General features: G+C 43.6%; 4 protein-coding genes across 6 annotated transcripts in view; 3 read left to right on the top strand and 1 right to left on the bottom strand.

Moving 5' to 3' along the window:
* Positions 1-11,186, bottom strand: part of scpep1 (serine carboxypeptidase 1) — a 36,374-nt gene extending 25,188 nt beyond the window's left edge. The window contains exon 1 of the mRNA XM_071203927.1: positions 11,078-11,186. Coding sequence (XP_071060028.1) covers positions 11,078-11,126 — 49 coding nt within the window. The 5' untranslated portion in view covers positions 11,127-11,186. The remainder of the gene's footprint in view (positions 1-11,077) is intronic.
* Positions 11,187-20,263: 9,077 nt separating this feature from the next.
* coil (coilin p80) lies at positions 20,264-26,462 on the top strand. The gene is given in 8 exon segments (XM_071204157.1): positions 20,264-20,867; positions 21,552-22,651; positions 23,339-23,397; positions 23,399-23,431; positions 24,408-24,455; positions 24,531-24,600; positions 25,204-25,292; positions 26,044-26,462. Coding segments are annotated over 8 exon segments (1,698 nt in total). The 5' UTR covers positions 20,264-20,616; the 3' UTR covers positions 26,092-26,462.
* Positions 26,463-27,250: 788 nt separating this feature from the next.
* rab11fip4a (RAB11 family interacting protein 4 (class II) a) lies at positions 27,251-74,711 on the top strand. 2 transcript variants are annotated; one of them, XM_034089909.2, is made up of 15 exons: positions 27,251-27,546; positions 33,272-33,359; positions 33,798-33,886; positions 56,497-56,636; positions 57,074-57,229; positions 58,164-58,298; positions 59,457-59,492; positions 59,620-59,728; positions 63,229-63,332; positions 64,432-64,572; positions 69,394-69,475; positions 69,765-69,902; positions 69,986-70,120; positions 70,760-70,903; positions 72,467-74,711. In XM_034089909.2, the coding sequence occupies exons 1-15, from the start codon at positions 27,397-27,399 to the stop codon at positions 72,581-72,583; spliced, it is 1,764 nt and encodes a 587-aa protein (XP_033945800.1). In that variant the 5' UTR covers positions 27,251-27,396; the 3' UTR covers positions 72,584-74,711. The 2 variants fall into 2 exon arrangements, with proteins under 2 accessions (XP_033945800.1, XP_033945801.1); XM_034089910.2 differs by lacking the exons at positions 27,251-27,546; positions 33,272-33,359; positions 33,798-33,886 and adding an exon at positions 54,399-54,426.
* A 1,257-nt stretch (positions 74,712-75,968) lies between these two features.
* LOC117451067 (zinc finger protein 358-like) lies at positions 75,969-99,770 on the top strand. 2 transcript variants are annotated; one of them, XM_071204156.1, is made up of 6 exons: positions 75,969-76,201; positions 80,062-80,321; positions 84,310-84,559; positions 88,459-88,701; positions 95,587-95,721; positions 99,585-99,770. In XM_071204156.1, the coding sequence occupies exons 1-6, from the start codon at positions 76,067-76,069 to the stop codon at positions 99,750-99,752; spliced, it is 1,191 nt and encodes a 396-aa protein (XP_071060257.1). In that variant the 5' UTR covers positions 75,969-76,066; the 3' UTR covers positions 99,753-99,770. The 2 variants fall into 2 exon arrangements, with proteins under 2 accessions (XP_071060257.1, XP_071060256.1); XM_071204155.1 differs by having other exon boundaries at positions 95,587-95,769.
* The last annotated feature ends 6,651 nt before the right edge of the window (positions 99,771-106,421 follow it).

Raw genomic sequence — 106,421 nt, 5'->3', positions numbered from 1 at the left:
GGCATAATGTGACAACACCGGCTAGCGGGTCCTAATTCACAGTTTTTTCTGGCCCCATAAAATCGTGGTTCTAGGGCCAGGAACAACCAGGCTGAGTCGGGCTGAGTATGCTAAACTAGAGAGAGAATCGCTGGCAAGGGGGCTACAGCTACAACAAAATGAACATAATTGAATTGTAATACACGTTTCAAAATGATGCCGACGTAACAACAACATACTGATACCGGTTAGTAAAAACCATGAATTAATGCTTTGACGAGTCTGCAGACAGACGGCAGGCGAAAAACCCCTTTTAAAATTCGTGTTTTCTAAATGGAGATTGGCTAAGCTAACGTTATGTATGCTCCGACCGTCCACACTCACAACAACGGCCTACAGACATAAATAAACCAGTGACTGTATTCTCCATGACACAGGCAGTCTGTGGTTTGTACTTGTTTAACTTTTGTCTAGTTCCTGAACAGATCGTATCTGTCCCCGGCTGTTTGAAGAGCAAGCATGGGAAACAAAAGACAGCATTTACCTGTTTGCATCCAGCTAGCCTTTCTGGTGTACCAGCTACGTGAGAAGCCTCGTTGATACGTTTTGTCTTTTTCACGAGCTTGCTGCGATATATACATATCAGGTTGGTCCGGTCCAAGGTCTTTAAGTATCAATTTATCTCCCAAACTTCTCCTTCCGAAAGGATTGGAGAGTAGCTCTTGCACGGAATTGGGTGCGGACCGAGGTCCGGCGACTCCACCTGCACACGAAGCCATTCTCATCCAACTACTGCGTCACCTTGGTCACTCACGAGTCTAAAAAACAACTCACGTCAACGCACGTAAGCGCCAACTAGTGTTAATTTCGTTGACTAAAACAATGACGAAATATGTTCGTCAACGACCTTTTTTTCCATGACGAAAACGAGACGATGACGGCAGTAAACAATAACGGCAAGGAAATCATCATGCAATATCGTTGACGAAAAGTGACGAGACGAAAATGTAGTTTATTAAATAAAAACTATGCCAAAATCTCTCTATACTTCCGTTGACGAAAAATGAGGAGACGAAATAGTATCAAAGATAACGTTACATTTCTGATCAGTCCGTTTTTCTCCCAGCAATTCCATTTCCGGTGCTGCGGCAGAGCAGCAGCTGTTTCTGTGCTGCGCGCGGCGGTACATTTGAATTACACCGGGCAGCGGCACACTGAACTGTCAGGAAGACTCGGGTCCAACTCATGGTCTAACTAACCTTATTCAACAGGAAATAAAATGGCAACAACAGGGCTTGGGAGCAGTGGTCGCACTCGCGTTAACCGAATACCCCCCCGTCAGCGCGAGTGAGTGATACATTGTGCACTCGACGGGTAATAATGGATTATGACGGAAATGTTACGATGCTGTCCGTCAAAATGACTGACAACGAAAAAGTCCAAAGCCACCACTGCTTGGGAGAAAGAAACGATGTGATATTTGGGCCCATTTTCGCTACAATGAGGCGGAGAAAAAAAGCGAATGCATTGTTTCATCAGAAGGGAAGCAATGCGGCCAAAACACAGCTGGTAAAACACCACAAACCTGAGCAGATACTCTCTGCAAAGCTTCTTAATCATTCAACCTGTGTTTTTCATCAAATAAGGACAAGATATAATCTTATTTATTTATATATGCTAAAATGACAAATTATTGGTTTTGGCTAGACTAGTTTCACTGAAATGTTCTATATAATCTGATGACTAAAAAAGACTCAACCGTTTTCATTGACAAAAAGTAGACTAAAATAATTAGTTTTCTTTGACTAAAATAAGACTAAAATGCTTTTAGTCGACTAAATCTTGACTAAAATGTTTACTGTTTTAGTCGACTCAAATAAGACTAAAATGCTCAGACTTTTAGTCGACTAAAACTTGACTAAATAAAAACAGGATGAAAGTGACTAAATATGACAAACTAAAAAGGAAATTTAACAAAGGACTAAGACTAAAACTAAATAAAAAAATAGCTGACGAAATTAACACTAGCGCCAACGTGAGCGCCCTCGTTACCAGAATATTTGACGGCGCCGATTGGCTGAAATTATGTTTCGGCGGCACAGTTTACTATTGAGACTTTTGCAACGTGCTGGTTGCTGCCGTTTGGCTCGGGGGCTCCTTGCACGGCGCCCGGTAATGATAAACTAATGCCACGGGCAAGGCCAGGCAGGAAACATGTGACTTATCAGTAACTTTAGACATCGTAACACAATTTTAAACGAGATTTTATTGTAGATTATACATTTTACTGATACCAATTGTATGATATTTAACTTGTTCATTAAAAATAAAAATAAAATATTTTTTTTAAATATATATTTTTTAAATATATATAAGATTGAGTGTGTGTGTAACGTAACAATACCCAAGAAGAAAACAATGGAAAAAGAGAAATCCCCAACTGTCCCCCGTTCTGGGGCAGCATGGACAGGTCTTCTCTGTGTTAGAGTTGTACTCGCTACAGGGTGTACTTTGAGGGTTTGTGACTCTGCAGACCGTTTACATGCAGAAAAACCTTCATAACACACAAGGGGGCGGGTAATAACCGGTAAAGCATGACATGGGACCTTTAAAACACAAGGCTTCCATCACTCGAATCACTTCACCACCAACGAACTGTCACAAGGGCAAAGAAAATCATTTCTGACCCCTCCCACCCAGGTCACCATGTCTTCCAACTTCTGCCCTCAGGGAGGCGCTACAGGTCACTGTCCGCCAAAACCGCTCGCTTCAAAAACAGCTTCTTCCCATTTGCAATACGGACACTAAATGGACTCTAAATAACCCAATGAACAATAATAATCCACCACACCTTGAACTTTATAGGCGCATTCACACTGCGGTACTTTTCCCACAAAGGTTCATGCGAACTTAGTTCATGCAAACTCTTTAGTTCGCATGAACTAAGTACAGATCGCGTTCACACCGGAAAAAGTCCCTGGAGAGGATTAGGCAAATGAATGAAGCCGCTGACGTCACTTCTTCTTCTTCTGCTTTGGGTTTACTGGCAGGCCGCAAACCACTTCACGGCGTATACTGCCGCCCAAAGTCCCCAGCCGGAAGTCCCCGGAGTTGGGGACTGGCTTCAGTAGAAGCTGCTGGGACTCCCAGCAGCTTCTACTGAAGCCTTCCGAGTAAATCGCCAGAACGCCGACACCTCCTCATCTCCACCGCTCCCATGTTTTATTTTGTGTTGCCATAAGTTAGTCTCTCTGTGTTTCTGTGCTGGGCTAATGCTAATAATGCTAATGCGAGGATAATAAAATGGCGGCTTCACAAAACTTTTTGGGAGTTTTACGGGGCGTGGTTTGCAATCCGCCCAGCCAATCAGAAATATAGCTCTTTTCTCACAAAAGAGCCGCTGTAAAAAGGTTCGCATGAACTAATTTTAGTACCGGCTCTTTTTGGTGTGAACGCGATCATGAACTAAGTTCGCATGAACCTTTTGGGGAAAAGTACCGCAGTGTGAATGCGCCTTATGTTATGATATGTCTTTGCCCTGTGCTGTGTGTTGTACTTTTTATTGTATGTTGAACTGTATGGAACAAGCTGTAATACTCTGCACTGAACACGAATTCCACCAGCCTGGCTGTGTGGTCATTAAAGACTCTAATCCATTCACTGAAGCCAATGTGATTTTTCCATTGGATTTTAGAATATTGTTGAAAACGAGATCTGTGGAAAACGCACGTTTATGATACTTACACGTTTAGTTCGGCAGGATAATCTCCAGATATTAAAACCACTTTTATTATGGATTAAGCGGAAATAAATCGGCATAAGTATTAAGCTAACCTTAGCATACTTGTCAACCCTCCCGATTTTCGCGGGAGACTCCCGATTTCCTCCCGGGATCATATTTCTCCCGCATTTTTCCTGATTTCTGACAAAATCAGATTTACTCAGGACTGTTTCCACTCGGACTTTAATACAGCTACACCATTGTTTGGTTTCCATGGTAGCCCGTCTCTTCAGTAGCGCGCGCAACTGAAAGTCTGAGGGGGTGAGGAAGATAGTCACAGAAAACAGAACAAGAATCGACGTCTCGACCCTCTGCTCACTCCTTTCCTGTAAAATACAGGTCCAGCCCACACATCTGCTCCATCAAGGCAGTGCATTTACAACTACAATAAGCATGTTAATCTAATACAGCTCCGGCGATCCACGAGCAACTACTGTTTTAATAATACATGGAAGCTTCCGACATTCACCAGTGGGGTATTTAATGTCTGAGAACAAAAGTCTTATTAGCTTGTATAAACCATAGACCAGTGGTTCCCAACCTTTTTTCCAAAGAGCCCCCCCCCAAATGACTCCTGTTGGAAGTTGCGCCGCCGCTGGAAGTGCTAAAATGCTAAATAACTTCCGTGTTTAGGACTCCCCACGGCACAAGCTGACATGAACCATGGCCCCGGTCACTATACAACAGTCTATTGTAACATGTAGAATAACTTGCAAGAGCAGAGACTATGGCTCTGCGTGTGAGACCCTGACAGTACCGACCTGCTCCACCACCGTCTCCAGCACCGACCACAGCTCTGTGGCTTTCTCAAACTGCTCCTGCTCCACAGCAAGCTTCACCGCCTCCGCCGCACTGCTGACGTCCGCCAGGCCCGCATCGTCCAGCAGGGACTGCACGGCACATGGGGACAGATATTCAATGGGACACATTATAATAAGAGGATGTTGAATGGAACTAAGAACATTTACTGGAGTACTGTACGCAATGACAATGTTATGCAGAATAAACTTCTACTCCACTCCATCCAAGAGACAAATATTGTACTTTTTACAGCATTCCATTTATATACGATGCATATTCTTCATACAAAAATATAGTGTTTTGGCAAGTTGTATATAATTATTAATATGAGCTCTACCTGTAACATCTGCTATATTGAGGTGTTAAATGATTGACATTCATACAATAATATGTATTGTTTCGTAATAGTCCATTTTGCATAATAAGAATGTTTACTGTTGGTACTTTAATTTTATTTTGAAGCCCCCTACCCTTGTACTCAAGTGACATTTTGATACCGATAATATTTCTACACTGTCGTATCACTACTTTTAGTAAAGTAGGTCCGTGTAATCCAGCTCTGAAGAAGTGTGTCCCAGGCGTGTGACTTACAGTGGTGTAGAGGTACGGCCCCCAGGTCATGACGGAGTCTGTGGGTGGAGGAAACCTTTTTTCAGAGCACACCTTTGATAAAGCTTTGATCACGGTCGAGGATTTTACTGCCTGTGATTGGCTCTTAAAGGTAACAACTACGTAATGCTGAGCAATTCATTAAACTGCCTGATAAATGATACTGACCCAGGGGGGAAATCCAAGAGTCCCCGAGAGCCACACCAGCAAAGTTACATTTCACCGTCCCCTGTGTTATAGCCTGGAAATAGAGGAGACACGTTAGAGGAGACACGTTAGAGGAGACACGTTAGAGGAGACACGTTAGAGGAGACACGTTAGAGGAGACACGTTAGAGGAGACACGGTGAGGAATCCTGAAGATTTTCATCTCAATCACAAAAGGTTTACAAAAGTGGTTTGACCCCGAGAAAGATGGAAGAGAACAAAAACAAACAAACAGTCAAATTAAATAGGTTGTGAAAAAGGAGCAAATGTAGAACTAGTTTAAAACTATTTGAAATAAAAATAAATGTTAAGAAGTAGAAATATACAAAAAGGTGCATCCAAGTATGTGACACATTTTAAAAATAAAATATGTGCTGTATACTAGAATGTAAACAGGATGAGCTGGGTACTTTAAAAAATGGTAGTATTGAACAGAAATGTGCAAAATGTACATTAGTGTTGTCATTAAATATATAAAGCAGAACATTTAGGATGATTACGTGCACTTTACAGAAGAACTTGCTGACTTGCATGACTGCCCACTCATCATCACATGGCAGCTGTTAAACACGGGAACTTCCATCGTTACTGAAGGACTCTGAAGTCACCTTAGTGAGCTCCAAGGAGAGCGCAGCGGCCATCTTCCCTCCATACGACTCAGAGAAGATGTAGAAGGGCACGCTCTGCACAAAGACAATTAGGGGAAACCGTTTCTAACAAGCCAAGGCTGTAACCATGAAACATGAGATCCAGGACATCAAGTTGAATGTAGATACTAGCAGTTTTTCCTCCGTCAGAAAACAAAGGCCTTGCAGGATACACTAGGCAGCTACTGTAGTATCATCATGTCCTGTGTAGGCTGCAGTATTAGTCCTTCATATGTCCTACAAATATAGTTTTCATATTCCGCTTGTAGTGATGTAAGTTCAGGTTATTAAGATGTTGCATTAAAAAACAGTGGACTAACTGTTTAAGGTACAACAAGGTGAACCAATACAATATATATTACAAAAACTTCTTTACATAAATAAATTGTGTATCAAAACTTTGTCTAAAACAGTAAAATGCAACAATATTAATAATATTGTCACATTCATTATCATTAAATCACTTATAGATGCCTTTTTCTGCAGAATTAGCCTTTTTTTATACTTAAAATACATTTTCTTTCGATAAAACTTCTGTACTTTTACTTGAGTATTTTGACAATAATGTATAGTTACTTTTAGATAGATACTTTATTGATCCCAAATTGAGAAATGATCCGTTAAGGATCCCAGTAATTCTTCCACCACTGATCATAATCCAATCATTTCATCTACACGGTCCTGAAAGGAGCCTTTAGTCCCGAGTACTTTGACTTTTAATACTTAAAGTATAAATTGAAGCCGATACTTTTGTACTTTTAGTTAATAAATGTTTGAATGCAGGACTTTTACTTCCAACTAATAATATATTACAGTTTAGTATTGCTACTTTTATAAGTACTTCTTCCAACACTGCCCGTAGGCAGATTGGGTTTGAAGGTTAAGGACAAGGTGACACAGAAAACAGACGGCTGGAGACGGCTCTGTTCTACACGTCGGGACCAGAACTTCCAGCTTCAGTGTGATGAAAAGTGAGTTATACTCAATCAGCATGTCTGGAGTGTTTTAGAACCTTCAGTATTATAAAATGAAGCCGGGTCAACATGTGTCACTGTTCAGCACTGGTGACAGACCTGGAGGTCGGCTCTCCGGGTGAAGAAGTGCTGCAGCAGCACCAGCATGTCCGAGGCCACCGTGGCTACGTTGGTGGCGAAGGCGTCGGGCCGGTCTGTGTAGCTGAAGCCCGTCCCCACAGGGTTATCCACAAACAGCACGCTGGCTGCCTGCACCTGAAACATCAGAGGAACAATTTGGTGAAAGATACAATACCATATTGTCAGATCAAGTCTGACATGTGTCTTCCATCAAAGCAGCTCCATTTGCAACATCAAACAAGGAACATGAGTATTTAGCATAACAGTCACTGAAGACAATACATGCTGAAGACCCTCTAAACCAGGGGTGCCCAACCAGTCGATCGCGGGGAGATTCCGAGTCGATCGCGAGATGTGTCTAAAAATAGAACAACAATATTCTGTTTTATCGTTAATGTCCTATAACATAATCTTCCTGTGCTAGAATAATGCACTTGAACGCATCAAAGCTTTGTGATTGGCCGGCGTGACCCCATGTGTCGGGGCGTGGCTGGTGGGCAGTGGGCACTATTTCGCTGAGGTTGTCTGTGTCAACCGTCAACAGGAGTGACAGTCCGCACACACACAAGACCGCAATTATGGCAGAAGCAAAAAAAGCCCAAAATATATAATTTCACTCCAATTCAAAGTCCATCCGTCTCATCTGCAATGCGAACGTGGCTTTATCGAAGAAGGGTAATTTAGGAGCGGCCTTTCAAAACAGTGCACAAACGCTACGAGACGGAATTCCCTCCTAATTCTGCCCTACGCTCCAAAAGGGGAGGGGCCTGAAAGGACAGCTAAATGCACAGCTGTCCATTTTCACCAGGCCCAACAACAAGAGCAAGGCTGCTACCATAGCATCTTATCGTGTCAGTCACGTTCTTGCGAAACACATGAAGTCTTTCAAAGACGGTGAAGTTGTGAAAGAAGCATTCCTGGAGGCTGTCGATGCGTAATACAAATAACAGTAGCATTTCAACAGGTTTTTGATATGATAAAACTCAAGTTAGATACCGTTATTAATCAGCTGTACGTTTTAGTTTGTTTGAACTTATTCATTATAATTATTGTACAAAATGGTATAAGAATGCAAACTTAAATTGATTATAGTCTATTATCAATTCAGGTTAAGAAACTAGTGTTGCTTGCATCCTATTAAAAGGCATTTCTTTTTATGCTCTACTAAAATGCAACAAAAAAGGGTTTGATTCTATTAATGTTGTCTCTTTTATTGCACTTTGGCAGCAGTTTCCTGCGTAGCTTCAGATCTGAGTTGTCTTATTAGTAAGCTTAATTTATACTTTTGTAGCAACACTATTTTTATATAATGGCAAATAAAGGGTTCAGAGTCTTTTCTTTTTTTCCTGTGTCATATGTGGCAGCACTGTTCAATGCTTCTTGAAGACATTACCCACTGTAGTATGTGACGTGTGAATACACCAACTCTGTATCAACAACACTGTTGTGTAACTTCAGTTAAATACTTGTATGTGTGTAGATTAGAAAGAGGTAAGATAAAGGATCTGCAGTATTTTATGAAGTATTAATCGTACGAAGGTCAGTTTTATACAAGTAGAAGTGTGTATTTACCTGGTAGTAGGCTGTCAGTAATGGCTACGCCTCTATTTGGACTGGTAGATCTCGGCAGACTGGCAACTTTAAAAGTAGCTCTCGGTTCAAAAAAGGTTGGGCACCCCTGCTCTAAACCGATATAGCGCTCCAACAAACTCTTACCCAGCTGCTCTTCCTGGGCTCTAGGTCCCTGTCCAAAGGTCCGATCTCTTCGAAGTTCCCAAAGCCACTTCCTGATCCTCCTGGCCCCCCCTGAAGACACAAGGGGCAAACATCCTCATCATGCTCGGGAGAGGCAAGGCACCTTAGTTTCAACACAAGGCTATTCAAGTGCTTTACAAACATGAAAAACATTAAGAAATAGTGCAGAATGGAATTTAAAAAACAGTCATAAAAAAGCAAGGAGAATAAAATTAATATTAAAAAAACAAGCTAATATAAGAAAAACATTAAGAGCATTAGGATTAGGAACTAATGTACTCCCACACATTCTTGCGGCTTGCTATTCTTGGACCCCATCTGGAGTCCCTGAAGTACCAAAGGTCTTGTAGTATTTGTACCATCACTTGAGCAATAGTGACGTATGAGCAGAGGGGCTACTTCCTGTAGCAGCAGTCATAGATACATTTAAATAGCTGTATTACACAAGAGTATCTTTAAGCTTGTTTATTTTTACTTCATGAGTCAGTTTCTGCTTTGCAGCGACACTGCTGTCACTCAGTCACACGACAGAAGGGTTTTATAGCCGATGCCCATTACAACAAGCTACCTTTCAACTGCTTTAAACACACCACAGCAATGTTCAATGTTCAGCTAGTCCTAACCCAGAGACATTCATTTCCATACTCCATGATGTGAATATCAACTTGCAGAGTCTTGAAACCTGCATTGTTGATCACACAATGTTGTTTCTTTGATCCAAAGTGACTTCCAAACCTTTCAATACCACATCTTGCCTAAGGACACTTCGACATGTTGAGCAACATTCGCCAACCAGCGGTTTTCTTAGTAAATTGATATTACTTTGTTGAGAACAACAACATATAAAAACCCTCTAAATGTGAGAAGACATGGCCAAATGTTTGTGTTTACTGGATGTGTCTACCCAAAGTAATTACAAATGGTAAAAAAAGAAAAAAAAGAACTTGCATACATTTCAATATAGTAGACATGCCAAGTATCTTGCCCATGGACACTTCAACAGGTTGACCCCCTGAGCCACCATATCATTTAGGGATTTGTGACAAACCAAACAATACATTTTCTAACTCAATACAAAGTATGAGAGACCCTGTGATAGGCACCAACAAAATGCATGTTCTATAGCCCAGTTTGTCCCTCACTAGTTTGGTGCACTCTTCACAGCCACACAACACTTTACATTAAGCTGACACTATTATCCAAAACGACTTACAAAATCACCTCCATATTAACGGCCATACCTACTGGAGCAATCTGGGGTTCAGTATTTTGCCTAAGGACACTTTGACTGAAGGGACTGAGGGTCCAACCACTGATCTTCTAATAGGACCATTTTATCCCCTGAGCAGAGTTGTAAAGTAACTTACTACATGTACTGTACAATTTTGAGTTACTTGTACCTTAATTGAGTATTTCCATGTTTTGCTACTTTGTACTTCACTATATTTATTTTAATACCTTCAGTTACCTTACAGATTTGGATTAATGATGTGAAATATAATCAACTCTTAAATCAGACTTCAGTTGCCCCTGGAGTAAATTCACAAGCGTTTTGAATTATAATCAAAACATATCTATATTCTGACATGAGCCAATCTGCAGAATGAGTACTTTTGGTAGGCTACAGTACTTATAGTATATTTTGATGCCAAAACTGTTGATTTCAGGACTTTTACTTGTAAAATAGTATTCCTACACTCATACTTCTACTTTTACTCAAGTACAAGATCCGAGTACTTCTTCCTCTCCTGCCCTGAGCCACAGCTGAACTTCCCATCCACTAAGTCTAACCAAAACACTGTGGATAGCCTTCTTTGGAATGCCGTGCAACACAACAACAATATCGACAAAGATTCCGGCAGAACAGTTTCCTGGCAGTCAGGTGAAACAGAAAGCATGACCGTGATGAGGAACAGGAAGCAGCAGTCCTACCTGCAACCACAGGATGAGAGGCAGCCCGCTGGGCCCCGCAGACTGGCCCTCAGAGCGGCCGTACAGCCACCAGAACATGTGGGCCCCGTCCCTCACCGTTACATAGCCCCAGTCCTCCTTAGCCGCCAGGGGATGCAGAGCCCTACACACACATTACACACTTCACTGGGTGTTCACTTACCGTATAACTTACAGGCGCAAGAAAACATGAATGTTAACTACGTTAGATTGGTTTAGCAGCAGAATGTAGTCATGAAAACAATAAGGATTTACCCGTGTTGAGGACAAGAGCCAGTACAACCAGAGTCCAGACTGCTGCCATTGTTAGACTGACTCCGCTGAAACTGTGCGGCTGTATTGCTACAAGAAATCACATGACCACTGGCGAAGTCAGCTGACTCATGGCGGGCTTTTTATTTGTGTGTACAGTCTGTGGTTTGGAACACTCATCAAAGAGCATCTCATTCATCCCTTAAAGTTTAGGGACAATATTGCTGGTGTAGCAAGGTAAAATCTAACATCCTGAATTTCTTCCTCAAACTTGAAATCGAAAAACATGTTTTAGCATTGAAAGCATTCTAATGAACTACAGTTCCCTTGAGTCATTGTACTGCAAGCCCCCAGGAAGTGCGCCGGACTCTGATGAAAATATTCGTGACAGTGGCCGTTTCTCAATCTCGAGGATGCTGGCTTGGTAGTCGCGTACTTCCAAGTCACTTCCTTCAGAAACGAAGCAAGTATACTTCCAAGCCACGGCTTCGGAAAACGAAGAAGAATGGAACAACAAGTGTGCCACTCTCTCTAACGCAGGGGTGCCCAACCTTTTTTGAACCGAGAGCTACTTTTAAAGTTGCCAGTCTGCCGAGATCTACCAGTCCAAATAGAGAGGCGTAGCCATTACTGACAGCCTACTACCAGGTAAATACACACTTCTACTTGTATAAAACTGACCTTTGTACGATTAATACTTCATAAAATACTGCAGATCCTTTATCTTACCTCTTTCTAATCTACACACATACAAGTATTTAACTGAAGTTACACAACAGTGTTGTTGATACAGAGTTGGAGTTTATTCACACCTCACATATTACAGTGGGTAATGTTTTCAAGAAACATTGAACAGTGCTGCCACATATGACACAGGAACAAAGAAAAGACTCTGAACCCTTTCTTTGCCATTATATAAAAATAGTGTTGCTACAAAAGTATAAATTAAGCTCACTAATAAGACAACTCAGATCTGAAGCTACACAGGAATCTGCTGCCAAAGTGCAATAAAAGAGACAAAATTAATAGAATCAAACCCTTTTTTGTAGCATTTTAGTTGATTATAAAAAGAAATGCCTTTAAAATAGGATGCAAGCAACACTAGTTTCTTAACCTGAATTGATAATAGACTATAATCAATTTAAGTTTGCATTCTTATACCATTTTGTACAATAATTATAATGAATAAGTTCAAACAAACTCAAACTTACAACTGATTAATAACGGTATCTAACTTGAGTTTTATCATATCAAAAACCTGTTGAAATGCTACTGTTATTTGTATTACGCATCGACAGCCTCCAGGAATGCTTCTTTCACAACTTCACCGTCTTTGAAAGACTTCATGTGTTTCGCAAGAACGTGACTGACACGATAAGATGCTATGGTAGCAGCCTTGCTCTTGTTGTTGGGCCTGGTGAAAATGGACAGCTGTGCATTTAGCTGTCCTTTCAGGCCCCTCCCCTTTTGGAGCGTAGGGCAGAATTAGGAGGGAATTCCGTCTCGTAGCGTTTGTGCACTGTTTTGAAATGCCACTCCTAAATTACCCTTCTTCGATAAAGCCACGCTCGCATTGCAGATGAGACAGATGGACTTTGAATTGGAATAGATACAAAAATAATCATCCTCCCACTCGGAGTGAAAATTATATATGTTTTGCTTCTGCCATAATTGCGGTCTTGTGTGTGTGCGGACTGTCACTCCTGTTGACACGGACAACGTTAGCGAACTAGTGCACTGCCCACTGCTCACCAGCCACGCCCCGACACATGAGGCCACGCCGGCCAATCACAAAGCTTTGATGCGTTCAAGTGCATTATTCTGGCACAGGAAGATTATGTTACAGGACATTAACGATAAAACAGAATATTGTTGTTCTATTTTTAGACACATCTCGCGATCGACTGGAAATCTCCCCGCGATCGACCGGTCGATCGCGATCGACTGGTTGGGCACCACTGCTCTAACGGTTTCAAGTTCATACACTGTACCGAAAATAAATACCTCACGATGTCCATCTAATTATGAACTTGCTTTACTTTCACGGAACACATTGTTGGTGATAACAAACAAATGTAACAAATTAACATATTTACCAACACATGTTCTACGCCACTACATACGTCGGTTCAGCCAGAGCGGTTCAGCCATTCTCCGCAATGGTTTTTGAAATTGGTCCGTGCGCAAAGCATTGTGGGGATTTTAAGGACGCGAAGTCTACCCATGGCCCAATCCCAAACCACTCCCTCGACCCTACCCCTCCGTGATGGAGTGAACTCCGTCTGTAGCCACACTCACAGCTCAACGAGGCTCCCCCCTGTCAGATGGAGGGAGTAAACACAGCAGCAAGCTTTGGGACGGCCTCCCCTCTCTCCGGCAGAAACAGGAAATGCCGTAACTGTATGTAACAACGGTTTCAAATCAGCATCTCTTAGACAAAAAGTTTAAATGAATAACTCAAATAAAACTCCAAACATCTTTCATTGTGTTTCAAAGCTCTTTTAGTTTTAAACCTGATGTTTATAAGCTTCTTAGTTTTTGCAACGGTCTGTAAATATACACAACTTTATAATAAAATGCACACATTTACCTTTTTCTAGACTAAACACAGGTATGATCCTAATTTAAAAACATATGAGGTTATTATGAGGTTGTTGTCGAGACGAAAGTCAATAGGGCTATATGTAATTATATCTGTGAAAAACGGACTAACAAATAATTATGTGTTTTCATTTAGATTATTATTATTATTATTATTATTATTATTATTATTATAGTATTGTTCAATACCAGGAGAGGGTATTTGTTTATTTTTGATAGCGTGGGCTACTTTTCAGAAGCGAGCTGTAGGGAAAATATGAATGCCGCTTCCGGCAACACGGCTACAAAAAGGGGTGTAATTTGTGATGGCCGGTCTCTTGTTCTCAAAGCCACGGAGAGAGAACCAGGCGACAGTGTGTGTGAGGCTCCGGAGACACCGTTGGTATGTTTATTGCATTTATGTACTTGATCTGTTGTCGCACTTTGCGAGAGTGCTGTTGCGCAATCAGCTGTGTTTTTTACGTAGCGCGGTCTGCCTGTGCTCCAGTGATTTCTGTGTGATTTAGACGGCGCAGGTGGTCAGATGAGGTTTTCTCTGGTGCTTGTTTCCAAGTGGAGATAAACACTCTTATTAATTCATTTACATTAATGATGTGGTTTTAAAGTAACAATTTATCCTTTTTAATTAAAACATAGTTTGTGGTGCTATTATTGTTATTATTGAGAATGCAGTGAGACCTGCAAAATGTTTGTAATTTGTGTAGCATGTGAGCTAACTTTTGTTTGTACATTGTGTTTGAAGGTTTTCAACCTGATGAATTCTTGGAGCTGTCTTCATTAAATAAAGACAAAAAGAACACATTCGAGTTGTCCAAAGCGTCCTCTGTTGCCCTCTAGCCTATCAAGTCAGTCTAAATTACTGAAACAGGCCAAAAACCTGAAGGACTTGACAGTTGTTAACATCGCAATTTATCAGTGGATGTTTGCTGGAACTACTTGTAAACAGCGTGTTTCCTGACGGACACACACAGCGTGACTCCGGTCAGGTAGAGACCGGTCTCAAGTCAGCACCGCTGCAGACTCGCTGTTTGAGGGCTTGATAGCCCACTCCCCCTCCACACTCGTTGCTTTGGAACAGCCCTCAATATGGCGGACCCTCCGCGTGAACGCGCAAACGGAGGGGTAGGATGTAGGGGTAGGGTGTATGGGGCGGCTTGGGAATGGGCCCATGTGCAGCCTCGAAATTTCCCCCAAACCAAGGACGCGGCCTCCGTGGAATTCCGAGTATGCTGGACATTGGAACAGTCCTTCGGCGGCACTCGATGACGTAGCATCCTTGAAATATTGGCTTGGAAGTATACTTGGAAGCCAGTATCCTCGAGATTGAGACAACTGGTTCTTATGCTCTGAAAGCTAGGCATGACAGGTAATCTGTGACGTTTCTCTCTCTCAAAAGTTGGGCTATTTTGTCATTGTCATCATGCGCAGGGTTATGGCTAGAAAGGATCAGTCTTGTGTAAAACTCTCGCGAGAGTTTGCAAGTCACGTGGCTGAATGTTTACGTTTTGGAAGGCAGCCTTTCAGTTATGATCGTTAATGGGCAGGGGCGGTTCTAGAGGGGGGTCAGGGGGGGTCAGTGCCCCCCTGTGGCCCCCCTAACAATGAACAGTTTTTTTTTTTTTAAATGTATATTTTCTGGTACTCGGTTTGCCAAAAACCGCAGGATTTTGTTGCTGTAATGTGCAGACACCCTTATGTAAAGTAGAGATGTAACTGTTCATTACCTTTATTTTTATATAAATATGGTGTTAGTGCAAACATTGCACTATAACTTAAGCTGAAGCTAACAGTAATAACTATAAGATCTATCTGAAATAAATCAGTGTACTGAAACAAATAACAATAACTGTATTGCATTGTTTTCTTATGCGCAATTACTTCATACTGTCTAGTTCTCTTTTTCGTCCTGCATTTATTGTGCCCCCCTCAGAAAATAACTGGCCCTCCAGTGGCCCCCCAGTCAAATTGGTCTAGAACCGCCACTGTTAATGGGCCACAGCAAATGATGGTGAGAAGCTAAACTATTAATGATGTCAATGACAGGGAGTGTGATTGTTGAAATAGGGTGTTAGCGGTCTTGCTGTTCAAAGAAGAATGACAACACTGTAGATCACCAACACTATGGTTTATTTTGTATTCACAGGCAAGTCAACGTTGTCGCAGTAAAAGTCCCAAGATAGATTCTGGTGAAATAGAATGTTCCCTTTCAGTGTTTTACTATTATGTCTGATGTTTCTCTATTAATATTGCTGCTGAATTAATGTGTATGTTGCATGTTACTGCTGTAGATGTGTTTCCGAGCCGCTCCGATTACAACGAGAACGTGACGTCATATTTACACAAGACGGATCCTTTCTAGCCATAACCAATGAGCAGCTCTCATAGGAAAGAACGAGACCCCGCCTCCCACGTTGTATCCACTTATTATAAATCCATGGAAACGACTCGCTTGTATCTCGAGCTGAGCGCTCATTGGTGGTTTTTACCCCGTGCTGGTGATGAAACTCTCCAATTGGTTCCGCAAAAGTTTGTTGTTGCCACTTCCATTCACAATTTTCATAATTGTTCCACAATGTTTATCATCATGAAATGAATATCAATATATATATTTGATACTATACTTGCACTGTTTACCGTTTTCATACTTTATATATCTTAGCATATTCATACACTGTTCATACTGCTCACAGGCTGCTGCTGCTGTGTATATCTAGTGTATTCATACCCCTCACTGTTTATTCATCATTCAATTCATTCTATATTTTATTCTGTAGATTGTGAACATTACTTTTCACTTCACTGCTTGTTGCACCGTTAGAAGCTAAACTGCATTTCGTTGTCTCAGTACCTGTAATCTGTGCAATAACAATAAAGTTGAATAATCTTGAGCAGGAACAAATGTATTTACTTAGTACATATCTGACATTAACGATTAAACACATGTGTGCATTCTTTATAAATGCAAACCGAGTCAAGCCGACTCCGAGAGGAGAGACACCTCTGGAGATCAGAAGAGAGCAACTTGCTCTGTCATACTGGGTCAGGCTACAAGGAAGTGGAGAGGGAAATATCACAAACAGAATACTACAGGATTGCTGGGAATATGCAAAATTCCAGGGGCGTGGGTTTGGCTGGACGAGTAAGGAGAGAACGAGGGCATGTGGAGTGGAGACCATCACGTTTGCCAAAGCAAGCCCATTTAGCCGTGTTCCCCCATGGCTTTCCCCAGAAGCTAACATAGATGTGAATATCATAGAAAGGAAAAAAGAGTGGCAAATAAATGAAATGGGAATTAAAACGAGTATGTATCTGAACAAAAAGTATTACAATTACCTACACATTTACACAGATGGATCTAAGAAGCAAGAATGCGTGGTGATAGGCATGTGTATCCCATCATTTAAAATATCAATCTTAAATCAGTAAGTTCAATCAGTTTTATACAGCAGAAATACTCGCAGCAGTTATTGGGTTACAATGGGTTGAAGAGGTCAGACCTGATCTGCACAGACTCACTATCTGCTTTGGAAAGCATATAGTCCACAATAACAGTTAGAGAAGATTTAATCATTGAACTTAACCACTGCTTACTGAGACTTCAGAGGAGGGGGATAGATGTGCAGTTGTGCTGGGTGCCGGCACATGAGGGGGTTGGAAAAGGAGAAGGAAAAGCAATAATTAAGGAGAAGGGTATGGAAATATGGCAGAAAAGGTGGGAGGAAGATCAGAAAGGGAGGAGATACCACAAGTTACACACATCAGTCATAACAAAGGTCTATACAGGAACAGAGGGGAGGAGATCACCATCACTAGACTCAGACTGGATCATACAGGATTAAAAGGAACAATGTTTTTAAAGGGAAAAAGCGAAGTTGAAGAATGCAGGGGGTGTGGAGTGAAAGAAAATGTGGAACACATCATATAACACTGCAACATGTACAAAACAGAGAGGGAACAACTAAGAGACAGGGTCAGAGAGGCAAGAAGGGAGTGGAGCCTGATGGGGACACTGGGAACAGAAGGTGAGTGGGTAAGAGCTCACCTTCTGTTCCCAGTTAATTAACACTTCCACTGCTGGTCAGTTTTCGGCCGTGTTTAATCATGAAAACGGTGTTATCCATGAGCCTATGTCTAACACTACGGAGGAGCTTAGTTTATGGTTTCACTCCACATGTAAAGCTGCTATGGACACTGTGGCTCCATTAAAAACAAGGCGACCCAAAACTAAATCCGAGCCTTGGCTCAATGCCACGACTCGTGCTGCCCGACGTGAATGCCGTAGAGCTGAAAGAAAATGGAATAAGGACAAACTACAAGTGTCTTTTCAAATGTTGAGGCAGTGTTGGCGTCTCTACCAGAAAACTGTAAAAGAGGCAAAAATAAAACATTTCTCTGACATCATTCTTTTAAACTGTCACAAACCTCGTGTACTATTTCAGACAATAGATTCAGCTCTTAATGCCCCTCAGACTACCTGTGTGGAGACCTCCCCTGCAGTCTGTGAACATTTTCTTCAATTTTTTATTAATAAAGTCACTTCAACTAGGACTCAAATCACTGCTCCATCAAAAGACACCTCTGTCTCTGCCCCCTGCTTTGCTGTTTTTGACCGTTTTGAGCATATGACTCTGTCCTCTGTGCAGGAGATTGTCTCCAAAATAAAACCCTCTGGTTCTCCAATCGACCCTGTCCCTCCTCGATTTTTTAAAGAGGTATTCCCCACTATAGGACCTTTTGTTCTTGACGTTTTTAACAGCAGTCTGCTCACAGGGGTTGTTCCGGAAAATTGGAAACATGCCGTTGTTCAACCACTTATTAAGAAACCTAGTCTGGATCCCACAGTTCTTGCAAACTTTAGGCCCATTTCCAAGTTACCTTTTATGTCAAAAATCCTAGAGAAGATTGTATACAGTCAACTTCTCGCTTTTCTGGAAGAGCACAAGGTACTCGAGGTCTTCCAATCTGGTTTTAAAACCTTGCACAGCACGGAATCAGCTCTTTTAAGAGTTTTTAATGATATCCTCTTAGCAACAGACTCGGGTGAATGCATTATCCTTTTACTCCTTGATCTAACGGCCGCTTTTGATACAGTGGACCATGAGATCCTGATAGCTCGTTTGGAGCAGTGGGTGGGCATTAGGGGCAAAGCCCTCGAATGGTTTAGGTCGTATCTGACTGGTAGGACTTTCTGCGTCAGCCTTGGGGACTCTGAGTCCTCGTCTGCTCCTCTCCTTTGTGGGGTTCCACAGGGCTCAGTGTTAGGCCCCCTGTTATTCTCCCTGTATTTGCTCCCTCTTGGGTCCATTCTTAGGAAGCACGGTATCGCTTTCCATTGTTATGCAGACGATTGCCAAATATATGTGCCACTTAAAAAGAATGACTCATATTCAATTAAACCGCTGTTAAACTGCCTTGAAGACATTAAGTCCTGGATGTCATGCAACTTTTTAAAATTAAATGATGACAAAACCGAAGTGATGGTTTTTGGTGCCCCTCGGACCACTCCTATAGACCTAGGATCCCTGGGCCACTCCACCAGGCCTACCATCACAAATCTTGGGATAAAGATGGACCCTGAACTCAAGCTTGACAGCCAGATCAAGGCAGTTGTTAAAAACAGCTTCTTCCACCTCAGGCAGCTAGCCAAAATAAAGCCTTTTTTAAATAGTGACCTCTTTGAAACTGTAATCCATGCCTTCGTCACCTCCCGCTTGGATTATTGTAATGCACTATATATGGGGATAAGTGCATCCTCCCTTGCTCGCCTCCAGATGGTGCAAAATGCAGCAGCACGGCTACTAACTGGCACACGCAAACACGAGCACATTTCCCCCATTTTATCTTCACTCCACTGGCTGCCCGTTCATTTGAGGATTCATTTTAAAACTCTTTTATTTACTTTTAAAGCCCTGAATGGCCTGGCCCCGCCGTACCTCTCTGAGCTGTTACACAGCTACACGCCCACTCGCACTCTCAGGTCAGCTGATCAGTTGCTCCTGAGGGTGCCAAAAACAAAGTCTAAGCGCAGAGGGGACCGTGCTTTCTCTGCTGCCGCCCCTAAACTGTGGAACGACCTGCCCTTGCTCATCAGACAGGCTCCCACACTGACTGTTTTTAAATCCCGTCTGAAAACCCACCTCTTCTCCTTGGCATTCAGAAACAAGTAGAGTGTTGCTTTTATTTGCTTTCAGTGGTCTATTGTTTTTATTATATGCCTGTTATTTATTTTTTAATTATTACGTTTATTCTGGTTTGTTTTGTGTTTGTATCTTGTATTTTAAATGTATTTATATTATGTTGTGTACAGCACTTTGGTCTGAAGGTTTTTAAAGTGCTATATAAATAAAGTTGGATTGGATTGGATTGGAGAGCTACCAGGAAGGCCATTCTTAAGTATCTGAGTGAAACAGGATTGATTGGAAGAATTTAAAACAACGTAAATACAGTGGTATAATTCCATAAGTGGTGATAGGATGATATGGTGATACACACTCGTCTTGTACAGTAGGTGGCGATATGCACCTTAAAGTTGTTTGCAATCCGCCAAAAACCGAAAAAAGAAGAAGAAGAAGAAGAAGAAGAAGAAGAAGAAGAAGAAGAAGAAGAAGAAGAAGTCTACTTTCGAGGCGAGCCGCAGCTTCGGGAGCAGCCTTCCTCGACATTGAGAAACACCCTGATTTGAAGATAACAGTTGAATTGATATGATACTTTCAAATTTCACGACACTTTAACATCAGGCAATTTAATATTTGACAGATTATTTTCTAAAAGATAATTAACGTTTGGCTCTTTTTTCACTCTCTGTTGGGTGAATTTAAAACAGTAACAAAGAAAGAAATGTGAAAGACGTATCTACATTATTTAACACTCTGAAACTCCCGGTTAGAAATACCGTGACTATTTCCGGCGGAACAGAGCGGTGTTTTGGTCCTCTAGTGCTCATGGCTGCTCACGGTAAAAACTTTATCCGCGTGCGCCTCCACTTCGACTACCCCCCACCGGCTGTGGCGGGATGCCGCATGTGCTGGCTGCTCGCGGACCTGAACACCTGCCGGGTGGTGGCGGACCTGGAGAGCCTGATCCGGGAGAAGTTCGGGTTCAGCCGCAGCAGCGTCCTGCAGCTCTTCCTCCAGGACTGCTACCTGCCGCACACCGAGAGCGTTTGTGTTGTGCGCGATGACGACAGCCTCAGGTGCGCGTGCTCTTCTGTCAATAATACTGTACTACACATAACATTGCACTTATAGTTCTGTTCACATAATGCTGTAGCCATAGTACTGTATCCACACAGCAATGTACCCATAGTACTTTACCCATAATGCTGTACCCATAGTACTGTAGACTAATCATAATACTGTGCCTAATACTGTAGGATACTCATAGAAAAGTACAGTATTGTACCAATATGACTGTACCCGTAATGCTGTACTTATGGTTGTGAACCAATACTACAGTAGGCTACTCATATTATTGTACCAATAGGACTGTACCCATAGCACTGTACCCATAGCAATATAGGCTACCTATAGTATTGTACCCATAACACTACACGCACAGTACTTTAATACATACTGTATAGTACTATCAGTGTAGTAATAGTAGTAATATACGACTATTATAGTAGTAATACTGTACCAATGGTACTGTTCTCTAATACTGGGGGGGTGACAGTTTTTTAAAATCATTTTAAAACTATATCCCAGTCCTGTATTATTCCGACCTTTTTATGGCTACTTACCGGTTTCCCTCTCAAATCCCTACCTCACTGTGCTTGATCCAGGAAGAATGGTCAAGAAAGTCATAAACTCTAAAGATATAAATGTGTATTTTACTATGTTTGTCTCCTCCTTTAAAGAGTTGATTTTTGATTTTCCAGGGTGAAGGTGGACTCTCTGGCTCATCTTAACGGCCACAGCAGCAGTCCGGATGCAGCAAGTGAAAACTGCAAAAAGAGACAGAGACCCACAGAGGAGGATTGTCCAGAAGAGAAGGCAGTGTGTGTGGATCGGAAGAAAAAAAAGAGGAAAAAAAAGTGTGAGGAGAGCGTGGAGATCGATACCAAGCAGGCTTCAGGAGAGGAGAAGAATGGGAAGGCAGAAATAAAACACAAGAAGAAGAAGAAGAAGAAAAAGAAGGCAGAGGAAACCCCCAAAGCAGCTGCTTCTCCCCCCAAAACCCCAGCTAGTGTAGAGAAGCCAGCTAAAAGCAGCAAGAAGCCCCTAGTGACAAAACCAAAGAAGGTCTCCTCTTCAGACTCCAGCAGCAGCAGCGAGGACGATGAAGCTGCCAAAAAACCAGCCGCCATAAAACCCACACCCAAAACACCCAAAAACCCCACACCCAAAAACCCCACACCCAAAACCCCCACACCCAAAACCCCCACACCCAAAGCACCCTCCTCCACTCCTACTGCTTCCAAGGCGCCTCCAACCACCAAACCCCCCCAGACTAAACCACGCCCTCCTCCTTCATCCTCTTCCGAGTGCTCCTCCTCTGATGAGGCCCCCGCTGTGAAAAGCCTGCCCAAAACAACTTATTTAACCTCCACAGCCCCCAAAGGAGCAATAAGTAAAGACTCCAAGCCCCAGCTGGCCACCAACGGTGCACAGAAGCAGGTGGCGGTGCGAAATCACCATGACAACGCAGCGTCTTCTGACTCAGACAGTGATGATGAGATCAAGCTGGTGATCCGCCGGCCGGGGCCGCAGCCAGGCTTTGGTGGGGGCGGCATGTCGCCCTGGAGAGGCCGCGGCAGGGGACACATCGGGCGCGGGAGTCCTGTAGAGCAGGGCAGGGGACACATCGGGCGGGGGAGTCCTGTAGAGCAGGGCAGGGGACACATCGGGCGGGGGAGTCCTGTAGAGCAGGGCAGGGGTGGAGGACCAGGGGGCTTCAGAGGGTCCAGTTACAACGGAGCCAGAGAGCCGTCCTGCCACACTGACTCGCTGACCAACCTGTCAGTGGTCCTCCAGGTGTGTCTCTCATTAATGTCTGTGATTCAGTAGCATTTCAGTTCCTGCTTAGGTCATCTTTAAATAGGACAGTGATGGAAGAAGTACTTAGATTACTTACTTAGGTAAAAGTAACCATACTACAGTGTAAACATACTCAGCTATAAGTAAAAGTCCTGTAGTCAAAATTGTACATAAGTAGAAGTATTAGCATAAAAATATACTTTAAGTACCAAAAGTAAAAGTACTCTTCATGAAGATGCACAAATAAGCATATATAATATATTTTAAATGATTGTGTTATAACTATTAATGTGTTCATAACTTCAATGTTTCACTTGGAAAAAGTGTGGTTCATTTGAATTATGTGATGCACTCCTGGCTAGCTTAACCTATAATAAAATATAATAATGTGTTAGTTGATTTATATTTTGTATTCATAATCTAAATCAGAAAAGTAACTACATTTGTTAAATAAAAGTAGTTGAGGAAAAAGTACAACATTTCTCTACATTAAAGTACGAGTACCTCCATTTCTTTTACTTAAAGTACAGAACTTGAAAACATTTACTTAAAAGAAAGTAACAACAAATAAAGAAACTGACACTAGTCCGAGAGATAACCTAATTGTTTACATCGAACGAGAAACAAGTTCAAAAAAACGATTGCACCATTCAACAATACTTTGTTCATCCCTTGTTGTAGAACGGAGCAAACGGAGCACAAGCTGCCCCCAAACGGGACTACAGCACCTTGCCTCTGCTGGCCGCCCCCCCCCCAGCCAGGGCAGAAGATCGCCTTCAAGGTAAGGCCCTAGCCACACGGAGACGAAACGGGTCGTATCCGCTACAGTTCTCTATCATATAGACGGTTCGGCCACACAAGGCCGACAGGGAAACGCAGAAACGATAACGGGTGGGTAGATCTGCGGACGCCACGCTCTGGGGGGCAAACGGCTCCATGTGTACGTCCTATACGATCGTTTCCTGATAACGAAAATACTGATGGGCTGTCAGGAGAGGGGGAGGAAAAGAGAGACTCCATATATTATTATTATATAGAGTCGTTATTCATTTGTTTTAAAGCTCAATAAATAACAAAGAAGACCTTTGACCGGCACTTTTCTAATTTTGTCCGGAAGATTTAAACTTTAACGGACATGTTGACCGGCGAAATCTGAAACTCTGCTGCACGGTTCCCTCGTCCCTTGGAAGAGGCGGAGAGGTGGGTGTTTGTCATCTGCTGGTGGACTACCGGAGAGACTTACAGCAGGAGCACACGCTTGCCTCGGGGAGGGAGAAAAAGGGCCCTGGCCCCTGCCTCTCCCCACCTCTGCTGCTAAATCCACCGCAGAGAATAAACAGAAGGGCAACCATGCATGCTCGTGAAGTCTTCTTCACTGCTTTTGGTGTATTTTGTGGCAGAAGTACAGCGCCACTTACAGGCCCGGCATATGTACTACAGCGTCTCCAGCGGGTCGAGCGGTCTCGTGTGGACGGACACATTTCTGGTGCCGATTGCGTGTGGACGGAAGACTTTTTTGATATCGAATTTAGTTCGTTTTCGTTACCGTGTGGCTAGGGTCTTCGACTCACTAACTTTGCCCATGGCTAGCTTGTTGGTGGCTAGCTAAGCAGAGCAGAATGTCACTGTCTTGTAATCCATGTTGAAAATAATAGTTACTCGCTGCCCTAATTACCAGTAGGTGTAATGCTGTTTATTGCTCACCACTATTTTTCCTTTTTAATGTATTTACAATAAACATTTGTGTGTGTTCACAGTTACTAGAGCTAACAGAGAACTACACACCGGAGGTATCAGGGTATAAGGTAGGTGTGATTGTCTCTGACTTCATCATACTGGAATCCCCACACTACTGACCCACATGTTGCTTCTCATTTTAGGAAGGAAAGCTTGTGAGCTTTGACCCAACCACCAAACAGATCGAGCTGGAACTTCTTTATACCTATCAAGGTAAGGACCCTTGACCCACTTACATCATTGATCTTATTCTAAAATGGCTAATTTAAAGTGTCAACATTCAAAAAGGTTTGTCTTCCAAAACACTGGGGGCAAAGAAAATATCGCATTGCAGTACTCGCACAAGTTTGAACGCGATATGATTTGTATTCCTCTTGTCACTCAAACTAAACGCTCCGGATAGAAGGCGGGGCTTATCTTTATGTCAACAGAATCAGAATCAGGTTTATTACCAGGTAGGTTCACACGCACAAGGAATTTCACAAGGTGTCGTGGTGCATACAAAAAAAGAACACACATCGTGAACTATATTAAGAACACTGTAATACAAATATAGTTAGATAGCAATAAAATAAAGCAGTCATTTACATTGAAATAGAATGCAATACATTTATAGAATGTATAAATGTAAAGGCCAACAACGTCTATCAACCATGGCTGAAATGACTGCTCTTGCTGCTTTGTGCATGTCCCAGATATTTGTTGTTAGCTACGGTGGACTGAACCCAAAATGACCATATTTGATATGATTTAATAGCAAGAGTATGTCAAAATGACTACATGTTTATGATTAAAAATGAGTTAATTCTTCCTCAGCTCCTGTAGAGCCGGGCAAGTTTGACCTTGTGTATCAGAACGCAGATGGCTCTGAGAGCGTGGAGTACGCCGTGTCCAGAGGCTCTCAGGTAACATTCAACTACTGATCTATTGTTAAAGCAATACTTTAACCTTAAGGGAAAGAGAGGTGAAGGAGGGAAATCAATCTCATGTCTGTTTGTCAATTATATTTACTTCAATAGTGTTTTTATTTGTCAGACAGTTTATAGATTTGTTATCTTAACGGCCATCTGTATATTTTTCTTACTCTCTAATGCTGCTTTATTCTATTTTGTGATGTTTATATTTTAGAATTGTTTTATTTCTACTCTTATAATTTGTTATTATATGCAATGTTTTGTTTTATGCTGCTGCAACAAAAAAAAAATCCCAAATGGGGATTAATAAAGTACATCTTATTTTATATATACATATATAATAAGGGACCTTTTTAACAAACAAACACAATGTCAAAAATGTTCAATAAAAAATAAGAATTAAAACAAATATTTATGCAAACATACAATTGTGCACATTGTACTACTACAATATACAACTAGCAGAGAAGGGTTTTGTGTGTGAAGACGAGTATAAAGTTGTGAGCAGTAGTGCTGAGACCCAAAGCGGCTGGACTGGATCACATCATGGATATGATAAACCTCACAGAACGTTAACCAGGCCTATTCATTTCTACCCAAATGCTGGTCGAAAGCAGCTAATGCCACATTGATGGCAACAAGTATCTACTCATCCAAAGTGGTGAATAATTCATATGCGTATAAGCATACTGTATATCTAAGCATATTGCTAGTTGAAAAACGTCTTCATCTCCTCCCACAGGTGACAGAGCGCTGGGACTCCCTGCTGGAACCAAGGCTGATCATCTAAAAATGGATCAAGCTGTTTCTCTACTTATTTTTTATTTCAGGATCCTTCAGCTTGACTTAAACTGGAGAGTCACTTCTGTGCATACATGACGGCTAAGGAATGTGATGAAGGTTGATTATATTCTCTTAGATGTGCTCCTCAATAACTCATTATTTGCACAGAAAAGCTAGTGTAGGTTTAAGTTTTGAAAAGTGGAATATGTTTTGTATTCAATCTGGGTAAGATATGAAGTATTGTGTTTTAATATGTTGGTGGAACGAGTGACTTCCAGGACAGAGACATAATGGTTTTATGTTTTGTACAGTATTGTGTTGATATCAGTCTTGTATAAACCATTTTTCTAATAAAATCCTTGGTCTTATTGCAATGTAGTAATGCTTCCTTTCATGAAAAGCCATTTCTTCCAGGAGAAGAAAAGAATGACAGGAATGCTATATGAAACATTGATTCCCTATGTCATTTAAAATGTAGACTTACACATCAAATATATGAAACAAAGGCACATGCTGAATCCCAACTCTCCCATTGTATTAACAGGAAAGGATAAGGTGCCTGCATTCAATCCAACTTTAGGTCAAGCGAACTAAACACCATAGCTCAATGTTTTTTATAAGGATCTACCTGGAGCTGTGTCACCACCATGGTCAGTTTTCAAAAATATTTTTTTAGCTGCTTGTACTAACTCCATTTCTTTTTTGCATTGCATTGTGGGATACACATTTACATAGTGATTATGTTCAAAAATGAAAGATGTGTTTGCTGTCTGCAACTGACTAAGTAATGTTGGTTACAGACACATATATTTCTACTTTGCTCATGTATTAGCTGCTAATATATGAGCGTTGCTTCATGCTGAGCTTTATTGCATCTGAATGCATCCAAGAAGAATGTATTTTCAGAAATTATATGCATTTCTTTAAATCATAATCTTGAATTCTTCCAGTTCCAACCATTATTATTTTTGATGTCATTCCTTGCATTGTATGTACTATATTCTCTTTTTTTGTTGAATTTGGCTCTACTGCATCTTTGAAAACAGCTGAGAGTGGTAACACACCTGGATTATTAATGAGCTGCCGGTTTGTGACGCAATGCCTCGTGCCTCAGTCGTTTATCATCGGCCTTTTCCGTCACTTCTCGCGCTTCTTGAGCACGCGCCGCTGCTTATGTCACGGCAGCAGCATCAGCAGCAGTCGGTTCGGCGGAGGAGAGCGGAGGACGGGATGAAGGAGAAGACGACGGTGATGATGGCGACCGTCACAGACATTCTTTAACAGGAACAAAAAAATACCAAGCAGCTCTGCGATGGAAGGAAATGTTCCTGACCAGGAGCAGCTCCTGCAGTTTCTCCGGAGGCTCAAGGAGGTTTTCGACGTCTGTGACGAAGATGCGGACGGATTCATCCGCGTTGAGCACCTGGTGGACCTCGGGCTGCAGTTCGGCCAAGGAGACGAGGTGAGAGGCTGGAGGACAGGACGTTTCCGCTAAATATAGACCATTTGTGCTTTATATTTATATCAGTATTCAGCTAATCGTAGACTATAGGTGCTTTGGGTTTTTATTTAGCTAATTATAATCTCCAGACCTGTGCTTTACCAACATGAGTGTTTCGAAGGCTATTCGGCTATGTATTCAGTAGCTAACTGACTATGTTCCTTGCATGCTCAGTGTTTAGCTATAGACTATACTGCATGCTTTACATGTTCATTATTTAGCTAAATATAGTCTGTGTGTGCTTTTCACGGGTGTTCAGTTGCTAACTATTGACTGATATGTTATTTACATGTTACGTGTTAAGCTAACTATAGACTGTAGATGCCTAACATGTCTTTTCAATATTTAGCTGGATATATAGGCCTAATATAGGTATTTTACATTTCTCTTCAGGTGCTTACCTATCTATAGTTAGCTGAATAATAACGTGTACATGTACATGTTAGTATGAGATTATAGGGACTTTGCATGTGTGTTCAGTTGCTAACTATTGACTGTATGTTCTTTACACGTTCAGTGTTAAACTAACTATAGACTATGTCGTTTTAATATTAAACTGGACATCAAATAACTTTGATGAAACATCAAATTATTGCTTTTAACTAACCTAATACATTTGACATAATACATTTAATGAAAGTCAACGTTTCCGTTTTTTCAGTGTATAGGCAGCTGGAAGAAGTACTAAGATCTTACTTCAGTAAAAGTATAAGTACCAGAGTGTAGGAATACTCTGTTACAAGCAGTGTTGGGCAAGTTACTTCCAAAATGTAATATATTACATATTACTTATTACTCTTTTTTGAAAGTAATAAGTTACATTACAAAATTACTGTCTCTGAAATGTAATGAGTTACACTACTTTAGTTACTTTTCTAGTTACTTTCACCAAAATAACCGCAAAAGAATGGCTAGGTATTTTAAATGCTAAAATGTAGTTTAGTGCAGCTCATTATACATCCAATGAAGGGCAATGTGGTATAGCAGCATAACCACTGTGTAGGCCCTTAAGGCGACTAACAACTTGTATTACACGGGTTAGTTGAATACTCGATTCTGATTGTAAATGCTTAACATGTGACACGTTGTTAATACAGTAGTACAGACCACTGTCAAGGACTATAATGAAGGTTGCTAAGGAGGATCAAGAAAGAGAAAGGAAAAGAGGTTAAAAGACGGAGCGCTGGACGTCAGGTAAACCACCAGAAGAAGGCAGACAGGAAGTAAACACTAACAGGACACGGAATGGGCTCTGTAGTGTGTTTAGCATGTGGCCGTGTACAGGCCCGGTTCCAGAACAAAATTACTCAGGGTGCCTCTGAGATTACAGGGGGCGCAGCAGTAGCAGGTTTACATGAGCAGTAGTGGCCGATAACAGCAATGAAAAATAGCATTGATGGTCCCAATGAACAGATTATGGCATTTGTCATGTTTTGAAACCAAGCCAGTGAGAACATTTCAAGTGAGTTAAAAGTGCAATCCTGAAATATTTCATATAGTCCAAAGTGGACTGTGGCAAAGAAAAGCACAACAGCTTCAAAGCTGTACTGATAAAACAAATGAGAACATTTGTAAATCAAGGCACATATTATTTGAACCAGCTCATGGTTTGAAATGGCAAACATTGAAAAGCAAAAGTATTATTAAAACCATGTAGCCTACTAAACATCACCTTGGTCCCATACTCTGGGAAGAGAACATGTACTGTCCTTGAAAACTGGTATCACATCATCATGTGAGGTGGACTTTGTGACCTGGAGATCATTTCAGCTGCAACATCAGCTCGTTGATAAGCTTGGGATATGAGATAGTTTTGTAGCCATTCGTGGTGAAGGCATCTGTGCTATTGTATGCATTATTTTTGACCCAACATTTCTACAGGCATGGCAGAATATGGCACTATTTTCACATATTCTAGCCCTTGTCTATTTGTATACCACGAGCTGCAAAATGACCACCTAACCCCACTGTACATGCGGATACTTGTTTAGATCTACCTGCGCAGGCTCTGTTTTGCCGTGGTATCCTGGCACCTGCGGGCCGCAGAGGGGCGGCGTAGTTTCGGGCAACGAAGAGTGCTGCTCCGGGGTTGAGGGCGGCAGTCAGGCGGGAGTAAGCTAGTGTCACAACGGAGGGTCACGTGATGTCCCCATCTGACCTGTTGCTGCAGTCTGCAGTAGACGCAGTGTTGCTGGCATTTAGTGATGGTTGCTTTAACCATTTTCGTATAAATGATTATCCACAGATGTGTGTCACTGCTGTGGAAGCACTTTGGAGATGATGCACGCGCAGCGGAGCAGGTCACGCGCAGCTGACACAATTTGTTGTTAGTATTTTTCGCACCGTTCTCTTTTTTGAATAGAGGGTGCATAACATTCAACTGCCGCGAGATCCCGACGCGAAGCCTGAAGAGTAAACACCAGGTTTACTAATCTACCCGCACAATGTCTCTGGTGTCGGAATGTCTCGCTATGTTAGTACATTCTTAAAAAACAAAACACCATTTAATTTCGGGTTAAAATGTGTTGTAACTGCGTTACTGAGCATTGTAACGGGTAATATATTACCCACATTTCATTAGTAATGCGTTACATTACTTCGTTACAGCATAAAGTAATATATTACTGTAACTCCGTTACTTTTGTAACGCGTTACACCCAACACTGGTTACAAGTCATGTACAAAAGTATTAGCATCAAAAGTACCAAAAGTAAAAGTAGTGATTGTGCAGATTGATATGTTTTATAATGATTGATCATTAAAGTGTTCTCAAAGCTGGTAAAGGTGCAGCTAGTTTGAATGACTTTGTATTCTGCAGGGTAGCTGGTGGATTTACTCCAGGTGGAACTAAAGTCTGATTTAACACTTGCTTATATTTCACATCATTCATCCAGATCTGTGAAGTAAGTAAAGGGATTAAATACATGTAGTGGAGTAGAAGTAAACAATTTACCTCTGACTTGTAGTGGATTAGAAGTACACAGTAGAATCAAATGGAAATACTCAAGTAAAGTACAAGTATCTCAAGATTGTACTTAATAGCAGTACTTGAGTAAATGTACTTAGTTACTTAACACAAGTCACTATAGGTGCTATACTCAGTTTCCATTAGCGAAGTAATAGTTATCCGATTGCTGAAAAATGTCTCCAAATGTGAAAGCTTTTTGACCATTTGATATCAATCAAAAATAATTTAAACTGATTTCAATTCTGTGTTACAAAATCCCAAAAAGTACCACAACAACTTGAGACGTAGTAGAGCATGGACATGGTAATCAATCTAATATTCTTCAAACATTAAGATAGGACCCCATTCAAAGGAAAGTGTATTCAATATCTTACACAGTGCTGAGTGCATCTCTAATCTTCAGGTTGCCAGCGTTCAGATGATGTAAACCACTTTGGTGGCATTTATTGTTACCTGCTACCCCCCCCTAAATATCCCCCCTCCTTCTACAAAATACAAAAGTTGGTCTATGGTTAAGAGGAGTTTAAAAGTATAATGCAACGTTTTAGATACCTTTTTGTCATGTCAAGTTGCCACATTTCAAAAGCCTGTTGTTTACATGAGCTCTGGCAGTTTGATCTTTCTGCCAACATTGAAATGTTTTAGCCGCATATTAAACATTGGGCATTGAATCCTCAACAGCTTTCAATACGTGCAACTGCATTTACACATAAACGCTTAATAAAGCTTTCCCAATGTATACTTATTTACAGCAGTTTTTTTTACACCCTGCTGAAAAATTCAAACCGGTGGCTGCCCAGAAGAATTTGAATTAAATCTTAAAAATATGTGAAGTGGCAAATCCTAGACTTTGACTCTTCCTAAGCCACCTGAGGTAAGAGGATGGATGTCCAATAACCTTTCCTACAAAAATGCACGCACTGAGATGCTGTTTCGTTTCACTGAAAAAAATGATTTAATAAACAATTAAGTCCAGTTAACTTTCTAGATCAAATCGAAACATAACTCAAACCTTATCCAAATCTACTGTGATAAATACTGAGGCAAATAATGTGGCCTTCTTAACTGCAATCAAAGATGTCTTTAGTCTATTAAAAGTATATAGTTCTAAATTATATATTTCATAAATCATACTTTTAAAAGCAGCTAAAAACATATATTTGAGATATTGTCATCATAAATGTAAAAGCTTATTTTGAATTCTTATTTTTTTGGATGGACAGGATGGCAGATATTTTCGCGGCCTATACATTTTTCAGTTTTGAATATAAATAAAAAGATACAATAATTTATAAATGATACTTTACCAAAACCTCATACAAGTCCTTATGTCAATCACTTATGTACCCTTAAATACATATATTTATATACACACATAGCAATACAAACACACACAAATAAAAGTACCTACACACCTGTCTATTCATACATTTTTGCCACATATTATAATCAGCCATGTTTCCAGTTTAAGAAGTAAATGAACATTACATATATACATCTGCAGTGATGAACCATGGGGGTCTCTAATTTGTTGGTTTTTAATTTAGTTGGTTAATTTGTTTAAAATATAGGCTTCAGGTGAGGCCTAATTTGTTATACTGTATTTAGTCATACCATATGGTTTGAAGACAGCTGTGTAAAACATTATCTTGAAATCAATGTGAATCAGTATTGTAGGAGGGTGCAGGTGAGATCCTGGATGCGCCTGTGAGTGTTTCCGAAGAATGAGAGTAGATTCTCCTTTAAGCTGTCATGGCGGCTGAGCACCATGAACACACTACTAAAAATAACTCTGTCGTACTGAGAGGTAGCTTTTCCTCCATCGCCCTCCCTCACATCGCCTCTCATCTCTGTGTTCTTTGTCACCATGGCGATGAGAGCCTGACGAGGAATCTCTGATCGGATTGGTCGGTTATTAAGTAATGAAGCAGCCTATGAGACGGTGCAGCAGTCAAGTATTTACATTTGTGTCGTTTGTAAAACACCCGTTTCTATGGTGATTAATTCTCTGCAGTCAGCGTATGAAATAACATCTTAATACCACACTGCTGTTCCTTTACTGCAAGCACACTAGGGGTTATTCATCTTTATATATATTTCATATCAAGGCTTCCTGTGAGGTGTATCTAATAGCATGCAGAGGCTACATTTGAGACATTGAACACCGATCCCTTTCAAATCCCCCTATTCCACTAAGGTAAAAATGCTATAATTATAAAAGCACATAGAAACCATTTCATTTAAATGTTGTGTGTGTATTTGTTCTGTTTACCTGCAGCTTTCCTGCAGAGTCCAACATGGATTGGTTGGAATCTGTTGTTGTTACATTATACTGACAATCACAATGTTGGCAAACTAATGTGGCCCGTATAATGTGAACTGTAATCACCATGTTAGCTTAGCATGCCTTGTATCCAGGTAGGTGATAATAATAATAACTTACATATATAGCGCCTTTCATTACCCTGAGGACTCTTAGGTAGGTTTTGGTCACTTATACTTATTGGACACTCTGACCTAATAGAAATCTTTACCAAAAATGATCTTTTCTTTTGTAGCGGCTAATCAGCACACATTTATGACATAAAGCCAGGTCACTAGCATATCTTAAATTCACAGCCATTGTGGTGATTAAAGAGGGTTATACTCTTCAACAGAACTAATCTGAGGATCCAGGGTGCAGTACTGTGTTGTAAAAATCTCTCGTGTCTGTTGCAGGTGAAGAAGTTAACTAGGTACCTGGATCCTAATGCTCATGGGAAGATCAACTTCAAAGACTTTTGCCACGGAGTGCTCGCCATTAAAGGTAAGACATGCAGACAGATGTAAATGACGTACCAAAGAGGTAGAGTGGAGAATCAGCTCACTACTGCATTTGATCTGCATTAGGATGAGCCAGGCTAGCTCTTTTCCTTCTGTTTCCTAGCGTTGTGTTAAGCTTACTGCAGTTGCAGTAGTCCTCAAAATGTTAAACTATTCCATAACATGTTGATAGCCTTCCTGAAGTGATGTATTAATCTGCAAATCGTTCCTTCTTTTCTTTTGTTTTCTTCTTTTTGTGTTTTCTGTTTTAAATCCTAAACAGAAAAATTGAAACAAATACAATTCTCTAAGATTATAAGTCACAAATATTCAAGAAAATAAATCTCTTACATTTTTTCTATTTGATTTTGAAATGGAAAAACCAAACGATAAAAGGATTATTGTGCTGTATTGAGGTGGAGTTCTTCCTCCCTTTTTGCAGGTTGTGAGGGGATCCTGAAGATGGCTGTGGGCCCTCGCAGTGTGGCCTCCACCCAGCCGTCTGTCACTGACAACGGTTACATTTACCAGGTACATTGTTGAGCCCACAATGGTGGAACCTTGAGCCTTTTTTTACTTACTGAAAACATACATTTTAGCATTAGCATCCTCAAATCTGAGTCAGTGATCACCTTCATAGTTGGAGTAGAGGGGATGACTTTTCCTCACCGTGCACGGAGATGGAGAAGCACTAGTCTTCTCCTCCTGTCACTGTGTGGCACCTCACTCATGTTTGATGAGGAGTACATCCGATAATACAAAATCACAGCTCTACAAATCTTGATAGGTTTTCAATGGAAGTTGTATTAATGGCAGAAACTGTAAACAGTGTTTCTGTACTGGGCCATAAAAGAAAAGATTATACTTAAGCAATGATAACCATACAAATACAAATACTACACCTTTGGCATGTCAACCTGATGAGATTATCAAACTTGTGACTGTATGGGTTAAGTTTAACTTAAAAAGTAAGTATTGGGAAAATACTGAATGTACTCTTGCAATATCAGAGTAGCACATGATAAAAAAGGCCCAACTGTAACTGTGTAAGTAACATGATGTATGATTACCTAGAAGAGCGTCAGGACACAATGTTCTAGGCATATGATCGCTATGTGACAACGATTAACATGATGATTCAGCCTCTATGGAGATAGACATATGACTGTCATGTTTATGGCTTACGTGGGCCTTAGCTAATCTGAACTAAACATTGAATACTGCTTTGGACCAGTATTCTCCATCTTGTGACTGTCACCTCACACAGCCCGTGTGACAGGCGTTGTGCAGAGGCTGCCCTATTGAGCGCTCTCAAAAAGCCGGTTTAGGGCGCAAAACAGCTGAGCTGCCATCTCCTTGGATCTGGAGACATGACGGAGCCACAGAGAGAGCAGACAAATCCCTCACCCTTTTAGCTGATGTCAGAGCCAAGAGCAGAGCTACTTTGGCTGACAAAAACTTCAGGGGAACCTGATCTAACGGTACGTCCACACAGCAGCTTCAGAAGAATCTTCCACCGCTTCCAACGCTTCTCTGCCCATTGACTTTGAATGGGGATGATGTCACTTTGCCTCGCTTTTCGCCGAACTGCATTGTGGGGGAGCGAAGCGAAGATTTCCAGGATGTCCAGGATCTCCAGGATTCAAAAGTTGAGCAATGTTCAACTTTTGAAGCTGAGCTGGAAGCGCCAGCCAATCAAACACGTTTATGCAAATCTGACAGTAGAATCGCTAGCCAATCAAACCGCGTGTAAGCAGGGAGAACCAGACCGCAGTTCATTTCCTCATATTCCAAACGAGAAATTACGGTAGCAAATCACCCGGTTCTTTACGACCAGAGCTATTAACGGGATACAAACCGGAGGAACCAGGCATGGAGGGAGGTGGCAGAGACAGTGGGTGAAACTGGTAGGTTTTCGCCTGTCTGGGGAGTTTATATATATATATATATATATTGCTCGCATAAAATCCCCGGGTTTTTTTGCTTTGTATGTCGGGGGCGGGAGATTCATGTGATTGGTTGTTGGTCGCATTGCGTGCAAAAAATCCCCAAGCTGTCAGACACGCCCAGCTCCAAGATTTTCAAGATTTTTGAAAAGCTGCTGTGTGGACGTACCGTAAGGGTTCAAATGGAGCTTTACTCAGTGCGCGTAACACTAAAGCCAAATCCCATTGAGGCGCCCAAAGCGCGTGACACAGGTCTGAGTCTCTGTACTCCTCGTAGGAAACGTTTTGTCAGAGGGTGACTAAACACCGCGCTGACACCAAAACCTACGCGGCAAGATGAAATGGCAGCAGCATATGTTTTGACCGTGCTATAAGCCAAATTCCTGTCCAGCAACAGCTGAAAGAACGACAGCACGTGAGGCAGGGGGCACGTAACGGGTTCCAGGCTTTTACCTACACACCAATGCTGGAACGCTGTCCATTTGGCTGTGTAGGATGTTCTGGTGGACGCGGCCCTTGATCCCTGAATGGTACTGACAACATCTTGAGAGAGGCCAAGCCCCTCTAAGTGTTCCCGTTCAGGGGCCATGCCCACAAACGTTGGCCTAACCCTGGGTGACCGCTGATCGCTCCCTCTACCTGGGAGAGAGCGCCCCTGCGCCACGGAATTTCCCACGGTCTCCCTGACGTCATCCGCTGTAGGCATGGAAACCAGGAACGCTCCTGTGCCCTCCGGGGCTATTAAGACCGCTGTCAGTCTCCTCCTGCACTCGGTCCAGGAACCAAGGGATCAGAGGGACTGGTGGGAAAGCGTATAATAACACCCTGGGCCAAGGTCTGTGTGCGAACGCGTCCACACCTGGGTGACCAGTTCAGGGTGGAGGCGCCAGTCCCCTTGGCAAGGACCTCCTCTGGACATGAGGACTGCCCCTCTGTTCAACTCGCCGGGAATATACACTGCTCTGATAGAGAGTACGTGTGTTTGCGCCCAGCACACCAGCCGCCTGGCTGTGTTCAGCAGCTGCGCTGATCGTACACCTCCCTGGTGCCGCCGCTTTGTTGCACCATGCGTCCCTACTGGCGCACAGGGTCGATGTGCAGGCAAATAAACCACCCCTGGAGTCTCCTCATGTGAAGGAGACCCAGGGGGATCACCACGTGACCAGCTGACATCATGCCTAACAGCTGCATCACAGAGAGGGCTGTCACAATCCTGCGGGGTGTGACGCGTCGGAGGAGTGCTGTCAGTTTCTCCACTCTCTGCCGTGAGAGCCACTCTCTCATGGTGGCTGAGTTGTATTCCACTCCCAGATAAATGATAATCTGGGAGGGAAGAGGACTGCTCTTCTTCCCGTTTATAAATGAAACCCAGGCTTGACAGATGAGATACGAGCTGTACCGTCTGTAAATCGACTTCCTCCCTGGAGCGAGCCTGTTACGAATGGGTGAAGCAGGTAGGACTCAAATGCAGAATAACGAAAAGCGAGCTTTAATAAATAATAAAGCTGTGGCAAAAACAAAGCAGAATCCAAAATATCCAAAGCAGCACAAGGAACACAGACCGTGGAATAACATGGAGGGGAAACAATGAACCGACATGGAACACAGGGGAAGACTAGACTAAATACACAGAAGGGTAATCACAGAACAAGACACAGCTGGACAGGGGAGGAGAAACACAAGGACAACAGGTGAACACAATCGGGTAATCAGGGAGGGAAACAGACAGGCAGGAAACGGGGGTGAACACTTTACACAATAAAACAGGAAACCCAAAGACAAGAAAAACACCAACACAGACAAAACTACAAACGTGACATAACATGAGAATCGTGACAGAACCCCCCCCCTCAAGGGACGGATCCCAGACGTCCCAAAAAAAGGTCCAGCAGGGTGGGTGGAGGGGGACCGGAGGGAGGACACCTAACTAGGGCCAAGAAAGGGTGGGTGGAGGGGGTCTGGAGGACGGGTCTCGGGCGGACGGCCCGGGGGAAAGGCAGAGACCAAGGAGGGGGTCTCGGGCGGAAGGCCCGGGGGCAAGGCAGAGACCAAGGAGGGGGTCTCGGGTGGACGGCCTGGGGGCAAGGCAAAGTTCAAAAAGGGGCGAAGGCCACAGCGGGCAAACTCAGGGGGCCGTGCATGAGGGCATAAGCAGCGGCAGGAAGAGTCAGGGGGCCGGGCCCGAGGACGAAGACCGCGGCACTCAGGGGGCCGGGCTCGAGGGAGAAGACCGCGGCTCTCAGGGGGCCGGGCTCGAGGGCGAAGACCAGACAGCTCCGGAGGCCGGGCAGGACCCGGAGCCAGTGGGACAGGCCTCGGCAGGATCCCCCACGGAAGAGGACCAGTAGTTGGCAGGACCCCCGGTGAGACAGGTGATGGTGGGGCCTCCAACGGAACAGGACAAGGGGTTGGCAGGACCCCCGGCAGAAGAGTCGTCGCCGGGACCCCCAGAGGAACAGGACACAGGATTGGCAGGACCCCCGGCAGGAGAGCAGCCGGCGGGACCTCCAACGGCACAGGACATAGGATTGGCAGGACCCCCGGCAGGAGAGTAGACGGCGGGACCTCCAACGAGACAGGACAAGAAGCTGGCAGGACCCCCGGCAGAAGAGTTGTCGGCGGGACCCCCAGAGGAACAGGACATAGGATTGGCAGGACCCCCGGCAGGAGAGTAGACGGCAGGACCTCCAACGAGACAGGACAAGAAGCTGGCAGGACCCCCGGCAGGAGAGTAGACGGCGGGACCTCCAACGGGACAGACATACGATTGGTAGGACCCCCGGCAGAGGAGTAGTCGACGGGGCCTCCAACGGGACAGGACATGGAGTTGGCAGGACCCCCAGCGGAACCTCCAACAGACCAGGACATTGGGTAGGGACTTGAGACGTGACTCGAGAGGGGAACTAGAGACGGAACTCCAGAGGGGACTAGAGGAGAGACTAGAGGAGGAACAAGAGGAGGGACTAGAGGAGGAACTAGAGGAGGGAACTCGAGAGGGGACTTGAGAGGGGAACTAGAGAGGGGACTCGAGGAGGGACTAGAGAGGGGACTAGAGGAGGGACTAAAGGAGGGACTAAAGGAGGGACTAGAGCAGGGACTAAAGGAGGGACTAGAGGAGGGACTAAAGGAGGGACTAAAGGGGACGAGAGGGACTAAGAGGGACTGAGAGGGACTCGAGAGGGACTGAGAGGACTAGAGAGGGACTAGAGAGGGGACTAGGGAATTGACTAGAGGCGGGACTTGAGTAGGGACTAGAGATGGAACTCGAGAGGGGACTGGAGAGGGGACTCGAGAGGGAACTGGAGATGGGACTAGAGAGGGACTAGAGAAGGGACTTGGGAAGGGACTTGGGAAGGGACTTAAGTAGGGACTAGAGATGGGACTAGAGAAGTGACTAGAGGTGGGACTGGAGAAGGGACTAGAGAAGGGACTAGGAAAGTGACCTGAGGAGGGACTATGGCAGCTGGGACCAGGACTGGGGCCGGAACCATGGCTGCTGGGGCCAGAACTGGGGCTGTAACCATGGCTGCTGGGACCGGCACTGGAGCCGGAGCCGCTGGAGTACGGGCTGGAATCCTGGCCGAATCCTGGCCTTGCATCTTCCAGAGACCTTTTGGAGGCTCCGTGGACCTCCAAACGCCAGAATGGTTCCTGAGAAAAGGTCTGAGGTTGGAACTGGAGCCGCTGGAACCGGAACAGAGGCCTGGACCATGGCTGTGTGGGCCAGGTAATCGAGCAAGGAAACATAGCTCTGCGGGCCGGCACTGGTGCATGGATCCATGGCTGTGGAAACCGGAACTGAAGCCGGGATCATGGCTGTTGGAGCACGGGCTGGAATCCTGGCCCTGCGTCTCCTAGAGGCTTTTTGGAGACTCTGTGGACCTTCAACAGGACAGTAGTCGGATCCCAGGAAAGGGTTATAAGCTTGTGACAATTCTTCAGGGCTACTTGTAAAGGTTTGTAGCCACTCAGGCAACAAGCTCCTGAGCCAGGGCTTGCGAGCAACCTCCCGGCGTGCCTCCTTCAAAGCAGCCTCTTTACCCCGTCTAGATGAGGCGTTCTTCCAGGTGTAAAAAATGTACTCCAGAGAGTACCCAAGACATTCCGCCTGTGGGGCCAAAACATTAAAATCTGCTGAGTCCAAATGTGGTCGGTTCATTCTGTTACGAATGGGTGAAGCAGGTAGGACTCAAATGCAGAATAACGAAAAGCGAGCTTTATTAAATAATAAAGCTGTGGCAAAAACAAAGCAGAATCCAAAATATCCAAAGCAGCACAAGGAACACAGACCGTGGAATAACATGGAGGGGAAACAATGAACCGACATGGAACACAGGGGAAGACTAGACTAAATACACAGAAGGGTAATCACAGAACAAGACACAGCTGGACAGGGGAGGAGAAACACAAGGACAACAGGTGAACACAATCGGGTAATCAGGGAGGGAAACAGACAGAAAGCAGACAGGCAGGAAACGGGGGTGAACACTTTACACAATAAAACAGGAAACCCAAAGACAAGAAAAACACCAACACAGACAAAACTACAAACGTGACATAACATGAGAATCGTGACAGAGCCAGCCACAGCCGGTCGTCCAGGTAAAATAACACTCTCATCCATATTCTGTGTAGCGGCTCCAGAGCCATCCCCACACACTTTGAAAAAGTGCGTGGAGCCAGGAATGAGAAACGCAGGAATTTGCTGTGTTTCGGGATGATGGTTACGTGGAAGTATGCATCCTTCAGGTCTATGGAAGTGAACCAGTCTCCCTGGTGAACACACTCCAGCACCTGTTTGATCGTCAGCATGGGAAAAGGCCCTTTCCTTGTTGGACACTGACAGATCGAGGATGGGTCTCATTCCCCCCGCTCCGTCTCTATCGGGACCAGAAAATAGCTGGAGTAAAAACCCCTGATTTTCTTCCCCTTGAGGAACCCATGAAAAAGCCTTTTTTTAACAAGAGTTCCTGCAGCTCTGAAAGGAGCGTGAGACACTGTTCCTGGGATGACAGGTTTGTTTCCTGTATCCCGTTGAACTGCGGGGGGGAGAGGCGAACTGCAGAGTGTAGACTACCCTCTGCCCATCCGCCTGCTCATCAGACACACGCGCCACCACTCTGAGTAATAATCTGATAGCGCACGAACCTGCTCTGGATGTGCTGTGGTTGTCATGGTGACGAGCCACGCCAGAGCCCTCCACACGCTGCATTTCACACAGGCTCTTATTATGTCGCCGTTTAGGAGAAGGCTCGTAAACCGGACATTGAGGTGCGTTCACGCTCAACACCCCTGAGGGATGAGCGGAGGTGCGTGCAGTGCTGTCCACACTGTAATAATGGCACTTGTGGGCTCATTATGACCGTGTGTAGGAGATACGTCTGGGACAGGAAAAAATCCGAGCTTCCTAAAAACCAATAGGTTTTAAAGACAGCCGGTTTATGCAGCGAGCCATGCTGCCTACTAACCGACAGGTTTTGGGACAGCCGGCTTAACCGGAGAGCCTTGCTGCTTATTATCATCCATCTGTCCATCGAACACATGCACACAATGTTCGAATTACCCATTTTGGGGGAGCCCTATATTCTTTTTAAAGGTGCACTCCGGTGGATTTTTCTACGAGCGGCAGGGAGATCAATATACTTGTTGCCTCTTTGCAAATCTCACATCCACATTTTTTATTTGTTATGAAAAGCCATGGATACCTTTCATTCCACTCACTCCATCTTTTCTGTATTCAGTTAAAAGACAGGTCATGGGCATCGTCAGGTTGCAGGTGCAGTGGCGCCGGCGGCTGTGGCCGTTGTTGAAGCCTCTTCAGGCTCCGCATCGGCAGGCCTTTCCCTCGGTGTGGAGCTGTCAAACTCGACCCTAACGCCGCTTACAGCCGGACAACTAAAAGTTGTTTGGTTCACGTTGTAATTTTTAGGCTTCTTTGCTTGTGAATCCAAAAGTTGCGAGGCTTGGCTGTTTTTGTTTCGCTATATTTTTTATTACAAAGCCAGAGTTAAAAAAATATCAATACGAACATTTCAAATACGCCGCCGGCATCGCCGCCGTAACCATAGCGACATAAGTAGCGTGAAGAATCCAGCTATATTCACAAATATAGAAACTGTAATGAACAATGACTATTATTTATTTCAAGAACTTTTACATTTACAGAAACTCAACATTTCTAATCTATGTGACAAAAATTAGCACAATTTTTTTTTTGCTCCCCCTATTTATCTCAAAGTCGGCCTTCAGGGGCGCTCCCACCCTCTTTAGGGGAGCCAAGCTCCCCTGGCTCCCCCCCCATTTCAAACACTGTGCACCGCCACTCTGAGTAATACAGCAGCGAGAGCATCCGCTAATCCACGTCACGCGTGGATTAAGTCTGTCAGTGCTGCGCATGCGCAGTGGGATTACCCAATAGCGATAGCCTTAGAGGGCGAAGCCTTATACGATATATCAAAGTTATGTGCACCCCTGTATATAAGCATGTCAAGGACACTACTCAGGGAACTATTTGTCCCATGCAACCTCTGTATGTGATGACTACTTCCACTCTTGCAAGGATAATAAATACATATCAGTATCCTGATATTGAAGATCAAGCCGGTGACGAGTGAGATTTTTCCTAACATTAAGTACAGTATGTCCGGATGTTGACTTATTGATACAAACAATTTTGATATGTCACATCTTCTTTTAACACGGGACAAATACAAGTTCAAAATAATAATTATAATGTATGTTTTTGTACTTCTTCAAAAATGGATATCAAGGGAACTGCTGGTGACATGTTTTTGAAGGAACAGTTTTAGAAACATGTCGGGGAAAAACATGATTGTCATCAGAGATTGTTTTAAATATATAACTATATTTTTTATACAAATTAAACGATGTTTCCAACATTTAACAACTGCAATAATAATCTATCATTATTACTAAGTATTCAATGTCATACATCCCTATTAAATATTATGAATTGCTGCGTGTGTTGCAATGGAGATCAACCCTGCTGAACTGTTGCTTAGCAACGAGAGAGAGAGAGAGAGAGAGAGAGAGAGATAGAGAGAGAGAGAGAGAAGTCTGGTCCCCCAGACAACACTCTGCAGCAGCTTAAAGAGGACCTCCAGCAGCTCAAGAGCGACAACGAGGCCTTGGCGTCTGACCTCAGAGGAAGTGTAGAGGCACTCAAACAGGAGAACAGTGTGCTCCGTGTTCAGTTAGCCAAGGTGAGGGAGGATGCTGGAGTGTAGAGAGAAGAGCTTCACCAGGCAGGTCCAGCACCTGACAGAGAAACTCTCATCAGTCCTCACAATGACGAGTAGAGAGACACAGACTCTCCCTGCCAGTGTCCTTGGCCCACCCTCTCTGCTCAGCACCCAGCCCAACAACACCCTGGCCCCTCCTGATACACCCACACAGCCAGCTGCCCACAGCCAGCTGCCCACAGCCAGCTCTGCCCACCCCAGCCTCCCTCTACTCAGCCTGAAGAACAAGACCCACAAGTGGTCCTGCTGGCTGACTCAAACGGGAAGTTCCTGGACCCAAGAAAGCTTTTTCCTGATAAAAAGGTGCTGTCTAAACACTGCAGCACCACAGGCCAGGCCATGAAGCTGTTGAAAAAGGAGACCCTCAGGAGCCCTCAGTACCTGGTGATCCACACGGGAACAAATGACCTGCACAGCCTCCGTAGGGACACTGCTGAGGCAGTGAGGAAAATGGCGGAGCAGGCCAGTAAGGAATTCCCCGACACCCGCATTGTGGTCTCCACCCTGCTGCCTAGGACAGACACCCCTCCTCATGTCATCCATGACATTAATATGGAGATCAGAAAAGGATGTGCCACCTTACCAAATGTCCACCTGGCCCTCCACTCAACCATTGGCCCCTGGGACCTCTATGATGGACTCCACCTACACAGAGAGAGGGTGGGGATATTTGCAAAGACCCTCAAAGATGCAGCCCTGGGACGCACCCCTCCCACCCCCTCCTCTAGAGGCCCAATAGACCCTCCCAGACCGCTTCCTCCCCATCACCACCCCAGGATCACCACCCCTGCTGTGAGGAGACACAACAGCTCAGCCTGGACCTCCCACTCCCCACGCCCCCAACACACCCAGAGGAGGCTACTTTCACCCAGCTCAACACCTGCACAACATCAGCAGCAGAGATATGCAGCAACAGCTGCTCCTCGTCTCCCTCCCCGCCTACAGCAGCGGAGCTATGCTGCAGTTGTAGCCCAGCCTGCTGCCACCCTCCCTCCCCCTGCTACCTCTGAACTGGGAGACATCAGGATAATGCTGCACACCCTGTGCACCCGACTTCTGTCCAGCTAAGACATTACATATATATGTTATCGTAGTAATCAGTAGTAATAGTAATATTAGTGAAAATAGTTTTTTCTTTTTTTTATATATATTTGTCTCACTATACAGGTTCATTTTGATTGTTTGTTTTTGAAAAAAAAGATGCGTTCTTTTCATATAAGCTGTTGGAATATTCAGGGACTCCACTCCTCAACCTTTGAGGTCAAGAGTGAGAATCCAGAGTTCTTAGAATCTATCAAAGATGTTGATCTAATTATATTAACAGAAACATGGTGTAAAAATGATCTGCTCACTCACTGTCCTCCAGGTTATAATGAAGTCATGGTGCCCTCTATAAAATCAAAAAACATACGCAAGGGCAGAACATCGGGGGGGATCTTGGTGTGGTATAAAGGAGATCTTTGCCGTCAGATCTCAGTAGTAAAACAAGGTAAATCCCACATTTGGCTAAGGTTAGATCAAACCCTGGGCATAACTGACAGGAATCTATACGTGTGTGCTATTTATATTCCCCCAGTAGATTCTCCTTATTTTGAAGAAGACATTTTTGAAACTCTCCATTCAGAAATCGCCTATTTTCAGGCCCAGGGAAATGTGCTTCTAACTGGAGATCTGAACGGACGAACAGGAATTGAACCTGATGTCATAGACCCACAGGGCAGCCACCATGTATTTGGTGAACCCCCCCTGTTTACCACACCAACCGTCAGCCATCGGAACAGCCTTGACTCTGAAATCAATCAGAATGGCAAAGAGATAGTGCATCTCTGTCGGGCCTTAGGCCTGTACATAGTGAACGGGAGGTTCAGAGGGGACTCTTTAGGGAGATTCACATACTCCTCAGCTCTAGGGTCTAGTGTAGTAGACTATGCAATCACTGACATGGACCCCTCCACTATCAGTGCATTCACTGTCAGACAGCAATCCCCCTTTTCAGACCACAACCAAATCAATGTGTTCTTTAAACTCTCAGGTCCAATGAGTGACACAACAAGGGAACCCAGTAAGCTGTACACATTACATCCTACTTACAGATGGGCCCCAGACAGTGGAGACAAATTCACCATGGCCTTGAACTCACCTGATCTGATAAATGACATGTCACTATTTGACCAAAATCAATATGGTCCTACCAAAGATGGTGTAAACATGGCCATTGATTATATCAATATGATATTTCACAAGGCAGCTATTAAAGCTGACCTTATAAAGCAAAAACGGAAGCCTGTTAAAAGGCAAAACGCTGACAAATGGTTTGACCAAGAATGCAAGACCATCAGAAAAGACCTGAGAAAAATAGCAAATGAAAAACATCGGCAACCAAACAACCCAGCCTTACGCATTAGATACAATGACGTCTTAAACAAATATAAATGTACAATAAGGAACAAAAAACAAAATTATACCCACATGAAACTTGAGGATATTGAGAAAGCCATTGATCAAAATCAATTCTGGGATCTGTGGAACAACTTCAACACAAAACAACCACAAGCATTACCCATCCAAAACGGTGACATCTGGAGAGAACATTTTGAAAGTTTGTACAAAGACATACCAATAAATCTAATAAATTCAAATCAGTGTATTACAAAAGAGAAACTCCAAACATTAGAAGAAACTATTAAAGACAACCAAAACCCTCTTGATTTCCCAATGACTTGGGAAGAATTGACCACACAGACACAATCTCTCCGGCCAAGGAAAGCTTGTGGCCCAGACAACATTAAAAACGAAATGCTCCGATGCAGCACCCCAGAGATGCAGGGTACAGTGTTAAAGCTGTTCAATATCGTATTGCAGTCAGGATGTTTTCCTGACATCTGGTGCAAAGGGCTCATTTCCCCCATTCATAAGAGTGGAGACAAATCAGACCCTAATAACTACCGTGGCATCTGTGTCAGCAGCTGTCTGGGGAAATTATTCTGTAGCATTCTAAATAAAAGAATACAAGATTTCCTTAACCAACAATCCATCTTGAGTAAAAATCAAATTGGCTTCCTTCCAAAACACCGCACCACCGACCATGTGTATACCCTTCACACTTTAGTTAACAAACATGTACACCAAACACAACATGGTAAAATATTCACTTGTTTCATTGATTTCAAAAAAGCTTTCGACTCTATTTGGCACGAAGGGCTCTATTATAGACTTCTACATTGTGGTATAGGGGGCAAAATGTACGATCTGGTTAAATCAATGTATTTAGAGAATAAATGTGCTGTTAAAATTGGAGACAAACAAACTGAATTCTTCACCCAGAGAAGAGGCGTTCGTCAGGGTTGCAATTTAAGTCCCACTTTATTTAATATATATATAAATGAACTTGCTGTTCAGTTGGATCACTGTGCTGCTCCTGGCCTCTCCCTCCTAGATAGAGAGGTGAAGTGTCTGCTTTATGCTGATGACCTTGTTCTGCTGTCTCCTACTGAACAAGGACTCCAACAGCAGCTGGACATAGTAGACCAGTACTGTAAGGACTGGGCCCTGGCAGTCAATATGAAGAAAACTAATGTCATGGTTTTCCAAAAACGCCCCAGATGTCAGGAGAACAAATACCAGTTTACCATAAACAATCATATCATCGAACATAGTATGAGTTACACCTACCTCGGTTTAACCATAACAGCATCGGGAAGTTTCAACATGGCAGTGAATGCACTCAAAGAAAAAGCCAGAAGAGCTCTAAATGCAATTAAGAGAACATTTTATAATGTCCAAATTCCAGTTAAAATCTGGCTCAAAATCTTTGATAGTGTGATCCAGCCCATTGCGCTGTACGGTAGTGAAGTATGGGGTCCACTCAGTCACCAGAGCTATGCCCGCTGGGACAAACATCCAACAGAGTCTTTACATGCAGAATTCTGCAGATACATTTTACGTGTTCAGAGAAAAACACCAACAAATGCATGTAGAGCAGAATTAGGCAGATACCCACTGATCATCAACACTCAAAAGAGAGCACTAACATTCTTTAACCACCTTAGATCCAGCCCCCGAGACACCCTCCACTCCAAAGCCCTCCAGAGCCAAGAGCTGACCCCAGAAAAGAGTCCCCTATGGCAGCTGGTGCTGAGGCTAGCTGCCCCCTCTCAGAGCCAAGAGCTGACCCCAGAAAGAGTCCCCTATGGCAGCTGGTGCTGAGGCTAGCTGCCCCCTCCAGAGCCAAGAGCTGACCCAGAGAGAGTCCCCTATGGCAGCTGGTGCTGAGGCTAGCTGCCCCCTCTCAGAGCCACTCTGACCAGTCTCTCAGCAGCACTACTCTCCAAACACCAATCGCAGTCAAACGCATTATAGCACAATGTAAAGACAACTATTTACAACATTGGGAAGACGAGACGAGAAGCCAAAGCAGATTAGAATGTTACCTGGCTCTGAACAGAGAGTACGAGCTGGCAGAATATCTCTCTACTGTCAGAGATAGAAAGCAGAGACAGATCCTAACCAAGTACAGGCTCAGTGACCACAGACTGGCAATCGAAACAGGAAGACTCAAAAGATCCTGGCAACCAAAAGAGAACAGAATATGTGGTCACTGTACGACAGGTGAGACCGAGACAGAGATGCACTTCCTCCTGAAGTGCCAAACATTCAACGAAGTAAGGAGCGTTTACTGGAACAAGTTGAACTCTGTAATCCCAGGTTTCAAGGAGGTTGATGACCTCTCAAGACTGAGAGTACTCCTAGGAGACAAAGCACACCTTGCTGCCCAATATGTATACACATGCCACAACCTGAGGGACAGTGAATGACACACACACACACACACACACACACACACACACACACACACACACACACACACACACACACACACACACACACACACACACACACACACACACACACACACACACACACACACACACACACACACACACACACACACACACACACACACACACACACACACACACACACACACAACGTGTTGAAATGTAATTATATCACTGTATATATATCATCAATAATATGTAAACATTTGAAATGTATGTTAATGTTGTTAATTATTTTGTATTGTGATGCTTTGGCAACATTGTTTAATTTAACTTTCATGCCAATAAAGCCCCTTTGAATTGAATTGAGAGAGAGAGAGAGAAGAGAGAGAGAGAGAGAGAGAGAGAGAGAGAGGAGAGAGAGAGAGAGAGGAGAGAGAGAGAGAGAGAGAGAGAGAGAGAGAGAGAGAGAGAGAGATGCGGCTTTGTCCCAGCTAAAGCCTGGGTTGCAGTCGCATAGTCCAAAAATCAGCTCCTATCGTACCCTATCGTCTATTCCTTGACCTCTGAGTGAAACGTCACGGGGTTAAGGGATAGTGGATAGGAGAATTCAAAAGGACTTAGTAAAAGAGACTGCGGTGCTTTGAGAATCCGACTGCACTTTCACTATCCGACGTATTGCGCCAGCGGACGTCATTTTATGCGTCTGCTGCTGTGGGGAAACTATGGAAACCACAGTTTTCTATAGCGGACTACAACATGGATGTTTAATAAGAACGAGGGACTGCTGTGAACTCATCTAGAGACTCTGCACCGTGCTCTGATGCTGCTGCTTTGCTTTATGAACGGGGACAACAGAGAAACAGATTCTTCATGACCAAAGTTGGAATTGAAATAAAAAAGGAAAGTGAAATGTATGCTCTTCGTCACCCTCTCCCTCCGGTCCACATTAATCCATGATTGTATGAACTAAAGATCTTAAAATCAATACAGATGTATTTATTATAAACGTTAGTCCTTAACATCTATCACTGTGTATATCACCATTCAAACATCTTTTAAAAGTTGAACAAACCCCACACAGCTCAGTAAAGACTGACATGTTGACTTTATTTGATCATTTCAGTGAAAACCAACATTCATATTTCTCTTTTTGATTATAATACTGATGAACGTTCAAAACAAAGCACTTTGGCAACTTACCACATACGTTTTAAAATGCTTAATAAGCACCCGACGGGGGTCGCGAGATGTTTTCAGAATCCTCTTGATGTGACCCCTGAGGTGTTTTAATTGTTTTTTTTAATATATTTAAAAATTATTATTTAAATTATTTTTAAAATTATTATTATTTAATAATAACGTGTGCATAGACATTTTGTATTATGTAAGTCTGTTTAATAGGTAAGCGGGACAAATAAAGGAATTTTGATTCTGACAGATTTACGACAGTCATTTGCAGCTCAAAGGTCACTTTACAGCACCACAGTAACTATCAGAGACGTAAAACACACATCAACTATACTAGTATATTTCTTCTGAACAGAGCTTTAATACATTTTTCAAAATGAAACGTTGGTTAATACCAACTAGTGAGAAGGCGGACAGGCCAGCGGAGAAGGCAGCGGAGGAGAGCGGAGAGCCGCCATCACAAAGGCCGTCGACTTCTTGCGTGGGAGGAGGAGGAGGAGGAGGAGACGACGACGACAACCGTAACGGTACGTCCACACAGCAGCTTTTCAAAAATCTTGAAAATCTTGGAGCTGGGCGTGTCTGACAGCTTGGGGATTTTTTGCGAGCAATGTGACCAACAACCAATCACATGAATCTCCCGCCCCCGACATACAAAGCAAAAAACCCCGGGGATTTTATGCGAGCAATATATATATATATATAAACTCCCCAAACAGGCGAAAACCTACCAGTTTCACCCACCATCTCTGCCACCTCCCTCCATGCCTGGTTCCTCCGGTTTGTATCCCGTTAATAGTTCTGGTCGTAAAGAACCGGGTGATTTGCTACCGTAATTTCTCGTTTAGAATATGAGGAAATGAACTGCGGTCTGGTTCTCCCTGCTTACACGCGGTTTGATTGGCTAGCGCTTCTACTGTCAGATTTGCATAAACGTGTTTGATTGGCTGGCTCAGCTCAGCTTCAAAAGTTGAACATTGCTCAATTTTTTAATCCTGGACATCCTGGAAATCTTCGCTTCGCTCCCCCACAATGCAGTTCGGCAAAAAGCGAGGCAAAGTGACGTCATCCCCATTCAAAGTCAATGGGCAGAGAAGCGTTGGAAGCGGTGGAAGATTCTTCTGAAGCTGCTGTGTGGACGTACCGTGAGGCGGTCCATAAGCAGTCAGACCAGCCTTCATCCAAGTGTCGCAAGTATCGAGAGGAATACATCCAGTACGGATTCACATGCCTCATTATCAATGAAGCACAACATCCCCAATGTGTAGTGTGCACTGAGGTTCTTGCACATGAGAGCTTAAAGCCCGTAAAAATGTTAAGACATTTAAACACGAAGCACCCCTCTCTTGCTACTAAACCAGCAGAGTTTTTCCGCCGAAAGCAGAGAGAATTGCAAGGCCAAAAGAAAGTTCTAACTAACCAAGCAACAATCCCTACCAAGGCTCAAAAGGCATCATATGAGGTGGCATATTTAATTGCACAGGCATAAAAGCCACACACAACACCCTAACCCTAACCTGCTGCTATCGCTATGAGTAGGGCAATGCATGGGGAGAAACAGGCACGGGAGCTGGAAGCAGTGCCGCTGTCTGCCGGGACCATATCCCGGCGCATCACGGACATGGCCCAGGGCATCAAGTGTCAGCTGACAGAGTGAAGAAACTCTGCCCAACTGCTTGTTTTCGCCAGACACAGTTTGGATGGAATCCTTGATGAGGACATGCTGTGTTGCACCCCGCTGGAGCTGAAGTGCACAGGCGAGGACATTTTCACAAAACTTGACAACAAAATAAAAGAAGAGGGACTGTCTTGGGATGAGTGCATCGGTGTGTGTACAGATGGTGCTGGAGCAATGCTGGGGAAAACGAGAGGACTAAAATCAAGAGTCTTACAAGTGGCGCCCCACGTTATCTTTACGCACTGTATTATCCACAGAGAAGCTCTAGCGAGTAAAACGCTTGACCCAGAGCTTAAAAGTGTTCTTGAGACGGCGATAAAAATGGTCATCAAATCCCGTCCACTCAATGCCAGGCTGTTCGCCAGTCTCTGCAACGAACTGGGATCGGAGCATCAGGGCCTGCTGTCCCCCTCAGAAGTCAGGTGGCTTTCAAGGGGAATGTTCTCAGCCGCCTGTATGAACTGCGGGACGAGGTGCGCTTATTTCTCACGGAGCACGGGTCCCAGCTCGCGGACCACCTGACAGACCCTGACTGGTTAACAAGGCTGGCAGATTGCATATTTGACAGACTGAACGGACTTAACCTGTCATTGCAAGGTGAAAACACAAGCATCATGTCCTTGAATGATAACATCTGTGCATTCAAGAGGAAAGTGGAAAGTCGCTGGACTGCGCGAGTTGAAATGGGCAGGATTGATATGTTTCCTGAGCTGGAGGAATTCATAGAGGAGAATGATCTTAGTGTTAACTCTGTGAGTCTATCACTACCCACCTGCAAGCCCTCCTGGAACACTTAACAAGTATCTCCCAGAGGAAGCAGCTCCGGAGAAATATGACTGGATCAGATCACCATTTAGCGTAACGACCGCAAGTCATCTGTCATCCGACATGGAGGACGCACTGACTGAACCGTCAAGTGACCGCACATTAAAGACAGCCTTTAATGCGAAGACGCTGGCTGAGTTCTGGATTTCAGCTGAGAGGGAATACCCACAGCTTTCCAAGGCCGCGATGGACGTGCTGACGCCGTTTGGCTCCACATACCTGTGCGAAAAGACTTTCTCGGCACTGACATACATAAAAAACAAATACAGATCTCGTCTAAACGTGGAGGATGATCTCCGAGTGGCCGTCTCCAAAATTAAGCCCAGGATGGATTTGCTGTGCTCCATGCATATTGCCCACCCGTCTCATTGGGTGAGATTAACGCTGACACATAGCGTATTCCCCAAATTGCTATATGTAAAATCATATCATGGTTGTCAGGCTGTTCTGTTCTTGTGTGTTGTCGTAATGCGCGTGTTTGGATACGCCTATTAGTGCGTGCGTCCTGTGCACACGTTTTTCTTTTTCACCACGTGATAGTGGGGGGTCGCCAGTCTCTGGCACTGTTATTTTGGGGGTCGCAGGCTGAAAAGATTGGGAACCCTTGATCTAGAGAATTGGAACGGCACTTATCATGGCTGCCACTGAGGTACTTCCGGGTCATTTCACTCCGTTAGGAAGGTTCCTAAGCTAAATGGACTATTCGACCGCAACCTGGGTTTGTGTTCAGATAAGCGAGTGAGCTGCTGCAGTGATGTGTGTGTTCTTCACACTGAGCCTCCATCTTTAGGATCACAGTGGATTCTGGGCCCACCTCCACCATAAAGGAAAGCGGTATTTTTGTTTAGAGAACACACACACACACACACACACACACACACACACACACACACACACACACACACACACACACACACACACACACACACACACACACACACACACACACACACACACACACACACACACACACACACACACACACATAGTGGAGAGGAGACATTGCAGTCACAATTGATTTGTTAGGAGGGTGTGTGTGTGTGTGTGTGTGTGTGTGTGTGTGGTGCATGGTGCATTTAGTACATGTCCACACAGCATTTTAGGTACACAGGTGTTTTCACTTAGTTTGGCTAAATACAACTTTTGATTGACACCTTGCCCACTCTGCTGTTGGAACTTGGGGGGGGGGGTGAGACATCTTCCACTTTGGTGTTTTATTATCGGTGCATGCAGCTTGGTGTTGGTCTTTGTGAAGGCACACAGGAGTTCTGGGTTCTGTTGATTAACCATGTCTGCTGAGGGAGAGGCAGTTGGATCAACACAGACACACAATTCAGAAGGTTATCCTTCAGCGATTAACAATACACACGCTGTCATGTTAAAATGCAGTGGAACTCCACGAGCCTTTAAAAAGGAGGTAGATGGTTAGACACATGTCACTAACCAGCACAATGCCTCCTTGTTTATCTTATGTTGCATGATGTAAACAGGCAGTGAAATACACAATTCTTAAATATAAAGTCAGTGTCCAGGTACTGTTTTGGTAAAAAAAGAAAGAAAAAGTTGTTAGAACATAACAACTCTCCACAGAAAACCACAATTAAGATCCTCTTTTACTGTTTTCCCTATACCCATACCTACACACTGTTTATCTCAGACAGAAACGTGTGTATAATTGATGAATAGACCCTACCAGCAGTCTCTTAAGCAGTGTGTGTGTGTGTGTGTGTGTGTGTGTGTGTGTGTGTGTGTGTGTGTGTGTGTGTGTGTGTGTGTGTGTGTGTGTGTGTGTGTGTGTGTGTGTGTGTGTGTGTGTGTGTGTGTGTGTGTGTGTGTGTGTGTGTGTGTGTGTGTGTGGCTCAATTCCAATAACCCTCCCCCCATGCACATGGAGTCTGTTTGTGTTGGTCAGGGAACACGCTGCGTTTAAATAGTAACTAGAAATAGACCCTTTGTATTGTATTGTATCGTTTATTAGTATCAAATATACCCATGTATATTGTAGAAAGTGGTAAACATGTGCATTTGTTTGTACAGTTTGGAATATTTACAGGTACTGTTACCAAAGCCAATCAGCTCCTAAATATCACATTTCAAATGGAAAAGATGTTCAGGACAGTATTTACACCCACACCTTAAAAAAGGAGCCTCACTCAGCTGAGTGTGGAATCGGCCTTTGTGTTGGGTGAAGCCAGACGTGCACGTGCATTATTGATGGCACACAGATGTGGCCATGCTATGTTATCCCACTCAGTGTCTGATATGTCAAGAGGTCTACTTTATCAAGGTGTCTGCAAGTTGAATTTTATTTTATTCAAGACATATTGAATCCCAGGTCAGGTTATATGAGCTTTAAAAAAAAAAAAAAAAGTGACTGTGTCCCTGACAGTTGTCACAGTCGTATGTGAGGTTTCAACTGGAGCTGCTCCTTTAGGCTGCAGCCACACGAGGACGATAACGCAAACGGACCGCAATCGATATCAAAAAAATCTTCCGGCCACACGCAACAGGCACCAGAAACGTGTCCGTTCACACGAGACCGCTCCAAAGCGCTGGAGACGCTGTAGTACATATGTCAGGCCTGGAAGTGGCGCTGTAGTCTGCCACAAAAGCAGCCAAAAAGACTTCCCGTGTATGGTTGCCATGGTTGCCCTTCTGTTTATTCTCCGCTGTGGACTCTTTTTCTCCCTCCTCGGGGCAAGCGTTTGCTCCTGCTGTAAATCTCCCCGATAGTCCACCAGCAGATGACAAACACCCACCTCCGCCTCTTCCAAGGGACGAGGGGACCGTGCGGCAGAGTTTCAGTTAGATTTTTTTTCGCCGGTCAACATGACCGTTAAAGTTTAAATCTTCTGGACAAAATTAGAAAAGTGCCGGTCAGAGGTCTTCTTTGTTATTTATTGAGCTTTAAAACAAATTGATAACGACTCTATATAATAATATAAGAATACAAAACGGAGCCTCTCTGTTCCTCCCCCTCTTCTGAGAGCCCAGCAGCTGATCTCTGAGCAGGAGAGGTGGGGAGAGTCGGGGCTATTGCGTCATCGTTATCAGGACATGATCGTATATGTCACCATTCTTGTGTTTTGTCACGTTTTTAGTTTTGTGTGTCTAGGTTTGGGTTTATTTTGCTGTTCTGTTCTCCCTGTTTCATGTTTTCCTCCTTGTGTCTTGTCTGGTCCCTCTCCCTGTGTCTTCCTCCCTGTCGTTAGTTTCCCTGGTGTGTCTGATTGTCTGATTGTGTTCACCTGTTGCCCTTGTGTTTCTCCTCCCCTGCCCGGCTGTTTCTCGTCTCGTGATTACCCCTCCCTGTATTTAGTCTCTTCCTGTGTTCCCGGTTCATTGTTTGTTTTTCCCGTCTCCCTCCATGTCAGTCACCGTCAGCTTTTTGGTATTGTATCTTCCTTGTGCTTCCTTTGTGTTTTATGCCATGTTTTTGCCATCAGCTTTTAAAATAAAGCTCTCTTTTGTTTTCGAGACCAACTTACCTTTTTTTGTAGTCTGCTTTTGGGTCCTACCTTTCCCAAATCGTAACAGTATAGGCGTAAACACGGAGCCGTTTGCCCCCCCCAGAGCGTTTAGTTTGCAGATCTACCCACCTTGGGACCCGTTATCGTTTTCTGCGTGTCCGTGTCGGCCTCGTGTGGCCGGACCGTCTGTCTGATAGAGAACTGTAGCAGATACGACCGTTATCATCCTCGTGTGGCAAGCACCTTAGGCTCTGTATGTTTTTTGACATCTTATACAAATATTTTAAATGTGTCACATCCGTCTCAGGGTTCTTTAAGAGACGGAACAATGCTAAGATCTTATGTACAACTTGAAATACTTGAATTGTGGTTATTATTGCAGGAGTAAATGTTTTTAAAAGTGGTTTCATGTTTATAAAGAGTATAGCATAAATATAAAACAAAGCATGCTGTTCAATTATATTCTAATGTTCAACCTTCTAAGATATGTGCAATTTTCTCAATTCCCATTTTCCAAGATAACAAATGTTCTTACATTTAACACATTATTTTCCTTAAATTAAACTCCTTGATATATTGCGCATTAGTCTGTGTGAACCAATAAAAGGCTGTAGATAGTAGTTAATAATGGGAACATGAAGTACTAGCTCGGGAAATCATTCGGGCCTCACATTTATCTCAATTCTATCAACATCGCCATAAGTTCTAGTGCAATGTTCAAATTGCAGGAAGCACAACTTTTTGAGGTCCCAGGTCACGGCCATTTCTACTGATCATGATTCCATGGTTGAGGTCTACTAGAATAGATTTACATTGTTCAATGTTCCAAACTCACATTGGTTTCTCAAACAGCGTCTCTGTATAGTCTGTGTATTCACTCTGTCCTACACGGCTTGTTGGAGCTCCTGCCCCCCCTCTCTATGAGCTCACTGCACTCTGATTGGTCAGCTCGCCCACTCTGTTCTGATGAGTCCACCACCGTTACAGCGGAACATCAGTGATTATGTTACAATGGCGTTAGCAACCAGGAAATGACAGCAGTAATGACAAACAGATGAGAATGCTGCGTGGGGTCTGGGTGCCGTGTTGGCGGGACGTTGCGGGGCTCGCTGCTGCGAGGAGCGGACAGTGTGAGCTGGATTACTGGGGTCGTTTCCTGCGTGGGGCCTACGAGACAGCGAGACACCGCGGAACTCAGCCTGAGCACACACACGCTCACAGCCTGAGCTCCAAGTGTGTGTGTGTGTGTGTGTGTGTGTGTGTGTACGGAGCTCCGCACAGCAAAGAAAAAGATAAGGCTGAGTGAGTGTGTGTGTGCGAAGCTCCGCAGCGTTACGTCACTATGACCAGGAAGAAAAACAATGGAAAAAGAGAAATGTCCAACGAGGCGTTCTGGGGCAGCAGGCAGGTCTTCTCTGGGTTAGAGTTGTACTCGCTACAGGGTGCGCTTTGAGGGTCTGTGACTCTGCAGACCGTTTACATGCAGAACAACCTTCATAACACAAGGGGACGGTGATAACCAGAAAAGCATGGCGTGGGACCCGGCCAACAAATAATTGTCTACAGGCTTAATAAACATATTTGTGCTGCAGATCTGCCTTAAAAAGATCACAAACATAATAATTTAAGGTTTCACTATTTATGAGAATTATGAATAAGAAATGCCAACTCTAATTCTAATATCATGAAGTATTTTGTAATTGTTTTTTTTTCGAATCGAGCAGGCTCAGAAATGTTATATGCTTGAATGAAGCTGTTTAGCTTTCTTTGGGTACGTTTTAAGGTGCAGTTTGCCATGTATGAACACCATGACTCTGAAGTCTGGCCCTCAGCACCAGCACTACAGTACTGGGACTTCTCTGTGTTTCATTTCCAGTTGCATAATAATTACAAAAACGACAGCAGGTACCGTCAAGTTGAACTCTGTCTCAAATGGGGTTTTGTAATGTTAAGTGTAGCCATGCTAAGCCCTGATGTTGTGTGTTGTGTAGAACGGCGAGGCCCAGCTGGGCCCTCCCATCATCATGTGTACGCGCTCCTACCCAGAATACGGAGAGGGTTGTGCTGACGGGGAGTGTGCCATGGACAGCAGCGCTGAAAACGACTCTTCGGGTCCAGCTCGGCGGGACAGGTGAGGAGATCGATCTGTATCTCAGAAGCGGACTTTGCATTACATTGTGCGAGCATTTTCAGCTTCCTGTGTATAATGGTTGTTTATTCAGTGCACCAAGTTCCGAGCCTACTTAGTCTGCAAGGATATCTCAGTTCTTATTCATGTTCCATCAAAACCTTTGAAGTCTCACAGGAGGCTGGTCAAACTTGAACATTCATTTATTAAAAGTCCATTACCACGTTGCAACAGACTTGTTCCGTCCAAAGGACGGATAAATAGCCTGGCCCAAAAAGCTTTTTAAGAACAGGAAAATAGAGAAAAGTAGACCAAGCTACACAAAAAGGTATTCATTTAAGATATAAACAACAGCTATGTAATCTGTCAACATAAAAAAAAGTCTGAAATCTAAATGTGTTTAATTCCCTCCTCCGCTGCTCCCTGTTGTGCGAGCGCAGCCGCCTGATGGGCTCGGCGTCTGTGATCTCCAGAGAGGAGCAGTTTGAGGACTACGGGGAGGGGGAGGATGTGGATTTCACTCCCAGCAGCCCTTGCCCAGAAGAGGAAACCCGAACAAACGGCTTCTCCGACCTGGGGTCCTCGCTTCCCTCCAGGTTGGTGGTCCAGTTAGAGCGCACACCCTGAATCACATGCTCTGGTATTATTATCTGATTTGTCAGGGACTGGACGGCAGAAGACTTTCCTCCCTAGCAAACCAAAGTTCTGATCTCCCTCGGTTCACTTGCTGCCAATGTCAGGTCCGTAGCAAAGCCTTGGCGTGCCTTTTCAAAGCCGTGATGGAAATGTAATGAGCAGAGTACTGAGGAAAAGGATGCTGCAGACTGATCTGATGTCTGACAAACTGAAGGTTTGATCAAAAGGCTTGGCCAAGGAGAATAGAAAATGAGCAAGTCAAGTGTACAGCCTTGCCTGTCCCTTTGACCCTAAACATGGCGAGCGATACACTTCTTGATCTACAGATGAGTCATTTCGATGGCTCCACAGATCCTAGTCATAACTAGACTTTTGTGCTTGAACTTCACTATACTTTATATACATATATATTTAACAAACATAATATTAATTATTATTCTGATTCTAAGAAAGTTTGAATGTTATATCTACATTAGATTTTTCTACTTTTTCTACTCCCAAAATCGGTACCTCCAGTAGAGTGTGGTATTAATGAAAGCACTTCTCCCACAATGCAATGCACGAAGGAAACAGAGTAGAGGCTAACAGCAGCCAGACATTGATCCCAATGTGAGTACAATTTCAAAATACAGAAAAAAACAAATACTTACTGTCACTACAGAGTAATCCATACCATCATGGAGAAAGGCCTTTTTTAAGGAAGATGCCTTAAATAGAAACCAAAACAGTTTTAATTTGAGCTAACTCTGAAAGGTTTTGTTTCTATTGATGGTTGCTGTTACGTTATATGCTGCTAGCCCTTGTCTCGTGTGTTTACTACCTCTCTGACTTCCAAGGTGTTATAATCACAGCCCGCCTTCAGACCTGTAGACCGATGCTCTCTCTGTGTTGCAGTGCGGGGCAGACTCCTCAGAAGATGCGGCAGCTGTATAACAGCGAGCTGCTGGACATCTACTGCTCTCAGTGCTGCAAGAAAGTGAATCTGCTCAACGACCTGGAGGCTCGCCTGAGGAACCTGAAGGCCAACAGGTGACAGCAGAGACACACACTCCTTTCCATCAAACGCCATCCGGCCAAATCCACCCTGACTCGTCCTTGACACTCACACGCTACACCCACATCTGATGGCCCGGCCAGCTAGAGCTGTTGCTATAGCAACCATATCCCATTGGATGCGATGGCAGGTTTTTGTGTGCAACTAACGATGCAATACATCATCAATAACACAGTATAGAAAAACAAGATGGTAGATCAATGATATTATTTATTTAGAAATGGCTTAAATTGTGAGCAAAGTCAATGGGATTGAATGAGTCAGCATTATGGGACCTTAACCACTGCATGTGTCAGCCAGTCTTCATTTACAGCTTGTATCGATGAAGAACCCCATCAATAATCATGGTTACTGATAACACATCAGAGCCTGTTAGCATCAGGTTCCCTTTTCTCTTTTCTTAGTCTGAATGCTAGCTCACAGACACACGAGTAATCAGTCATCACAAATGCTTTATTCGACACACAGCGGGAACATTGGAATTGTTGCAGCAAAGGGAAAGTGCACATTAAAGGTAAATAAAATAAGTAGACTAACATATTTTAATTGTTAAATTGTAAGTTGTGATTGTAAGTATAGATTGCAATGTTATTTAAGAACTGTGTAGTAGCATCCAGTCACAATATGTAACTGTTTAAAAGTGATATACAAGATGTATTAAGTTGTTAGACAGCCCTATCTGCTGTTATGTCATTGATGCCAGCTCAGCAGATCAGAGCGGTCTGTAACGACACGTTACTGAGGGTCTTAGCTCGGGGACTCTGTCCAGACGTATGGTGATTATCCTACAGTTTCTTCTGCACATCTGCATACAGGGGTGTAGGACACTAACATATCGAAAACAGTTAATTCAGCCCCATGAAAAATGATGAATCACTCCCACTCTGTTAGGGGCGTTCTTTCTGAACACACCCCGTGATCAAGGGAGCCTGACCACCAAGTGAATACAAGTGCCTTCTGGTGCACTTGGCAATGATCCTGACAACACAGCCCATTAGAGCATTACGCTCACAGAGCAGCAACTAACTATCAATTTTACGATGTTTTTGTTCTCTGCGTGTGAGAAGTGTCCACGCCAACAGGAAGTGTAGTGTCAGCAGCCGGTGTGTGACGAGGTCTCTCTTGTGTTTCAGCCCCAACAGAAAGATTACCAGCACAGCGTTTGGACGGTGAGTGACACGACCTTCCTGATGACCCTTACATGAAAATACTGCACTGAGGGGGGGCAATCACTTGTGACGGATCCGTGTGTGTATGTGTGTGTGTGTATAATCCTGTTGGATTTCCGTCCTGCAGTCAGCTGTTCCAGGCCAACCACAGCGTGTTTGGATCGAGTCAGGGCAGCAGCACGGAGGATCTGTTCACTGACAGCATCGAGTCCTGCGACCTCGACATCACAGACAAAGTAAGCACACTCACACGTGGAGGCACAGATGTGACCCGCTCTATCGAAGTCAGTCGGATGTCGCAACGGCCATTCGGAGCTAATCATGATTAATGTGAAAAACTTGTGTCCCAGTTTTGGTTGATAAACAAACAAAGTATTGGCTTTAAGAATGTCAAACTTGTATTGCCTTTTAAATCAAATAAAAATAAATAAATAAAAAATCTTAGCTTGTAAAGACGGGGTGTTAACTTCACAGTCTCCTCTCACTCTGATCAGCTCCCCCCCCCCTCCTCAATACGTCTTCCTGAAATAATGAATGACAGCTGATGACCCTGCAGGGTCCAAGGCTGTGACTGACTGAGCCGGTGGGGGCAAATGGTCGACTCAGTAAAGGACATAAACATTGATATAATAATACTAAAAATACATCTACCCAAATGGGAGGGAAAGAAATAGACAAACTAATGTACAATTATTTATTTTTTTACAATATTTTTATTGAAGTTTTCAAATACGGACGTTACACATACATACAATAACGAACCTTACACATACATAAAATAAAATAACGAATATTACACATACATAAATGGTCAGTCTAGGTGGCAGATACAGTGTAAAATCAAATGAATAGGCATGCAAATAAACACAGGTCAGTATACAGATGATACAGGACACAAATCTGAAAGAATATGACGTGGGCGACTACACTTCAGAATCGTATTCCCGTTGCCCCCGTCCCCGCCCTGTTATTAATCATTACAAACATTATTTTTCAGAAGCTCCATGATGCTCCCCCAGATATTTTCGAAAACTGCCAGCTTTCCTTTAGTAATGTATGTTAGTTTTTCTAAAGCGACACATGCTGACAGATCCTTAATATATTTATTCCTATAGGTTTGTTCACATGTTTCCGTTCTATAGCTATTGCCCTCTTAGCTTGTAAAAGACACAAGTCGATAAGTGCACGCTCACCCTTCTTAGAAACAAAGTCTTTTGGATAAATACCCAGGATGCACAACTTTGGCTGACAAGGGATTTTCAGCTTTGTTATCTGGTTGATCACGTTAAGAGCCTCCTTCCAAACACTTCCCACAAACAGCGAAAGAGTGATCATTTAGCATTGTTACATTTATAGCAGGTGTATTGGGATTAAAGTGATGTAGTTTTGATGGCGTTTTTGAAGGATTTTAGTCACGGAAGTTATCAGAGCAACAAGCTGAGCTAGCTCGGTTAGCAGCGCCAAACTGCCCACATGAAGCTACTTATTCAGTGTTTTTACCTTTAATCACGGGGGCCATTTGCTTTGGAGATCTGATTGTGATTGGTGGTTTGCTGTGCATGCAGAGCCTGCATGTCACTCACTCAAGTAACCCTGACATGAGAGTTTTCCTTTTGTAGCAAGCAGCAAAAGAATTGTAACATGACGTGTTTGAGTTAATTTGCCTACTGAAAAAAAAAAAAAAAAAAAGTATGTGCGATTTCTTCCTGCGATGTGAATATCACGATTATCGTCACGACACGATATATCGCGCAGCCCTAAATTGTATTGTTTCAACTTAAGCCGTGTGTTGATTGTTTGACTTCAGACCATGTAAATCAAGCCTCCAGCTTTTAAGTTCATCTTCTGAAGATTCAGGTGACTTGTCTACAAAGATTTGATAGAGCAGCGATAGCTGGCCTCTACCCACCACGTGTTTAACTGTAATGTCTTCCAACATTGAGAGAGGTGGCTGAGTAAGTGAGTGGTTTTGAGATACAGAGATAAAATGTCATATTTGTAAAAACTTAAAGAAGTGCTTAGAAGGAATATCATACTTTTCTTGTAGTTCAGTAAATGACATTAATTTCCCATCATTGTACAAATCGGTAATCCTGCTTAATCCCTTGTTTGCCCAAGTCTGAAAACCAGCATCTTCTGCAGGTATAAATTGACTATTGCCCCATATGTGGGTGAAACCTGACAGTGGGGGGGTGTCCCCCTATATGTCTTTGGACCTCATGCCAGATGTGTATGGTATTTCTGAGAAAGGTTTTTTTTGTGTTTTTCCCTAGCTACTTTGGCTCAGAAGAATAAAGATAGCTACTAAGCGATAACCCTTGAGCTGAGCATGCTTCAATCTTGACCCACGCTGGAGCTTCCTCTGGGGAGAAGTAGCACATGGCTGCTCTCAGTTGTGCTGCCACATAGTACCAGCATAGGTTGGGCAGTTTTAGACCCCCTCTGTCATAAGGCAAGTAAAGTAAACAGAGCCTCGAGCTTCTATTATTCCAGAAAAAGTTGGTAAATATTTTCTAACATTTTAGAAAAAATGACTCGGGTGGGGGTCAGAGGGCCTAGGCATAAAAGTCACGGCTCGCCACTGGACTCGGGTGGGGGTAAGGGGATAGATTGAAACAAATAGAGTAATTTGGGTAATGTATTAATTTTTAAGATGTTAACACGACCGATTAAGGAGATTGGCATTAAAGTCCATCTGTTCGACCACAGAGTCGACAACAGGGTTATAGTTGGCTGGAACCAGATCATTCATTTCCATAGATTGTGTTGAGTGTACTGTATCACCGTATTACATGTTGATTTCTTTGAATTGTTGGTTGCACTCAGAATTCCACCTGAGGATTTATCCTGCGACAGCTCTTCTCCCTCCTCGTGTTCCATGTCGGGAGCAAGGCCAGGTTGAGACAGCGGTGGCCAATCTTCTTCGGATAAAGTTTCCAAAACGTTGTCCTTCCTAGTTGTTTTCTTGCGTGAAGGCATTAGTAACACCGTTATGTTTTCCTTTTGCCTCCCGCGTTCCAAATAGTTAATTTACAATATTAGGGCAGAGCGACGACTGAACTACGTCTGATCAACACCGCGCCATAACCGGAAGTCACTAATGTATAATTTACCCTCATTTAATATCACAATGTCTTGTATTATTGTATTCATTTAAATGTGTACATACATTTGATATCACTGATTGCGGCTAAGAAACACAAAACAATGCAATATATAGTATGTGCTACTGTAGTATTGTCTATAAAGTGAAGCTATTTTAAAGGTAATAATTAGTAAAAGGATTTTTTAGCCGATTAGGTTTGGTCAGGTCTGCAGTATAAGTTGTCATGGGCGCAGTGGACTAGTGCGTTGGTGTTGGTATCAGGGGAGCACAGGTTCAAACCCCACTGCAGTCAGCATGTCGTTGTGTCCCAGAGACGCTTCACCCCAAATTGCTCCTGTGGGGATTGCCCACAGTATTGAGTATGGAAGTCGCTTTGGATAAAAGTCTAACAAGTGACATGTAATATGATGTAATGTGATATAGCCAGTTTAAAGGAGAGCCACTTTCATAACATGGGAACTCTTTTGGCTCAACACACCAGGCTTACACACTAATCTTGCTTCCCAGTACAGCCCCCCTGTCTCCTCAGCCTTTGAAAGGACAGTGTGTGTTTAGGTGTCCCTGGTAAGGCCTCAGACATGAGTAATGTGTGTGTAAGGGGGGGGTCTAAAGCCTTTCTGTGTTCCTCAGGTCAGTTATCTGGAGAAGAAGGTGACTGAGTTGGAGAGCGACAATCTGGCCAACAGTGACCTCAAGTCTAAGCTCAAACAGGAGAACACACACCTTGTACACAGGTAGGAAAAGTCATTATTGTAGTCATGTGTGTATGACTACAATAAACCTTCAGTTAGAAAGCAGTTATTGGCTTTGGGGAAGCCTGTGGGTCTGGGGGCTTATGGGGAACTCAGGGGGAAAAGGTTTGACAGGCCCCAGCAAACGTAGTCCGTCAGAATTCAAATTGAACTGATGGTTTTTGTGGTTTTACTTCAGTTTCTCCGCAGACCAGCATGGTGCTTTGTAATCTTTACATCTACAGTAATCCCATTCATATGGAATTCTGAAATCGGGCATATTTTTGGTTAAATCTGTTTGTTTGTGTCGGTTATGAAACTGAAACAATCTGTCCCAGTTGAAGATGTATTTATTCGACAAGGATATAAGGTCTAACCTCATCTAGAAATCCTACACTTCCATCTTCCATGAGCTTTATTACCAGTGATCTAAAGTAACTAAGTACATTTACTTAAGTACAATTTTGAGAGACTTGTACTTTACTTGAGTATTACCATTGTTACCATTCTACTCCACTACAATTCAGAGGTAAATGGTGTACTTCCACTACATTTATTTAAGTTATTATTAGTTACTTTCACATTTTTAATAATGATTTGAATTGAAAAGTCATTCAGACTAGCTGCACCTTCACCAGCTTTGAGAACACTTTCATGATCAATCATTATAAAACATATCATATATATTATTCTGAACTGGACCAATCTGCACAATGACTACTTTTACTGGCGATACTTTAAGTATATTTAGATGCTAATACCTTTGTACTTTTACTTCAGTAACATTTTGGTTGCAGGACCTTTACTGTGTTCCTACACTGGTACTTCTACTTTTACTCAAGTACTAGGTCTGAGTACTTCTTCCAGCTCTGTGATGTTGTGGCTCATGTTGTGCCAGGGTGTTGTTTTGTCCATAAGGGGGTGCTCTGGGTTCATTTCTGTGTTGTGGGTCGCTCTCATAAGGAGATAACAGGATCTGGAAAGTAAAACATGTATAGCTGAAGTTAAATAAGCTTACAAAATATTCCAGAGAATGCTGTATTGGAGTGATATTTCAGAACTGTACACTGCCATGTACACTCTGACTGTGTTCTGATGTCAGGGTGCACGAGCTGGAGGAGCAGGTGAAGGATGCCGAGGCGCGGGCCGACCAGAGTCTGCAGGAGGAGACCAAGAGGCACCGCGAGGCCTTCAGCAAGATGGACCGGGACAGGAACCTGGAGATCGACCTGCTCTCTAACAGGTCTGCTCTTCAACAACACATGTGCAGCTGTCTGAGTATGGGGGTTATTCCCTATCTTTATTCAAGAGCGTGGTATTTAAATTTGAGAGCATACATTATGTATTTCTTTCCCTCAAACCCTGTCCTCGCACTCAAATAGTGCCTGCTTGCACTTAGATTTGCTCTGCTTGTGCTCAAACTGTACGCTTGCACTCAGATATATTGCTGCTTACAGATTTTTTCTGCTCTCAGATTTATTCTGTGCGCGCTCGAAACTTTTGTGCAACAATCCTGTCAAAATCCCTCAACCAATAGGAGGCCAGGTGTCCTTGCGGGTGCGTTCACTTTACTTATTACAGCGTCCCGTAAGGGCGGTTACGCTTTGGTTTATAAACTCCAGCCCTCCACGGCTTAACATAGCATGTACTGCACTTGTTTGATTTACAACTTCTTTTGGGGGGGGGGGGGAAGCACAGTTAGTATTATATATACCAGCACCTTACATAATGACTCCGGCAATCTGAACATCCTCATCCTCCTCGACCTCACTGCAGCATTCGACACCATCAACCACACCATCCTGCTGTCCCTCCTCGAATCATCACTCATCATCACCGACACTGCACTCTCCTGGCTGAAATCCTACCTCACCGACAGACATCAGTTTATCAACATCAACAACTGCACCTCCTCCACTGCTCCTCTGTCCCAAGGTGTCCCCCAGGGTTCGGTGCTTGGCCCCCTCCTCTTCATCCTCTACATGCTCCCCCTTGGCAAAATAATTCGTCGCCACAACCTTCAATTTCACTGCTTTGATGACATCCAACTTTATATCTCAACAAAAACCATCACCCCCACAACACACTCCACTCTCACCAACTGTCTCTCAGAAATAAAAGCATGGATGCAAACAAACTATCTCCAACTGAACAGTGCCAAATCAGACATCATCATCATCGGCCCCCCATCCCGTATCAAAGACATCCAGAATTTCAACTTCACCATTGACAGCCACACTCTATCTCCCCCCTCACATCCGCAACCTCGGAGTCATCTTCGACAGTCAGCTCAAATTCAACCACCACATCAATCACATCACCAGGACCGCCTTTTTCCACCTCAAAAACATTGCCCGTCTCCGCCATCACTCTCCTCCTCTGCTGCTGAAACCCTGATTCATGCATTCATCACTTCACGACTCGACTACTGCAATAGCATCCTCTACGGCATACCATCCAACCTCCTCAATAAACTCCAACATATCCAGAACTCTGCTGCCCGCCTCCTCACCCACACCCGCTCCCGAGACCACATCACTCCCGTCCTCCAGAACCTCCACTGGCTCCCCGTCCGTCAAAGAATCAACTTCAAAGTCCTCCTCATTACTCACAAAGCCCTCAACAATCAGGCCCCCCCCTACCTCACAGACCTGCTGCACCACCACGCCCCTTCCCGCTGCCTCCGCTCATCAGAAGCCAACCTCCTATCCATCCCCACCCGCACCAATCACCGGACCTGGGGGGACAGAGCCTTCTCCGTCGCTGCCCCCTCCCTCTGGAACTCACTCCCCCAACCCATCAGAGACTGCACTGACCTCACCACCTTCAAAAACTCACAAAACTCACCTCTTCAATCTGGCTTTTAATGTGTGATTGTTTTTGTATTATTTGACTTTAACTTTAACTATATATTTATTTGTTGTTCCTTCCTTTTCTTTTCCCTTCACTATATCTGTAAAGCGTCTTTGAGCACCTGTAAAAGCGCTAACAAATTAAATCTATTATTATTATTATTATTATTATTATTATTATTATTATTATAGCTACGTTCAGTGGCGTACTGGGACTAAAAATCAGCCCGGGAATCTCGACCGGCCCTCGTTATCGCTAGTAAATTGTCAACGGGGGGAGGGGGGATTGCTAGTGAATTCCACTTCTTCCTCCAGACTGTTGTTCTGCTCCAGCACTGTTGTGCTACGGCTTGGTTCGGCCCGACGCGAAGCGGAGTGTCGACAACCATATTGTATAGATATTCGTATATCACGGCCTGAAATGAGCTATTGCATTTATAAAACGGTTACCACGTGTGGCTGGCAATGTGAAAGAAATATACACACTCCAATTTAAATAGTTTGTATTATTAAATAATGATGTTCAAAATAAAATAGTCCCTCCGTTGCCTTCTGCACAAAACATAGTGCGAGGTGGTTGCTATGCAACAACAATAACAGCTAGAGAACATAATAGACAGACAGCATTGTCGTCGTTTAGGTGCTTTTTTTTTTTCTGGAGATAGGCACTTCTCAATCCACTCCTCCATAGTAAGGCCACTCCGGAGGTCGAAGTTAACCTTAAATGTTTCCATTTTAAGCTTTGTTAGTTAGTTAGTTTCGTGACGGACGTAATGTTACGGCCCGTCCACACAGCGGCGTGCGCTGACGCTTGCCGGCGGGCGTGTCTGAAACTCGACCAACAACCAATCACATGAATCTCCCGCCCCTGACACACAAGCAGCGGTTTGATTGGCTAGAGCTTGTACTGGCATATGATTCGATTGGCTGACGCTTCTGCCGAGGCGTCAAAAGTTGAACATTGCTCAACTTTTGCAGCGAGCCACGCCAGCTACGCTCCGCGTCGCTTCCCACGATGCATTTCGGCTAAAAGTGACGTCACCCCATTCAAAGGGAATGGTGAAGCGTCAACGCACGCCGCTGTGTGGACGGGCCGTAACGGCCCCTACACACGGCGGCGTGCGTTGCCGCTTCAACGCTTCTGCCCATTCACTTTGAATGGGGTGACGTCACGATTCGCCGAACTGCATTGTGGGAGCAAAGCGTAGCTTCTCTCGAGGTGCTCGCTGCAAAAGTAGAGCAATGTTCTACTTTTGCCGCCTCGACGGAGGCGTCAGCCAATCAAATCCCTCGTATGTAAATCTGACAGTACAAGCAGTAGCCAATCAAACCGGGTGTATGTTGGGAGAGCCAGACCGCAGTTATTTCCCATATGTCAACAAAAGGAGGAGAAAATGATCGTGGCGGTAGGGAACATACAGGGATACAAACCGGAGGAGTCAGGCATGGGGGGAGGTGGCAGAGACAGTGGGGGGAACTGGTAGGTTTTCGCTTGTTTGGGGAGTTTATATCCAGTGTACTTCGTTTGAATGGACAGCTAGCAAGCATAGACAGTATATTTAGCCAGCATGGATGTAGCATGAATGCTTTGCTTTGTATGTCCGGGGCGGGACATTCATGTGGTTGGTTGTTGGTCGGGCTGCTCGCGTTGACTCCCCAAGCTCAAGACACGCCCGCCGCCAAGTGGCAACGCACGCTGCCGTGTGTAGGGGCCGTAACGGCCCGTCCACACAACGGCGTGCGTTGACGCTTGCCGGCGGGCGTGTCTGACACTCAACCAACAACCAATCACATGAATCTCCCGCCCCTGACACACAAGCAGCGGTTTGATTGGCTAGAGCTTGTACTGGCATATGATTCGATTGGCTGACGCCTCGCCGAGGCGTCAAAAGTTGAACATTGCTCAACTTTTGCAGCGAGACACGCCAGCTACGCTCCACGTCGCTTCCCACGATGCATTTCGGCTAAAAGTGACGTCACCCCATTCAAAGTGAATGGGGAAGCGTCAACGCACGCCGCCGTGTGTAGGGGCCGTAACAGTTGTAACGGTTCTCAGACGCAGAGGGATACTGACTTGTGAAAAGTAACTACAATTATACCCGGGATATACACTCATTATATCACGGCTAAGAAACATCAGATTGCTTGATTTGACTTGTCCGTTTTATAAACATATACTAACTGTGCTTAGCCCCCCCCCAAAAAAAAACTTGTACAGGGAAGTGAAGTACATGCTATGTTATAAAGCCGTGGAGGGCGGGAGTTTATAAACCAAAGCGTAACCGCCCTTACGGGACGCTGTAATAAGTAAAGCGAACGCACCCGCAAGGACACCAGGCCTCCTATTGGTTGAGGGATTTTGACAGGATTGTTGCACAAAAGTTTCGAGCGCGCACAGAATAAATCTGAGAGCAGAACAAATCTGTAAACAGCAATATATCTGAGTGCAAGCCTACAGTTTGAGCAGAAGCAGAGCAAATCTAAGTGCAAGCAGGCACTATTTGAGTGCGAGGACAGGGTTTGAGGGAAAGAAATACATAAAGTATGCTCTCAAATTTAAATACCACGCTCTTGAATAAAGATAGGGAATAACCCTCATATCTGAGAGCAGTTAGTGCCTCTTTGTGGTACAGCTCACTGACCCAAGCTGCAAACTACTATGTATCCTCTGCACCAGGGCATTGGTTTGTCTTCCACTCTTTGATCATTCATTCAGTCAAACTGGATCGATCTGGTCTCTTAATGGTGCTGTGTGTATTTGCAGAAACAGTGTCGCAGCTTCCTTCCTGTGTTTCTATTGGCCATTATGGAGACTTTCTTTAAAGTTCTGTCATGTTATTCATTTGACTCACAATTGTGATGCCTCTGGCTTACAAAGTTGGATTGATGATAGGCAGCTCGTGAGGTTAATCAAAATCAAATGAAATAGTTTCGATAAACATTGAACTAATGAAATAGTCCTTTTACGAGAGCCAAAACAAAAGGGGCAAGACTGTTTCTGTTAGATGATAATGATAAAGAAGGTCACGTTCAAAAATGTCAAATTGAGAACTGTGTCTCGTCGACGTCTCCCACACCGCTTGCTCATAATATTGTGTGTTAATAAGCTGGCGCTGTGGGAATTGTAGTCTTTTATATTCCATTGATTACAGACACAGCTGGCGATATTATTTGACAGTTTTTAGAAAAAGGAAACTGTCTCTGACACACAGGCTACAGCTGTTAGAAGAAGAGAACGGAGAGATGAAGATAAGTGTGTGCCGACTCAAGTCGCAGACTGAGAAACTGGACCAGGTGAGTGGGACTTTACTATTTGCGTGTGTTTTGCTGTCATTTGTATCTATTTATGAACTACTTTATATTTGAACTACCTTGAACATGTTATGGTGAGATCTTAAAAGAACAGACAGAGAAAACTAATATAGACAGTGAATCCACAGCAGATTACAGAGCCACTTTTTGTTGCATAGTTGTTCCAACATCTTGGCACATTTCTCTGGTAGTACAGGATTATTTAAACTAAAATAAATATAGTCCAAACAAGTAACAGTAGAGCAAGTGTTGATTTTGTTTGTGTGTGCAGGAGAAGCAGAGGATGACAGACAAGCTGGAGGACACGGGCCTGAGGCTGATGGATGAGATGGACCTCTACAGGAAGATCATGGACAAACTGTGGCAGAACCGCCACGAGTTCAACAAGGAGAAGGAGGCCATGCAGGAGGTGAGGCTCAGGAACACACAGCTCACCCATCTCTTCATGGAGAGAGTTCAGGAGCAACATTGAACGGTGTCTTCTTTCTGCAGCTGATCGATGACCTGCGCCGCGAGCTGGACTACCTGCAGCTGTTTAAGATGGAGATGGAGCACCCAGGGCAGGGCAAGAGCCTCTCCAGGACCAGAGAGACCGAGATGGAACACGAAGTCAAGAGGCTGAAACAGGTCCTTCTATCATTTCCTTTCCCCACTTTCATTCCCAAAAGGGCTGCGCCACAAGCGTTCTATCACGATATACTTCATTTTATATAACAATATGTTTCAGATTCCAATATGAATATATCAGGATAGAGGTCATTTCATACCTAGATCATTATGTCCAAATCCCAATCATTGATTTATCCCGGGGGAATTTGGATAGAATCAAAATGGAATAGAAAATTGAATACAAATCTAAACAAAATAAGTTAAAGTTAGAATTTGCAATAAAAAAAAAATATATATATTTATATAAACATACTTTAAGAAGTAAAATGTCAAATGAAAAAAAATAAAATGTTTTTTTATTTTCTTTGATGACATGTCATGAGGATATGTCATTTCTTATAAAGATAGCATTAGATATCGGGGTAAAGGGCATTTCAAAACTATTTCTTGAAAGAAGAATACTGGGATGAATAAAAGTTTCCTAATCACGATGCGAGCTCAATTCTAAGGCCCTCTACTTTAATGCAGTTGTTAGCATTTTGTGAGATGCTGAGCATACCTGAGCATATTTAATACTTTAGTCTGTGTACTGCACAAGGTGGAGAGTTTCCTCACGCTACCCTCTGAAAAGCAGCTGTTCTCTTTTTGCTTCTTCAGGAGAACTTTAAGCTGCGGGATCAGAACGAAGACCTGAACGCTCAGATCCTCAGTCTGAGTTTGTACGAGGCCAGGAACCTGTTCTCCTGTCCGTCCAAGGCCCAGTGCCTGGCCGCCGAGATCGACAACGCGTCCAGAGACGAGGTGAGAGCTGCTGGAGGACGGCCTTCATTATGATCTGTAAACTCCTTCATTAACAGGCTTCACATTCTTACAGTTCATCAACGATTTCCACATTTGTGTTTTTATTTACTAAATATTTTCAGGTACATAGAGGTGGGAGAAGTACTCAGATCTTGTACACTTAGTACCAGAGTGTAGGAATACTCTGTTACAGTAAAGGTCCTGCATTCAAAAGGTTACTGAAGTAAAAGTACAAAAGTATTATCGTCAAAAATATAGTTTAAGTGCAAAAAGTAAAAGTAGTGATTGTGCAGATTGATATGTTTTATAATGATTGATCATGAAAGTGTTCTCAAAGCTGGTGAAGGTGCAGCTAGTCTGAAGTACTTTGTAGACTGCAGGGCAGCTGGTGGATTTACTCCAGGTGGAACTAAAGTCTGATTCAACACTTGGTTATATTTCACATCATTCATCCACATCTGAGAAGTAACTAAAGGGATTAAATACAGGTAGTGGAGGAAAAGTACAAAGTAGCAAAAAAATGAAATACTCAAGTAAAGTACAAGTCCCTCAAAATTGTACTTAAGTACAGTACCTGAGTAAATGTGCTTAGTTACTTTACACCACTGCAGGTAAAGGGATCATTCCTATGCACTTCAAAACATATTAAAAAAATGATTTCATTTTGATGGAACTCATCAAATGCTCACATGAATTAAGAAGTGTGCTCCTCTGGCTTCAGTTTAAGTGTGCTCCTCTGGCTTTAGCTTAAGGGTGCTCCTCTGACTTCAGCTTAAGGGTGCTCCTCTGACTTCAGCTTAAGTGTGCTCCTCTGGCTTCAGTTTAAGGGTGCTCCTCTGGCTTCAGCTTAAGTGTGCTCCTCTGGCTTCAGCTTAAGGGTGCTCCTCTGGCTTCAGCTTAAGTGTGCTCCTCTGGCTTCAGCTTAAGGGTGCTCCTCTGGCTTCAGCTTAAGGGTGCTCCTCTGACTTCAGCTTAAGGGTGCTCCTCTGGCTTCAGCTTAAGGTGCCTCCACAGATATGAGAGCTCCATGTTCCGTCCGCTTCAGAGGGAGAAACTGGAATGGCCTTCCGATCACGAACAATCACTCCCTCGCTGCATTGCTTTACGAAACACCTGCTTTCCATATTCACATCAGTGTTATCTTATTACCATTTTAAGTTTATTATTTGTTGTTCTCAATGTTTGCAATTTCTTATTGAATTCAAGCAATTGTTTGTATGTTGATCTCTTGTCTTTTATATAAAAGTGTGATTTCCCTACATTATGTCGATACAGGCTGTAAATAAGCCCAATGGGTTCTTTGCCTCTTCCCGCACTGACGGAACTGAAACGTTGACTTTAATGAAATGTATTATGTCGAGAGATTTCACATAACTGCATTAGGTTAGTTGCAAACACAAATATTAAGTTAAAATACAAAATATTGTTGCTTTCAATGAACCCAATGCAGCTATGTGAAATGTGTTGACATGATACATTTCATCAAGTCAACGTTTCAGTCTGTCAGTGTTTGTCATGTGTTACCTTATTATTCAGTCCCTGATGCGTCTCTGTGTCCCTCAGCTGGTGGACGCGCTGAAGGAGCAGGAGGAGATCAACCTGCGTCTGAGGCAGTACATGGACAAAATCATTCTGGCCATCCTCGACCACAACCCCTCCATCCTGGAGATCAAGGGTTAAAGGACACACTCACAAAGCACTCTGTTACTGTACTCACCTTAAAGTTATAATCCTCATGATGTAAGCCCCTGCTAGTGCACGGGGAAGCAGCATGCTCTCTGACGGAACTACACAAACATCCATCCTGCTTGTGAGGGCCTGACAACCATATCGTGTTTTCTTCTAGACGCATTTCTGATGAATAATGGGGCATAGTGATGACCGTCATTCGTCACACTGGTTTACACACTGAACTGTTTCCTGTCAATAGGAAGCGGCTGCCACTTACAATAGACTGCTATAGACGTAATTACCAATGAGCAGACACAGGATCTTATTTCATTAAAATCATCAGGATTATAACTTTACATTTTCAATGTGCTAAATCTTCTCACCAATGAACTGAAACTGTCGTCACACACTCAAACAAACACCTTTATTTCAACTAGAACCAAACGCTTATCGATGAGGCAATCACTGTAGAACTGCTGTCATGTTGAATCTGTCCAATGTGTTATAGATATATATATATTCGATAACTACATGAAATGTGAGCACTGGGACATACTTGGGAGGGCACAAAAACATATGTTGGTGTTTTTCTTGTACACACTGTAGTAATTGTTATTGATTCTAACTGTAGGCTAGATTTAAGTGAAGGACATGAAGCGATTAAGGTTTAAAGGACCAGAGCAGTGTTTGGCATGTTTGTACAAACTAAAGCAGGCCGTAATGTAAGGTGCTTTTACAGACAACCAATCAGGTCATATGAAAATCTATTTGACTCAGAGTAAGACTCCAAATGAGCTCCAGTTCATTTGTAATGTGGTTGTTTGTATTGATTGGCGATGCTAAGCATAAGCAAGCTAGCATTCTTAAAGCTATGGGGAGACGGCATGGGAATCAGGACATGGTTAGCCTAGCTTAGCTTAGCTCAGCATTGAGACTGAAAGCAGGGGGAACAGTTAGCATATAAAGAACACTGACAGGTTGTATGCACTTATTTCAATCGGTACACAAACACACATGTGAAACCACAAGTTGTGGAAGTATTTCTTGATGAATAGATGTTTTACAAAACATGAATTTCTTTCAAAAATGTGAAATAGAAAATCTGTAAAGTATTATTGAATATGTAGTAAATGACTACAACATGCATAAACACTGACATAGTTCTTTTTGATGAAACAGCTTCTAACCCTTTAATGTGGCTGTCCCGACACATCTGGATGTCCCGACACATCTGGATGTCCAAATGAGTTCTCTAAGCGGTATGTCAAGGTGCTAAGAGAGTGTGCCAAATCATTTCAATGGTGTAGAGGCATCAAGTTACATTTCCAATGTGGAGCTTAAGAGCTGGAAACATTGTGATGACACTAAACAGGCCACCTTACAAAGGGTCATTACTAATGCATTATTTATGAATAGTCTAATATTACTGTAAACGTTGCAGTGTTCTCTAGAAAAAAAGCAATTGAACTAAAGCTATCTAATCATCTCAAACAAAACTGCCTTGATGTATGCCTCCAGTGTGTTTAGGGGAAACACTTGATGCTATGTTGTGAATTAGTGCCATTTAACATCATTTCACCTTGATATGAAACTCGTTTCACAATTACATGTAGAGGCACAGTGTGATCTGAGTATAGATGCTATTCCCAGGGTGCTTCACAGTGAGAGCAGCATATATATAACGTTTTTTCATTGTTTATTTGCTGGTTTTTTCACAGGTTTTGAGCATTTGCATATACAAATATTTAATTTAAGCAGTCCATTTATGATTTTGTCCATTGTTGCCTTTGTGAGTAATGTTTTTGTATATGTACCTGTTTTCTTTAAGGCACAGTATTTGTGGTTGTGATTTCATACATTGTAAATGCTGTACAGAATCTAGTTCATATTCATGTTGCTTATCAAAAGTCTCTTGGAGAGTTTGGACACAATAACAATATGTGTTGTAGGTTGCACTATGAAGTCAATAATGCTTAGCACACTTAAAAGTGTCATAGCCAAAGTATTGGAATACTATAAAAGATGATGAAAAATATTATAGTCTGTCACATCTCATATTTGTTCAATTTCATTTATTTGTGCGATACTTGTGTATCGCACAAATAAATGTGTAAATAAAGTAGTGCTTTGGCATGACGCAGTGGGCCCTTTTGTTTGTTTCCTCTACTGTAGAAGTCAGGTGCCAACATAAACGTGCATGACTTCCGTTCCGTCTTCCTGTGAATCGAAAACAATTGTAGCAACAAAAGGTTTATTGTAGATTTTTTTGAAGTTATAGAAACTAGAATTTTACAGGGAACTACAGAGCGACTGCGAGGCAAACACATCAGCTATGGTTAAAGGCCTTTTTCATAGCAGACATGTTGTCATATACAAGCACAGGTGTTTAAAATGTCTCAGTTTAACTGTACATTTACACAAAGTCCTGTAGTGATGACGTATTTATGTGGGCCGAACTAAAAGTTATCATCGCAACCGCTCCCTCAACAAAACAATAGATTATTCTCTATTCAATTTGGAATATTGCAGAAAATAGGATCTAATCTGTGGCCAACACATGTTTATGATACTTACATGTTTTGTTCAGCAGGATAATCTCAACATATTAACCCTACTTTAATAATCGTGAAAGCGATAATTCAATTGAAAGAAGTAGATGGATAACATTATGGATGACGATCACATGACCGTTAGCCACTAAGCTCAATGTGGTTAATATGTCACATGTTAGACTCCTTCTTTCACCACAATATTGAAATTAAGATAGTTACCGAAACAGATTGACATGGCCCTGGAGCAGTACAGTAATTGGGCTCTAATCTCAAGCAAGTGGAGCCAAAGTAACCAGACCAGCAGTTCGTCACCACACACTGAAGCATACTTACTTAAAGAACAGGTTAACATGCTTTATTGTTTAAAAAAACAAACAAACATGTTTTCTCTCTAAACATAACTGTATGTTTAGAGTATGTATGTTTACTCTGTCTAAAAGGCTAACTTTTAACGCTGACTCTTTAAGACTCTTTCCAGTGCTCTGATTGGCCTGGGACAAAAATAAAGCACACCTTTGCAAAGATAGTGCCTGCATGTCACATAGGAAGGGGAACCACATCTGTATGGCTAAATACCGTGTTCTGTGATCACAAATAGCTTGATAGTTTTTTTGGCCTTGTGGAAAGCATTCTCAATAATGGCTTTAATTTAGAAAAAAAACGGTACAAAAGGGCATGACATTGTAAATGACACATGTCAATAAATAAACATGATTAACCTTATAAAAATAAACGATATCACTCATACAATATCGCATGAGTAAACCGTGCGTGCACACTCCAGGCCAGCAGATGACAGTAATGCTCCGTGTGCTGCGATATGACCGCCGCCAAAACGCTCATCTCACTGAAGAAATATTTTTCTTTTCGTAAGAAGATCCCGACAAAGCGGCCCTATTTCTTTTCAGTCACAAAAAGTCAAATAATCCGAAAACCGACGATGTACGCCAGGACAAATACCGGCAGCACACACGGAGACTTTCAGGATCGAAACGGAGTGAATTATGTGACATCGACAGAGACTTTCGGCCACTGCTCTCAATTGTTCTGGAAAAAGGATCCCAACGACTCCGGAGTAAGAAAGCAACTGCCTATCGCCAGCTAGCGAGCCGTAGCTTTGTTAAACTATTTACCTAACTAGCACAAAGCAAATGCTCTTTCTACACGGAAGTGTTAAATTAGTGCATGAAGTCCAGTTTAGCAACAGTGTGTGATGTGAAGCTGCAGGTTCTGTTAGCTCCGTTAGCTGTTGGCTAACGGACCAACCGTCATGCTGAGCGTCTCACGGCCTAGTTTGATTCTTAGCCCCCGAGCTAGGTGGCTAATAATAATATGCGCCTACATACATACATCTGCCACAAGTTATTTGGTGAAATTAAACACATATGCCCTGCCCTATGCCACATCTATGTTGTGAGAGGCGCCCAGGGCTGCAGAAAATGCATGTTATTGTAGCGGAGCATCACCGAGCTAATGCTAACACCAGGCAACACAGTCCGGCTAGCGAACACCTTCGCCTGCAGTTAAACCAGCGTGTTACTGTTAGGTAGCGCTTCGCATTAGACGATACTTTATACGGTCTGCTCTAACATAGTGAACCGTAGAAGGTGTATGTGAGCAGCGAATTCAGGTTTGTTTGCATGAGGTCTGCAATATTGTTATCGAGCAGCGCAAAGTAAACAGTAGCAGACTGCCCCGCAGGAAACGGGAGCGGAAGACGCCCCGCGGAGGACTCTGAAAGCGCTCTTTGTGATGCACACTGTGCGGTGCATTCATGGTCGCTCTGTGCCCACACACTATGTGCACAGTGCACACATGGACTGATATGAGTTAGATGTATATGTTACAGGCTTATTTTATGTCTGTTTGGCTTTATTCTGTCACACTACAGCAGCTTCATAACACTGTGTTAACTGGAATCTTAATTAAATCCTAGCATGAGTTTGGGTTTCCTCAAACAGAAATGTATATTTCAGGAATTTGCAGTACTTTCCAGGTGTCACTCACCTGATGTTTCCCCGCTGTCTTCAGGCTATGTGCATTTAAACACTGTTGATTAAACACAATTTGTGCTTATTCTGGTCATTAAATCACATTAGATTCAACTTTTCTTCTTCTTCTTAACTGTATTGCCATTGTGCAAAGTACAGGTACAAGCCAAGGAAATGCAGTTAGTATCCAACCAGAAATGCAAGATGTGCTAAATATAAATAAATACAAGGTGCATATTATAAAAACGGACAATACAGGGAGCATTGAATGAGCAACATATCTACAATATACAGATGTAAGTATTGACAGGGTATTAACAGAGTGCAAGTGCAGATTGATATGCAGGGTGATATTTCATACCTGCTCTTTTCCTAACATGTATTTGTATTCCTTAGAGGCAACTAAGAAGAGTACAAACAAATTGATAACAAAGTATGTTATAGCAATTTGCAGGTCTCCCTTGAAAAAGAGATCTACACTGAACAAAAATATAAATGCAACACTTTTGTTTTTGCTCCCATTTTTCATGAGATGAACTCAAAGATCTAAAACATATTCTATATACACAAAATAACCATTTCTCTCAAATATTGTTCACAAATCTGAAAAAATCTGTGATAGCGAGCACTTCTCCTTTGCCGAGATAATCCATCCACCTCACAGGTGTGGCATATCAAGATGCTGATTAGACAGCATGATTATTGCACACACAGGTGTGCCTTAGGCTGGCCACAATAAAAGGCCACTCTGAAACGTGCAGATTTATCACACAGCACAATGCCACAGATGTCGCAAGCTTTGAGGGAGCGTGCAATTGGCATGCTGACAGCAGGAATGTCCACCAGAGCTGTTGCCCGTGAATTGAATATTCATTTCTCTACCATAAGCCGTCTCCAAAGGCGTATCAGAGAATTTGGCAGTACATCCAACTGGCCTCACAACCGCAGACCACGTGTAACCACACCAGCCCAGGACCTCCACATCCAGCATGTTCACCTCCAAGATCGTCTGAGACCAGCCACTCGGACAGCTGCTGCAACAATCGGTTTGCATAACCAAAGAATTTCTGCTGTCAGAAACCGTCTCAGGGAAGCTCATCTGCATGCTCGTCGTCCTCATCGGGGTCTCGACCTGACTCCGGTTCGTCGGCGTAACCGACTTGAGTGGGCAAATGCTCACATTCGATGGCATCTGGCACGTTGGAGAGGTGTTCTCTTCACGGATGAATCCCGGTTTTCACTGTTCAGGGCAGATGGCAGACAGCGTGTGTGGCGTCGTGTGGGTGAGCGGTTTTCTGATGTCAATGTTGTGAATGGAGTGGCCCATGGTGGTGGTGGGGTTATGGTATGGGCAGGCGTATGTTATGGACGACGAACACAGGTGCATTTTATTGATGGCATTGTGAATGCACAGAGATACCGTGACGAGATCCTGAGGCCCATTGTTGTGCCATTCATCCACGACCATCACCTCATGTTGCAGCATGAGAATGCACGGCCCCATGTTGCAAGGATCTGTACACAATTCCTGGAGCCTGAAAACATCCCAGTTCTTGCATGGCCAGCATGCTCACCGGACATGTCACCCATTGAGCATGTTTGGGATGCTCTGGATCGGCGTTTACGACAGCGTGTTCCAGTTCCTGCCAATATCCAGCAACTTGGCACAGCCATTGAAGAGGAGTGGACCAACATTCCACAGGCCACAATCAACAACCTGATCAACTCTATGCGAAGGAGATGTGTTGCACTGCGTGAGGCAAATGGTGGTCACACCAGATACTTCCTGGTTTTCGGACCCCCCCAGACCCCCCCAATAAAGCAAAACTGCACGTTTCAGAGTGGCCTTTTATTGTGGCCAGCCTAAGGCACACCTGTGCAATAATCATGCTGTCTAATCAGCATCTTGATATGCCACACCTGTGAGGTGGGATGGATTATCTCGGCAAAGGAGAAGTGCTCACTATCACACATTTTTTCAGATTTGTGAACAATATTTGAGAGAAATGGTTATTTTGTGTATAAAGAAAATGTTTTAGATCTTTGAGTTCATCTCATGAAAAATGGGAGCAAAAACAAAAGTGTTTATTTTTTAAAAACATGTCTCCCCTGGAGCATTCCCCCTACATATATAAAAACCATCCAATATCATCGATATTTACAATACAGTTATAATTAGTTTTGCTATTTCAGATCTCTGAACCTCAGAGAAAATACAGAAAGTGTAAACAACCTAGAAAAGATAGGTGTTAGAGCTGTTATATTGGATGCATTAGATCACATTGGTTTCAATTTTTGGCGGTCAGTCATGGAGATGATTTATTAGGTTGTTGTTCATTTTCTATAGCTACACTGAGCGATCAGTCTCCAAACTAAACGAACATAATGGCACTGTACCATTACAAACCCTTTGTTAGAGGAAGACTATCTGCTGACATCAGAGCGGTGTTAACACACTTGATGACAGGGCCAATTATTTGTCATGTACTGCAAGTAGCAATTGATACAGATTGTAGCCAATGTGTTGCATTAGCCTGGCTAGCCAACGGTTTGTGGATGAAATGAAAAACATATAGCTTTATATTTCACATTTAACAGCTTCAAGTTGTTGTCAGATTGGACCTCTCTAATGAGCGACTGTCCGTGGGGCTGAGCTGTGTTTTAACTTTACACCTCTCACATTTATTATAAGACTCACCTGTGCAAAGGCATATTTCATGTTTTAGATGACATGTTGAGGGGTGAATGCACTCGCATCATCTCCCCAGGTGAACCTAGTGTTTCTTCAATTTAAGCAGCAACCTATTCCACACACCAAGAAATAAATATGTTTGTAATATATCATTTCATATCAATAGTCCAAGGTACCAGGAGGATGATGAAGAATCAATGTAACCACTTGTTGATATGTTTGCTGTGTCTTCACTGTCCTCTCCTCTTGCAGCCGAGCTCCACCATCAGCTGGTGTGATCAGCTGCCCTCGTCCTCAGCAGTCCTGTCCAGCTCCAGCCTGTCCTCAGCGGCTCTCTCCAGCTCCAGCCTGTCTCTAGTGTCCCGGGCTCCGGCCGTCCCGGCAGCCACGTCAGCGTCAGACGACATGGAGTCAGACGAGAGGCCGTACGTGTGCGACATGTGCACCTGCGCCTACAAGCATGCCAGCTCCCTGCTCAACCACAAGCTCACCCACAAGATCGGAGACTTCAGGTAGGGTCTCACTCACAGGATTACTAGGGCTGCACCAATGTCACATTTTCCATCCAATACCGATGTCAGAGTTCCCGTTAGAATATTTTTTCGCCGGTCAACATGTCCGTTAAAGTTTAAATCTTCCGGACAACATTTGAAAAGTGCTGGTCAAAGGTCTTCTTTGTTATTTATTGAGCTTTAAAACAAATTGATATGATTCGATATTAAACAAACTGATTATAGTAGATTAACTACATTATTCAAAAGTGAACACGGAGCGCTCTCTCCTTCTCCTGACAGCCCGTCAGTATCATGCAGCTCGCGGACTAGTAATGAGTGACCCGACACTAAAACTAAACATATCTATAACTAGTTACGGTAGTTTGAGAGGTAATTAAAATAGCTACGTGTGCTATTCTAACCTGAAGTGTGTGTTTTGTTCTGTGATCATGCAGAGCTGCGTGTCGACTCGTCAGTAGATCTCTCTCCTGTCAGATTAGACTCGCGTTTATGTCCATATCGATCAGATCCAGCTAGTTCTAGCTAATGATAGACTACCTGCTTATTAAAAGACACCTCAACAATAAGTGTCGCTATGCAACCGGGTGAGGCCACAAAGTATAGCGCAGCATTATGCATTTGTTTACATGCCCACCGGAACCCCGAGGCATTACCAACAGATCAACGCACAATCAACCCATACAGGACATCTCTTTCTCCACATTAAGTGTTACGCCCCGTCTACACTACAGGCATCGCAAAATGCTTTCAACGCTTCGCCCATTCACTTGAATGGGGTGACGTAGAAGATTTTGAATCTTCACCGAACTGCATTGTGGGGAGCGGAGCATGGCTTTGCAAGCATCGTGAGCATCAAAAGTTGAGCAATGTTCAACTTTTGATGCTCCCGATGCTTTCGAAGCTGGCATCAGCCAATCAAATCCCGCCAGTACAAGTGCTAGCCAATCAAACCGCGTGCAAGCTGGGAGAGCCAGTTCATTTCCTCATATTCCAAACGAGAAATGACGGTAGCAAATCACCCGGTTCTTTCCGACCAGACTATTTACCGGGATACAAACCGGAGGAACCGGCATGGAGGGAGGTGGCAGAGACAGTGGGTGAAACTGGTAGGTTTTCGCCTGTTTGGGGAGTTTATATCCAGTTTACTTCGTTTTAACATTGCTTTTGCTTTGTATGTCGGGGGCGGGAGATTCATGTGATTGGTTGTTGGTCGCGTTGCTCGCAAAAAATCGCCAAGCTTCAGACACGCCCAGCTTCAAGGTGTTTTGATGCCTGTAGTGTAGACGGGCCGTTAGACATTAGAATTGACTATTCTTGCCTGTCACATAAGTGGCGCAACTGATGCGGTATTGCGCTAAGGGGAAATTATTTTGACCGGACGCTTTGACCGGAGAGATTTTAGATTTGCCGGTCTTCAGCATATGTTACCGGTCGCAGTCCGGTAATTACCGGCTAACGGGAACTCTGACCGATGTTTAGAATAACAGTTTGGATGATGTTATTTATTCTCCTTTTGTGCCAGGTAACAAATAGATCTTTATTATAACTCTTTATCCTTTCATCACACTACTAGACGAGAAGTACCAACCGTCAGTGGTTGTGTCTGTGTACCGTGAAGTTGCTGGGATCGTCCTCATTCGGGGTTCACATGCTTCAAAGAACAGACGACCTTTAGATTTTGTCCAGCGTCATTATTAAAAAGGATTATTTCTATATTACAAAGTCCTGGGGAACAGATAAACATCGGCCGCTGCCATTAATGGGGCTGCACGGTTTGATATGATTCATGATGGAGGGATCATATCTGAAATGTTATCAATTGAACAAATATACTAATATGATCATGGTGTGATTTGTATTTCTTTTTAAGAGGATCCGTACCAAACGAGGATCTTTTTTTATTAAGTGTGTAGCTAGGGCTACTCGATTATGGCAAAAATCATAATCTCCATTATTTGGGTCAATAATTGTAATTGCGATTATTAAATGCGATTATTCATTGACTTTGGAAACATCCATTTATTGTACTTTAAAACAAATACAAATAATAATTTGAACTTTGTAACAGTTGAATTATACGTTCAGGGTAATCAACTGAAAAACCAATATAAAATAAAGTATACATTCATGTCTACATTTAAATAAATAATATCGAAATAATAAATACCAATAAACAAGATCAACAAACATGTTGCAGTGCACTGTCACAACCTGAAAACTCCTTAACAGATAGCCAACATTTTGATAAAACATATTCAACATATTCCACTCAGTTAAACGTTGAAGGCTGGCCCACCGTCATGGTCCAGAAGGAACAGGAAATAAATGTTGAACTACAATTTAAGACCGAATAACAATGCTTTGGCCACCATGGCAAATGCTGGTAGGGCTGCTCACGTCATCTCTTAAAGATGTTTGCTAGAAACACCAGCCTGTTGACATGGTCTGGTTTCAGAGATGAGCGCAGGCAGGTGACGAGCCACCTGTACTGAAGACTAGGGCTGCTCGATTATGGCATTATTTGGGTCAATAATTGATATCACGATTATTAAAAACGATATCCATTTACTTTGAAAACATCAATTTATTTATGTTTTTAACAGTGGATTACCCTGAACTTTAAGTATAATTCAATAATAAATAAATGATCATTTTATTTCGATTACGTTGTTTTCGTAATCGCTGCAAGCCATAATCGTAATCGCGATTAAAATACGATTAATTGAGCAGCCCTATGTGTAGCACATTGTTACTGTTTTATAAGATTTGAATACATTTTGCAGCCCTAGCTATCAGCGCATGTCACCTTATTTGCCGAAGAGAGAAAATAGGGCTCACACTGGCCTATGCATTGTTACTCCCTAATGATTACGATATCGAGGGCATCAGGTAGGGCTCCAACAAACGACTAATTTGATAGTCGATTAATCTATCGATTAATGAAACCATTAATCGACTATTCGGACTATTATGCCTTGCACAATTTCTCAAACGCTCTTATTTAGCCATCAACTTTTAGATTTAGCTTGAGGTTGTTTTAGGCATGTGGAAACTAACAATGAAGACAATAAAGATGAATACTTGATTAAAAAATACATATTATTAAATTAACTAAACAAATTGTTTACAAAATGAACATTGCTTTTCATTTAAATTAAATAAATAATATTTCACATCAAAAGAAACAACAGTGTTTTAGCAAATAATAAATAATGTGATGACAGAACTGTAAACAGAATAGCTGAAACTTTAACAAACTAAATAACTCAGTTACCTCAAATCATTACCCCATGTTTATATAATGTAGTTAACTCTGTGTGTTGCTGCTAGCATGCATAACACCTGACGTGGAAACGTTACTCGTGGACGGGGCTACAGAGCTGCTAGAAAGACAGTGGAACCCGGTGCATTCCTCCGTCTGGATGTGGAGCACTTTTGCTAAATGTTTAGACAAATTGCTCGTGTTACCGCCCTGACATGCTAAACTCTTATTGCACTTTTGGTAACGAGCATCGAGATGGGTAAAGTTTAACCACACCTCTGAGCGCGTTCTCTCCGCCACCTCCGCAGTGTGTTGCTGCATGTAGCAGCCGCGTGTGTGTAAACGGCCCCGCCCCCTCGCACACAGACGGGAGAGAGATCTCGTCTGATCGAAAATACATCATAGACGCATTTGCCATTTGTTTGTCTTTTTACATATTATAAATGAGCTGGCCACACTAAGACTGCGATATAATGTTTTTGTATCAATAATACATGACATATATTTTTTAAATGTCTCCAGTACCGATAACGTTGTAGCTTAACGGCGCGTAAAACGCACGTGATGACGTCACCAACGAATCGACGACTGAATTAGTTGGCAACTAATTTGGTAATCGATTTTAATCGATTAAGTCGATTAGTTGTTGCACCCCTAGCATCAGGTAAAGCCTAAACCAACTTCCCCTCTAACCTCCACGTTTTGTTTGTCTCCAAAACATAGGTGCGACTTTTGCAGCAAGCCCTACACCAACTACATGTCCCTGCGCAATCACATGCGGATCCACGGTCAGAAGCGCTACATGTGTGACCTGTGTGGGAAGGCCTTCCGCCTGGCGCGGTACCTCCGCAACCACCAGAGGATCCACGACGACGGGCCCAACCGCTTCGACTGCCCCTCCTGCTGCAAGAGCTTCAGGACCATGCTGGAGCTGGCCCAGCACCGCTGCACTGCCGCCGCCAACACCAGCCAGGTGGGTGGGGCTCTGGGACAGAGTGGGGGGGCCTGGGACGGTGTGTGTCCAGCTGCATTGGAAATACAAAAATGTGTGATGGCAGCCACGTGAAAGCTTACATATTGTCTATTTGAATGATGAGATTTGCATGCGTGAGGTTTTGTTACATAAACACTTCCTAAATGTGATTGTTATTAGGCCTGCCCAGTAAATCGACATGTAATCAAAGTTGCAACATGGGTTAGTGCAATATTAAAACACAGTCGGTCCAATACTTGTTACAGGCAAAATATGCGTTATTTGGAATGACTAGTATTGTGGTGCTACAGAAATGTCCCGACATACAAATGGTATTCTGTGACTAATTAGACTCTCTTTGTTTGGTACAGATCCCCTTAAAGAAATCACACCATATCAGGCCAACGTCTTTTTCAAGAATAGGAAGATTTATGACGCAGAATGATCTATTCCTCCAAAGTTGTGAATCATATCACAATTTCAAAATCAGTCAGAATATGTGCCCAAAGTAATTCTTTGCACAAAGTGAACCCCAATCCCTACTATCAGAGGGGAAGGGGGGGGGCTGCTCCTGGTCCTATTGCTCTCTCAATCTTTGAAAAGTGGAATACAAGGTTTTAAAACTCACATTTCATTAGCGCATTAAATCCATTACCAACTTTTGGAGAGTTGGCATCTTTTGTACAGAAACAATTATTCACAAATGTCACAACGTTGATTGAAAGGGTATCTGACACAGCTATAGCTCCAACATCTTGAGGTATGGACAGTTTAATTAGTTTAAATGATGGATCTTATTTACATGAAAGGGAAATGGTTGAACGCAGCCACCTGAAATGCCAACCACCGCATTTGAATCCCAGTTTCCCTTTCCTTAATAAAGCTCTGAGGGTTTGAAAGAGGCGTATAATGACCGGTGGAGTCTCACGTGGTCTGGTCTGTTCTGCTGCCCTCTCTGCTGCCGCGAGAGCTCCGTTCAGTCACTGCCTCAGCTTCCATGGACACATTAGTATAACCTGGCAGGAAGGTGCTGGCAGAGCCTCATCCCACTCCGACTCAACGGATCACAGCTGATGTTTCAACAGATCGCCCTAATGCTGGGCGGTATGACAACAACTCGTGTCTTTCTCCGAGTATTTCTCCAAATGATCACAGTATTTATTTATTTTTCTATGATTGGAAATGTATTTACATTTATACGTTTTGGCCCCACAAAAACACCTGATCCGTGGTGGCCCTCAGGAGTCTTATGTTGCAAAATGTAAACCATTAAAGGTGGGGTAGGTAAGTTTCCGAAACCGGCTCGAGATACACTTTTTGTTATATTCCATGGAATGCTCTTAACATCCCGATAGCAATGAATATCTGAAGTGCTTTGACAACAAATCCATACAAAAATGTCATCTCTAGAAGCCGTAATACTGTAAAAAGTACAACCAACCGATTGGATGGCCTACCTGCCTGTCAGCCTTCCATCGGGGCACAAACTTATCTCGTGCCCTCATTGGTCATGTGCGCGTTCCTGTGTGTTGGAGGCGGGGCTCTGTGAGGAAGTGGCAGATTTTCTCCGGTTGTGTATTTTCAAATTCTAGCGATCTCGAGCCGGTTTCTCAAACGTACCTACCCCACCTTTAAATGTGCATCTTTGCGTACCACATAACAACTAACAACAAAAGCACCGTTTGAAAACCCAAACGAACCCCCCTCCCCTGTGCACATTTAAATACCTGTTTTATGATTGGACAGGAGACTCCTTTCTCTGCCGCTCGAGCACCCTTCGCCACTGTCCCAAAGGTATTGCGGTATATGAAAAATGAAAATCATACGATATAAGATTCTTGGTATGAACCGGTATACCGCCCAGCTCGACTTTGCTTTTGGTTATCTAGTTATGCTACTTGCTATTTGTTTGACACTCGGTTTGTTTTTCACCATGAACACCAACCAGAGAAGTGTGGCTGTGAACAGCGCTCACAGCTCACTCACCGGCAGTGTCTCCAGCGCTGCCGGTGACTTTAACACTTCCTAGTGGATTGGACTTTATGTGTGTTGCTCTGCCAGGCGTGGAACAACTGGCAGAGTCCCAATGTAAGAAGTGTGTTACATATTGTAGCCCTTCTTTTCTTCTTTTCTTTACTCTCTGTCTGATCACCAGCTTACTCCCTCCCCCCCCCCCCCCCCGTAGTGAAAGTGTGTGTGGAGTCAGGGTTAGACCAGGGTTAGGCTGAGTTTAGGGAAAGAGTCAGGGTTTAGAGGTTAGGGCAGGCACACATTTCAGTGGATTTTTCCTCTCGGGAATAATAATCCAAGTGTGTCTGTGCGTGTGTGTCTGTGCGTGTGTGTGTGGGGTTATAAGAACCGGTTCAACTGCCCGTCCTGCTTTAAGAGCTACAGAACCATGCTGGACCTGGCCCAGCACCGCTGCAGCGCCGCGGCCAAAAACCAGGTTGGTGTGAGCATCAGTGGGCATGTGTGTGTATGAGTGTGTGTGTGTGTTGTGTGTATGTTTTTAAGGTAGCGTCAGCAGGTGGAACTGTAGCTGTGAGAAAGGGCAAACCTATACACACGTTTTAGATGTAATGGTCAGGAACTAAACCAAGTTAGACCCCTGAAGTAAGGTCTGTGGTCAGAGCTGAAAGATTTACAAACACGGAGCTGGCTAACAAGTGTGTCAGTGAGACTACTAAAAGTCATCATGCCGAACATTAGCCGCCTACAGCTTAGCGGTGGTGATGCGCATCAATGTGACTGTAGTGCAATTTGATTATTGCATTATGTTGGCTTTTTACTTCTGGCAATTGCATCTAAAGTGTTAATATGTGGAGATTAATCTGCTGAACAAAACAAATGAATAACATGCCAACAGATCTTCTTTTCTTTGCAATATTCCAAAATCAAAGGAACCCATGCAATTCTCAGTTCTGGGTCGGGCGACACATATATGCACCACTTTATTGATGGAGTCGGAGCAGGTCTGATTATATGATATCTGTTGCTTTGACCGTCCAGTTTATCAAAATGAGTGGTGTTGAAAAGTGAAAGTGAAAATCACTCAAATGAATGGGCATCACAGCCGTCATAAAAACATAAGACTCGTGCTCATGTGACGTTGAAATCTCATATCAGTGGAAATCATCATTTTCCCTATCTATACTGGCTGGGAGCAAATCCCTACACACCAGATCAACAGTCAAATGCATCACGAGAGAAGACGAGGTGCCAGTCTGTTCTCGGGCCAAATGTCTGCTTAATGTACTGAACATGTGTTGAGTAGTCCATGGTACTAAAACAAAGAACTTCCTAACTCAAAATGTGTGTAAGATGGTGCTGGGGAACTTGTTTTCTATCCATTTGGTGTTCTACTGTACACATTGGGCAAGTGGATTAGTTTCAGTTCACTTGTAATATCACTTTGGCTTGACAGGAAACTGTAAACATTCTGATTCTGAAAAAAAACTGAATTTATCTCAAGATTACCGTTAAAGTTTAAAGGACTAGTGTAGCTTTAAATGGTCAGTGGCATGATTAGGCTTTAACACCAATGTAAAGGTGTGGGGCGAGAGGACAAGCTGATAAGGCAAGCTACTTTTATAGTTGTCACGGTTACAGAAGATCGATTGGATTCTTGGTAGCAAAGGAGTTGATGGCCTGAATAATTTGTAGCTTTGTGTGAGTGTTTCTGTTTGTGTGTACTCCATCCCTCACATTCCAGGTTGACTAAAGGTTAGTGGGTGGTCATTGGTCAGGACTCTGTAAACATGAGCTGTAGGGCTTTGCACTGATTGGCTCAAGGACCTGACTCATCACATTCATTCGTCACCGGTCCTCTGCTCTATATCTTCTGTGTGCATTACTAAAGACATATGATTTACCAAATATCTCTCTTCCCCCCCCTCCAGTCCGGAGCTACAGGTGCAGGTGGGGCTGCTGCTGTTGGTCGTCGTGCCAACTACTCCAACCGCCGTCAGCAGCAACTGCTGCAGCAGCAACAGCAGCAGCAGCAGCAGCAGCAGCAGCAGAACAGCGCTAACCCCATGATGCAGCCTCAGCACGGGGGACACGGCCAGCAGGAACCTCTGCCCCCCCACTGCGTCTCCCCCATGTCCCAGGGAGGCGTGGGCAGCCAACCGGACCCCCACCAGGTATGGAGGAGAGGAAACCTTAACTCTAGGGCTGGGTACTGCCCTCCCATACCACTCAATATATAGTGATTCTACAGGTTGGCGCTCAGACAGCTAAAACCCGGTTCCAGCCTTTCTGTTTGCTGCACTAGTTGCACTAAATGCAATGGATCCTTTTGTTCTGGTTAAGTCCTCTTGTATCTGACCATGGGATTCTTCCGGTGTAGGGTCTGGCCGTTTTGTGTCAAAAATAGCACTGCAGTATTTTATTGTCCAGTAAAACATTCAATATTTATATTTTCTCTAAATATAGTGGTGTCAGTTATGACGTATTTTAGCGGGCACATCTGGAAGGGCTCCCTCGACAGAAACCCAATAGGCGCTTTCACACCAAGTACTTTCCCCAGGAATAGTTCCCGGAACTAATGGTGCATTTCCACTACAGCGCGGTTTAAGCGTACCGTTTTTGGTTGCGTTTCCACTCGGCGTAGTTCCGGCTAACGGGTACTTTTTCACAGTTTTTCTGGCTCTCCAAAATCGAGGTTCTTTCCGGGACAACAACCGGGCTGAGTATGCTAAACTAGAGAGAGAATCGCTGGCAACTACAACAAGATGAACATATTTGACCGTGATTTAATTGTAATACACGTTTCAAAATGATGCCGAAGTAACAACACACTGATACCGGTTAGTAAGAACCATGAATTAATGCTTTGACGAGTCTGCAGACAGACGGCAGGCGAAAACCTTTTAGAATGCGTGTTTTCTGAATGGAGATCGGCTAAGCTAACGTTGTATATGCTCCGACCGTCCACACTCACAACAACGGCCTACAGACATAAATAAAGCAGCGACTGTATTCGCCATGACACAGGCAGTCTGTGGTTTGTACTTGTTTAACTGTTGTCTAGTTTCTGAACAGATATGAGGAGCTGTGAGCTCTGAGGGCTAACAGCTGTGTTGGTTTTGTGTTTCACATTGAAGATGACGTCACGGCTCCGCCTGCACTGCGTTACTATAGATACTACCCCAGTTCCTAAACTGTAATGGAAGCGCAGCATCTATTTACTATCTAGTCAATCGTGTTCACACGGGAATAAGTCCCTGAGGGAGCCGCTGACGTGGGAGATTTTGGAGTGCGACAGAAAGAGAAGAGCGGGAGTTTTTCGTTATATTTTCCGTTTATTTTTGTGTAATGGGTGTTCATTTAATATAGTTTATCGGTGGTGGACGGTTTGCTTTACTTTTGGTGGTGTTTTGTGGGCTTCTCCTGCCGGTGTCTCGCCGGCCGGCGTCTGACGCCATGGTAAATGGAGAGTTTGCCAAACTCACGAGGAAGTACGGCATTAAAATGTCAGCCGGCTTCCCATGCACTGTGGAGGAGATCGGGCTGGCTGTGGGAGAGAAGGTCGGGCACAGCAGCATTAAGTCCCTGGCGCGGATGAACAGCGCGGTGGTGATCTTTCTGGATCAGGTGGAGAAGGCGAACCGCGTCATCGAGACGGGCATCGTGGTGAGAGAAATGTTTGTCCAAGTACAGCCGCTGATGCTTCCCGCAACCAAAGTTGTACTGTCTACTCTGTCCCTCCCTTCATAGCTGATGAGTTCCTCAGTGGAGAACTGTCCAGACACGGGAAACTTGTTTCTCCCGTCAAAAAGATGCTGTCTGGATGCAAGTCTCGGTTACTGAAACACGTAGTGTCTCACCGCAGACAAGTGTATATGATACTGAACAATCGGAATGCGGAGCTTAACCTCCGTTTTTAGGTTAAAGTAGATGATTGTGACTGTGATTTTTGCAACATCATCAGTTGTGAAGTGTTTTGGTTGCGGGGAGGAGGGGCACACCATGAATGCCTGTCCGAGGCGCGGGGATCCGGCTCCGCCTGGTCCGGATGACCCGCAGGCTGGGCAGTCCAACACACCAGCGGCGGAGTCGTCCACCGCTGCGCCGGGACCACCCGGGGCCACCGGCTGTGCAAGGGCTGTGCCAGGGCTGTCCGTTGCGCTGAAGTCAGCCGAGGCGGACTGGCGGCCGGTGCGCCGGTTGTAATGGAGCAGCTGAGGGAGGGGTATCACCCACGGTGGCGGCTGCTACGGTGGTGGGCCCCCTCCGGAGGGGGGCGCTGCTGCTACGGTGGTGGGCCCCCTCCGGAGGGGGCCGCTGCTGCTACGGTGGTGGGCCCCCTCCGGAGGGGGCCGCTGCTGCTGACGGAAACGCTGCTCCTGAGCAGTCGGTGGGGACGGGCGATGTGCCGTCTCGGGCGCGCTATACAGCGAGGTTCTGCTGCTGTGCCCGGCTTGCGGTGCGGTGGGGTTTTGTGTGAAGCAGAAGAAAAGGGGGATGGGAGAAAAAAAGATAAGAAAACAAATACAAATGGTGGCCTGACAGCAGCGATGTGCCAGGTTTTTTGAGCAGTAGCCAACAAAAAAAAATGTACTCGGCTGAAATGATAAAAAGTACCTGGTGCAGACAAAAAACCAACATAACGTAATCATTGAAGAATATTTCCCAGATTTGTCCGTTTTTTGTGCCTCAGCCAGAACTCATGAGCCGGAGAGAGCAGTCCGTCGGGTGAGCTGGAAATATACAGACTAAAAAGAATTGTTACTAAAGTGAGGAAGCAAATGGGCAGCGTTGATTTTAAAAACCTCGATGTCTGTGTTTAATTTATTTGTTTTTATTTTTGCTTTTAACATCTCACTCGAAATGGACACTTTTAGAGTGGGAAGTTTAAATGTAAATGGAGCCAGAGAGGAAAGAAAGAGGGCTTTAATATTTCAGACTGCAAAAATAAAACATATCGATGTCCTCTTTTTACAAGAGACGCACAGCGACGTTTTTAATGAGACGGACTGGAGAAAGGAGTGGGAGGGGGAAGTCATTTTAAGCCACAACACCTCTCTTAGTGGGGGGGTGGGCTTCCTCCTCTCCAAGTCTTTTAGTCCTGTCTCTCTGGAGGTCGAGCATTTTATCAATGGGAGGTTGCTTTTAATAAAAGCACGGTTTGACCTTTTTACAGCTGTTTTTGTAAATGTGTATGCTCCAACAAACGGTGCAGAGAGGAAGCTGTTTTTACTCAAAGTTAACGATGTTTTAAACGGTTGTGCCACGGAGGATTTTTTATTCTTGGGTGGGGATTTTAATTGTACAGAAAATGCATCTTTGGATCGCAACCATGCAGAGCCGCATCCAGCTTCCCAGCATGCTCTGAGGCAGCTGGTCCACTCCCACGGCCTGGTGGATGTATGGAGAAGGATGCACGCAGACACCAGGCAGTACACCTGGTCCCACATCAGAGAGAATAGAATCTCATCAGCTAGACTAGATCGTTTTTATTGTTTTAAGCATCATTTTAATATTTTTAAAATGTGCAGCATATCACCTGCTGGTTTTACGGATCACTCTTTGCTTTTATGTAATGTTTTTATTAGAAATGTTTTACCCAGAAGTGCATATTGGCATTTTAACTCGGTTTTAACATTTGATAAACATTTTAAAGAGGCCCTTATTTATTTCTGGAGTGTTTTTAGGCAGAGAAAGGGAGATTTTAGCAGTCTTAGGCAGTGGTGGGACCATGGTAAGACTGAGATAAGATTGCTCTGCCAACAGCACACCCTCAATGTCACACAAGACATCATTAGATCTATGAAAGACCTGGAGAGTGATATCGTGGAACTAGAAACAATAAGTGAAACCACAGGAGATCGAGGATATATTGAAATCCTCAAAGAGAAAAAAATGGCTTTAGCCAACCTGCTGGACGTTAAAGTTCAGGGTGCACTAGTCAGGTCCCGGTTCCTCAACACCAACGAGATGGATGCTCCCACTAGCTTCTTCTTCGGCCTGGAGAAAAAGAATGGGCAGAGGCGAGTGATCCACTCACTGCTGTCAGACACAGGGCAGGAAATAACAGAGCCAAGCCAGATCAGGAGGCGAGCTGTGAGCTTTTATTCCACCCTCTACACAAGCGAGTATGAGGAGGGGGAAACTCTGTCCGAGGGGTTCTGCAACGAACTACCTCAGGTCTCCGAGGAGACCAACTCACAGCTCGAAGGGCCGTTAACGATCCAGGAGCTGCAGACCGCCCTGCAAGGCATGCAGGGACGGCGGGCTCCTGGTATCGATGGCCTCTCCGTAGAGTTTTATAAAGCCTACTGGGACGTCTTGTCACATGACATTTTAGACGTTTTTAATGAAAGTCTGGCCTCTGGCTCGATGCCGATGTCCTGCAGGAGAGCGGTGATCACGCTGCTACCAAAAAAAGGAAACCTGCAGGACATCAAAAACTGGCGCCCTGTGTCTCTGCTGTGTGTGGATTACAAACTTCTGTCCAAGGCTTTGGCCACCAGGCTGGATCAGGAAAAGGCTTTCGACCGCGTTGAGCACGGCTTCCTCTGGAAAGTAATGGAGAGGTTTGGGTTCAGCGCTGGTTTCATAGCCAAGATCAAGGTGCTGTATAATAAGATTGAGAGTGTGCTGAAGTTCAACGGTGGGCTGTGTGCTCCTTCAGAGTGTGTAGAGGGGTCCGGCAGGGCTCTATGCACTCTCCCTAGAACCCCTCCTCAACAAAATACGCTCCAAACTGCAAGGGCTGTTTTTACCTGGTTTTAGTGGAGGCATGGTTTTATCAGCGTCGGTGTTATGATGATATTGTGTGTTCTGTTGTGGATGAGGATTTGCACTTTGCACAAGTTTTTAAGACGGGTTTTAATTAGGGCTGTCAAACGATTAACATTTTAATCAGATTAATCACAGCTTAAACATTTATTAATCATGATTAATCACCATTCGAACTATGTCCAAAATATGCCATTTATTTATGTATATTGTTGTGGGAATGGAAAGATAAATGAAAGCAGGCGGATATATCCATTTAACACAGTATCTATGTTTATTATAACATTGTTCTGTGTGTCAAAATGAAAGACAACCCACACACCTATCAATCATCAAACCGTGGGGTCTAAATTCATTACGTGTTGATTTCTATCAACGGGGAGTACTTCAGGAAAGTCGACAGAGGGGGGGGCGGCTAGTGGAGTACTTCGTGACCACAGAGTGTGAACGTTGTGATCAGCTGTTTTAGCGCAGTTCTCCAGTGAAGGGGGGAGTCTCCCTCCGCAGCCGGTTGGCGTAGTTTTGGCACAAGTCCGTTGTACAGACCGACGTTAACAGCAGCCCTGTCTGTGCACACGGAGACCGACTCTGTCGTCCGGTGATCTAACCGCCTTCTGGAAAAGCTTCACAAGTACGTCGGTACGCAAATGCGCTTTGTGACACAAGTGACCGTACGCTTTTCAGATTACGCACATAACCTGCGTACCAGTTATGTGCTCCCCTGTACCAGAGCCATATTATTACTATTATATGGCTCTGCCCTGTACTGCAGCAAGAGTATTCTCCGTCGGGACTTCCTGCAACAACACCACGCCGTTATCAAAGATGTTCTATTGAGAAGACGATCACTACGTGACAAAAGTTTTCAAAACCGTGGCTACTGAAATCAATCTTACTAACTGCTGTCTGTGCAATTTACTCCGCGAGTTGGCAGAGTTTATTTTGCTTACTTTAACATCATTTTTCATGGTGGGGCTAAGCCATTTCTTGGTATGGGTGTAGCCTACCCCAGCCATACCCTGGCGCTGCCACTGGTGGCACGTATGGGGCGGGCCATTCTGCACATGCGTTAAATGCGTTAAATATTTTAACGCAATTAATTAAAAAAATTAATTACCGCCTTTAACGCGATAATTTTGACAGCACTAGTTTTAATGTATTATTTTAAGGGATTCGTTTTTATATTGCACAATGAAGCACTTTATTTGAAGAATGTATAAATGATCGTATGTAAATAAAGTGTTTTTGCAAAAGTCAAAGTCTTCTTCTTCTTCTTCGGGTTTACTGGCAGGCCGCAAACAACTTCACGGCGTATACTGCCACCCGAAGTTCCCGGCCGGTAGTCCCCGGAGTTGGGGACTGGCTACTGAAGCCTTCTGAGTAAATGACCAGAAGCGCCGACACCTCCTCATCACTCCACCGCTCCCATGTTTTTTTTTGTGTTGCCATAAGTTAGTCTCTCTCCGTTGGTGCGCTGGGCTAATGCTAATAATGCTAATAATGCTAATGCGAGTAAAGAAAATGGCAAAAAAAAGTACTATCGGAACTATTCCTGGGGAAAGTACTCCGGTGTGAAAGCGCCTATTGTGACTTTTTTTCTTTATTTTAATCCATTGGATTTTGGAATATCTGAGAAAAAATAATATTGTTTTGAAATATTGATGTTAATGCTATCGCCAGAAGTGAAAAGCTAACGCTAGGCTATAAAGGAACTACAGCAAGGTCACATGACATCACGCTAGGCTACAGGTAGCTAATGTTTGGTGGCATTACGTTTAGTGTCATTTAGCCACTTGTTGGCAACTGTTTTCAATAAATGTTTTAGACATTCACCAGTGGGGTATTTACTCATATATTTTATGTCTTAGAAAACAACGTAAAAAAAATGTAAGCGTGTATTAACCACAGACTTTATTTGGGAATCAAACCAAAAACTCTTTCTAAAAAACCATCCCCGACAAGGGAATTAGATGTGCTGAGAAAACCAAACTAATTTCCAGGTTTTATGACTCATATTCCGATTTTAAATTGAGGGTGGGAAAATGAAACATACACACACAGAGAAGCAAAGGTCAGCAAATAGAAATGGTTTAGCTGCATGTATGAGCAAAGCCCTGATTAATTATTTAGTGTTTTCTAAAAATGTATTCAGTATCGCAAAACATAAGAAAATATCTATACGTTCAGGGATTGCAATAGCAATCCCTGAACGTATAGATATTTTCTTTGACTAGGTACATGTTAGTGGTTGTGTTGTACTGAGTGTGGGTCTCTGTGTGTTCCAGCAGGGCCGCCCCAGCTCCGTCTCCTCTCAGAGCAGCCAGCAGAGCATGAGGAGCTCCTCCTCCAACAAACACATCTCCTCCTCCAGTGCCCCCCCGTCCTCCTCCTACTCCCTGCTCCAGCCCCTGGTGCCTGAGGTAAAGGAGATGAGCTCGGGATACACTAGGCTGAGCGCCAACCCCATGGTAGGAGAGAGAACCCCCCCCACTCGCCGCCCACTCCCGCTGGCTTCCTAGCTTCCTGCTCTCTGTCTGCCTACTAACACCAGCAGAGAGGACTAACATGTCTGTCCAGCAGAGCCTCTGCTCTCGGCTCTGGTCTTCCCTCCTTTAGAGATGCTGCTGTCTGAGGGGGGCTCAGTGTTAGGCTCTTAGTCTGCTGTTTTCATTTCAAATATTACGAGCCAAGATGGAAATAAAGTGGTGCAGTAAGGACGCATTTTTGTTGGCCGACCCTGTTGAATATTGCTAAAATTAAGGTCTGTGGCAAATGGACGTTTATGATACAACAGCAGAATAATCTCTACATATATACACCACTTAAATAAAAGTTAAGGGATGACTGCAGTCGACAGAAGCTAATGTAATGTAATGTAATGCTAAAAAAAGACACCTCGTAATGGCCATGAGTAAAAAGCTAACGCTAGGCTATAGAGTGCCGCAGTGACGCGTCCTAAAACCCGGAAGTAAGTTAGCATGTTACCACTTCCGGTTCCTTCGACAAAAAGCTATGCGTTTTCTCCATAGGGTTATGGAAAATATCTGGAACTAAGGTCTGTGTTTGAGACACGTTTAAGAGACGGATCACGGTTTGTTCTACGACATTAAATCCATCAGCAGTGACCCCACTGGTGAGTTTTGAAGAGTTTAAGTGTTTGAAAAACGATGGTTGTTACCGAGTGGCTGAATAGGACTACAGAAGCTGTTTCGTTTACCGAACACGTAAAACACTCCCCCTAAGTTTGCCCTGTTCTGCTTGAAAGCAAGCCCCTGCCTCCTGCAAAGTGTTCTAACAAACACTTCAGCTTGTTCCATTTAGAATCTATGTTTGAATATGGATCTTAAGTCGGCGTGACGTTGAAGCAGCGACCCTGCTGTAGTTCCTTTATAGCATAACGTTAGCATTTTGCTTCTGGCGACTAGATTTATGATTATAAAAGTAGGGTAGACATGTGGATATTATCCGGCTGAACAAAACGTGATCCGTCTCTTAAATGTGTGTCGACCACAGACCTTATTTCGAGCTATTTTCCAAAATCCTACGGAGAAATTGCATTGCGTTTTTGTCGAAGGAACCGGAAGGAGTTTACTTCCGGGTTTTAGGACGCGTCACTGTGGCTCTCTATAAAGGAACTACAGCAAGGTCACATGACTTCCCGTCAACATCGTTAAGCTAAAGGCGGCTAATGTTCAGCATGAAGGCGTTTAGTACTCCCAGCTAGACACTTACTAGCAACCTCTTTTCTTAAGACTCACAGAAGCTTCATGCGGTATTAGCAGCCCCCTGACTTGTCAGCAGATGCAGATACGTTATCTTATTGTATCTTGTATGTTTACAAGAGAGGAGCACATATGTTGTTCTCTAGCTGCCATGTATTAGCCTGTCCAAATACTAATACCAGATAATAGGAGAATAAAGAGGAGTGCTTGAAGGAGTCCTTAACCCTTAAATCATTCATCATTTTGGATTACTTAAGACTACCAAACGCCGCCTTAGCCTTACCCCGAGATTCCACCGGGTCCGTCTGCGCTGCGCCGCCGCGTGCACAATGATCGCGGCCACTCTAGTCAATGCGTGTTATTCCACCAGACGCGCCGCGTTACGGCTCAGAAGCGTCCCAGAACCGTCTCGGCGCTGGGCTCCGCTAAAAATACGCGGCTGGTCTATTTTCGACGCGAGGCGTTGCATAGCGCCGGGCAGGAAGGGGATCGGTCAGAGCATCCAGTCAATTCCCAAAATAAACTCATTTTGCAGACCCTATCCCTCCGTAGTCTTTCAAGTAGGAGAATAAGGGTGCGTTCACACCTGCCTTGTAGAGTCCGGTTGAATCGAACCCTGGTGCGTTTAGCCGCTTGGTGCGGTTCATTTGGGTCGGTGTGAACGCAGTCCGAGACCTGAAGTGAACTAAACAACCGGACTCTGGTCCGCTAAAATAGGTGGTCTCGGAACGCTTGCTTGCGAACTCTGGAGCGGTTCATTGCTGGTGTGAACGCAGTCCGCACCAAAACATAGGAAGCGTAGTATTTACGTGTCCCAAGAACGCGGATGTCTTCAAAAATCTTTAGCGAGAGAGTCTTTCAAGACATCCGCGTTTGTTTAGTTAAAGAGTGAAGCAGAATGAAGTGTTGAACAGTGTCGTGTAAAGTAAAAATGCTCATTTTGTAATGTTCAGAGGTTGTTGTGTTGAGAATATTCATGAGAATATTTGTCATTGTTCAAATGATAATAAACATTTGCATAAAGCATATTTGTCCACTCATATGTTGATAAGAGTATTAAAAACTTGAAAAATATTCCTCTAAGGTACATTTAGAACAGATAAAAAATGTGCGATTAATCGCGATAAAATATTTTAATCGACTGACGGCCCTAGTTATAATGTTTTTTAACGGACGTTGTCTAATTATGTAATCATACGCGCGGGCCGCTAGAGTGTTGCTCTCCAGACTAACAACAGCATGAAAATAACGTGCCGAAAGTGCCGATGCTCCATGGCGGAGGCTCCGGTAGAAATTGCCGGGATTTGCGTTTTTACCCCCTTAATGTCTGACCAATGGTTGAACAGCATTTCCGTGCACATGACTTGTTTTTAAAGTTTATTGTCCGTTTGAGTTTTGCCCGTGTGAACGCAAACCGAACCTTCTGAAAAATGAAACAATGTAACAAACTGTGAATGCACCCTAAGTGCCAGCGTTCTCCTCCGGTTTACAGGCACCGTGTAAATTATATATAGCCTATAGAATAATTATGATGATAAATGCATTGTTTTACCACTAAAATACAGCAGCACATCTTTGATTCATGTCGTTTATAACTGGACTATTACAATTATTATGAACTGTGTCTGTACAAAGTAGCCTGTCCAGGAGACAGACGCAAGACGCTCCGCTTCTGAAACGCGCCCGGTGGGGTTTGCCGCTGTCGGAGGTCAGAACAAAGCGCGGCGCAGACGGACCCGGTGGAATCCCGGGGTTATCCTCCTTTAGCTTAGCGGCCGTGACGTGAAGTCATTTGATTGTGGTGCAGCTCGTCTATAGCCTAGCCGTTTTAGCATTCTTTTGCCGATGTATTTAAGCTTCAAATACTATAGAAGTGGTGTTAGTATGTGGAGATTATCCTGCTGAACAAAACGTGTAAGTACCAGAAACGTGTGTTTGCGACAGATCTTAAAATCTGCTAAATGTACTAACTGCTGTGCCAACCTCCAACATTACACCATCCCTGCACCGCTCTCTCTCGCAGCTGAGGCCTTCCAAAAGCCCATTCCCACTCAGTCTCCGGGTGTAGCTCGGGCTCTGACCTGACAGGAGGACACTAACCTAGGGCTGTCCTGCTAACCTAGTCCCGCCTTTCGCACCTGTCACTCTCTTAGCTTGGTGGTGCACGTTGGAGTTGGGGCTGCACACGAGTCTTCATATTTGATCACATTAGCAACACTGAAGAATCAAGAGCTATGGAGTTGAATGGACCACTTGGGTTCCTCAGATCTTATTGTTAGTCAGCGAATCCAACAGCTTTTTAGTGTGAAGTCAAATTGATGTCATCAGATCAGAGTGCCTTTTATAGCAAGAGTCTGACCCCAAGGCGCAGACTGAACACTAATGTAGGAACAGGAGTATATGCTCACAATGGGACGTTCTCTTCTCTCGCAGCTCCATCTCTAACTACACCTTCCTGTTGTGTCTGTGTGTGTCTCTCCGTGTGTCCCATTGCTATTTCATCTGAGATGTCTCTGCTGTGACTGGTCTTTGACGTTCCTCCCCTTCTCCCCCCTCTGCAGCCGAAGCACCAGGACACTTTCTCTCTGGCCCCCCAGCGGCCCCTCACCACCATCAACCCCATCGGCCACTCCCTCCATCCGAACGGCGTGCCCACGCTGAAGCCCTCCCCCGTTCCGCGCAGCATCCAGGCCATGCCGTGGGAGCAGCGCTCTCTCTACAATCAATGAGAGGGACCCTGCAGCCCCCCCCCCCCCCCCCCCAACACCCCCACACACCCTACCCCATGTTGGACCCAGCATCAAGGAGGGGAGAACTTTGGACGCCCCTCCAGCGCCTCACCCCTCCTCTGGGCTCGGGGACAGGGACCCCACCCCATGAGAACTAGTTGAGATTGGTTACTGAGTAGTTAGGTTAAAATGTGTTGCCTTGCCCCTCATGTATGATCTATGCCATGTACTGGATATAAGTTAAAATGTCTGTCCTCTCACTAAGAATTTCTGTCCCCCATTCTTCCCCCCCCCCCCCTCTAGTTATGAACGTATCTATCCTTCCCATTATGAATATTGTCTCTCCCCACCCCTTCCCCTTTTTTTCCATGTTAAACAAAAGGCTATTTTCTATTAAGATAGCATTGCAAACCCTGAACGACGAGGGATTCAGATCCAGAGCAGTCTGAATCTGAACATTCCAGGGCGCCAAAATGTCGAGTAATGTGACAAAATTCTCCCCTCACTTATGTTTCTGAACATAAACCCAACATTTAGTCGGATAAGGCTCTGGAAAGAGAAAGGGGAAACTTTTCTTTGTTACTTGCTCCAGAATGAAGTTTGTGTATATTGTATGTTTGGGGGGTGTCATGACTAAAAGCCGTTTTCCACAGCAGGGACCCCTCGAGGAAGGGCCCCTGCTGACAACATGTGTGCAGTGGGGCCCCTCTTCACGTGAAGACTGAAGCCCTGCTGTTTAAAGGACCTCATCGCTTCCCGCCACAAGGACTAGTTTGTCACGGTTTCCTTCTTTAACACAACTGAAGCGCACTCTTTTTCCTGACGTGGTGGCTTGTTGTTATTGTAGTTTTAATAACCTGTTGGCTGGGAATCACATCCAGAACATTCACTTCTCCATCCCTTTTGTTCCAAACTGACTGTTAACATGTTTATGAAGCACTTTAAGAAAAGTGCTGTATAATTATTACTGTCCTACCCCCCCTCTATCTAAAGCTGTGGGCTGTAAGGATGTCACACTGCCTTACACCCCCCCCCCCCCCATCACGACACACACACGATCACCACGGCTGCACCGGAAGCTTCAGTGGCCAAAATACACTCCCCCCTAACACACCCTCCAGTGTTGCTTTCCCTTTCAGAAAACGTCCTGCCTGCGTCTCACAACTTCCTGTGAGGCGTCTCAACAAACAGCCAATCACCACTGGCCAGATAACTCCAATTAAAAGATGAGGTGAATCATGTGAAACGGTCCGTTTAATGAATAACAGTTTAATCATGTTTCCAATATGTAGTTCTGTTACGTTATCTCGCTAACACAGTGTTCACTGAAATACCCACAATTCTACTGACATTGTATTTTCTCTTTTTAAAGTTGTTTCTATTTTTATTCATGACATGTTTTCATCGTTGCTTTCTCTCTCCTTGTAAAGTGTCTTTGAGTATTTAGAAAAGTGCTATACAAATAAAATGTTTTATTATTATCACCATCAGGGCTGCTTCTCCTATGTAGACCACGATCTAATCCCAGTACCTAGTGTTGTTTTCTAAATGAAAAGATGCATGCCGGTATTTCACATGGTATGGATAGCAGATCCAGCCATGAAGAGTGCAGAGTAGAGACACTATGGTTCCCTAAAAACTGAACATCCAATGATCTGATGAGGACAAAAAAGCTCCAGAAAAGCAAGTAAATTGACCTGAAAAGTGGCCTCTTATTTTTCTGTTGACACTGGTTTGATGTTCTGTTCCAGCCACCAGAGGGCGACATATCTTTAATTTACCTCATATCAAATTGAATAAGAACCTGATCAAATCTTTGAGACTCACACCACTGATCCTCCGTGTTCTCTGTGATGAAGAGTGCTCGGCGCTCGTGTCGGTGATGATGGATATGGAGCCACAAATATTTGTTCGATCAAAAAGTCAAACTACAGCCCATCATCAGGACACCATTAGGTCATCATTTAGGAACTGTACGTCTAGTTTCCAGGTCAACATTAAAGCACAGTTTTCTACAAACTGATAAATATACATTTGTTTCTTTTTCAACCTTATATGTTACATGACGAGGTGATGACAGATTGAAGTGCTGTGAACTAATATGATGTATACATAGAATTTGATTAATTGATTTATCTCAACATCATCAGTGTTAAATATTGGTCTACATCCGGGGATTCAGAATGATCCTTGTTTTTAGAGTTTTCAAAAGCATCCCCTTTAATCCTCTGTGAAACAGGAAGTGTTCAAATAGTGGAGGTTGTGTTTGTGACAGTGTCGCCTGACCTGCATCAGGGGGGCCACACTCGCCCCCCAGGAGGGTTATTTTAGTGTCCACAGCTTTGGTGGACTCGTCATTGCGGCTTATAATTGTTATTAATAATAGATTCCAATATCATTAAATGACATGACATGTTTCGTCAAGTTAATCACGTGAAGTCCAAATATCTCAACGCGTGCACGTGGCGGGAACGCGCATTCATTGAGATTTCATCGAAATGAATGGAGCGACCCGCGCGCGGTTTCCGGCTCGTTTAAAGGCTCTGAAGTGTTCGGCCGCGCGACACTGCCGTGCGGTTTACTGTGAATTAAAATCCGCGTGTCGGTGCACGAGACGTAGTTTCAGTATCATTGCTTGTTATTAATAAACAATCATTTTCATGTCCGACGGCAGGGCTCCTTTCAGGGCCTCTGTGGCCCGGCCCGGTGCTTCTACCGGGGCTCGGTCCCTAACACTGCTCTGACCCGCGGGCTGTCGTGATTAGTGACTCATTATAATTGTAATAATATTGTAACAATGCGTGCGTTAATTAATATCCTAAACGCGGTGCGCATACCGGAAACACTTTGCATCCCGCGAAATAAGTCAATGGAAGTTTTAAAGAGCAAATATTTCCTGTGCAAAAATGTGTCATTTGGTTAGCCTATATTAATTTTGATAATATAATTTGATTAATAACAAGCAAAGAAATGAAAGCAGAGAGTTATTACTTTAAGGTTGAATTAAACTCTGACTAAGAAGATTGAATATTTGGGCCTCCATAAATCAAATTAGGCTACTTTTAAAAACATTCGTTTCAAACTAAAAGTGTTTGTTACTCGTTCAGGACGATGCATTTCAGCAGGCCTCCCGGCAGAAGGCCCAGGCCTCGGCCTCCCCTCCCTCAGCTCCCCGCTTCACACCGGTGGGGGGCGGTAGTGTTCCGGACAATAGGAGACAAGGAGAATTCCGTTCTTATATTTACTGTGCAGCCTTTAACAACATTAGCAATTACACTTCAAAAGCCAGACTTACAGAACAACTGAATTACTATAAGATAGGCTAATTCTGCTAAATGAGTTTTGCAGGCTGTCTATTGATTGCATGTGAAGTACTAATTACGAATCTATAGCTGCCTTTCAGTATTACTCTTGTTCCTCCTAAAATGCTACTTCCATATCCATTTAAAAAAACATTCTACAAGTTAACACTTAATATTGTTTATTAAATCTCAATCTCTTGTTATTTCATTTTCTTATTTTTTGTTAAGGTTATTATTCAGCTGATTATTACATTTTTTATCCTGAATTGGAATTCACATGATGTAGCTGTTATTGCATGTTTGTAATATATTTGTTCTTATGTGGTTTTGTGTTGGATTTTAAAGTAAATTAAGACAAAATTAAATGCGGTTTATTGCGTTGATAATGAACATTAATTATATCATGAGTAAGTAGTAATCCAATATTATAATAGCTAAAAGGCTCAATCAGCCAACTTCTTTTGCCCTTAGTACATGTTCTGATGATACTTGTTCACTTGGACTAGATTATTATGACTTCTACCAACAGATCAGAATACTACAGAAGTATTCTACATTTAAACACGTGTTTCCTAGCTTGTGGTCTTTATCATATCATTTCAAAAAGAAAGAAATGAAGCATGCACTCAAATGATAAAGTGAGGGAACATGATCATTTTAGAGAGATGTTTAAAAAGGTATTCAGTTGAATAGCTACTTAAAATGGAATGTTTCCAATATTCATTAAAGTACAACTTGATAAAACACTGTCCAATTTGTCTCATGAACAATCCCCATGACTGCACATACCAACAGAGGCAGGTGTGGGTGAACTGTTTGGAAGAACAAAGAGTGACTTCCGAGCCTCTTCCCATTCATGAAATATGAAACAATGAACACTTGAACACAACGTCTGAAGAGCGGGGGACTCAGTTCAGGTGCTTGTTTCATTATTAAATCTTTTGGTTTCCGTCACAGTTGCCAACTGAAGTTTATTCTCATGCCCTCAGGCCCTTCTCTAAACACTGGCTCCGTGTTGAGAGACAGGTTGGGTTTGTTTGCCGCACAAAGGCACACCCTGCACCCAGGGGCCATGGTGTTCAGCTTGTGGTGTGCACACTAAGGGCCCAGGCAGTTAACGTCCTAGTGGGCCACACACCACGTGCAGCCTGAGGCGTGGAGGCCCCATGGCAGTCCGTGGCCCTGGGCCCCGTCCAAAAGCCAGCTGTAAATATCACAGAGGTGAAATCTGAATGTATTTTTCTCTCGTAGTTAAAGCATCAAGGAGCTGTTGGGACGTATGTTCGCTTGGGGCTCTTAGTTCCAAAGAGTTTCTTCAATTCGACTTCACATTTCTCCCTCAAGGCGCTGTGACATTCTGGGGCCAAAGCACCGGCATCACACGAGAAATAGTATTTGTGTTTTTGGAAACAATGACTTCAAATGTTGCTTGTTGTCTTTGCTAGTCCCTCACCTAATACTTTAACACCATCCACTACAAATATAAATCTCCATACCCCCGGCGGCTGGGCCAATGTCAAACAAGTATTCTTCAGCATCTGATATATAGCAATCGTTTCGAAATCTGCACAGGGTATTAGGGCATCGGATAAAGAGCATGAAGTCATACTGATGTGAAGCAGTGCACTTCTCTAAACTGTGTCTCCTGCAAAGAGAAGTACGTTTTAAACTTGAAAGACCTTGCTGAAACACAAGTGCTGTTATCGTCCAGGGGTTCATAGAGAATACCTGAGAGCCTTGCATTGCATTCTATTAGATGTGTATGTTATAAAAGTGAATTTAGTGCCTTAATTCTATCACTTGACTCAAAACAAAGACACTTCCTAAATAAAGGAAGGATTCCTCGGACTCAGTGCGTGACAGTGACCATGCACAGGTGGTTGGTGCACTAACACAGATTATGTAGAGAGATCAAATGACTGGGAGTTGCTGTTTTCCAGTAGAGAATATTTGTTGACATTTGTTTTCTTATTTATAATTGCAAATGAAAATATATTTCAACCAAATTCGAAGGACCCAACCTCCAAAGGAATTAAGCAGCCTTCAAATGGAGAAACACTCGCTGTGTGAGCTTGTCTTTGAGACGTTCTGACTTCCTGTCTGTCAGTCACCCTTGGTTGTGTCAAACAACAAGAGGAAAAGGTGGGGACTATTTTCACCGGCGGACTAATCCAGGTTTGGTGCAGTCAGTGAATGTTTTTAGGGGAGGACTGAGCAGGAAGATGGATGGACAAAGTATGTACAGATCATTCTTTTTCCTGCTACATCTCAGAGGGATATCTTTACACAAGGACCCATGATGCACTTAGAGATGAACATAGCCGAGACAATTACAATTCAAATAAATTCATCCTTAGTAATAATACATTACTATCACAGAGCAACACTTACAGGGGCCAAAGTTGGACATTGCTATAACTTTCACTTTTGATGCATAAAGTCCATTTGTCTAGTAATAATGGTGTTGTATTCTCAATGCAGGAGCCTTTCTCTATGACATCTGTAGAGAATGGGAATACTAACTGCAGCTCTTTGAATGTGCACTCTTACAGGTCAGAGTATACTCAGGCATATGCTTAAGACGCCACAAAGAAACAACTATACATGAATTGTAATTTGTGTAAAAGATGCTGCTCTGTCGGGGACCCTCCACAGGGCGCAGTGTGCAGGGCTTCAGCAGGAAGTGTCGGCCGGGCCCCTCACAACCTCCACACTTAGACAATACTTTTCTTTCTCCACTAGCCTCTGCAGCATATTTCCCTGAATATAGGAATGGAAGCTTCCTACGACTTCTGCTCAGACTTCCTCAATTCTTTCTGCTCTCGAAAGAGAATATTCTGGTCTCAAGCATCATCTGAGTTTAGTCCTCAGTGCCTGAAGTTAAGACAAGTTTGAAACTAAAGGTCTGTGGCGTAACTACTGTATTTATTTCTGCACATTCTGGAATTGTGAGCCTTTATATTGAACATTCCTTGTGTATGCATCACTGGAAAGCACACCGGATCAATGCAATGCTCAACATGTGTGAGCATAAGGGAGATCTGGAAATGATAACATTCACACACTAACATGTTTGGAGATAAACACACCTATTCTTGCAAACAAATGTAAGAAACAAACACTTAGAAAATGATTCTTGGTTTTAGATTCCAATATGAATCATAATTCAAGTGTATGAAAAAGATGTTGCATTTGTGAGAAAAGCTCCTCAAAATATCCTTTTTTTAAATTTGTGAAGTCACCAGCGTGTGTGTATTTGTGTGTGTGTGTGTGTGTCAGTCAGATAGGGGGATTACGCATAATACATATCCATCAATTAAACAGAATGACATTATTCGTTTTATTTGTCCCCGAGGGGAAAATGGGT

Source organism: Pseudochaenichthys georgianus, chromosome 8, assembly GCF_902827115.2.
Source record: "Pseudochaenichthys georgianus chromosome 8, fPseGeo1.2, whole genome shotgun sequence".
Taxonomy (NCBI): domain Eukaryota; kingdom Metazoa; phylum Chordata; class Actinopteri; order Perciformes; family Channichthyidae; genus Pseudochaenichthys; species Pseudochaenichthys georgianus.
The sequence above is the reverse complement of the archived record's forward strand: the minus strand, read 5'-3'. Positions and strand labels throughout refer to the sequence as shown.

What these genes read in the sequence shown, in the direction of transcription:
- LOC117451067 (XM_071204155.1), top strand. Translation starts at nt 76,067, where the DNA reads ATGTACGCCAGGACAAATACCGGCAGCACACACGGAGACTTTCAGGAT. An exon ending in AGGATCCCAACGACTCCGGA is followed by an intron (nt 76,202 to 80,061) that starts GTAAGAAAGCAA and finishes CTCCTCTTGCAG; the next exon opens with CCGAGCTCCACCATCAGCTG. An exon ending in GCCAACCGGACCCCCACCAG is followed by an intron (nt 88,702 to 95,586) that starts GTATGGAGGAGA and finishes TGTGTGTTCCAG; the next exon opens with CAGGGCCGCCCCAGCTCCGT.
- rab11fip4a (XM_034089909.2), top strand. Translation starts at nt 27,397, where the DNA reads ATGGAAGGAAATGTTCCTGACCAGGAGCAGCTCCTGCAGTTTCTCCGG. An exon ending in CGGAGTGCTCGCCATTAAAG is followed by an intron (nt 33,360 to 33,797) that starts GTAAGACATGCA and finishes CCCTTTTTGCAG; the next exon opens with GTTGTGAGGGGATCCTGAAG. An exon ending in AGGAACCTGAAGGCCAACAG is followed by an intron (nt 58,299 to 59,456) that starts GTGACAGCAGAG and finishes CTTGTGTTTCAG; the next exon opens with CCCCAACAGAAAGATTACCA.